Below are 111,787 nucleotides of genomic sequence, written 5' to 3'. Positions count from 1 at the left end.
ACTGAACTACTTCTGGTGCCTTGTTTTTAGAGATTTATCACCCGCTTTTAGTTTATGATGAAAAAAACTTTTCAGTATTTCTCACATGGTTGGTTAGCTGTAGGAATTACACGAGGATTGTGAGAACAGAATATTCTGTTGTGTGTTTATTGATGATGTGGCTGTTATTGATGATGGGGGCATTTGTTAAGTCAACCTTACACACAGCCAACTGCAGTTTATCTCTGTCTCCATGTTTTCTTTTCTTTTCCGTTTTTTTTTCCCCTGAGATGGAATCTCGCTGTGTCGCCCAGGCTGGAGTGCAGTGGCACCGCTCACTGCAACCTCCGCCTCCTGTGTTGAAGGGATTCTCCTGCCTCAGCCTCCCAAGTAGCTGGGATTATAGGCGCATGCCACCATGCCCGCCTAATTTTTAGTAGAGACGGGGTTTCACCATGTTGGCCTGGCTGGTCTTGGACTCCTGACTTCAGATGATCCACCCACCTTGGCCTCCATGTCTCTGTTTTCTATCCCTTTGAGCAGCTCAGTTATTCTCAAATGGTAGTGTGTATAAGAATCACTTTGAAGAAATTATTTAAAATACAGAGTCCTGTATTTTATAGCTCTTTCTTCCAGAGTTTCTGTTTCTGTTGGTTGGGTGTGGGGCTCAGAAATTGACATTTTAAGAAGCATTCCAGGTGGGAAACTTTTCTTTTTTTTTGACAGTCTCACTCTGTCGCTCTGTTGCCCTGTCACCCAGGCTGCAGTGCAGTTGCCATCTCTGCTTACTGCAACCTCCGCCTCTCCTGGGTTTCAGCAAGTCTTCTGCCTCAGCCTCCTGAGGCCACTACACTTGGCTAATTTTTGTATTTTTAGTAGACTTAGGGTTATGCTGTCCAGGTTATACATTCCAGCTCTCTGGTGCTGTTTTTCTCTTTTTCAGGACTAAATCTTTTACATGGATTATCTCATTTAATCTTCACAATACATGATTATTTAAGTGGTAGTTACTATTGTTATCTTCATTTGCAGGGGAAGAAACTGCAACATGCCCATATCACACAACAAGGAAGTAATGGAATTGAGATTCTATCCTGGGCGCCAAGCCATTGTTCTAAATCTCTGTCCTGTACAAGATACAGCTCGGTAAAAATTAGTAAAAACAAACAAACAAAAAAGGGAAGGTTCCTGTGAGTCTTTTTTTATTTTTTTGAGACTGAGTCTCACTCTTGTCGCCCAGGCTGGAGTGCAGTGGTGTGATCTCGGCTCACTGCAACCTGTGCCTCCCGGGTTCAATTATTCTCTTGACTCAGCTTCCTGAGTAGCTGGGATTACAGGCGCCTGCCACCATGCCCAGCTAATTTTTGTACTTTTAGTAGAGACAGGGTTTTGTCATGTTAGCGAGGCTGATCTTGAACTAGTGACCTCAGGTGATCTGCCTGCCTTGGCCTCCCAAAAGTGCTGGGATTACAGGCATGAACCACTGTGCTTGGCCTTCTGTGAGTCTTTATGATCCACTGGCCATAAATTAGCGAGAGGCAATGAAGATTAAATGCAGAAAGATCCAGTTTGCTTCCTAGTCTTAGTACATTGCCAGCTAGGCATGAGTAGTCTCCTTATCTCCGTTGTCTGAGAATGCTGTCCTTTGGCTCTGAGGTCCAGATCCACAAAGAGAGAGTGCTGACTTGATGTCAGAAAATCAAGACAAGGTCTAGTTTAATTATGGAACATAAAACAAAAACTTTACTTCCCTTTTAAAGTTAAAAAAGGCAAATCTGTTTCCTTTCTTTTAGAGTGGGATTTCCCTCCTTTGTTATATGGCATTTTAATCATTCTTACGTTCTTTACAAATCAAACAAACAAAAGATAAAAAGAAAAATAAACCTGCCAGTAGATAATTATGTTTTATTTGGGCCACTGTAAACGGTTTAAGAGCAAATCAATGAATTTCATTTATTTAGTTTTATTAAATTAACTCAGTAATAATTCTGGGATTGGTCAGAGTAGCAGAATGAAGAGATATTGGAGTATACTACTGTTGGGACACTCTGTGGAATAGAGACGATTGCTGTTTGGGCTGAGTGTGGTGGGTTATGCCTGTAATCCCAGTACTTGGAGAGACCAAGGTAGGAGGATCGCCTGAGCCCAAGAGTTTGAGACCAGCCTGGGCAACATTGTGAAACCCCATCTATACAAAAAATACGAAAATTAGCTGGGCATGCTGGCATGCACCTGTAAGTCCCAGCTGCCCAGGAGGCTTAGGTGGAAGGATCCCCTGAGCCCAGGGGGTCGGGGCTGCAATAAGCTGTGATCCTGCCACTGTACTTCAGGCTAGGTGACACAGTGAGACCCTGTCTCAACAATATATATTAAATAAAATAAACAATAGCTATTCGAACAAGAGTTAGAAAATCTAGTCTTGTCAGCATTTAAAGAGGAAAAGACAGGCATGAAATGAAAACTCAATGTTGTAGGGTTTTTTTTGTTATTTAGTTTTTATTTCATAATCATAAACTTAACTCTGCAATCAGCTAGGCATGGACAGAAACAAAGAAAACATGGAACTCAAAGGGACTTGCAGAGACAGCACAAAGATTATAGGATACTGCAAGCAAATGGGGTGGAGGGGTGCTCTACTGAGCTAGGGATGGAATGGCAAACTTTTTAGAGTCACCCACAGTCAGCAGTGATGATTTTCTTGCTTGTCTTGCCATTCCTGGACCCAAAGCACTCCATGGCTTCCATAATATTCATGCCTTCTTTCACCTTGCCAAAGACCACATGCTTGCCATCCAACCACTCAGTCTTGACAGTGCAGATGAAAAACTGGGAACTGTTTGTGATGGATCCAGCATTTGCCATGGACAAGATGCCAGGACCTGTATGCTTTAGGATGAAATTCTCGTTATCAAATTCCTCCCCATAGATGTACTTGCCACCAGTGCTATTATTGTGTGTGAAGTCACCACCTTGATATGTAAACCCTGGAATAATTCTGTGAAGGAAAGAACCCTAATAACCCAATCCTTTCTCTCCAACACACAGAGCATTACAGTTTTCTACTGTCCTTGGAAACGTGTCTGCAAACAGCTCGAAGAAAACATGGCCCAAGGGCTCACCATTAATCACGATGTTGAAGAACACGGTGGTGCTGACCATGGCTGATAGAACGGGGCTCCTGGCAGTGGTGTTTGCAAAGCCAGTGTTGTAGGTTTTAAATGAGCAGCAGTACCCTGGCCTTAGGTGTTGTTAAGTGTGCCACTTCTCTTGTCCTCACATTTATTTGTCATGTATGGGGATTAGATTAAATGATCACTAAGGCTTGAGTTTACAGTTGTGTAATTTCCATGTCATTTATTCATTAGCCTTATTATTATATTTAATACAATTGTAGTCATTATGAGTGCAGAATAGAGCATCAGACAAATGTTATTCCATGAATATAACTTTAGCACACTACTGATGCTGAAAGTTCAAAATTATAGGAATATGGATATTGCTTTTTCAAGTGACAACTCCAAAAATAGTTGGCCAGTGCCTTAATCTGTCACTATCTAAACAAATGGAAGAGAATCCATGTTAGAAAAAAACTGCAAATGCTTCATCAATACTAGAAAATAGAGTAAACCCAAAGGGAAAAGTAGAGGTGAAAGCTCCATCTGGTGGTTAACATCTACAATTCCAAGAAATTGACATTATACTCCACTGGACTGCAGTACTGGAACCTCAGTTTAGAAATATCTGTGGGTTCTGAAGTATGAACATTACTAGCTGTTACGTATTAACTAATATTTAATGGTGGAAGTCAAAGTCTTTCATAGGGTGTTTAGAGTACTTGACCCAAAACAGTTCCTGGGAAAAAAGTTGCAAGATCAAATATCTTTAAGAAATGTTCTTGGCTGTACATGTCTTTATTTGACCACAGAATCTTTCCCTGTCTTTTTAATCTCTGGCATTTCTTTAAAATGCCAGTTTGAAGAAGTAGTGAACTTAGGAGTATTTGCTTTTAAAAGACTCTTTTGAAGAGAGCTTATATGAGATTTTATATTTTTTTACAATCTCTTGTATGTTCTGACCTTCCTTTCACAGGAGTTAAAAAAAAATTTCCATGCTCTTTCTACTCTTCCTCAGGTTGAAACCTCCTAACCAGCATACTAGAAAAAATTATAGGTGTAGTGGTTCATGCCTATAATCCCAATACTTTGGGAGGTCGAGGTGGGAGGATCCCTTGAGTCCAGGAGTTCAGTTCCAACCTGAGCAACATAGAGAGACCCCATCCCTATTAAAAAAGAAAAAAAGAGGCAGAGCACGGTGGCTTATGCCTGTAATCCCAGCACTTTGGGAGGCTTAGGCAGGCAGATCACTTGAGGCCAGGAGTGAGACCAGTCTGGCCAACATGGTGAAAACCCTGGAATTATATGTGTGAGCCGCTGCACCAGCCTGATTTTTGTCTTTTTTTTTTTGAGACAGAGTTTTGCTCTTGTTGCCCAGGCTGGAGTCCAATGGCATGATCTTGGCTAACTGCAACCTCAACCTGCCGGGATGAAGTGATTCTCCTACCTCAGCCTCCCCAGGAGCTGGGATTACAGGTGTGCACTACCACACCCAGCTAATTTTGTATTTTTAGTAGAGATGGGGTTTCTCCATGTTGGTCAGGCTGGTCTCAAACTCCTGAATTCAGGTGATCCACCTGCCTCGGCCTCCCAAAGTGCTGGGATTACAGGCGTGAGCCACGATGCCCTGCCGATTTTTGTATTTTTTACAGCATAGCTTGGAATAATTGATCAGTAAGGATGAAATAATGCTATGGATGATGAAGTAGCAGAATGTTCCAACATACAGGAAAAAAAAAATTAGTAAATCCCAATGGATCTATATGGGAATTGCAAACATAATGAGTTTTATTCTATTTTGTAATTTTATGTATTTTATTTTTGGGACAGAGTCTCACTCTATCACCTAGGCAGTGGCACAGTCATGCAGCCATGCCATCATGGCTCACTGCAGCCTTGACCTCCCGGGCTGAGGTGATTCTCCCATTTCAGCCTCCTGAGTAGCTGGGATTAAAGGCACACACCACCGTGCCCTGCTAATTTTTCTGTTTTTGGTAGAGATGGGATTTCACCATGTTTCCCAATCTGGTCTTGAACTCCTGGGCTCAAGGGATCTTCCCCCTTCAGCTTCCCAAACTGCTAGGATTACAGGTGTGAGTCACCACATCTATTTTTTTAGAAAGTAAATTTTCTCTTTGTTGTTTGGAAGACTTCTATGAAGGAATAAAAATCGTGAAATATCAATCCTTAAGAGCAGAACTCACAGCTGGGTGTGAGTAATCCCAGCACTTTGGGAGGCTGTAATCCCAGCACTTTGGGAGGCTGAGGTGGGTGGATCACCTGAGGCTGAGGGTTCAAAACCAGGCTGACCAACATGGAGAAACGCTGTCTCTACTAAAAATACAAAATTAGCTGGGCATGGTGGTGCATGCCTGTAATCCCAGCTACTGGGGAGACTGAGGCAGGAGAATCACTTGAACCTGGGAGGCAGAGGTTGCGGTGAGTCGGGATCGAGCCATTTGCACTCCAGCCTGGGCAACAAGAACGAAACTCCATCTCAAGAAAAAGAGAATAGAATTCAAAAACAAAAAAACCCCAAAAAACCAAACAACCCTGAAAGACTGAAGTTGGGTCCAGAAGATCCTGATCCTTATAGTACATCCAAGGATTAAAGTCATTCATCTTAAAGTACATAAAGACAGATGCAACTGCATTTGTTATCCATCCTAACATCTACTTCATTGTAATAGGGAAACAAAACCTTTGATCAACTGAAAACAAAGGAATGATGAGTTTTTAAAAAGACTTCATTGAGCTGGATGGTAAAGATGCCTTTCTGGGTACCATGAAATGAATGTAACTACCAAAGATGCTATACTTTGATTTGTTCATCATTGAATTCCAGGATCTTTGTGGATCTTCTCATCAATGTTGCTATGGTCTGAATGTTTGCGTCCCCCTACAATCTCATATGTTAAAATCCTAACTGCTAAGGTGATGGTATTAGAAGGTAGGGGCTTTGGGAGGTGAATAGGTCATGAGGGCTGGCCTCTCATGAATGGGATTAGTACCCTCGTAAAAGAGACCCCAGAGAGCTAGCCAGCCCCAATACAGTTCGAAGGCACCATCTATGAATCAGAAAGCAGGTCCTCACTGGACACCAAATCGGCTGGCATCTTGATCCTGGATTTCTCGGCCTCCAAAACAGTGAGAAATAAATTTCTGTTGTTTATGAGCTACCCAGTTGAGGGTATGTTATTATGGCAGCCTAAATGGACATAGATCTATGTCTTTTTACCCTACTCATTCTTAGATCTTGTCACTTTTTGTGGGTGTACTTATTCCACCTTTGTAACATTACCCCTGCTGTTTACATGATGTGCTGTCAAGAATCCTTGTTAAGGTAGCACCCTGAACCTACTTTATTTGGAGGCTTACACTAATTCTTGGCTTTTGATTCCCACTGCCCTCTTCAGGATTGTATTATAATTTGACAAGCAAATGCATCCTCTTCCACATTCCAAAACAACTTTAGTATACACATTATAGAAAGGGAAATCTATGTTTGGTGTTGGTATCTTATTTTTCATGAAGATAAGCTGTGAAGGACAGGGATCAGATCTTTTTTTCTATTCCATAAAATGCTGATATGGCTAAGCTTTGCAAGATTTTAGGTGTTAGGGCCGGGCGCGGTGGCTCACGCCTGTAATCCCAGCACTTTAGGAGACTGAGGCGGGTGGATCATGAGGCCAAGAGATCGAGACCATCCTGGTCAACATGGTGAAACCCCGTCTCTACTAAAAATACAAAAAATTAGCTGGGCATGGTGGCGCGTGCCTGTAATCCCAGCTACTCAGGAGGCTGAGGCAGGAGAATTGCCTGAACCCAGGGGGCCGAGGTTGCGGTGAGCCGAGATCGCGCCATTGCACTCCAGCCTGGGTAACAAGAGCGAAACTCCGTCTCAAAAAAAACAAACAAAAAAAAGATTTTAGGTGTTGTCATATATGTAATTAATTCCATGGGAAACCCCTCACTGAAGGATGGGGTTGTCTGAGACCACCAAGCTCTAATGTCTTACCAATCTGTTCTTTTCTCATTTTGCTCTTTTCTTGGAAAAAAAAGCATTGAACACATCAAGATGAATCAGCCAAATATTGTACTGTGTGTGTGTTGGGGGGTGGGGGGAGACAGAGTTGAGGTGGCAGAGGCAATGTAGGAGGAAAATATAGGCTAGAATACATAAATAGTACGTAAATTTTTCCGGGCCAGGGATCTGGGCCTACTTTTCCTGCATCATATCACCAGCATCTCAGTTGTGTCTGGCACATAGTAGGTGTTCATTAATCATTTGTTGCACTAAGCCAAAGAATGAACTTCTCACTTTTTTCAGAGATGTGGTTTGTGATTCTCGGAATCAACCAGGGTCCTAAGATGTCCTGGAGGTCGTCTCTATTTCTCTCGGTGAGCTAAGGTGTCTCAGTGGCACCAGTTCTCCACTCTCTCTGACCTGCAGGGAGTGGGATCCGCAGTGGCTTCGGCGAGCTGGGAAAGGCGCTCCCCCGGCGCCGCCCCTTTCTCGGTCTCGCTCTGCACAGTCCAACGCCCCTCGGTCGCCCGGCTGCCTGGGTCGTCCGGGTTCTTTCGCCCCTCTGGCTTGGTTTCCGCTACCTCTCCTCCCTTCTCGCCCTCTCGATCCCTTTGCCCACCGCGTGTCATTCTCAAATCCTGCGCTTACAAGCTCTGGGGGCTGGTAGCCCGCCCCGGTAACTCTGCGCCCGCCCCTTCCTGCCCCCTTCCTGGCCTCACGCCCCGCCCCCCTCCCCTTGACGTGGCAGAGGCGGCGCCAGCCATGTTGGCCGGGCGGAGGTCTTGGCGGAGGCCGGGGGCGGGGCGGTGCCAGCCCTGATTGGGGTGCCACGGACTGCTCCTGCTGGGTGGAGAGGACTGATTTTGCAAGGCGGAGGCTGCGACGGGTCCGGTAGGAGGACAGTGAGGTAAGGGCCGCCTCTTCGCTCCCAGCTACCGCAGGTGCGCAGCGGGAAGCCGGGGCCGGGTGTCGGCGGCGGGCTGGCGGCTGGGGTCCTGGGGTGGTCCCGGCTTTGCCCTCTCGGTGCTGCGGGCGCAGGCTAAGGGCCGGTCCGGCTGTGGGAGCGTTGAGCGCTGAGCCTGCCACCCTCTCATCCACCACGCTCTGCTTCGCTCTGCCGGTGCCAGGGGCCCGGCCTCCTCCCCCAGCTCCCCTGGATTAGGTGGAAAGATGGGAGTCGTGTGGAAAACGGTGGTTCGAGCATCTCGCCCAGCACCCACTCCCACCTCCTGGGCCACCCACCTTCTCCACCCAAGCCCATCGTCGCTGCTGGGCCCTTGGACTTCTTGTTTCATTCCTTGCTTGATAAGGAGTGTCCTAGACTTTGAACTGAATTGACTACGTCACGCGTAATTCGGCCTTGGAAGTTAAAGGGGTTAAGGGGAAAAGTGCTAGGTAAAGCTAATGCCTTGGGTTTTGATTACAAAGAGTTCAGTTTTCCAGCAGGACCAGTCCTATCCCATTGGGCTTCCTTTCTGCCGTAGGTAGTGTTTTCCTATTTGGTGGTAAAGGTACTACCTGAGCAAAGTCATAGCAAATCTACATGAGTCCCTGGAGTGGGGGTGTGGAATTCCCGTTTTCACGTGAACTCCCTCAACCTCTACCCTTCAAAGCCATGGATAACTAGCCAAATTAACTTGATTTAAAAAAGTTTTAGATTTAAATATAAATGCATGTTAAGTTTCCTTCTCTTTTTCCTCTGGTAGTGAATGAGCATCATTTCAGAAAGTCCAGCTATTTTTAATTGATTTACAGAATTTTAGAGTTAGATGGGACCTTGTGATTTTCTAATCCAAGTCTCTCATCTTGCTGATGAGAAAGTTGAGAATTCAGAGAGGTTAAATTGTCCAAGATCATAAAGCTCATTGCCAGAAGTAACTGAAGACAGTTCATCGAGGATTTTACAAGTGAAAAGGAGACTTTTGATTAGCTGCTAACAAATACATCTAATTGGAAGGAACTCAAATTTACTTGGCAAGTAAATTTCCCATTAGATATGAATAAAAGGGCTTAAATTAGAATATTGACAAACTATCATAGGGAAAGTCTTTTAACATGCCTTTAAAAGGCTTGGGCACATATTTGATATACTAGGTTAAAGTGACATAATGGTTTGCTTCTTAGCTTTTAGCTCTACCATGATGAATTATTTAAAGTAAATTGTACTGAAATTGGACATTTCATTAGAATAGTCTTTTGTGTTTTGTATCACTTTTTTTTTTTTTTAAATAAAGATTAGTGGCCGGGCATGGCGGTTCACGCCTGTAATCCCAGCCCTTTGGGAGGCGGAGGTGGGCAGATCATATAAGGTCAGGAGTTTGAGACCAGCCTGGCCAACATGGTGAAACCCCATCTCTACTAAAAATACAAAAATTAGCCGGGCATAGTGGCTTGTGCCAGTAAGCCCAGCTACTCGGGAGGCTGAGGTGGGAGAATCACCTGAACCTGGAAGGTGGAGGTTGCAGTGAGCTGTGATTGTGCCACTGCACTCCAACGTGGGTGATAGAGTGAGACTCCATCTCAAAGGAAAAAAAAAAAATAGTATGCTAAGTCTGCATTCTAATATAGTGTGTGGAATAATATTTCTTTGGTTTAATACTTTCATGCAAACATGTTAGTATTAGGGGAGAGAGTGCTTATCAAATAATAACATTTTATGAAAAGCTAGCTTGTAAAAGGACTTTGTTTCAGATATGCCATTTTTGGACATGAAACTAAGCCTGGCAAATTTTGTACTTGAATTCGTGATTTTAAGATTGCATGATTTCTACTATAGAAAGGTGAGGGAAGTCAGGGAAGTGTTGTGCATAGCCATGTAATTGAACCAATGAGAAACAGGTGGGACTTTCTTCAAACTACTGCTGGAAAGTGAGAATGTGAGAAGTATAACAGATGTGATTTAGCAAGCAAATCGATCTTAGAGCAGAGAGATTGTGAGGAAAAAATGTGAAGGGGAGTTGTGCTCAAATATTACTCAGGTGATATTTAGTATGTCTTAATGAGAAGTAAGGATGTGGAGATACAATCCAGCTTGTTAACCAGCTGTAGAAACTTAAACCTGGGTATTGTCTGCATGTGAATTGTCTTCCTGCTAAGATTCCTAGAACCTTTGTTAGTGAGGTTTCCTAATGGTCCTAAGGCAGTGGTTCTTAGGACCCCCTAACTTAAATATTATTGAGTATCCAAAGAGAAAAAAAATGGCTAAATAGAAGACAGGTGGGTTTTCATATCTATTTCTGCAGTTTATTGTGATACATTATTTTGATTGAATTGTATGAAGGACTAATTAAGAAATTAAAAGGTTAATTGCAGTGTGGAATCTGAAAGCTTAGGAGTGAACTTTTTTGTGTGTGTGAGACAGTCTTGCTTCTTCGCCCAGGCTGGAGTGTAATGGTGTGAACTTGGTTCACTGCAACCTCCTCCTCCTGGGTTGAAGCAGTTCTCCTGCTTCAGCCTCCCAAGTAGCTGGGACGTGCCAGCACGCCCGACTAATTTTTGTACTTTTGGTAGAGAGGGGGTTTCACCATGTTGACAAGGTTGGTTTCGAACTCCTGACCTCAAGTGATCTGCCCGCCTCGGCTTCCCAAAGTGCTGGGATTACTGGTGTGAGCCAGGAGTGAACTTCTTGTACTTTGTTACCTTCAAACCATTGGTCTATTCTGCACTTTGAAGGATCATCCACCCATATATGGTATTTTAACATCATGAATTGACTGAGAGATATTGCTTCACTGAGTAATGCATATCTTCTAAATGTTAATACATTTTGTTATACAATATCAAATCACATTAATACCAACAGTGAACTCATCAGAAAAATCTTTCCATATTAGGAACTTGTCAAGCTCATGGTAGCAGGCACAAGTTTTAAAACAATTGAGTATTTGCTTGAAAGCTGAAGTTTTTATCGTTGGCAAAAAATACTATCAGTTGTTTTCTATGAAGTGACAGGTTTACTTCATACATTTTTAAGAAAATATCTGTATAATATCTAAGTACTAGTTATGTACTATCCTTGGGAGAATTGAGAAAATAGCCATTCAAAACATCTTTTGTTTTGTGTTCTAGATATTTTAATGCCTTTTGCAGATGTGTTTTAGATGCATTTTAATTTTTTTGTTATTGCACATTAGAGTTCTTATTTTTTCTTAACAACATGATATTTCTTGTGACTTATTTTTTTTTTTTGTCAAATGTAGTCATCCCTGTCCTGATTTCATTTTATTTCTCTCTCTCTCCCTTTTTTTTTTTTTGTGAGATGAAGTCTCGCTCTGTCACCCAGGCTGGAGGGCAGTGGTGTGATCTCGGCTCACTGCAGTCTCTGCCTCCTGGATTCAAGCAGTTCTCCTGCCTCGGTCTCCCAAGTAGCTGGGATTACAGGCACCGGCCACCACGCCCAGCTATTTTTTGTGTTTATAGTAGAGACGGGGTTTCACCGTGTTGGTCAGGCTGGTCTTGAACTCCTGACCTCATGATCCACCCACCTCAGTCTTCCAAAGTGCTGGGGTTACAGGCGTGAACCACCGCGCCCGGCCCAAAATAGTCTTTTCTAAACAAGTTTAGTCTTGGGATTTATTTTTACCCTTTATACACCTTTGAAAAATCCACAATCTTTTTTGATTAGCATAAGATTTTCTAGCTGTCTCCAAGATTCTGGCACAATAGGAGGAAATACTTTATTTTCTTTAATTTTTATTTTCTTATTTCAGTTAAAGAAGAGAAATTTCTTAACTGCTTGGAATGCTTAGATTTGTTAAGCTTCACTTTCTGTAATTTGTTTTATCAACATGTATTTGAAAGATTTTCTAAAATTAAAATTGTTGTATCTAATTCCCCCCGCCCCGTAATAATATCTCTTTTTTCTTCACTTAAATTTTAGAATCAGTTTCTCGTCCCACCATTGTTCTTAGCAACTTTAAACATCCATGTTGGGTTTTCCAGGCACCCAAGATTCACAGTTCAGTTCTTTTAACTTAACATCCTTCATCTCTGCTACACATAACACTTGAATATTTTTGTCCTCCCACACCTTTAAATTCTTCAGCTTCCTTCCATGACTAACCACTGTTGCAGTTTGAGAGCATGAGATAGAGCTATTGCCTACGTAGGAAAGCTGGCATCCTATGTAGGCATTTAGACAGTAAAAATGGAGCTGTCTTTTAATACTGGACCCTCCCCAGAGTGCCTCCTCTTTCCCTGGTTAGTAAACTTAAATTAGTATACTGATAATTTAATATCTCAAACTGGAGTTTGAAATGCTCTCATAATTTGGAATGTTAAAAATATTCTGAAGTAAGTTTCTGCAAAAGAGGCTAAATGATATATAAATTGGGGGAACAGTACTTATCAAGCGTTTTATTTATTGTGCTACAGATAGCCTATATTTGCACAATAAGAAAATTACCTGTCCAAAGCAGAAGTGCCCAGTTTTAGGAAAATCTTTTTGTTATATGCCATTAAACATTCTCTTTTATAAAGTTTAGAGAAAACTTTTTTTTTCAGATAGAAACCATCTGAGTTTTAGAACTTTATAATTTTGAAATCTGTTTATATGAATTCATGTAACTTTCAAAACTGATATGGAAAACGTAGGATCTAGGTTTTCCCCCTAATTTTGCATTTCTTTCCTATTTACCCTTAAATAAATAGGACACTTGCTATTTTTTGCCATCATCTTTTAGAATGAATAAAAAAGTGTTAAATACCTCTTATTCAGCCTTATGGATATAGAGAGTAGAGCCATTTATTATTTTGTTATGAGTTGCTTGCTGATTTTTTTCTGAGATAAATACTTTCATTTGGTCCTGATTTCTAATGTGTTAATATGGCTGAATGTAGGGAAAACATACTTATTTTGAACCTTTTCTTAAGAGGATCCTGGATTTAAAAATTTAAAAATTTGGTACAGAAATAAGAATCAAACTCCACAATGACAACCTATTTGGAATTCATTCAACAAAATGAAGAACGAGACGGAGTCCGATTTAGTTGGAATGTTTGGCCATCAAGTCGACTGGAAGCTACAAGAATGGTTGTTCCTGTGGCAGCCCTGTTTACACCACTGAAGGAGAGACCTGACTTACCACCTATTCAATATGAACCTGTTCTGTGTAGTAGGACCACTTGCCGTGCAGTTTTGAATCCTTTATGGTAAGTAAAATATATAGAAAAACTAATGTGGCAATGTGATTTTAAAATATAGGGGTTTTTTTTGCATATTTATACAAAAATCCCTTTGTTTTTGTTCATAGTAATTTTTTCAAATTAGGACAGTCAAAGAAATTCAGAGAGCTGTAAAATTTTAAGATCTAGTTGTTGTGAGTTGATAATATAAAGAGACCAAATGTAAAAAACTGTCACTATAAAAACTGTTAGATCCCATCAGTGTTTTCTGAATAGTGGTGGTGACTGTGTATCAGCCCATCTTGTGTCATTAGAAAAATCATAATTGGCCGGGTGTGGTGGCTCATGCCTGTAATCCCAGCACTTTGGGAAGCTGAGGCAGTGGATCACCTGAGGTCAGGAGTTTGAGACCAGCCTGACCAATATGGTGAAACCCCGTCTCTACTAAAAATACAAAACTTAGCCAGGCATGGTGGCGTGTGCCTGTAGTCACGGCTACTTGGGAGGCTGAGACAGGAGAATTGCTTGAACCTCGGAGGCAGAGGTTGCAGTGAGATGAGATGGTGCCGCTGCACTCTAGCCTGGGCGACAGAGCAAGACTCCTTCTCAAAAAAAAAAGAGTCATAATTGAATAACGTGGTGTTCCAAAAATGTTGTGATTTCTGTTGCTTAAGCCAAAATCTCAGAAATCATTTTATTTCTCTTTCTATTCCTTCTCCCCCCAGCCAATCCACTAGCAAATCTGGGTGATCTGCCTTTAGAACATGACGGATTCCGTCTTTTACAGTCTTTTATTCCATCTCTGGTAGTATACTCTGCTTCAAGATACCACCATCTTTTTCTGGGGCAATTTCAGTATCCTCCTACCTGCTCTCCCTGTTTCTATTCTTGTCTTTCAGCAGTCTGTTCTCCACCCAGAAGCTAGAGTTTTATGAATGAAAATCAGATTATTAAAATCTTCCAGTAGTAGCTTCTTATTCTTGGAATAAGAAATCCAAACCCCTTATCAAGACCTGTAAAGCCTTGTATGATCCAGCCTCTGTATATATTTCTGCCTTCATCTTATATTATCTATTTTCCTTATTCTCATCTACATAATGCTTTAATCCTGTTATCCTCTTTCTGATTCTTGAACATTTCAAACTTATTCCTAACTTGACATTGGTATAGTAGGTGTGCATTCTACCTGGATTCTTCTGTCTCCAAATTTTCTTGTGATTGGTTCCTTTTCATTCTGGTCATACTTTACTTGTCTATTTAAGAAGGCTGGGGCCGGGCTTGGTGGCTCAAGCCTGTAATCCCAGCACTTTGGGAGGCCGAGGCGGGTGGATCACGAGGTCAAGAGATTGAGACCATCCTGGTCAACATGGTGAAACCCTGTCTCTACTAAAATTACAAAAACTAGCTGGGCATGGTGGCGTGCGCCTGTAGTCCCAGCTACTTGGGAGGCTGAGGCAGGAGTATTATTTGAACCCAGGAGGCGGAGGTTGCAGTGAGCCGAGATTGTGCCACTGCACTCCAGCCTGGCGCCTGGCAACAGAGTGAGACTCTGTCCTCTGTCTCAAAAAAAAAAGAAGAAGGCTGTTTTTTTTTTGTTTTGATTTTTTTTTTTTTTTTGAGACACAGTCTCGCTCTGTCACCAAGCTGGAGTGCAGTGGCGTGATCTCTGTTCACCGCAACCTCCGACTCCCTGGTTAAAGTGATTCTCCTGCCTCAGCCTCCGGAGTAGCTGTGCTTACAGGCACACACCACCATGGCAGCTAATTTTTGTTTTTTTAGTAGAGATGGGGTTTCACCATGTTGGCTAGGATGGTCTCGATCTCCTGATCTGCCCTCCTTGGCCTCCCAAAGTGTTGGGATTACAGGTGTGAGCCACTGTGCCTGGCCAGTAAGAAGGCTGTTTTTTTAAAACAGCCCTCTTAAACACATTCTCACATTCTGCTTTGTTTTCTTTAATCTCTTATTACTATGTAAAGTATTTTCAGCTGGGCATAGTAGCTCATGCCTGTAATCCCAGCACTTTGGGAGGCTAAGGTGGGAGGATTGTTTGGGCAAAAAAGCAAGACCCACACACAAACACAAAGCAAGACCCTATCTCTACAGGGGAAAACACACACACACACACACACACACACACACACACACACACACGGGTGTGGTGGTATGTGCATTGCTTGGGCAACAAAGCAAGATCCCATCTCTACAGGGGAAAACACACACACACAAAGCAAGACCCCATCTCTACAGGGGAAAACACACACACACACACACACACACACACACACACACACACACACACACACGGGTGTGGTGGTATGTGCCTGTAGTCCTAACTACTTGGGTGGCTGAAGATGGGAGAAACACTTGAGCCAGGAGTTCAACACTACAGGAAGCTATGATTCTACCATTGCAGGCTGGGTAACAGAACGAGACCCTGTCTCAAAAAAACCAAAACAAAACAAAAGTATTTTTTTGTTTGTGCATCTACTTGTCTTTTATCTGCCTTTTCTGGAATGTAAACTCCATGGGAGCAGTTTTCTTTTGTTTAACTATTGTATCACCACACCTAAAATAATAGTTGGTACATATTAGGTATTCAGTAAATATATTTTTGATCTGAATAAATGTTTTCTAGGTCTAAGTGTAGATGTTACTGAAGTCATTTGAAGAAAAAAATTGGATTATTTTAATTTTGTTGATATTTGCTATGTATGTGTACACACACACACACACACACACACACACACGTATTTTTTGAGATTGTTTCACTCTGTCACTCAGATTGGAGTGCAGTGGTGTGATTCTGGCTCTCTGTATCCTTGACCTCCTGGGTTCAGATTATCCTCCCACCTAAGCCTCCTGAGTAGCTGGGACTACAGGGATGTGCCATTATGCCTGGATGACTGTTGGTATTTTTTGTAAAGACTGTGTTTCACCATATTGCCCAAGCTTGTCTTGAACTCATGGACTCAAGCCATCTGCTGCCTCAGCCTCCCAAAGTGCTGGGATTACAGGTGTGAGCTACTGCACCCAGCCAATATTTGCTGTATGTTAAACGTTATAATATAGTCACCATTTAGATGAACTTGTATATGTTGAACGTATGAATTAGGTATTGGCAGTATGTAAAACAACATGGCTTTTAAAAGTTACTTTGACTATCAATTTGAATATATTCATGTTTTAGGAAGAAATTAATTTTATTGAAATTAGGATTTCTGTAAAATTGAACTGAAATATGAACTGATATAGCTTTTCTTTTTTTAAAACAGTCAAGTGGATTATCGAGCAAAACTTTGGGCTTGCAACTTTTGTTATCAAAGGAATCAGGTAAGAAAACCTCCATTGCAGATGTTAATGTTAAAATGCTAGTTATGTAGAAAATGCATATTTAAAAAAAAGATAAAAATAATTATTTCTCATTTAATGAAAATGCCTTTTTAAAGTAATTAAATGATCAGGAAATACTTATTTTCAGTTTAAAATTTTATTATTCTTTCTGGCCAATAATTTGTTACAAATATTTATTGTTTTTTTTCTATTTGTAGTTTCCACCTAGTTATGCTGGTATATCTGAACTGAATCAGCCTGCTGAACTTTTACCTCAGTTTTCTAGCATTGAATATGTTGTTCTGGTAAGAACGTAAGAACAAATATTTAAGAAAGCTTTAAATACTCAGTAATTTATACCGAAATAATTATTTAATTGTGATGATTTAGAAGAAATCATGCTTAATTCTCATATTGATTTGATCGAACATTTCAAAGATAAGAACTGTTGAGGTCAGTTTGAGCAGGGTAATTTCTCTGTTGTAGTTATTTGATGGGTGGCCAGGATACTGGATAGGTGGTGTGCTTTACTGTACTGAGTAGATCAGTAAACAGTAAAGTATCAATTTTGCTTTGTGATTGGAAGATCAGTTAACAAATACTTAGTCAATATGATGTTGGAGTTGGCTGATGTATCCCCCAGGTCTAATTAATGAAAATAATCTTGCATTGGTCTTTCTTAGGAAAATCATTTTTCTTCTCTTTCTGATTACTTAATGTAGTTGTTTACATATTTAAGTGTGGAAGCAATAATATCTTTTATGAATTTTTTAGAGAAAACAATTATGGTTCACTTGGACCATTCAGTAATTTGTCCAGCCTGGCTAGTTTCTAGTCCTCTGAAAATCCAAGACAGGTTTACTAATTATTTTATGAAAGTCAAATGAAACCTTATGCATGTAGTTGAATAAAATGGAAAGTGAAATCCCCTCTGTATAACTATACCTAATATTCTTAAACTTAATTTTTTACCCGATGATACATCTTAGATCTCTCTCCGTGACTACAAATAACCTGTTTCATTTCTGAAATGGCTTTGCTAGGATTCTGTTGTATCTGTTACTTAATTAGTTCCCTATTGACTGTCTTGTATATTGTGCTTTAAAATACATATTTTTTCTTTTTTGTGAATTTTTTAAAAAGCGTGGTCCTCAGATGCCTTTGATATTCCTCTATGTGGTTGATACTTGCATGGAAGATGAAGATTTACAAGCTCTGAAAGAATCCATGCAGATGTCATTAAGTCTTTTACCACCTACAGCTTTGGTTGGACTTATTACTTTTGGGAGAATGGTTCAGGTTCATGAACTTGGATGTGAAGGCATTTCAAAAAGCTATGTCTTCAGAGGAACAAAAGATTTATCTGCCAAACAACTGCAGGTAAACGACAAGAATGGTAGTTTTCACCTATCTGAACATTATTCTATATATGTTTATAAATGCCTTCTGTATATTTCTAGGAAAATTTTTATTATGAATGACTAATATAATTGTATTATAACAAAAACTTTAAATTCAGTGCTGGCATTAGTTTTCTTTCATGTGCCTTACAGATCGGAGACCCTTCACTTTTAACTGTATCTTTAAAATTTAAAGTCAAACCAAAGGTATTTTACTAGAGATTTGAAAGGCTTATGTAGAGTCATGCAGAAGGCTAAGAGAGAGCAACCACAGAATATTAGCTTGTTTCTTTTTTTTTTCTTAAGAGTTCAGCTTTTTATTGAACATGTTATAAAAGAGGTTTAGTCAAAAAGATCAAAGTCCATGTCATCATCATACTCCTCAGGTTCTTCTTTATTTCCACTTTCTTTTCCTCAGCTGGGGCAGCACTGGTGGTGGGGCAGGACCTCCTGCTGGTGTAACACCAACTGGCAGGTCCACCCGCCCCTACATTGCAGATGAAGCTCCTGATGTTGACATTGGCCAGTCCTTTGCAAACAAGCCAGGCCAGAAAGGTTCAACATTCATATCAGCTGCTTTAATGAGGGCATTGGCTATGATGGTCACCTCATTGTCATGTAGAACGAGGTTCAAGTAGATGCAAAATGAGGTTCAAGTAGATGGTGGCCACGGTGTGGGTGAGTGCAGGGCTGGTGCTGCCTGACACAGTGGTAGTCACCTGATGAAGTGAGGGCCTCACCCGGTGTGGTCTTAGCTTCCTCATAAGAACCAAGCACCTTGGTGGCAGCTGAGGAGAGAGCTTTTCTTTTTTAACATTTCATTTAGGAACAAATACTTTTAGTATGTTTGGAAAGGGAATTATTTTGAGACTGGACAGTTTTAATGTATGAACTATGGCTACATATGTTTTTTAGTGATTTTTATTATTGGGACAAAATGAAGCTTTCTCTTTCAAGTCAAAGGAGTTATGTGTAGCATACTAAGATCATCTGCTCAGATGAACATCTTTTTTTCTACCCAGAGATTTTGATAGTCCATAAGAGAGTAGTAAGTGAATGTCTTGGGAGATGGTTGGTAGCATAAGGTTGTTCATGTAGGTACTTTGAAAAAACTTCCTAAGTAATTGTGGTGCAACTCCTAGTTGAAAACAGTTACCCCAGAAGATGATAGATAAGCCTGGCATAAAGTTGACAGATGTGAAATCAGACTTTAGAGGCCTCCAGGTAGACCAAAATGAAGAAGAAAGGAAGAGATTTTTGAAGATGAGTCTAATTTGAAACTTAGTGATGCTGCAGTTAACTAAAAGAACATACTAGAGGAATTTGCAGGTTTAAATGGGGAGGATAATGAGTAATGAAGGAGTGAGTCAACCAGTAGTGAGTAACATTTGAGAAGGTAGAGAAAAATTGAAGTTTGTTCTTTTTTTTTTTTTTTGAGACGGAATCTCATTCTGTCACCCAGACTGGAGCGCAGTGGTGCGATCTCAGCTCACTGCAACCTCCATCTCCTGGGTTCAAGAGATTTTTCTGCCTCAGCCTCTCAAGTAGCTGGGACTGTAGGCACCCACCATCATGCCTGGCTAATTTTTGTATTTTTGTGGAAACGAGGTTTCATCATGTTGGCTAGGCTGGTCTTGAGCTCCTGACCTCAGGTGATCCTCCTGCCTCAGCCTCCCAGAGTGCTGGGATTACAGGTGTGAGCCATTGGCGCTGGCCTGAAGTTTGTTCTTGTAAGAGGTTGTTGAAGGTAAGGAAGGAGGAGATAGCGAGGGAATTTGAGAGAGAACTGAGTTAAAGAGATGTACTTTAGGAGGAAGGAGAAGGGAAAGAGACTAAAGAGGATGAGTGAAAATAAGAGTGAGATGAGGAAAGTGAGGTTTAGGAGGATATGGTAGGGATTTCTTCAGGAGCACAGGAAGCAGACCACCTTGGAGAGGAGAATCACGTTTCCATGAGACAGGAGAAAAAGTGAACCAGTTTAAATCTCTGTGCTTTAGTTTTTTTCATTTATAAAATAGAGATAGTTCCCAGCACTTTAGGAGGCCGAGGCGGGTGGATCACGAGGTCGAGAGATCGAGACCATCCTGGTCAACATGGTGAAACCCCGTCTCTACTAATACAAAAAAATTAGCTGGGCATGGTGGCGCGTGCCTGTAATCCCAGCTACTCAGGAGGCTGAGGCAGGAGAATTGCCTGAACCCAGGAGGTGGAGGTTGCGGTGAGCCGAGATTGCGCCATTGCACTCCAGCCTGGGTAATGAGAGCGAAACTCCGTCTCAAAAAAAAAAATAAATAAATAAATAAAATAAAATAAAATAGAGATAGTAATAGTATGTACCTCACAGGGTAGTCATGAGAATTAAATGAATTGTACATTTAAGTGTTTGCTACTATTAATATTATTATTAAATTGTGAATTTATTTAGAATGGCTTATTGTTTTGATCGTAGAGTACCTTTTACTTAAATTATATAATACATACGAAGCACATAAAACATCTTTTGTTTTTCTTATTTTTGTTTTTGAGATGGAGTCTCGCTCTGTCACCCAGGCTGGAGTGCAGTGGCGCAATCTCGGCTCAGTGCAACCTCCGCCTCCTGGGTTCAAGTGTTTCTCCTGCCTCAGCCTCTCAAGTAGCTGGGATTACAGAAGCATGCCACCATGCCCAGCTAATTTTTGTATTTTTAATAGAGATGGGGTTTCACCATGTTGGCCAGGCTGGTCTCAAACTCCTGACCTCGTGATCCACCCACCTCACCTTCCTAAAGTGCTGGGATTACAGGTGTGAGCCACCACGCCTGGCCCTAGTATTTGTATTTTTAGTAGAGATGGGGTTTCACCATGTTGGCCAGACTGGTCTCAAACTCTTGACCTTAGGTGATCCATCTGCCTTGGCCTCCCAAAGTGCTGGGATTATAAGTGTGAACCACTGCACCCGGCCACATCTTCCTTTTTTTCAGTAGGCAAATGAATGTCTGCAGACTAAAATTTTTTTCTCCATTGAAACATTTTAATTTTCTTTCCCCATCCATCTGATTGAAAAGAGTCTGGTCTTTGCTCCCTAAATAGTCCTGGATTCAAATCTTAAACTCTTCTAGTTGTATGATCTTGGGTTTATGTCTTTGCTAATTATCTCATTCTTCATAGAAAGGAATAAGCAATACCTTTTTTGCCAGGTTACTAGTACTAAATGAGAATTCTCAGTATAGTGTCAAGCCTTATAGGGCTTTATAGAAAAACGTGATTTAAAATCTTGCTTTGTTACTTACTGGTTGTGTAACCTCAGACAAATTACTTAGTCTTTCTGACTGTTAATTTTCATTTGTAAAGTAGAAATGAAGAAGAAATCTATTTCATTGTTGTTTTGTGAGGAAATAATATATATAAAGATTTTAGCACCGAATCTGTTTTAAGTTCTTAGTACTAAGAGTTGCTGTTTCTGCTAACAGTATAGAAATACTGCAGGATTAGTTCACTAATTTTATCTTTGTACTTCTTTAGACTTTGATTTTCTGTTATATAGTTTTATTACTCTAGTACTTCATGACTAAGCATTTCTAGATTCAAGAAAAATTTAGTATGATAACATTTTTATTTGTCTAGAGAGGAATTGTGCAAATATCTGAAATTCAAAACAAAGCTGGCAGTTTGGTTAGGAATTACATTACAAAATGAATATATACATAAATACAAAGTATGTGAACCTTATAACTCCCCATCTCATAACTACTTATTACTGTTTCAGTTTTACATTTATTTATCTGATGATTTGATTAATTTCTGTTTTCTGATTTAATTTCCATGAAGGAAGGGACTAGTTAGTTTTTACCATTATATTCCTGCCTTAGCAGGTGCTTACGATGTAGTTTACTGAAATGGATGAATGAATATAAATTAAGAAGTATGGACATTCAAGTTACACGACAATTTATTTTGACTATTAATTAGAAATAAAATGTTTCTGAGCTAATATCCTTCCTCTTTGGTTATGTAACACCTTGTACTTTGCTCTCTCATGATGATTATTTTGCATTCTTGTTTTCTTGATAATCTCTCCTACTGACTCTTTGTTTTCTGAGGAAGGAGACCTTGTATTTTTTATTTTTGTGTTCCTAATGTCTAGCACAGCATTTTATACATGATAAATAGTTGACAAATCTTTGTAAAAGTAATTAAATGAATACTGCAGAAGTAATCTCTTTACAGGAAATGCTGGGGCTCTCTAAAGTGCCGGTTACTCAAGCAACACGTGGTCCTCAGGTACAGCAGCCTCCTCCTTCCAACAGGTAATAATTAACTATGGTGAAGAGAATTTGACCGTTTCTGTAGCTATTTTAAACTTTCCATACCCTTACCTTGAACATAGGCATTCAGTGATACTATATTGTTAAATACTTTTAGGAATATAAGTAAATTGTATTAACATACTTTTTAAAGAATTGAGGCAAAATCATGTCATTAAAATTTTTTTTTTGTCATAACCATGTGAGGAGTTACTTTAGTTTTGATATTTTGCTTATTTTCTGTTTTGAACTTTGGAAAAAACTTCTTTTTGTGTGGTTTTAGGGCGGCCAAGCTTTTTATTTTTTCTTCTTAGCTTTAGAGGTAGCTTTTGCCCTTAAGCTTTCTGGAGTGCAGTGGTGCGATCTTGGCTCACTGCAACTTCCGCCTCCTGGGTTCAAGCAATTATCCTGCCTCACCCTCCCAAGTAGCTGGGATTACAGGCATGTGCCACCATGCCTGGCTAATTTTCGTATTTTTATTAGAGATGGTTTCACCATCTTGAACTCCTGACCTTGTGATCCTCCCGCCTCGGCCTCCCAAAGTGCTAGGATTACAGGTGTGAGCCACCGCACCCTGCTAGCTTTTTCCCCTAAGCTTTCTAATCTGAAGTAGTATTACTAAAGTTGAGTTGATGTATTTTCTCCTAATTATTTCAGTAACCTAAAACTTACTAGACTAGTAAGTGAAAGATGAAGTCCTCAAGTAATACTTGGTTTGAGTGTTTTGTTTATTGCAGTTGTACTCAAAAGGTGGTTTCTGGGGCTGATAGCATGAAGTGTCATTTAGGAATGCATTTGAAATGCAAATTCTTGGGACACTCCAGACCTACCAAAAGAAACTCTAGAACTGGGACCTGGCAATATGTGTTAAAACAAGCTCTCTAGCTGGTTCTCATGTACTACACAAAAGTTTGAGAATCATGGGTCTGCTGTGTGTTCAAAGTATTGTTTTCTATTTTTAGGAAAGTGAAATTTGTTTCTTGGACTCTCACCCATGAACATTTACAAATGGCTTTTTATTTAATTTTGTTTCTCAGATTCTTACAACCAGTACAGAAAATAGACATGAATCTCACAGATCTTCTGGGAGAACTCCAGCGAGACCCTTGGCCTGTACCACAGGGAAAGAGATCTTTGCGTTCCTCCGGAGTGGCCCTTTCCATAGCTGTAGGACTACTGGAGGTAGGGAAGATGGTTTTGTTTTGAAATGTAAAGTGTGTGTGTGTGTGTGTGTGTGTGTGTGTGTGTATGTGTGTGTAATTGTAAGGATATAGGAAGAACCAAATTGCTTTTTTTCCTCCCTATTCTCTCACTCAGCATCAACAAAGAATACTTCTGTGGTTTTCCCCCACATACCAACCAAACAGTTCTGACTTCGATACCAGCTGGGTGTCTTATAATTCAGTTCAATTCTGTCACTATCTAACTGGAGATAACATCACGTCTCACAGATTGAGGGCTCAGTCCCACAAGACTGCCCACCACTTCAGTGCCAGTCATAAGTAGTAGGTTGTTACCTATACTTCTGACAGACTGGCTGTAAATTGGAGGTTCCCATGACACTCTCCTTGGGTTTGATTAATTTGCTAGAATGGCTCAGAGAACTCTAGGAAACACATTACTTAAGTTTCCTGGTTTATGCCGGAGATATTACAAAGAATATAGATGAACAGTCAGATGGACTAAATGCATAGAGTGAAGTGTGAGAGAAGGGGTTCCAAGTTTTTATGCCTTCTCTGGGGTACCACCCTCCAGGAACCTCTACATATTCATTTGTCTGGAAGCTCTTCAAACTGTGTTCTTTTGGGTTTTCACGAAGGCCTCACTACATAGGCATGATTGATTACATCACTAGCCACTATCCCCTCTCTTTTGGAGGATGGGGGTGTGGAACTGAAAGTCTCAACCTTCTAATCATGCTTTAGGCTTTTCAGTGACCAGCCCACATCTTGAAGATACCTAGGAGTCTTTTATTTTTATTTTTTTAGAGACCGGGTTTCTCCATGTTGGTCAGGCTGGTCTCGAACTCCCGACCTCAGATGATCCACCTGCCTCGGCCTCCCAAAGTGCTGGGATTATAGGCATGAGCCACTGCACCTGGCCTAGGAGTCATTATATTAACACACAAAAGGTACTCTTGGCTGGGTGCCTCATGACTGTAATCCCAGCAATTTGGGAGTCTGAGATGGGAGGATCACCTGAGCTCTGGAGTTCGAGACTAGCCTGGCCTACATGGCAAAACCCCATCTCTACTAAAAATTCAAAAATTGGCTGGGTGTGGTGGCAGGCGCCTGTGATCCCAACTACTTGGGAGGCTGAGGCAGGGAGAATTGCTTGAACCCGGGAGGTGGAAGTTGCAGTGAGCTGAGATTGCCTCACTGCACTCCAGCCTAAGTGACAGAGTGAGACTCTATCTCAAAAAAAAAAAAAAAACAACCAAAAAGCCCAAAAAACAAAAGGTTATCTTATCATTCTACAGATTCCAAGGCTTTTAGGAGCTGTGTGTCAGGAAAGGAGAGGAAAAATCTATTTCACGGTATAATGGGAAATGGTATGTATAAGATAATATCGAGTAAAAAAGAAATCAGATTATAGGACAGTGAGTGTATGATTTTATCTATGTGAAGTATTTTCCTCCAGTGTATTGTCTTGTATATTGTTTTGTATATATCCTGTACAGACAGGATTCTGGAAAGAATTTCACCCAGATGTTAACAGTGGTGCAGTAAGTGGAGTTTTAAATAGAATTCAAAAATTTTATGCTATACATATCTTAGCTTTAGAATGACAAAATAATTTAAAAAATTTTTTTGAGACGGAGTTTTGCCCTTGTTTCCCGGACTGGAGTGTAATGGCGCAATCTCTGCTCACTGCAACCTCCGCCTCCCAGGTTGAAGTGATTCTCCTGCTTCAGCCTCCTGAGTAACTGGGATTACAGGTGTGCGCCACCATGTCTAATTTTGTATTTTTAGTAGAGATGGGGTTTCTCCATGTTAGGCTGGTCTTGAATTCCTGACCTTAGGTGATCTACCTCGACCTGCCAAAGTGCTGGGATTATAGGCGTGAGCCACTGCACCTGGCCTTAAAATGTTTTTTTTTAAAATTTGAAATACTATCAAATTTACAGAAAAGATGCAAGAAGTGTACAAATAATTTTTTTCTCCAAACTGAGATTGTGAACCTGAATATCTGAGACAGTCTCAATTAATTTAGAAAGTTAATTTCGGGTTGGGTATGTTGGCTCACGCCTGTAATCCCAGCACTGTGGGAGGCCAAGGTGGGTGGATTGCTTGAGGTTGACACCAGCCTGACCAACATAGTGAAACCCTGTCTCTACTAAAAATTAGCTGGGTGTGGTGGTAGGCACCTGTAGTCCCAGCTACTTGGGAGTCTGAAGCAGGAGAATCACTTGAACCTGGGAGGCAGAGGTTGCCCTGAGCCGGGTTCATGCCACTGCACTCCAGCCTGGGTGACAGAGCAAGACTCTGTCTCAAAAAAGAAAGAGAAAGTTTGTTTTGCTAAGGCTGAGGACACATGCCCATGACACAGCCTCTGGAGGTCCTGATGACATGTGTCCAACATGGTCAGAGCACAGTTGGTTTTACACATTTTAGGGAGACATATATGTAAGATGTATGTTGGTTCTGTCCAGATAGGGGGACAACTCAAGCAGGGAGGGGCTTTCAGGTCTCAGGCAGGTGAGAGACAGGTAGGTGAGAGACACAGGGAGTTCTGATTAGCCTTTCCCAAAGGAGGCAGGCAGATACTCATTTATCTTAGTGAGCAGAGGAATGACTTTGAATAGAATGGGAGGCAGGTTTGCCCTAAGCAGTTTCCAGCTTGACTTTTCCCTAGGATTTTCTCAGTCCTAGAATATATAGAATAGTTTCAGAGTTTCTATCTTATACCTCTGTTAGAAAGAAGCTTAGGAGTTAGAGCTCATTATTTGTTTAATGTTCTGAGAACATATAGTATAAAATACAATGTTCAAAAGTTAAGTGGGTTATTCCCCTCCACTACCCTTAGTGTGATTATGTTATTCTTTCTTATTTTATTTGTATCTGCTAGTAAATTATTTAAGAAGACTTAAGAGTACAGAATTTTCTGAGCTGTTGAATGTTTAAACATTTTTCCTATGGTGCTGATAGTCAAAGAACAGCTTGGTTGGATATCAAAAGCCTTGGTTCTCATTTTTTTTCCTGGAGTTTTCAGAAAATGCTTCTTCATTGTTTTCTTGCCTTCATGTGTTTTTATTTTTTTTTAAAAACAGAACCTCTGTTGCTCAGGCTGGAGTGCAGTACGTGATCATAGCTCACTGCAGCACTGCAGCCTCAAACTCCTGGTCTCAAGCAATCCTTCCACCTCAGACTCCTCCCAAGTAGCTGGGACTACAGGCCAATGCCGCCATACCCAGCTAATTTTTAAGTTTGTAGAGACAGAGTCTTGCCATGTTGCTTAGGCTGGTCTCAAACTCCTGGTCTCAAGTGATTCTCCCACCTTGGCTGATGTTTTTTGAGAAGGCTGATGCCAGTCTTATTTTCTTGCTTTTATAAATTATTTGATCATTTTCTTGACGGTCTTGAGGCATTTTTCCTTGGAGGGTTTTTGTTGCAGGTTAATTTTCTCTAGTATGTGGTAGGCCTTCTTTTATGTGTATTTTTTCCTGTAAAGGTTTCTTATAGCTTTAAATATTAGTTTTGTTCCATTATCTTCTTTAAGAGCTCCTGGCTGGGCACAGTGGCTCATGTCTGTAATCCCAGCAGTTTGGGAGGTCGAGGTGGGCGGATTACATGAGGTCAGGAGTTTGAGACCAGCCTGGCCAACATGGTGAAACCCTGTCTCTACTAAAAATATAAGAATTAGCCAGGCGTGATGGCATACACCTATAATCCTAGCTACTCTGAAGGCTGAGGCAGGAGAATTGCTTGAGCCTGGGAGATGGAAGTTGCAGTGAGCCAAGATTGTGCCACTGCATTCCAGCCTGCCAACAGAGCGAGACTGTTTCAGAAAAGAACAAAAAAACTCCCATTATATATAAATTTACTCTTCTTTGCTTGCTTGTTTCAGCAGTCTTTCTATTTCTTTGTTTCATTTTCATTCTCTTTTTTTTTTTCTTTTCTTTAGTGCCTCTTACTAAGTTTTCATTTGAATCTGTAGTTGTTCTTCTAGGCCTGCTGTTTGCTTCCCTCTTTTCTTTTCCCAAACTGCCCTTGATCTTTTTGAAGACTTGCAGTGAGAGTATGGGAGATGTGGTTTATGAGGATTTAGTAGTTTTTTTCCCCCCACTTATAGAAAATTTGAAGTTTGGATGTTCTTTGTGTTGCAGTTTTATGAAAGTATGTGTATATAGTTTTATTTGCTCTTGTTCTTCATTTTTTCAGCTTTACATGACTGCTATTAAATATCAGAATGAAGAGGGTATTTTTGTTATTAGTTAAGGAAGTTATAGAAGTAAGCATACCTTGTGAAAACATTTAAACAATATGCAATGGTGTATACAAATAAGTAGAAGGCAACTCCTTGTTCTCCAGATTTGTTAACCATATGATTTAATTAAATTAATTAGTTAATTTATTTATTTTTGAGATGGAGTTTCGCTCTTGTTGCCCAGGCTGGAGTGCAGTGGTGCGATCTCAGCCCACTGCAACCTCCACCTCCCGGTTTACGTGATTCTCCTGCCTCAGTCTCCCAAGTAGCTGGGATTACAGGTGCCCACCAGCATGCCTGGCTAATTTTTTGTGTTTTTAGTAGAGAGGGGATTTCACTGTGTTGGCCAGGCTGGTCTCGAACTCTTGACCTTGTGATCTACCCACCTTGGCCTCCCAGAGTGTTGGGATTACAGGCGTGAGCCACTATGCCCGGCCTGTATTTTTTTTAGTAGAGAAAGGGTTTCTCTATGGTGGCCAGGCTGGTCTGGAACTCCTGGCCTCAAGTGATTCGTCCAAAATAATAACTTATCTCTTATTTCACTGGCATCTTGTCAGGAAGGGGAAGTAGATTGGGGTATTCAATCCATTAACTTGAACTAGAAGTGTAAGTCATGCATTCTTACGTTTCTTTCTTTCTTCCTTTCTTTTTAGGGGTGGGGACGGAGTCTTGCTCTGTCGCACAGGCTAGAATGCAGTGGTGCAATCTTGGCTCACTGCAACCTCCACCTCCCGAGTTCAAGCAATTCTCCTGCCTCAGCCTCTTGAATAGCTGGAACTCCAGGCATGTGCCACATGCCCAGCTAATTTTTGTATTTTTAGTAGACAGGGTTTTACCGTGTTGGCCAGACTGGTTTCGAACTCCTGACCTCAGGTGATCCACCTGCCTCAGCCTTCCAAAGTGCTGGGATTACAGGTGTGAGCCACCGGGTCTGGCCTCTTTTTTTTTTTTTTTTGAGATGGAATCTCACTTTGTTGCCCAGGCTGGAGTGCCATGGCATGATCTCAGTTCACTGCAGCCTCTGCCTCCTAGGTTCGAGTGATTGTCCTGCCTCAGCCTTCCAAGTAACTGGATTACAGGTGTCTGCCACCATGCCCAGCTAATTGTTTTGTATTTTTAGTAGAGTTGGAGTTTCACCATGTTGTCCAGGCTGGTTTTCAACTCCTGATCCCAGGTGATCCACTCACCTTGGCCTTCCAAAGTTATGGAATTACAAGTGTGTGCCACTGCACCTGGCCTTTTTTTGTTTTAAATCATATTTGTGTTCTAAACATCAAAAACAAAAGTGAAACACTAACAACAAAACAGAAGAACCAGGTGCAGTGGCATGTTCTTCTCATTCCAGCTACTTGGAAAGCCCAAGTGGGAAGATCACTTGAGCCTAGGAGTTCAAGTCCAGCATTGGCAACATAGTGAGACCCTGTCTCTAAAAAAAAAAAAAAAAAAAAAAAAACCAAAAAAACCAAAAAATGTTCACTCTTCCATTTCTCTTTCTACTCTTCCCAGTCTGAGATGAGTTAAGTAGGAGAAATATCCTTGTTTATAGGAATTAGGCTTATAGATTAGTTTAGAATTAGGAATGTACTACTGTTTACCATAGGATTTTAAAAAAAGTTGTTCACCTTTGTTTTTAAATTTCATTGTAAACATTTGATTATTTTATTTCTTAGAAAATATATGCTTTTCTCTTATTTAGAAGGAATATATAAACCATTATCAGACATGTATATCTGTATGTTTTCTTTTAAACTCTTGACTGTGTCTTTTAATAGTGTACTTTTCCCAATACTGGTGCTCGTATCATGATGTTCATTGGCGGTCCTGCTACTCAGGGGCCTGGAATGGTGGTTGGAGATGAGTTAAAGACACCTATAAGATCGTGGCATGACATTGAAAAAGACATTGCCAAATATGTTAAAAAAGGAACTAAGGTAATTTTGACTTTTAAATCTTTTTACCTTATTGGAAAACAGGCATTCATTTGCTAGAAGAAGAAGAATAAAAATAGTTTTTGATAGAAATTGATATTATACAGTTTGATACTATAACTGCTTTGGGAATTAGAGAAATATTCATTTTTTCTTGATAACTTGTTATAATTTTTCTGGTTTGAAATAATTAAATATTTAATAGTAGGCATCAGTAGGCATCTCCTTAAAAATCATTCCTGAGAGAAACATTCTATGCCTCTTTAAATATTCATGTTAAAGAATATCTTTCTCTTTAGGAAAAGTTGTTTTCACATTTTTCAGTTTTTCATTTCCAAGAGGCAGTCCTTAATTTTTTCTTCAGATACGAATATTGTTCATAGCTTAAATAGTGCATCATTTTCTTGTGAGTTGTTTTATGTTCATCTAATTTCCCATATTTGGGTTTGTGTAAGTACAGTTTGATGTTAATTTTTGACTCTCTTATATTGGTTCTATTTGTTTTTTTCTTTTCTTTTTTCGAGACCGAATTTTGCTTTTGTTGCCCAGGCTGGAATTCAATGGCACGATCTCGGCTCACCACAACCTCTGCCTCCCAGGTTCAAGCGATTCTCCTGCCTCAGCCTCCAGAGTAGCTGGGATAATAGGCATGCACCATCACGCCTGACTAATTTTTGTATTTTTAGTAGAGATGGGGTTTCTCCATGTTGGTCAGGCTGGTCTCGAACTCCCAACCTCAGGTGATCCACCCATCTCAGCCTCCCAAAGTGCTGGGATTGTAAGTGTGAGCCACCACGCCCAGCCTGTTGGTTCTATTTGTTAATGTCTCTAGAGTTCAGTTTTAGTTTGGTTTGTGCTGTATCATCTTGTATTTTTTTGATAGTCATTACCAGTATATATATATATATATATTTTGATCCGTTAATGGAAAAAAGATTGAAGGACGATTTTGTATATTATTTTAATTAAAAAATCTTTTGTAGCATTTTGAAGCATTGGCTAATCGAGCTGCTACGACTGGCCACGTTATTGATATCTATGCATGTGCATTAGATCAGACAGGTCTCCTGGAGATGAAATGCTGTCCCAATCTTACTGGGTATGTATTTAAACTTTTACAGTTTTTGTAATTACAAGCAAATGATAACATTTACTGATATAAACCAATAATGGCCGTTTAGAGAAAAAAGTCATCTTCTTACTACTTCAGGGAACACATCTGTAATAGCTTTTGGTACACCTTTCAGTAAAGCACACTTTTAAATTTTTTCTAAAATATGGAGTTATAGAGTTTTTCTAAAATATGGAGTTATAAAGGTCCAATCCTGTGTCTGTCTTTTTTTTTTTTTTATTTGAGATGGAGTCTCACTCTTGTTGCTCAGGCTGGAGTGCAATGGCATGATCTCTGCTCACTGCAACATCCACCCTTCTGGGTTTAAGCGATTTTCCCATCTCAGCCTCCCAAGTAGCTGGGATTACAGGCATGTGCCACCACACCTGGCTTTTTAGTAGAGATGGGGTTTTTAGTAGAGATGGGGTTTCTCCATGTTGGTCAGGCTAGTCTTGAACTCCCGACCTCAGGTGATTCACCCGCCTCAGCCTCCCAAAGTGCTGGGATTACAAGTGTGAGCCACCGCGCCTGGCAGATCCAAGACTGTTTGTAAAGCTCACTTTGATATCTTCAAGTCGTTATTTTGTTTTATTATATTAACAGCATTTTTGAGATATAATTCATGTACCATAAACTTACCATTTACGATGTAAAATTTGATGCTTTTAGTATTTTCACAGGCTGCACAGCCATCACCATAATTTGTTTTGAACATTTGCATTACCCTAGAAACTTTGTACCCATTAGCAGTCACTTGCCATTACTCCCTCCTTTCCCTTCTCACCACCCTCTTAGCCTTAGATAGTTGATAATTGCCTGTTCTGGTTATTTTTTCTTTTTTTTTTTGAGACGGAGATTAGCTCTTGTTTCGGAGCGCAATGGCGTGATCTCGGCTCACTGCAACCTCCACCTCTCTGGTTCAAGCAATTCTCCTGTCTCAGCCTCCTGAGTAGCTGGGATTACAGGCGTGTGCCACCACGCCTGGCTAATTTTTTGTCTTTTCAGTAGAGATGGAGTTTCTCCATGTTGTTCAGGCTAGTCCCTAACTCCTGATCTCAGATGATCTGCCTGCCTTGGTCTCCCAAAGTGCTGGGGTTGCAGATGTGAGCCACCGCGCTGGCCTGTTCTGGATACTGGATATTTGTATATAAATTGTCATTAATCTAGGATGCATTATCAGGTATAATGATAACATAGATCATTATAGATAACATGTTTGTAGAAAATCTGAAAGAATCTGTAAATATTGGAATTAATATGTGAAGTTGGCAAGACTTCTGGGTCAAGGTCAGTGTACAAAGTTTAATTATATATTTATATACCAGTAACATAAATAAAAATATTTAAAAGGATACAATATCTAATAAGCACCAGAGATAACATAAAAACTTTTTAGAGTATCAAAAGTAAAATTATGATCAATTAGTTATATCACATCAGTTTTATTCTTTTGCCTATTTTGATTTTTGATTGTATCTTTTATTGCTGTTTAAGTAATACTTAAAATATTTAAAAAATGTGAGCAAGTATATCTAAATATTTGTATGCATATGTGTATACCCCTTTTTATATAAACAGAATGTTTTATACATCTTTCTTCACTTTTTGTTTTTCACTTATATCTTAGAAATCAGTCTGTAGCAGTATATTACTGCATTGTGTGGATGTGATATTTTTTCAACTAGTCTCTAAATACATGATTAATTGGATTGTTTTCAATTTTCTATTATTTTGAGTTTGTGTTTAAAATGGGGTATTTAAAAAAGGAAAAACTTTTATTATTACAAATAGTACTTCAGTGAATAACCTTGTGGCATATATTTTGTTTTTCTCGTTTTGTTTTGCTAGAGTATCTTTGGGACAGATTACTGTTAGTGGGGTGGCTGGATTAAGGAGGAGATCCGTGTATAATTTTGTTAGATATTCTCAAGTTGCTCTGTACTGGATTTGTACTATTTTGCATTCCCAGCAGAAGTGTATGACAGTGCCTGCTTTTCTGTAGCTTCACTGACATAATATGTTGTTGCCAAACTGATTTTTGACAGCTAGAGAAGGAATGATATCAAAATAGTTTTTCACTTTCTAATTAATGTTAAAAAACTTTTTTAAATTAAAAAAGCAGGTATATGCTTATTGAAAAAAATTTAAAGTAAATGCATAAAGTGAAAATACTATCATATTTTTCTTCCATTCTCATTTACTCGGCATAACATGAATGTTTCATGTGACGAGATAATACATGCATATACATACACACACATACTTGTTTTTAAGAGTGAGAATGGGCCAGGTAGGTAGCTCACGCCTATAATCCTAGCACTTTGGGGGCCTGAGGTGAGCATATTGTTTGAGCCCAGAAGTTCAAGAACAACCTGGGCAACATGGCAAAACCCTATCTCTACAAAAAAACAGAAAGATTAGCTGGGCGTGTTGGCACAACCTGTAGTCCAGTTACATGGGAGGCTGAGGTAGGAGGATCACTGGAGCCCAGGAGGTTGTGGCTGCTGTGAGCTGTGATCGTGCCTCTACACTCCAGTCTAGGTGACAGAGCGAGACCTAGTCTGAAAAAAAAGAAAAGAATGCATGCTGGAAACTGTTAGGTATCTTCACCAAAATGGAGAACTGGTTGATGGCTGGGAGAGACACATTTGTTACTACATTCCCTTCTGTACCTTTTGAGTATTGTAATATGGTGGATGTATTGCCTATTTAAAGAAGAATTTTTTAAAATTACCAAGGACAAATGCAACTGTAAGGGGCACTCTGTTACCCTCAGAACTGAGATTATTTGTGAGGCGAGGATATTCTCATATATATTTGAATATTAAAAATTAATAATGCAGTACATTTTTTCTTCTACGATTTTAACACATGGACTCGGTAACTGTGTCAAGTATGTTCTTTTGTTCTTTCCATGCAGAGGATACATGGTAATGGGTGATTCTTTCAATACTTCCTTATTCAAACAAACTTTTCAAAGAGTCTTTACCAAAGACATGCATGGACAGTTTAAAATGGGCTTTGGTGGTACATTAGAAATAAAGGTAAGAATCAAAACTTGACGTGCTTGTTCTGTTATCAAGAGACAACTTATAGGCTTGAGTATAATTCTAAAATGTATAATTAATTTAATATTTGCTTTCAAAATTGTAATTATTTTATATTGAAACCTGAGTTAGAGATTTTCTTCACCTGAAGAGTGTCATCATTAAGTGTATGAGACTATACTTGAGCATTTCTGAACAATTGTTAGAAAAGTAGAACAATATTGGTAAAATATTCCTTAACTTTTTACTGTTTCTTTATATAGGGTTTAAATCTTTAAGGTATGTTTTATCTTTTTTCTTTCTTTTTTTGAGACAGAGTCTTCCTCTGTTTCCCAGGCTGGAGTGCAGTGGCATGATCTTGGCTCACTGCAACCTTTGCCTCCTGGGTTCAAGTGATTCTCCAGCCTCACCCTCCCAAATTGCTGGGACTACAGGCTTGTGCCACTGCATCTGGCTAATTTTTGTATTTTTAGTTGAGATGGAGTTTCACCATGTTGACTGGGCTGGTCTCGAACTCCTGGTCTCAGACTCAGGTGATCTGCCTGTCTCAGCCTCCCAAAGCACTGAGATTACAGGTGTGAGCCTCCACGCCTGGCTGTTTTATCTTTTGTAGAGCCAAATCTATTTATGTTAGTGCTAGGTTAATGATAGGAATTGTTATCTAACTCAAGAGGAAACTGCTTTTTGCCTTTTGGATAATCAGTAATTGTTTTATGATTAGTTGTTATTGCATAATTCTATCATTGATTTCAAATACCCAAAGGCTTAGCGCTTCTAATTCTGATTGATTCTTAGTAATTTAAATTAATTCTAATCACATTAATTTTGAATTTTCATTAAATATTTATTGTTTTTTGAATGCTTGCTATATGCCCAATGTTATGCTGGGAAATTACACGGATGTCTAGGGATATCTAAGGTACAGATCTTGCTATAGAGAAACAGTCTTGATAGAGAGGCAGGAAAAGATAAAACAGTGCATTTAATAGAATGACATAATAGTAAATTATAAAAGTGCTATAAAGGTTTAGAGAAGAAAAATGAATATATATATAGGACAATTTATTCTAGGGGAGTGTGACTTACAGTTGTTTTTTAAAGATGTCAGAGGATAATGCATTTTATTTAGGAACCCAGTGTGAGGAGAGGCATAGAGATGAGAATCAGCATTGTATCTTTGAGAAAGCTGCCCAGTGAGAGTTGATGCTTTGTATTGGAATGAGGGGAAATAGCTTACAGCTTAAATTTGGAGGAGTCGTTTGTACTATGGAGAAGCATCTGTAAGCAGAAGTCATACTAGGTATTTTGGGTAAGATTCATCCGACAGTTGTATTCTGGATATGTCATCTCAAGTAAGAAAACAAAAGTAGACTTTCTAATTTTTTGTTTTAGGTAGAAGGTATTGTGATAGCTTAAAGTTTGGTGGCAAAGAGATTGGGGAGAGGCCAATTTTGGTGATGGATTTTCTGTAGGAGGAAAAATAGAATAGGGTGTCTAAGGTTTTGGATTAGGACATGTGAATTTGGGTGGGTAGGTAGGAGTGTGAAGTCAGGATGAGGTTCCCAAACAGAGACCCACTATGTGCTAATGGAAATAGAAGACTGAAATTAGGTTGGTACCAGATTTTAAATTTGGCAGTGAGCATAGAAATGCTCATCGATTGATTATTTTTAGTGTTAGTGTATTTTCATTGGCTTTTGAGTTTTAAATATAGATGAATATCTTATATTCTTGTATACCTGTAGTTGAACATTCGAACTTACCTTTGAGGAAACCGAACATGCTGTATTCTTATTTTGCAGACCTCAAGGGAAATAAAGATTTCAGGAGCTATTGGACCCTGTGTGTCGCTCAATTCTAAAGGACCTTGTGTGTCTGAAAATGTAAGTCACCTTTATTCTAAAAAGAAAATACAGGGCCAGGAACTGTAGCTTGCACCTGTAATCCCATCTCCTTGGGAGGCTGAGGCAGGAGGATTGCTTAAGCCCAGGAGTTAGAGACCAGCTCAGGCAACATAGAGAGATCCTGTTCCCCACCTGTCATCCCCCCTAAAAAAGAAAAAAAGAAAATACAGTGAATGCACCAGATAGCACCAACAAAGACTTGGGGTGGCAGCCTATAGCATTGCTTTCAAAATTATTATATTGGTTGCTTTATGTGGTTCAGCTTCCTATTGGTATACCTCTATTTGTGGTTGCTCTTTCTGCATACCCTTTTCCCATCCAGCCCTAAATTAAAACTTTTGTACTGTCATCAGTCTTCTATTTTTTTATGCCTAAATTATGTCTTGCTCCAGTGTGCCAAAAAAAAAAAAAAAAATCTCATGATTTGGAAATTTGGAGATTTCTGAAAGTTAAAATTAGCTCTAGATTGATTTTTGTTGCCAGAATTTTTAAAAAAGTAACCAAATAAGCCAGATTTGGAATTTCAGTTCCTTATGTTCTTCTTATCCAATTTAATGGAGATATAATGCACTCTAAAATGGTAGAATCATATGCTGTAGAGAGGATGATGGGACAAATAATACAAAGCAGGAAATCAACTTTAAAAATGACAAAGTTAAAAAATTAATATGTATAAGCAGTTTGCATGATTAAGGTCTATCTATATGCCATTTTCTTGGGAATCAGAGTGCTTAACAATTCTCATTCAGAGAACCTGTGTTCCTAAATGCATATATTATATGTTAAATCAGTTTTTCTTTACACAAAATTGTAGTTGGATAGAAGGATATAATGTTAGTTGTATCGCTTCTCGGCCTTTTGGCTATTATCAAGTGTAATGTTAGTTGTAATTACTCTGTTAAATAACATATGCTTTTGAAGACAACAGTATGAAGAACTTATATTAATACTTTTGTAATGTACTTAGCAAGAATTTGAATTTTACTTTTATTATGTAAAATTTATTTTTTATTATGTAAAAATGCTTAATTTTATTTTATAATATACTTATGGTCTTAAAACATTTTAAGCTCTTATCATTGAATTAACTTTTTTTTTTTACTGTGGTCTTTTTCCTTTCTCACTTTAATATAAAATTAATAAATTGTGGCTGGGCGCGGTGGCTCACGCCTGTAATCCCAGCACTTTGGGAGGCCGAGGCAGATGGATCGCAAGGTCAGGAGTTCAAGACTAGTCTGGCCAACATGGTGAAACCCCATTTCTACTAAAAAATACAAAAATTAGCTGGGCATGGTGGCTCGTGCCTATAATCCCAGCTACTTGGGAGGCTGAGGTAGAATTGCTAGAACCGGGAACTGGGAAGCGGAGGTTGCAGTGAGTGGAGATCGAACCACTGCACTACAGCCTGGGCTACAGAGCAAGATTCCATCTCAAAAATACTACTACTGCTACTACTACTAATAAAAAATTGTGTCTCTAGTTTTCAAACATGCTAAATTTTGTTTTTACAGGAGATAGGAACAGGTGGCACTTGTCAGTGGAAGATATGTGGACTTAGTCCCACTACAACCTTAGCCATATATTTTGAGGTTGTCAATCAGGTATGGCTTTCTACATTTGAATATCAAAATGTATTTTAGAATAAGTACATACTTTAGGCTATGAATATTTATATTTTTTTCCCTGTGGTAAATTTGACCCAAAATTTATCTTCTGTATTGGAATTTATATTTGTCATTTTTTTTTTCATTTTTCAAGGCTAAACTCCTTGCTGGAGACATTGTAATAGAAATACAGGGAAACTTACAAATGCTAAAATTTGGGTAGTCCAGCTTTCAGTCTGTTTTCTTTCTTCTTTTTTGAATATAAAATTAAAGGATAAAGGCAGTTATTTAAAATTCCCTTCCAGTTACACATTTTTGCAATTAGATGTCTAGCTCTTCTTAGTTGTCACAAAGTGTATTATGATATATAAGTCCTCCTACAAGAAAGTCTGATATATCAAAATCCATAGACAAAAATTGGAAAGTAGTCATATTTGGAAAGATTTTTTTTTTTTTTTTGCTACAGGAGGTAATTAATCACATTGAAGAATAATACAAATTACTGACTTATGTATTAATAGTTTTTAGGCATAAAATGAACCACAAAATATTAACAGCTTTCCTAAGACAGGTGCAATAGTTTTTTTTAAACATTAAAATTTATAAGAAATATATTGACTCTTACTGACAACACAAAACAACACAAAAAAACAAAGCAAGAATGTCTGTTGTCAGAGGGCATGAATAAAGTTTTCCTATTGACTACTTATATTTCTTTCTGATGATAATTATTATATATTACTATTAGTTTCTTGTCATTAATCTTTCATTGGTTATTTGTTCATCATATGATTGTGTTCTTAAAAGTTCTGTTTTCATCTTTAAAAAAAATTTTTTTTTCTTTTTAGAGATGGGGTTTCACTATATTGGTCAGGCCGGTCTTGGACTCCTGACCTCAGGTGATCCACCTGCCTTGGCCTCCCAAAGTGCTGGGATTACAAGCGTGAGCCACCACGCCCAGCCTGTTTTCATCTTTTATATCTAGGGGAGGAGGACTTAGCTCAGTTTCTCTTTATTTAGTTACAAGTTGAATATCTCAAATCTGAAAAGCTGAAATCTGAAATGTTTCAAAATCTGGAACTTTCTGAATGCAGACATGACATTCAAAGAAAATGCTCATTGGAGAGCATTTTGGATTTGGGATTTTTGAATCTGGGGATGTTCAGTTGGTATAAGGCTTGAAAAAATACAAAATCCGAAATGTTTCTGGTCCCAAGCATTTTGGATAAGGGATATTCAACCTATGCAATTTGGCTTAAATGGACTCACTTAGGTCTTGTTCGTTAATTTCTTTGTGGTCTCCCTTTTCTTTGTTCTTTCATGTACTTCTGGCTTATATATTACTTGAAAATTGATTTCCTAGCAGGACTTACTTCTCTCATTCTTCATTACTTTCTTCCTCTCAATTAATTTCTCCTCTTTTGTGTAACAAATCGTAACTGTTTTGTATGCACTTGAAATAAGTATCCTAATCAATTTTAGAATGAATTTTTTTAGTGCTAGGACACGTAGCCTGTGATTATATGACAACAGCATAGTAAATTTCGCTTAGGTTTTACTCCACTATTTTTATATAGCACAATGCTCCAATTCCTCAAGGAGGCCGTGGTGCAATACAGTTTGTGACTCAGTATCAGCATTCAAGTGGGCAGAGACGCATCCGAGTGACCACCATTGCTAGGAAGTAAGTTGCATTTGTTAGAGATTTGATTTTCAAATCACAACTAACTGGGTCGTGTTTCTAAACTGGATTCCTATTTTGGGTGACATCCATGACTAGCAAGTGAATATTCATGACGAATAGTATTCTATTGCTTTCTAACCCAACTTGTTTGCTACAGTATTCATTGCCAAGAACTGTAAGAGCAATTTTTAAAAAGTACTTCTAAGACACACCCTTCAAAATATTATTTTATTTACCTCATTCATGTGAGAGGAGAAAAATCAAACATTTACCTACAGTAGTCAATAATATATATAATTCATTATGTATATAAATGATATAGCACAATAATTAATTGCATTATTTTTCAATTAGTGATAAAAATTCTTAGCTATATTTTTCAAGTGTTATTAGTAATTTAGTTTATTTATTAAGCCTTTACTCAGTTTCTGCTTTGTGGGGTAGATTCTGTTGTCAGAGAGTATGAATGCAGAATCTGTGAACATACTTAGCCTCCTCCTATATGATGGTGTGGTATAGACTAGTCCTCACCTTGTCTGTGGTAAAGGGCCAGTTGTGTTTTCTTTCCTAATCCTTCGGGTACAGATGCTTTTATTAAATACAATAAAAATGAATTACTAGAGAAATGAAATTAAAAAATTGATTTAAAACAAAACTCTGTTTCTTATTATTAGATTGATAAGACATAAGATTACTTTTTGAAGTTGCTCAGTTTCTAAGTATTTATTCTCAGTTCCTCTTCTTAACTCATTGCAGTGGTTCATTCACATACCACACTTTGACTAGCCTTGTTGAGACCATAAAAGATAAAGTCTCTATCTAACAGATTCGACTATAGGGTAATATTTTGTGTAAGATAGTTGTGTCCTAATTTGTTGATATATGCAGGGTCCCCAAAAGGGATAAGTAGGCACAACAGATACCTGTTCTTATTCCTATCTTTGTGATAGATTCTCTAAATAAGGTGTGTATTTGTTCATGTGCTCTTTACCCAGAATTTGCAGAGACAACAAATTGAACTGAATTTAGTACCCTTCTTTTTATTAAGAATTAGGAATAAATTATTTCTCTGCTACTTTGGTATCTTTATGTATTTGTGAAGTATAAAACAAAAGGAAAATAATTGTGAAATGAGATTAGGAGGAGATTTTTAAATGAGGTGAATCTAGAAGTGAACAGGCTTTGATCTCTAAACTGTTTGTCTTTAACTTGGTTGTCTGGATAGGGAAAGCGTTGATCAATAAACTTACCCAGTTTAGTCGTGGTCTAGACAATGGACAAGGAGGGCATCTGTAGCTCTCATTTTCATTAACTGTACTTAAACTCTAGCTTCATTCCTGAAAATCATTAGACTTTTGGTGAGTGATGGACATGAACCCAACATTTGAACTGAGTGTTAGTTGTGTTGGATGATCTGTTACTTAGCACAGGATTGTACATAGATTTAGTGTCCTGTTCTGTTACTTTGCTTTGACTTAACATTCTGGAACAATGTCAAGGGAATACATTATTCATTTGAAGAAAAAATGTCAACTGAACCTTTCCTTTGATTTGTTCAGATTTCAGATGAGGAACTTGGAAGTACTGATTCTTGGCAAACTTCTCAGTTTATTTATGCCTCTCAACACACACACACACACACACACACACATGCACATGTGCACTAAATTGGACATTCAGAACATTTGCTTAAGGAAACTGATATACCACATGAGAGACTTTTTACAAAGTCACTGGTTTATACTATTCAAAAATGTCTTGGAAGACAAAGAAAATCTGAGTAACTGGTCCAGATTAAAGGATACTAAAGAAACATTACCACTAATGCCAGTGTGTGGTCCTAGACAAAATGTGATGTCAGGGAAAAATTTGCTTTAGAAGCCATTATTAGACAATTGGGGAAATATGAATATGGTCTTTCTATATGACAATAGCATTATATCAGTGTTAGATTTCATGAATTTAATAATTGGGGCTATATAAGAGACTTTTTTGTTCCATGGAGATATACACGGAAATATTTAGGGCAGAAGGTCATAATATCTCCAGCTTAATCTAGAAAAGTTCAGCCAAAAATTATTTATATAAATGGAGAGAGAGAGACTGATAAAGCAGATGTGTTAAAATGCTAACAATTGATGAATCTAGGTGATGGATATATAGGAGTTTATTCTTCTCTTCTTACTGTCTTTGAAATACCTTTAATATGAAAATTTTTAAAAGGTTAGATTACTCTTTCAAGACACAGGGTGCTGTCTTGTGAGAAATATTATGGGCTTATATATTTTCAGTTTGCACAGAATTTATGAGGCCGTTTGCAGAGAGATATGTGTGTTATGGTGCCATTTATAGCATTGTGTCTTACCAAAAGCATCCATCTTTTCAAGTTAACTTATCCCAACCATTTCCAATTATCAGAGCACCTTTTTTTTTTTTTTTTAAACTAAGAATATCACTTTAGAGGCCTAGGCAAGTGTTTTTGTTAAGTGAATAAGCCATCTGAAAATAAAGGCTCCTGAGAAAGCAGAGTTACTCTATTTTTCATATAGAAAATAACTTTGATCTAGGAATTTTGGTTTAAACTAAAATTGTGAGAATCACAGTGAAGGGGTATGGGAAATGTAGAAGACAGATTTTTACAATGTCCAGAAGCCCTTTAAACTTGACTTTAAGAGCATACCTTTTAATTTATGTCTAAACAAATAATAATTAGTAAATTTGCATGTGTTCACTTGTAATGTATTTTCTCTATTGTACCATTATATTTTCAGAATAAAAAATGTCACCTTTGTAATTTAGATTAAGACAAATGAATACGGTCAGTCAAGTTGAGAAAGTATTGATTCAAACAGTGTTGCTTTTAATTCTTTGATTTTTAAAATTAAAATAATAAAACACTAAACTATTAGTATAATCATGAAGTCTTTAACTTGCATTAAAACATAACTTTCAAAATTACCAGTGTCTTCTTTTATACATTCTCATTCTTTTCTGCTTCTTACTGTTTACTACACTGAGATAATTCACATGTTTCAACCATCTGGGAAACATTTAATAATTATTTGCTTATTGAAAGAAAATTAAAAATACAGAAAGAAGGGAGAAGAATTTTAAACATGCTACTTCCTGAGTTCCCTTAGGATCACTCTTACATGTAAAAGTGGTTCAGGATTTATTTTCAGGAAGTCTACTAAGTATTGCCAGTCTTACTGGTAACTATGTCTGAAATATTAAACAAATAAACAAACAGATAAAATGTATTGCCAAGTCTACCCAGGATCAGTTTGACTAGATTGGATTTATACAACATTTGGATTTAATAAATTGCTGCTTTTTTATGTGTAATATCAAATTAATCCCTTAGACTGAAATTTTTACTTATTAACTTTTTTTTTTTTGAGACAGAGTTTCGCTCTTGTTACCCAGGCTGGAGTGCAATGGCACGATCTCGGCTCACTGCAACCTCCACCTCCTGGGTTCAGGCAATTCTCCTGCCTCAGCCTCCTGAGTAGCTGGGATTACAGGCATGTGCCACCATGCCCAGCTAATTTTTTGTATTTTTAGTAGAGACGGGGTTTCACCGTGTTGACCAGGATGGTCTCGATCTCTTGACCTCGTGATCCACCTGACTCGGCCTCCCAAAGTGCTGACTTACTAACTTTTAACTGGTTTTAGTCAGGGTATTAACTGAAGATAAAAGAATACAAAGTAATTTTAATTATGTGATTTTTATAACTAATGATTGAAAGATCAGTAAGAAACTTCTGGCACTTTATTCATAGTGGAATAAACAAGAATTACTTAGGCTGAGAGAAAACCTTTATTTTTGTATTTCTATATTTCTGCTTTAACAAAATTAAAAAAATGAAATTTTAAAGTTGGATATAGGGACGTGAATATCTATGTGTATAGACATACATATATGCTATTATTTTTACCTGTAAAAATCTTTTTTTTGGCCAAATGTGGTGGCTCATGCCTATAATCCTAGTGCTTTGGAAGGCTGAAGCAAGAAGATCACTTGAGTCCAGGAGTTGAATACTAGTCTGGGCAATATAGTGAGACCCTCATCTCTAAAAAAATTGTTTTAAATTAGCTGGACCTTGTCTCTTAAAAAAAAAAAAACTTTGTTTTTTTAAAACTTCCTTATTTTATGACTTTAAAGGCTTTTTTTTTTTTTTTTTTTTTGAGACAGAGTCTTGCTCTGTCACTCAGGCTTGACTGCAATGGTGCCATTTTGGCTTACTGCAACCTCTGCTTCCCAGGTTAAGGCAATTCTCTTCTCCAGATTTGCTGGGAATACAGGCATGCACCACCACACCCAGCTAGTTTTTGTATTTTTAGTAGAGATGGAGTTTCACCTTGTTGCCGAGGCTGATCTCGAACTCCTAAACTCAAGCAATCTGCCTGCCTCGGCTTCCCAAAGTATTGGGATTACAGGCATGAGCCACCACAACCAGCCTAGAGATAGGGTCTTGCTGTTTCTCAGGCTGAACTCAAACTTCTGGGCTTAAGTGATTCTCCCAACTTAGCCTCCTGAATAACTGGGACTACAGATGTGTGCCACCATGGCGACGGGACTAGTAAATATCTTAATGTTTTGACTGGTCACCATGGTGCACGCCTGTAATCCCAGGACTTTGGGAGGCTGAGGCAGGCAGATCACCTGAGGTTGGGAGTTTCAGACCAGTGTGATCAACATGGAGAAACCCTATCTCTACTAAAAATACAAAGTTAGCTGGGTGTGGTGGTACATGGCTGTAATCCCAGCTACTCAGGATGCTGAGACAGGAGAATCGCTTGAACCTGGGAGCCAGAGGTTGCAGTGAGACAAGATCATGCCATTGCACTCCAGCTAGGGCAACAAGAGTGAAACTCCATCTCAAAAAAAAAAAAAGAACAAAATGTTTTAAGGAATGTGGTTGGAGACCTGCCTTTACACTTACTTTGGAAGATTTCTTTAGGTTTGGTTATATTTTTCTGAAAAACAATGAATACTATACTAAAACTGCTATTAGCGATTTGAAAAAAAAATGCTAATTTGAGCCAGGCATGGTGGCTCACACCTGTAATCTCAGCACTTTGGCAGGTCCAGATGGGTGGATTGCCTGAGGTCAGGAGTTCGAGACCAGCCTGGGCAACATGGTGAAACCCCGTTTCTACTAAAATACAAAAAATTTAGCCAGAGCCTATATAGTCCCAGCTACTCAGGAGGCTGAGGCACGAGAATTGCTTGAACCCAGGACATGGATGTTGCAGCAGTGAGCTGAGATCCCTTCACTGCACTCCAGCCTGGGTGACAGAGCGAGACTCTTGTCTCCAAAACAAACAAACAAACAAAAAAAAACCCAAACAAAAAACTAATTTGTCTAAGTAATACTGGAATTTTGAAATATCGAAGTAGTTTCTATATCTTTTATCTTTTAAATTTGTGTGGTAGCCAACTATGATATGATGGATACAATAATTCAGCAGCATTTCTGTGCTTTCTTATTGTCTTTAGCTGGGCAGATGCTCAAACTCAAATCCAAAACATTGCTGCATCTTTTGACCAGGAGGCAGCTGCCATTCTTATGGCCCGGCTGGCAATATATAGAGCAGAAACAGAAGAAGGACCAGATGTGCTTAGGTGGCTGGATAGACAGCTCATTCGACTGGTAAGAAGTAAACACTATGCTTTTCTAAATCTGTATGCTTTCATTTGTAGTAAATGCTTGTTGCAGATAATCTCTTTCAAAGTACTTAACGGTGTGTCTGAAATAATGTATAAGAAACTTGTATTCAATGGGCCGGGCGCGGTGGCTCACGCCTGTAGTCCCAGCACTTTGGGAGGCCGAGGCGGGTGGATCACGAGGTCAAGAGATCGAGACCATCCTGGTCAACATGGTGAAACCCCGTCTCTACTAAAAATACAAAAAATTAGCTGGGCATGGTGGCGCGTGCCTGTAATCCCAGCTACTCAGGAGGCTGAGGCAGGAGAATTGCCTGAACCTAGGAGGCGGAGATTGCGGTGAGCCAAGATCGCGCCATTGCACTCCAGCCTGGGTAACAACAGCGAAACTCCGTCTCAAAAAAAAAAAAAGAAACTTGTATTCAAATTACTGAGACAGTAGCACAGTAATGAATAATAGAATTCAGTAATCTCTTTCAGTAAACTAGATTGCTGTTTTTCCTTAAAATGTAAGAGTGACAATTATGTAACCTATTATTTTTCAATTCTTATTGGCTGGAATGAGGTTAGTTCCAAATTTATTTCTATGTTACTGTAACTATTTTTATTGCTTTTTTACATATTTCTTCATTGCTATGGTCTTAGTTTTCTATTTTCATTTTAATGAAACTCTTATATATGCATCTTTTGAAAGAAATTAGGCCAGGAATGGTAGCTATTGGCAATAATCCCAGCACTTTGGGCCGGGGGTTTTGCCATGTTGCCCAAGATCAGCTTGGGCAACATGGCAAAACCCCAATCTCTACAAAAAAAAAAAAAATTAGCCAGGTGTGGTGTTTAGTCCCAGCTACTCCAGAGGCTGAGGTGGGAGGATCACTTGAGCCTAGGAAGTTTGAGGCTGCAGTGAGCTGTGATTGTGCTGCTGCACTCCAGCCTGGCCAACAGAGTGAGACCCTGTGTCAAAAAAATAAATTAATTGGGGTAGAAAAATTATACATATTAACATGCAAAATATAGACAAAGCTGTATTATCTGGTTCTAGATTACTAAGGCATGTGCTAATAAAGTTATTAGTAGTGTTGATTTACTTGTTTTTTTTTTTTTTGAGACAGTCTCATTCTGTCGCCAGGTGCCAGGCTGGAGTGCAGTGGCGCAGTCTTGGCTCACTGCAATCTCTGCCTCCTGGGTTCAAGCAATTCTCCTGGCTCAGCCTCCTGAGTAGCTGGGACTACAGGCATGTGCCACCACACCCAGCTAATTTTTGTATTTTTTAGTAGAGACGGGGTTTTACCATGTTGATCAGGATGGTCTCGATCTCTTGACCTCGTGATCCGCCCGCCTTGGCCTCCCAAAGTGCTGGGATTACAGGTGTGAGTCACCGTGCCTGGCTTACTTGGGTTTTTAACATGCCAGAACACCATTACTGTACTTGCATTATGACATAGAGCACTTTGTTAGTTCCTTTTTTTTTGTTTTTTTTTTTAGACAGGGTCTCACTCTGTTACCCAGACTGGAGTTCAGTAAGATGATCATGGGTCACCATAGCTTTGACCTTCCATGCTCAAGTGACCCTTTCACCTCAGCCTCCTGAGTAGCTGGGACTAGAGGCTCATACCACCACACCTGTCAAATTTACAAATTTTTTTGTAGAGATGGAGTCTCCTTATGTTGCCCAAGCTGGTCTTGAACTCCTGGGTTCCTAGGTTTAAATGACTCTCCCACCTCATTCTCCAAAAGTGTTGGGATTACAGGCATGAGCCACCATCACCATGCCTGGCTAATTAAAAAAATATTTGTTGAGACCGGATCTCACTATTTTGCTTAACCTAGTCTCAAACTGCTGTGCTCAAGCAACCCTCCCATCTTGGTCTCCCGGAGTATTGGGATTACAGGCATGAGCCACCACACCTGGCTAAACTCAGTTCTTAATGCTCCATTTCTGCTCAGCAACCTCTGGCCTATTAGTTCTTTGAAGGTACTTCTTTATGCAGTCTTTAGCTTAAACACCCTGTTGAGAACTCTGTTTGCTAAGCTATCGAATTTCTGTGTCTGGCAGTTTTTGTGTTGTTGGTGTAGGTTTTCATGTAATTTAAAAAATTCTTGAGTGAACTAGAGTTGTTTTAAAAAGTTAGCCATTTTTTTTTTATTTTTTATTTTTTATTTATTTTTATTTTTTATTTTATTGCATTTTAGGTTTTGGGGTACATGTGAAAAACATGCAAGGTTGTTGCATAGGTGCATACGTGGCAGTGTGATTTGCTGCCTCCCTCCCCTTCACCTATATCTGGCATTTCTCCCCATGCTATCCCTCTCCAACTCCCCACCCCCACCGCTGTCCCCCCGTCCCCACCAACAGACCCCCGTGTATAGTGCTCCCCTCCCTGTGTCCATGTGTTCTCCTTGTTCAACACCCGCCTATGAGTGAGAATGTGGGGTTTGATTTTGTGTTCTTGTGTCAGTTTGCTGAGAATGATGGTTTCCAGGTTCATCCATGTCCCTACAAAGGACGTGAACTCCTCGTTTTTAATGGCTGCATAATATTCCATGGTGTATATGTGTCACATTTTTCCTGTTCAGTCTTTCATCGATGGGCATTTGGGTTGGTTCCAGGTCTTTGCTATTGTAAACTGTGCCGCAATGAACATTCGTGTGCATGTGTCCTTATAGTAGAACGATTTATAATCCTTTGGATATATGCCCAGTAATGGGATTGCTGGGTCAAATGGAATTTCTATTTCTAGGTCCTTGAGGAATCGCCACACTGTTTTCCACAGTGGTTGAACTAATTTACACTCCCACCAACAGTGTAAAAGTGTTCCTATTTCTCCACATCCTCTCCAGCATCTGTTGTCTCCAGATTTTTTAATGATCGCCATTCTAACTGGCGTGAGATGGTATCTCAACGTGGTTTTGATTTGCATTTCTCTAATGACCAGTGATGATGAGCATTTTTTCATATGTTTGTTGGCCTCATGTATGTCTTCTTTTGTAAAGTATCTGTTCATATCCTTCGCCCATTTTTGAATGGGCTTGTTTGTTTTTTTCTTGTAAATCTTTTTTAGCTCATTGTAAATTCTGGTTATCAGCCCTTTGTCAGACGGGTAGGCTGCAAAAATTTTTTCCCATTCTGTTGGTTGCCGATTCACTGTATTGACTGTTTCTTTTGCTGTGCAGAAGCTGTGGGGTTTGATTAGGTCCCATTTGTCTGTTTTGGCTTTTGTTGCCAATGCTTTTGGTGTTTTGGTCATAAAGTCCTTGCCTACGCCTATGTCCTGAATGGTTTTGCCTAGGTTTCCTTCTAGTGTTTTTATGGTGTTACGTCTTATGTTTAAGTCTTTAATCCATCTGGAGTCAATTTTAGTGTAAGGTGTCAGGAAGGGGTCGAGTTTCTGCTTTCTGCATATGGCTAGCCAGTTTTCCCAACACCACTTATTGAACAGGGAATCCTTTCCCCATTGCTTGTTTTTTTCAGGTTTGTCAAAGATCGGGTGGTTGTAGATATGTTGTGTTGCCTCCGACGCCTCTGTTCTGTTCCATTGGTCTATATCTCTGTTTTGGTACCAGTACCATGCTGTTTTGATTACTGTAGCCTTGTAGTAGATTTTGATGTCCGGTGGTGTGATGCCTCCCGCTTTGTTCTTTTTGCTTAGAATCGACTTGGCTATGCGGACTCTCTTTTGGTTCCATATGAAGTTTAAGGTGGTTTTTTCCAGTTCTGTGAGGAAGGTCATTGGTAGCTTGTTGGGGATAGCGTTGAATCTGTAAATTACTTTGGGCAGTATGGCCATTTTCACGATATTAATTCTTCCTAACCATGAACATGGAACATTTCTCCATCTGTTTGTGTCCTCTCTTATTTCGTTGAGCAGTGATTTGTAGTTCTCCTTGAAGAGGTCCTTTACGTTCCTTGTTAGTTGTATTCCTAGGTATTTTATTCTCTTTGTAGCAATTGTGAATGGCAGTTCGTTCTTGATTTGGCTCTCTTTAAGTCTGTTATTGGTGTATAGGAATGCTTGTGATTTTTGCACATTGATTTTGTATCCTGAGACTTTGCTGAAGTTGCTTATCAGTTTCAGGAGATTTTGGGCTGAGGTGATGGGGTCTTCTAGATATACAATCATGTCATCTGCAAATAGAGACAATTTGACTTCCTCCTTTCCTAATTGAATACCCTTTCTTTCTTTTTCTTGCCTGATTGCTCTGGCTAGAACTTCCAGTACTATATTGAATAGGAGTGGTGAGAGAGGGCATCCTTGTCTAGTGCCAGATTTCAAAGGGAATGCTTCCAGTTTTTGCCCATTCAGTATGATATTGGCTGTTGGTTTGTCATAAATAGCTTTTATTATTTTGAGATACGTTCCGTCGATACCTAGTTTATTGAGAGTTTTTAGCATAAAGGGCTGTTGAATTTTGTCGAAGGCCTTCTCTGCATCAATTGAGATAATCATGTGGTTTTTGTTTTTGGTTCTGTTTATGTGGTGAATTACATTTATAGACTTGCGTATGTTGAACCAGCCTTGCATCCCCGGGATGAATCCTACTTGATCATGATGGATAAGTTTTTTGATGTGCTGTTGCAATCGGCTTGCCAGTATTTTATTGAAGATTTTTGCATCTATGTTCATCATGGATATTGGCCTGTAGTTTTCTTATTTTGTTGAGTCCCTGCCGGGTTTTGGTATTAGGATGACGTTGGTCTCATAAAATGATTTCGGAAGGGTTCCCTCTTTTTGGATTATTTGGAATAGTTTCAGTAGGAATGGTACCAGCTCCTCTTTGTATGTCTGGTAGAATTCGGCTGTGAACCCATCTGGGCCTGGGCTTTTTTTGGGTGGTAGACTCTTAATTGCTGCCTTGACTTCAGACCTTGTTATTGGTCTGTTCAGGGTTTCGACTTCTTCCTGGTTTAGGCATGGGAGGAGGCTACTGTCCAGGAATTTATCCATTTCTTCCAGGTTTTCCAATTTATGTGCATAGAGTTGTTTGTAATAATCTCTGATGATGGTTTGAATTTCTGTGGCATCTGTGGTGATATCCCCTTTATCATTTTTTATTGCATCTATTTGGTTATTCTCTCTTTTCTTTTTTAGTAGTCTGGCTAGTGGTCTGTCTATTTTGTTGATCTTTTCAAAAAACCAGCTCCTGGATTTATTGATTTTTTTGTAGGGTTTTTCGTGTCTCTATCTCCTTCAATTCTGCTTTGATCTTAGTTATTTCTTGTCTTCTGCTAGGTTTTGAGTTTTCTTGATCTTGCTCCTCTAGCTCTTTCAATTTTGACGATAGGGTATCAATTTTAGTTCTCTCCTTTCTTCTCATGTGGGCACTTATTGCTATATATTTTCCTCTAGAGACTGCTTTAAATGTGTCCCAGAGATTCTGGTATGTGGTGTCTTCGTTCTCGTTGGTTTCGAAGAACATCTTTATTTCTGCCTTCATTTCAGTGTTTATCCAGTCAACATTCAGGAGAAAGTTGTTCATTTTCCATGAGGCTGTGCGGTTCTGGGTTGGCTTCTGAATTCTGAGTTCTAACTTGATTGCACTGTGGTCTGAGAGACTGTTTGTTATGGCTTCCATTCTTTTGCATTTGCTAAGGAGTGATTTACTTCCAATTATGTGGTCAATTTTAGAGTAGGTGTGATATGGTGCTGAGAAGAATGTATATTCTGTGGATTTGGGGTGGAGAGTTCTGTAAATGTCTATTAGGTTTGCTTGTTCCAGGTCTGAGTTCAAGTCCTGGATATCCTTATTAATTTTCTGTCTCGTTGATCTGTCTAATATTGACAATGGTGTGTTGAAGTCTCCCACTATTATTGTGTGGGAGCCTAAGTCTCTTTGCAAGTCTTTAAGAACTTGCCTTATGTATCTGGGTGCTCCTGTATTAGGTGCATATATATTTAGGATCGTTAGCTCTTCTTGTTGTATTGATCCTTTTACCATTATGTAATGTCCTTCTTTGTCTCTTTTGATCTTTGTTGCTTTAAAGTCTATTTTATCAGAGATGAGAATTGCAACTCCTGCTTTTTTTTGCTCTCCATTTGCTTGGTCAATCTTCCTCCATCCCTTTATTTTGAGCCTTTGTGTATCCTTGCATGTGAGATAGGTTTCCTGGATACAGCACACTGATGGGTTTTGGCTTTTTATCCAATTTGCCAGTCTGTGTCTTTTGATTGGGGCATTTAGTCCATTTACATTTAGGGTTAATATTGTTATGTGTGAGTTTGATCCTGTCATTTTGATGCTAGCTGGCTGTTTTGCCCATTGGTTGATGCAGATTCTTCATTGTGTTGGTGCTCTTTACCATTTCGTGCGTTTTTGGAGTGACTGGTGCTGGTTGTTTTTTTCTATGTGTAGTGTCTCCTTCAGGAGCTCTTGTAAAGCTAGTCTGGTGGTGATGAAATCTGTGAGTACTTGCTTGTTCACAAAGGATTTTATTTTTCCTTCACTTATGAAGCTTAGTTTGGCTGGATATGAAATTCTGGGTTGAAAGTTCTTTTCTTTAAGGATGTTGAATATCGGCCCCCACTCTCTTCTGGCCTGTAGGGTTTCTGCTGAGAGATCTGCTGTGAGTCTGATGGGTTTCCCTTTGTGGGTAACCCGACCTTTCTCTCTGGCTGCCCTTAGTATTTTCTCCTTCATTTCAACCCTGGTGAATCTGATGATTATGTGCCTTGGGGTTGCTCTTCTAGAGGAATATCTTTGTGATGTTCTCTGTATTTCCTGGACTTGAATATTGGCCTGCCTTGCTAGGTTGGGGAAGTTTTCCTGGATAATATCCTGAAGAGTATTTTCCAGCTTGGATGCATTCTCTTCGTCACATTCAGGTACACCTATCAAACGTAGGTTAGGTCTTTTCACGTAGTCCCATATTTCTTGTTGACTCTGTTCATTCCTTTTTACCTTGTTTTCTCTAATCTTCCCTTCTCGTTTTATTTCATTGAGTTGATCTTCGACCTCTGATATCCTTTCTTCTGCTTGGTCAATTCGGCTGTTGAAACTTGTGCATGCTTCGCGAAGTTCTCGTGTTGTGTTTTTCAGCTCCATCAATTCACTCATATTCCTCTCTAAGTTGTCCATTCTCGTTAGCATTTCATCAAGTCTTTTTTCAAGGTTCTTAGTTTCTTTGCATTGGGTTAGAACATGTTCTTTTAGCTCACGGAAGTTTCTTATTATCCACTTTCTGAAAGCTGATTCTGTCATTTCATCACACTCATTCTCCATCCAGTCTTGTTCCCATGCTGGTGAGGAGTTATGCTCCCTTGTAGGAGGAGAGGTGTTCTGGTTTTGGGTGTTTTCATCCTTTTTGCGCTGGTTTCTTCCCATCTTTGTGGATTTATCCGCCTATTGACTTTGTAGTTGCTGTCTTTCTGATTTTGGTAATTTTAAGTCTGCAGCAGCTGAACTCATAAACCCCCTTTTCTTCCCCCAAGGTGTTCTGGCCCAGGGAGTTTGGACTTTATGATTTTCAGCTGTGTTGCTACCGTTTTCCCTGCCCACAAGGTGGCAGTCTAGTCACACTCAGCCTGCAGAGGTTTCGCTGAGCTGCTGTGGGCTCTGCCCAACTTCCGTGTGAGCTTTCCTGCAGTCCATATGGGTGTAGTTAGAACTGCTTCCGCTATGCTGGCCCACCCCTGTAGTGACAGAGTCTCTGTAATGGCGGGTTGTCTTGGTTATGGCAAATTGCCCTGGGAACTGCAGGGTGTTTCCTGATGGAGGACGCCCCTCCCCCACAGAGCTGGACCGTCCTGGGTTCAGCCGTGTTTCCAGTGGCGCCCTCTTTGCCCGGGAATCTCTTGGCTTGACTCCCTGCCTCAGCTCCCCTTGCTGGCCCAGAGGGGACACAGTCTCGTTCACTTTGCTCAAGGAGCTGCTGCTCTCTGCCCCCAGTGCAGGCCGAGCGGCTGCTCCGGTCCAACCAGCGGCGCTGGGAACCCGTGGAGCTTCTCCGCCTGTGAATCTCCTGGTCTGTGGGCAGTTACAATTCACTGCCCTGTGTGCTGCTGCGTCAGCCGAAGCAGCGGCACTGAGATTCGTGGCGCGCCCTTGTCCAGGAGTCTCCTGGCTTGACTCACTGCTTCAGCTCCCCTTGCTGGCTCAGAGGGAACTCTGTCTCTCTAGCTCTGCATAAGAAGCTGCTGCCCCCCCACCCCAGGGCGTAGGCTGAGCGGCCACACCGCTCAAACCAGCGGCGCTGGCGACCCGTGGGGCTTCTCCTCCTGTGAATCTCCTGGTTTGTGAGCAGTAAAAATCCGTCTGGAGATGCGGCGTCCACTCACCCTCTGCGCGTTCTCTCGGAGCTGCAATCCCGACTTCCTCCTAAGCGGCCATCTTGGATCGAATCCAGGTCTCTCCCTAAAAGTTAGCCATATTTGTAGCATTGTTCAGAACTTTTTTTCATTTCATTCCCAAGAGTTTCTTTATGCTAGTACCTCTTTGAAAAAAGCAGCATTAGTGAGCCAAGATTGTGCCACTGCACTCCAGCCTGCCAACAGAGCAAGATTCCATCAGAAGAAGAAGGAGAAGGAGCAGGAGAGGGAGGAGAAGGAGGGGGAGGAGGGGAAGGAGGGGGAGGAGGAGGGGGAGGAGGAGGTGGGGAGGAGGAGGGGCAGGAGGAGGGGGATGAGGAGGTGGGGAGGAGGAGGGGGAGGAGGAGAGCAGCAGTATGATAATATTACCACTTTTTTTTTTTTAATAAGAGAGATTGAAACTCTCATGGGGTCCACAATTGATGGGACGCTATCAGCACAAATGCCAACACAGTTCCTTCAAGGTGGATCTTTTGTTTCCACATAGATGTAACATTAAGTATATTTTGACCCTTGCTTATTTAGGACAGCAGAAAAGTTTTTCTTTGTAGCAAAAATGTTTTCTTGAATTTCACTGTTATAGAAATCTGACATGACCTCAGTGAAACCTGTTAACTCGTCAATCTGTAATCTATTATTTTTCAGTTTACTATACACAGATGCTGCCAGCATCATGTGACATGTCATCAGTACTTTAACTTATCGTACTTTTTAAAAATAGGACCTTTTCAGTTTCTCAGACTGCATCTTTTTTTTTTTTTTGAGACAGAGTTTGGCTTTTGTTGCCCAGGCTGGAGTGCAATGGCGCAACCTTGGCTCACTGCATCCTCTGCCTCCTGGGTTCACGCGATTCTCCTGCCTCAGCCTCTGGAGTTGCTGGAATTTGTAGTAAAGGGCATTTGCCATCTTGCCAGCAGTATTGCTGAATTTGTAGGTTGTCACATATGACACAAATTGAATAGTACAACTTGGATTACTGTCCCATGTAAAACCCACTGATTTTCCTTGTAAAGGTGGATTTTTTGTGTGTCCCTTGTTGCATGAGTATACTGAAATGACTCATATGATTGTAATTCTTCAGAATTCTCAGGATTCTCTGGAGGCTTATGTCTACAATTGTTCTCTTTTGTATCTTTCATTTCACACCTCAATTTCGACATCGTTTTTTAATTTTTTATTTTTTCCAACTTGTAAGTTCAGGCATACACATGCAGGATGTGCAGGTTTGTTATATAGGTAAACGTGTGCATGGTGGTTTACTGCACAGATATCCCATCACCCAGGTATTATAGCTCAGCATATATTAGCTATTCTTCCCAATGCTCTCACTTGCCCCGTCCCCCACAGGTGCCTAGCATGTGTTGTTGCCCCCATATGTGCATGTGTTCTCATCAGTCAGCTCCCACTTATAAGTGAGAGTATGTGGTGTTTGGTTTTTTATTCCTGTGTTAGTTTGCTGAGGGTAATGGGTTTCAACTCCATCTGTGTCCCAGCAAATGGCATGATCTGGTCCTTTTTTTTTTTGAGATGGAGTCTCGCCCTGTTGCCCACACTGTAGTGCAGTGGCATGATCTTGGCTCACTGCAACCTCCTCCTTCAGGTTCAAGTGATCCTCCTGCCTCAGCCTCCCAAGTAGCTGGGATTACAGGTGTGTGCCACCACACCCAGGTAATTTTTTTGAATTTTTAGTAGGGATGGGGTTTCACCATGTTGGCCAGGCTGGTCTCGAACTCTTGACCTTAAGTGATCGCCCACCTCAGCCTCCCAAAGTGCTGGGATTATAGGTGTGAACCACTATGCCCAGCCAATCTTCTTCCTTTTTATGGCTGCATAGTATTTCATGATGTATATGTACCACATTTTCTTTATCCAGTCTATTATTGATGGACATTTAGGTTGATTCCATGACTTTTTCTCATACATCAATTTCAAAAACTGCCACATTGTTTGACATGTTTCTAAAACACAGGCACTAATGTAAAACAGAAGGGCCTAGTAATTAATTAAACAAGACAACTGCAAAAATTACAAAATTACATAAACCTCACAATGTACTTTACTTCCAATCTACATATTCTACATTTTGCAGCATTTACAACAGCAGCAGGACAATTGGGGCTAGAGACCAGATGAGTCTTGTGACTCCATTTAATGATAATGTCTGAGGGAAGCAAAGAGCTCTCATGTTAAAGGTGTCCAAAACAGATGTTGTGCCAGCACCAATTTGGCTCTCTAATGCACACTATCTCTGAAACAGTACACAAAAAATGTTTCTTTTTAATTAAAGTTACTCTAGTAAGTCATCAAGGAAAAGAAAACGATTGTATTACTATGCCAAATTGAGGCAAAGAAATTTGTTAATGTAATTTCCTAGATTTTTCTTTAGTAAAAAAAGTATAAAAGTTGTAATACCTAAACAGTATGAACTTTTTCTCTATTTGTGTTGCTGTTGTTGTAATAGCTGAAAATTCAGCAGTGAAGTTATCAGTACAAGAAAATGAGGCCATTCTAGAATAGCTACTGAAACTAAAGTGCATTACCACCTGAGTCATTTATCACATAAGATACTGGTATCCACACATGATTTACTGCCTCTATTCTTAGTCTCTTGTTTGGATCCATCTTGCGTCCAACTTCAGGGATCTGTTCCTCTCTTTTTGCCTTCTTTTGAGATGGGGTCTCGCCATATTACTTACCCAGGCTGGACTTGAACTTCTGGGCTCAAGTGATCCTCCCACCTCAGCCCCCTGAGTAGCAGGAACTACAGCCCTGTGCCACTGCTCCCTGCTTCCTTATCATTTTTTGACTCCTGACCTTTTCTGCTTCACAGCTTAAAATTGATCATTGATTTTTCTTCATCTTTGACCTTTGGTTTACCCGTCAACCACTAATTGTATTTTTCCTTTAGCTGCATTGCTAGCCATCGTGGGTAAACACTTGACCTGATCAGACTTGGCTCAGGAAATCTTCTGTCTTAAGACTATTGGGACTTTCCCTGCAAGCCAGGTTTTCTCTTGCTGCACCAATGGATTGAAGCACTTTAGTTTTGCTGTTTTTACAGATACCACTTTTCATTACCATTTTCTTACAGGGGTTAGGCACTGACCCCTAAGGTCCTTTTATGTGGCTGCCTTTATGCATAAATAATTGCTGAATTAAAGAAGGAATTAGCCTTTTTGTAAGAGATGTTATTTTCCTCAAGAAAATCATGTTACTGTTGCTTTATCTGTCCAGTCTTACTACTTCTGAATAACTTAAATAGTGGGTCTTGGATATACCTTCTTTATGCTTCAGTACATGGTGAGGTTTATGTTTTCCATTTGTATGAGTGTTTTAGTTGGGTTGTAAATAAGGACTGCTCCTCATGATTCAAGTAACTGATACTAGAGCATTTTACAGGTTTTCAAAAAAAATTGTTTTTTATGAGATGGGATCTTGCTTTGTCTCCCAGACTGGATTGCAGTGGCATGATCATAGCTTACAGTACCCTTAACCGCCTAGGTTCAAACAATCCTCCTGCCACAGCCTCCCGAGTAGCTGGGACGGCAGCTATGTGCAATCATGCCTGACTAATTTTTTTTATTTTTTGTAGAGACAGGATCTCACTATGTTGCCCAAGCTGGTCTCAAACTCCTGGACTCAAGTGATCCTCCTGTGTTGGCTTCCAAAGTGCTCGAATTACAGGCATGAGTCAGCACACCTGGCTCAAAACTTTTTGAAAGAGGCAACCCACAGATTAGAAATTTATATGTATATATTATACAAATTTTATATTATTATCTGTGCTATAGACTATATTTATCAAGAAATAGGTTAGGCCGGGCGCGGTGGCTCAAGCCTGTAATCCCAGCACTTTGGGAGGCCGAGGCGGGTGGATCACGAGGTCAAGAGATCGAGACCATCCTGGTCAACATGGTGAAACCCCGTCTCTACTAATACAAAAAATTAGCTGGGCACGGTGGCGCGTGCCTGTAATCCCAGCTACTCAGGAGGCTGAGGCAGGAGAATTGCCTGAACCCAGGAGGCGGAGGTTGCGATGAGCCGAGATCGCGCCATTGCACTCCAGCCTGGGTATCAAGAGCGAAACTCCGCCTCAAAAAAAAAAAAAAAAAAAAAAAAAGAAATAGGTTAATGTGTATTTAACTGCTAGATGTGGAAGGATTTTTTTAAACATGAAACCAAAGGCAGAAACCATTAAACAAAAATGTTGAAATATTTTTATTACACTAAAATGAAACAAAATCTGATTGGTAAACTACCATAAGTAGAGTTTAGTGCCAACATTTGTTATATGCATGACAGAATGTGAGAATTTTCATATATAAGAGCTCTTACAAGTCAGTAAGATTTGGGTAAAAAATAGGCAAAGGTCATGATCAAAGAATTAACAAAAGAAGGAATGCAGGTGACCAGTCAACATACGGAAAAGTTACCAATCTTCCTTATAATCAAAGTTGCAGCATAGAACAAAACAATTTTTACCTGTTAAACTGGTAAGAATTAGAAAAACAGGATAATACTTAGAGTTGGCTAGTATTCAGGGAAATGGACAGCATTAATGTTTATAGGTCAGGTGAATGAATTTGTACCACCTTTATAAACAGCTATATAACTTTATATATAGAAGGCAGTTGGTAACTTTACTCAGAAATTCTACCTTTAAGAATTTATTCTGCCAGGTGTGGTGGCTAACAGTTTTAGCTCTTATTCCAGAAAATAAATTACTATTTAGTAATTATTTTATTTTATTATTTAGTGTCAGAAATTTGGAGAATATCATAAAGATGACCCAAGTTCCTTCAGATTTTCAGAAACTTTCTCCCTTTATCCACAGGTAAGTAAGTAATAAGTTCATATTCTTTTCTTTTCTTTTTTAGAGATAGGGTCTCACTGTGTCACCCAAGCTGGAGTGCAGTGACTCGATCGTAGCTCATTGTAACCTGGGACTCCTGGGCTTAGCCTCCTGATTAGCTAGGACTACAGGTGTGTACCACCATGCCCAGCTAATTTTTTTTTTTTTTGGTAGGGATTGTTTCTTGCTATGTTGCCCAGGCTGGTCTTGAACTCTTAGCCTCAAGCAGTCCGTCTTCCCGGCCTCCCAAAGTACTAATAGTGCCACACCCAGCCAGACCCATATTCTTTTCTTGTGTGGCCAACAGCATTGAGCCTCATTTTTCCTATTTTTTCCTTTTTTATTGCTCTTTTTATAGAACCTATTTTATTGGGTTCTTTTTGTTAGGTAAGTTTTGGGATAGCTAAGAAATTAATATTGTGCTGTGAGTAGTTGGTGAAAAGTATATAGTATTTTTGTACTGGCCTTGTAAATAATCATTTATTTGTGGTGAATAGAGATTTACATGGGACCCCTACAGTGGGTAGCATTAGGTGAAAGGCTGGTTAGTTTTCTGTTTGACCTAAGGGGACCTAATTATAGTGGTACCAGAAGGACTTCATCTGAGGTTATTTTACCAATTAGCTGGTCTTACGGTATGGTATCATCACCTGAGAACAAGTCTATGGGGCCAGACCAGATAGATAGAAAAGAAACTAATTTGATTTACTTTATAGAATGTTTTCCACCTGGAGCAGTGGAATCTATCCCTTCATTCTTCCTGTTGATTTGATAGATACTTTTAAGTTTGTGTGTTTAGAGTGCTATGTGCAAGGAACTTTAGGAGGATACAGGTGACTGACATGGGGATCCCTCTTAAAAGGAGCTTTTACTGTAAAGGGTGAGATGTGAAATACACAGAAACAACACAGAACAGAAAGTGAGAAATGCTATAGAGATATACAGAATTTAAAGGAAACTTAAAGGAATCCTTCCATATGGATGATTTTATATATCTTTTAAAGGAGGAGGTGGCCTTTTCAGCTTAACTTGGAAGGACGCTTAATATTGAGATGTGGAAATTCATATTTTTGCCCATGAGAATTTTGTCTAAAGCATGAGCTTTCTTTTTCAGAGCTGCTCTGTTTTTTTTTTTGTTGTTGTTGTTGTTTTTTCAAGATCCTTTATTGTTTGTTGATCTATAACCCAGAAACGCCGTGCTTATAGAGGAGAGACTCCCCTAAAACTTCTGGTGAGATTTTGGAGAACCAGGAAAAGGCAAGGTCTGCTTGTCTTAAAGCATGCAAAATTCTTTCTGTTTTGTCATTTTTATAGCAGAAACTAATAGGAAAGTGATTGAGGACATTAACCTAAGTGTTTGACTAAATTCTCCACACTTTCCTTTCTTTCTCTTCTCTCCCTGCCTCAAGCCTTCTTGTTGGGCTTTTAGATCTGAAGAGAGATCTGGACATTTCCATCTTTCCCCCTTTCCTGGAAATAGGAAGCAGAGGACCCAGAAATACCTTTGGGTTTTCAAAGTCTGATAATCTTCTAAAAGATGGCATAGACCAAATTTAAGGGAAGTCTTCATTCTCAAAATATCACCTAACATTTACCAATTAGACATTTCTGTGAGTAAACATGAATGACTGAAGTGGCAAGGGGTGCAAGAGCCTCTCAATGAATTATGGATCCTGCAAACAGAATAGGAATGAGAATTTCAGTGAGTGACATGTTGGGAGAAAACTGTTGAGTGAGTCCCAGGCAGGAGCAACATACAGGCACTGGGAACCTGAGGGTTGGAAGAATTTAAGAGGAGTGACTAAAGATAAGTGGGAATACTTTGGGGCTGATCCTAGTCAGTTTTATAAAAAACCCAATGTAGCTATCCATTATTCAGGCCTAACTCTCCTTCTTTTTGATTTCTTTCATGTGAGGAGTAGGTGGAGGGAAGAAATTGAGAGGAGAAAAAATCAGTGAAACAAAATCTGGAGACTGTTTCTTAGGTATAGGGAAAACATTAACTATTAAGAAATTATATGGGTATACATATATGTAGTTTTCTTTTAAACCACTCTAGACCCTTCCCAGTACAATTTTTAAAAGTCATTGTATTAGTTTGTTCTCATGCTGCTAATATACATACCCAGGACTGGGTAATTTATAAAGGAAAGAGGTTTATTTATTTATTTGTTTGTTTTTGAAACAGCGTCTCACTCTGTTACCCAGGCTAGAGTGACATGATCTCAGCTCACTGCAGCCTCTGCCTCCCTGGTTCAAGCAATGCTTATGCCTCAACCTCCAGAGTAGCTGGGATTACAGGCATGTGCCATTACACCTGGCTAATTGTTTTTTGTATTTTTAGTAGAGACGGGGTTTCACCATGTTGATTAGGCTGGTCTTGAACTCCCAACCTCCAGTGATCTGCCTGTCTCAGCCTCCCAAAGTGCTGAGATTACAAGAGTGAGCCACCATGCCTGGCCAACAGGTTTAAGTGACTCATAGTTCCACATGGCTGAGGAGGCCTCACAAATATGGCAGAAAGCGAAAAGGAAGCAAGACACATCTTACATGGCAGCAGGCAAGAGAACGTGTGGAGGGGAACTCCCATTTATAAAACCATCAGATCTCATGAGACTTACTACCATGAGAACAGTATTGGGGAAACTGCCTTCATGATTTAGTTATCTCCACCTGGCTCCACCCTTGACAAGTAAACTTGAATTGACAATTCAAGGTGAGATTTGGGTGGGGACACAGCCAAAATCATATCAGCCATGCAGAAAGTAGAAAATCTGTAATTTATTTTTTATTCTCTTAGAATCTTTTGGTGTTGGTAATGAATAGTAATAAGAAAGCCCAAAGATATGATCAAAGGGGTGAGGATTAAAAATAAAGAATGGTCATAGTTTACCACCTGGCATCAGCCTCTGAATAACTTAGATTTGAGCAAAGTGTTTTTGTCTTGTTTTTTTTTTCCCTTCTAAATACAGACAAGGTCTTGCTATGCTGCCTAGATTGTTGTCTAACTCCTGGGCCTCAAGCCATCCTCCTTCCTCAGCCTCCCAGAGTGTTGGGATTATAGGTGTGAGCCACCATGCCCAACCATCCTTTTTTTACTTTAACTTAATTTTTTAAATTTCTTTAATTTTTTTTTCTTGTAGAATTTTGTTTTTAAGCAGCTGATAAATATTGTGAATAGGATTCCTTTCTGAGGAAGGAATTAGAACATTCTTATTATAACATGCTTTGTTATGTTGTTAATAGTTTGTAATCAAATGCTTTTGCTAATAGTAAACACCTGTTGTGCTATTAAAATCAGTAACAGCTATCTCACATGTTTATCTTACAGTTTATGTTTCATTTAAGAAGGTCTCCTTTCCTGCAAGTTTTTAACAATAGCCCTGATGAGAGTTCATATTATCGTCATCATTTTATGCGTCAAGATCTGACCCAGTCTCTAATTATGATTCAGCCTATCCTGTATGCATATTCTTTTAGTGGACCACCAGAGGTAAGAGGGGTAGAAAAAAAGTAAATTGGTCTTTTAGTGTAATGTGTGGCATTAAAAAAGTGAAAATAACTTAAAAAGTATAGTTACTAAATATAAGAATTTAAAAGAATGGACATCTCAACCTATTTATGTATTCATTTAATATATTTATGAGTGTTTACTATATGCTAGATACCATGTAAGCTATATTAGAATATTATTGAGAATGTTTTTTAAATGAAATGGAAGAGACTTTTAGATTATTTTGTCCAGCCATTTGGTTGATCAAATCCTTCAAAGCATATGATTATTCTTTATGTCTTTAACAATGTCCAGAAGTGATTATGATTCTGTATACTGTAGCTTATTCCAGAGTTTAGTGTCTGACAGTTATGATATTCTGTCTAAACAAAGTCTCTTGTTTTAATCTCATTTTCCTTTGTTTTTTTTTTGAGAGCATAAAAAATAGTTGATTATAAAGACATATGTTTAGAAGAGTGATAAAGTTATCCATTTAACCTTCTTAGCAGACTGTCCCACTTACTCTAACCTGTTACCAAATGAACCATTTTTTCATTCTGTAGTTAAAATGGTCTGTTTTACTACTTAAAAGGATGTAGTTACTGTATTTGAAAATACTTGAGGAAGGTCAATATAAAGAGAATATTTACAATATCTCTTGATTAATGATCACTCATGATGCTGTTCTTCATGGTTTTGTAAAAATGTGTAAAATGTTTTATTTCGTTACAATAATTTTTTTGTAATTGGTCAAATAGTTTCTACTTTTCTAGGAAAATATATGTTTTTAATATGTTGGCTTGGCTATATGTATTTTGGTCTTGTATTCTTTAAATCAGGAATATAGTAGAAATAACTTTTTTTCTTCTGAATAATATATGTGCATTGTAGACATCTGAAAAATGTAAAATACTGTTTATAAGAAAATTGGAATCCCATTATCCCTAGTGCCTCCTCCTGTTAAATTTCAACCTTTTGATTTAATTCATGAATCCCATCAGCTTCATTTTCTTAGAGTTTTGCTTTTGGAGTTACCTTTTTTCTTTCTTACATCATCACTTTCTGTCCGCCTGGATCATTCTTTTTAACATAGAAACCATGACAACACTCATATTTAAAAAAACGGACAAAACCCTGCCCCTACCATAACTCACTTTTTTTTCTAACTGCCACCCCATTTCTCTGCTCCTGGTCACAGTTAAACTCAAAAAAGTTACTTGTTTTTTATACTTCCTCACCTTACATTTTCTTCTCAACCTATATAAGTAAGACTTTTGTCCCTAACATTATATTGAAATGGCTCTTATAAAGACCACCAATGTCCTACATCTCACCAGAGCTCTCAGCAGTATTAACCTAGTCCTTACTAGGTAAATACTGGGCTTGAAAACCTTTTGCTCTGGGCTTCTGTGACACCTACTATACCTTCCTGGTTTTCGTCTTAGTCACTATTTCTTCTCAGTCTTTTGCTAGCTTCTCCCTTTCAGACCTCTAGGTGTTGACATGCTTAAGGGATCAATCTTCTGGCTTTCCCTATCTTCAGTCTCTCTCTGTGATGTAGTCTAATTCCATTGCTTTAATGACCATCTTTGTGCATGTGACACCTAAATTTATGTCATCCCTTCAGACCACTCCCTTTCATTTCATATGTAGAACTATTTTCCCATGTGCTCTGAATTGGTTCTATCCCAGGCCTTTCCCCATTTAGGCTTATGAGTTATCCTTGAATTCTTCTTGACTTTACTCTATTTTTAAATTGTTTGTTACCTCAGTTTAAAGAGATTCCTTAGAAAATTAAAATACACTGTAAGAATCCATAATAGCATTAAGTAATAAAATATAAATTTGAAATTTAGGCCATGCATGGTGGCCTAAATTTCTAATTTAGTGCTAAGCCTGTAATCCCAGCCTTTGGGAGGCTGAGACAGGAGGATCCCTGCAGTCCAGGAATTTGAGACCAGCCTAGGAAGCATAGTGAGACCCCATCTCTACAAAAAAATTAAAAAATTAGCTCGATGTGGTGTTGTACACCTGTAGTCCCAGCTGCTAGTCTGAGGTGGGAAGATTGCTGGAGCCTGGGAGGATGAGGCTGCAGTGAGCTGAGATCATGCCACTGCACTCCAGCCTAGGTGACAGAGCAAGACCTTGTTCCCTCTAATCCCCCCAAAAAAAGAAAAGAAAAAAGAAACTCGGAAAATAACCTGGAAACATCGATTTTATATTGTTAAGTAGTTTATTTTTCCTTTTTCCTCATTTCTCATTGTTTTCTTTATGTTAGCCGGTTCTTCTTGATAGCAGTAGCATTCTTGCAGATCGTATTCTTCTCATGGACACATTCTTCCAGATTTTGATTTATCATGGTGAGGTAAGATTTCAATAGCATTTAAAACTATGCATGTAAAGTCTTTTTACTTAGAAAAGGTTTTTTTTCTTCTTATTGTATGGCTAGTGTTTCATCTATGATAAACTTTGATTTCCATTTTCATAAAATATATATAAAATATGATTGTGCTTACTATAAGATTTAAGGTTTCAATTGCAGTTGATCCACATGTGATTATTTGTTCATTTGTTCCCACACGATTGGACAAATGGTTTTTGTACAAAGCATAGTGTTGTAAAAGTAAGCACACTGACTTTACATAGACATATGGCACTTTTAGGTTTTACGTGAAAATATTAAGAAGGGAAAAGTCAGCCTTTGTCAGTGGGCAGGCTTTCCTTTTATGTTATGTAATCATTATAAGAAGCTATTTTTAAGTATTCTACATGATCCTGAAAACTCATTTGAAGCATACATGAATTAAAATTTGTAATGTCACTTAATTGGAATGGTAAATGATTGCAGACAACCGAAGATTTTAGGAGCTATCAAGCTTTAACCCAGGTATTTAGCAGACCTTAATTGATTCCTGCATTTATTCACTCAGCCAATAGTTATGTGCTTCCTTTGGGTGCTTTGGAAGATACAGATGTTCTTTTTTCATAAATCTGCTCTCAAGCTTATTGTCTAGTATTTTAGTAACTTCTGCAGATTTATTTTTTTCAGTTGCTTTAATTGTAAATGATTTTAGATTTGCACTGTGGCTGGCTGTGGTGGCTCATGCCTCTAACTTCAGCATTTTGGGATGCCAAGGCAGGAGGATTGCTTGAGCCCAGGAGTTCAGGACCAACCTGGGCATCATAGTAAGACCCTGTCTCTACAAAAAAAAAAATTTTTAAAGATTTATACTGTAATAGTAAAGGCATTACTCAAAATATTCTTTGAAGTAGTACTACCCAGGACTTTAAAAAGATTTAATTATTATTATTTTGTAAATTATTTTTAATTGATACTAGTTTCTTATGCCCTTTACTTGTTAAGAATAATGCCTATTTTAACTTCATTGCTTCTGTTAAAAAAAAAAAACAACCTGTAATACTGGCAAAGCTTATTGGTTTTTGCTCTTTGTTTGTTTTTATAGTGATTTTTACTTTTTCAAGTAGCTTTTTAAAGGAGAAATCAGAAATGCACGTGGTTGTTTTACAGCTTTATACAGAGGTATGAAGCTATAAAAGAATATGTGTTGACTGATTTCAGCTAACTTAGAAAATAAAGCAGACATAGGTTTTTAGATAATTTAATTACATGTTTTTTTTTAGAGCTTCTTACCTTAATAAATGGATTGATTCAGTTGCTCTTCTTTTCTTTTTTTTTTTGAGACGGAGTTTCGCTCTTGTTACCCAGGCTGGAGTGCAATGGCGTGATCTTGGCTCACTGCAACCTCCGCCTCCTGGGTTCAAGCAATTCTCCTGCCTCAGCCTCCCAAGTAGCTGGGACTACAGGCGTGCCCCACCATGCCCAGCTAATTTTTGTATTTTGTAGTAGAGACGGGGTTTCACCTCATTGACCAGGATGGTCTCGATCTCTTGACCTCGTGATCCACCTGCCTCAGCCTCCCAAAGTGCTGGTATTATAGGCGTGAGCCACCGCGCCCGGCCCTCAGTTGCTCTTCTAAAGGTATATTATCTTTATAATGTTATTATTTTTATTAAGGTTTTTATGTTTCTGAGTCTTGCCAGAAGGTAACTCCATTGGTAAAGACTTCATAAGAGTAGGTCATTAATTTTGAAATCTTTTGGAACTCTTCTGTAACAAAACTCCCTCTCACATATCATAAGCTTAGGTAGATAGCTTTTAACTAACGTTCATTTGATAAGCATAGTAATTTAAAAATTTTCTGACTTATATAAGTATTCTTTCATTTTACTTTTAAAGGAGTCTAATTTTACATTTTTTTACTTAAGAATATTTACTTAAATTAGTGTTTGTAACTTTAAAAAAATTGAGGTAAATGGAATAATGGCATATAATTTTCTTAGTTTCTAGAGATTACTTTCTTTGGAAAAATCTTCTCAAGATTTTTGGATGGGCAAGAAATTTAAAGTAATTTCTTTAATTGTTTTAAAATTAGACCATAGCACAGTGGCGGAAGTCAGGATACCAGGACATGCCTGAATATGAAAATTTCCGCCACCTTCTGCAAGCCCCAGTGGATGATGCGCAGGAAATTCTTCACTCCAGATTTCCAATGCCGAGATACATTGACACTGAACATGGAGGCAGCCAGGTAAGTAGTGTTAATTTTTTTGTGTGTTTGTTTGTTGTTAGGTTTGCAGTGAGGTATAACCTATTAGCCTTCTGAGTTCAATAGATTGCTTCTCAAAGCAGATAGAAAGATAAGGAGATGGGAGGGGAAGGTACCAGTACATACTTTTTGCATTAGCTTTTGAGAGCAAAGCAGTAAGATTATTGACTAGTTACCTAAACCTGGCAGTTTCCATCATCTACGTCTCTAGCCTAGCTTCCTGAACAGGGCCAGGATGGCATTGTGGTGGTATGTTAGTTTTGGTTGAACAAGAAGATATGAGCAGCTTGGAAAGTAATTTAATGTACTTTTCTTAAAGCTGTTTATTTACTGATAAAGTCTATGAATATGACATTTATGGTAACTTACATTTTTTCATTGTCTTCATTCTATCATTCCAGTTTTCTAGAAAATAAATTTTCATGTAATAGGAAAACACTGTGGTATTATGAAAAGATTTTGTGGTTTTTAGGATTGTGAGGATAATTAGATACATAATAATGTATACACAGTTGCTTTGAGCCCTTTAGAAGGCTAAGTTAGGTTCCTTAACATACACTCATAAAATACTTCTTCTCTTTTGTAATTCTTATGAGTTATAATAAATTAATTATGTCATTATTAGTTTGTTTTACTTTCTCTTTGAAGGCAGGGATTATGCTTTGTATTCCCTGGTGCCTAGTACAGTACTATAAAACTAGGTAGCAAATAACAGTAGCTGTTACTCAGAAATGATTATTATTAGAGTTTTACTGTATTTATATGAGTTGTCACGTATTGAGAATTTGCAGAGTACTTCTGCATGCCTTATCTCGTTTGATCCTCAGAAGAATTCTAGTGTTATTTTCATTTAACAGATAACGAAACTGAGACCTAGGTTACTTATGGCCAAGGAAACACAGTAAATGCAGGAATGGGATTTCAATCCTCGTACTCCAGGGCCAGTGCTCTTCACTGTTACGTTAAACTGATTCCTAGAGAGTAGAAAAAGATTTTGTATGATACTGAATTTCAAAAGATGTTACTATCTGTGTTCTTCCATTATGAATTAAAAATCTTACTGGTTCTTTCATTGATGTCTCACTATGTGTATTACCATTTTTCTCTTTTATTCTGGTTATTATTTTCATGATGATAAGCCATAATGGGTAGAAGGATGAAATGTTGGATCGCTTGTCTCATAGAATCACCTGTGGGTTAAAAGAAAGCTTAAGTGTCATAATTTTAAGCAAAAGAACATGTAGATTTTCATGGCTTTTATTTTTATCATTTGGGATTTTGAACTTCTGACCAAGTATTTAGTAATTTCACAATAACCTTGTCATAATTGTTGCACACATAATTTTTATATGCTGAGTTTTGGACTCAACAATGTATTTGTTATTTTGGATGTATGATTTGGAGAGAAGAGGTGCATTTATTATTTATTTATAATACATAGTGACCTATATACATTTCAAAGTTCTGTTAATCTTTTAAAAATTAATTTGATAAAATTAATTTTACCAAGATGTACTAAATAAAATTGATTTAACATGATATAATTATTCAGCTTATATTGACTAAAACCGTTTTTGATGGACAGTGTTATTTCTTCTTTGTTTTTAAGGCCCGTTTCCTCCTTTCAAAAGTCAACCCTTCACAGACTCATAATAATATGTATGCCTGGGGGCAGGTAGGTATAAAAAGCAGATCTTGAAAATTATTTGTGTATTTATTGTTTTTTTTTTTTAGTGAAAGCAGCATTTTTTCCTGTTTAGTAATGATTTCTGTTGGAAAAGTAATGTAAAAATAAGAGTAGAAAACAGAATTAATATTTGGTGACACCATAGAAAATAAAAAAGTGATCCTATCAAATAGACTCCAAGTTTAGCACTATACCCTTGAGACAAAAAGCAATAAAGTATATAAGATAAGAAGTGATGACTCAAGCTCTAGCTAGGTTGTGAACCACAAAAGGCCACAATAAGCCAAGAGAGGCCAGGGACTGTAGTTGAGCAGGATGGGCAGGAACCCTGCAATTCATTATTGGTATAGTTTAATTTGGTAAAAGTCCTGCTGGGTGTGGCGACTGATGCCTGTAATCCCAGCTACTCGAGAGGCTGAGGCAGGAGGATCACTTGAGGCCAGGAGTTTGAGACCAGCCTGGGTAACATAGCAAGACTCCATCTCTTAAAAAAAAAAAAAGTCTTAACTTCTTGGTGTAACATATCAACATTTATTGAGTGTCAGTATGTTTGGGACTTTGTATTGGCACTTTAGGATGTAGTTATTACCCATGCCTTTGAAGAGCTTGTAGTCTAATATTGGAGTCTAATATTTTTAGTCTAATATTGTAGTCTAATATTCTACTTAGATATGTATCTTAGATACATACATACCTAAGTGGAATAAAAGGCAGAATGGGATATTTGTCTTTAGAAAGCTATAAAGTATTGCAAAGGTTGGAAGAGGAAGATGGAAAGAGGTCACATGGTGGTTGGTAGCAGGAAGAGAGTGTGTAATCAGAAAAGAGCTCAGAAAAAAGGAGCATTTCATTAAAGAATGATTACTTTAGTTATTGGAAATTGCATGAGGAAGGGAAATCTAGGTAGAGGATAGTATGGGTCAAGGTAAAAGACTACATGTAGAGCTGACTAGAAGAACATAAAACAGAAATGTGTTGTGCAGCTAAATTGTGGAGGATCTTGAATGTCAAGTTGAGGAGTGAGAAGTTGAGTATTTATTTGGTAACTAATGGCAAGTCATTGAAGGTGGACAGAGGGGCACATTTGAGTCTTAGTATAGTTGAATCTTAAGATTAAATGGAAGTAGTTTGTAGGTTGAAAGTATATTTATGAAAATAATCCAAGTGAGAGGGAATGAAGGCAAGATGGTGAAAGGAATCGATTTGGAAGATATTTCAAAAGTAGACTCAATAGGACTTGATTAGAAGTTGCAGAAAAGTAATTATTCCAGGTCATGGCAGCTATGCAGAAAATCTGAATTCTGATTGGATCCTGGATTAGAGGGAGAGAATAGCTATAAAGAACACAATAGGGAAATTTGTGAGATTTGAATGTAGATCATATATCAGATATCTAGGGGTAACATAGGACTGGAGCTGAGAAAGACAGGCACATTTAGAAAGGGGATAGAATAATTTAAATTAAATTAAGAAATTTGAGAGTGATAATGTCATTGTGGTTATGTAGGAGATTCTTCTTGATCTTAGGAGATACATCATGAAGTATTTAGGGATAAAATGCCATGATGGCTTCAACTTGCAGGAATTATTCAAAAAGAAGAAAAAAAGAAAAGGAAAAATAATGTAGAAACTTAAAGCATACGTGGCAAAATGTTAACAATCTGAATTTAGATATGGTATTTGGGTGTTTATTATACCTCTTTCTCAACTTTAATGTAGTCTTAAATTTTTAAAAAATAGGTGAGGGGAAACAGGGTATTTTGGGGTTTTGAGTCTGAATGACTAGGAGAACATGTGTCAATAAATGGGATAGTGGAGATAAATTGTTTGGTTTAGATACTGAGTTTGAGGGACTCTCTAGAAGGCCTTATTGAGCCACAGTAAGATGACCATATTGCTTATGGCCATGCTGTGTAGGCTGTTGGCAATTTGGGTTTGATGGTCAGGGCAAGGATGTGAAAGTTGATTTTAGAAAGGTGATTCTTAAGTCATCACAGTAATTGCTTCTCTGAAGAGATAATAAAGAGGTAAAGGAGAGATGAGACAAAAACTTCAGGGAGTATGAGTGTTAGGAGTGTTTAGTGAATTATCAGGCAGAATGAAAAGAATACTGTGTCATAGAAGGTGACTTTATGGAAGGAAGAAGAAGTGGGTAACAAACTGACATGCTGCAGGCAGTTGAAGGGGGATACAGAGTGAGAAAAAGTGCTTGGATTTGATGACTAGGAGTTTATTTGTGGTCTTCTGTAAGCGGCTTTAATATGGTGGTTGAGTAAGAAGATAAATTTATAAGGACTTAGTGGGTGGCAAAGAAGTGGAGGTCGAAAGTATAAAGGATTCTTTTGCACATTTAACCCGAGGGCAAATAGTAGCATAGACAGATGATTGTTATTAGAGTAAGGGCACAGAACTCATTTGGAGACCAAGCATAAAGAGCCAATATAGGAAAAGCAAAAGAACAGATGTTTAAGATTGTCAGGAGACAGTATGATCATAAGCACTATATGGGGGTTAAACATTGATAAGGAGGCAGGACTTTTATTTCTGCAAAAGCAAAAGATGAGAAGAAGGGTGAAGACAAAGGTTTTTAGGTGGCGTGAAAACTCACATTGGATAATTGCCTGTTTCTTTTCAATAATACAAGATTGTTTAGGAGTGAAAAAGTCTGGAGTTATGGACCAAAAAACTAGAAAAGATTAAAAACAGTTTTAAAGAATACAAAAATCAACTGAAGATTAATAAAAGGCTTTTGCAGCAGTGGTGAGGGCCCGTTTTATTTACTAAAAATTTCTAGAGTATGCTTTCATAATGTTCTTTAACCATGCTTTGTACTTCGGGTACCAGATCAAAGCTGTAAGACTTTGGGGGTAACGTAGGACTGTAGCTGAGAAAGGCAGGCACATTAGAAAGGGGGTAGAATAATTTAAAGCAATGTTAATTGACTAATTACGGGGTCCAGGTTAGGGAGAAGATAAATGGAGCAGTAACTGAGATGAAGGCCCCTTCTCTTTGAATATAAAGGTGTCTCAAAATTTTGTCCTGTTTTTTGTACCTTCGTTGTTTCTCTGGTGATTGCATCCACCTGTTATGGCTTCAGCTTTCATCTGAAGGCTAACTTGCAAATCTCCATCTTTTGTTTGGCTTCACATTGAGCTATAGACTTGCATTCTTTAACTGCCAGCTACGCATCATTTGAATTTCCTGTAGAAGTTTCACAGGCAGAATGGGCCAACTTGGCCTCTATTTTTGCACTATCTTGTTTTTCCTGATTTCCTATTTTTAGAGCACTTCACTGTTGTCTCAGTTCCCAAGATTTAGAACTTTAGTCATTTACAGTTTCTACTTTCTGTGCCTAATTACTCACAAGCTTTTTCCTCGTTTTCCCTATCCTTCCCTCCTTTCCATGTCTCTAGCTAAGGTCAGGCCCTTGTTACTTTTTCACATGGATTGTTAGTAGTAGTATCTGCTAACTGGTCAGGTGCTTCAGCTTTTTTCTCTATTTTGGCACTGGCCAGAATAGTCTCTCTAATGTAGTAATCCTGAATATCAACCTCTGAAACCTTACATAATCCCTTATTGAATTACAGATAAACCCTTTATACTGGTATTGAGGGTCCTTTCTAGTATGATCCAAATATCTTTTTCTACCTTTACTACTACTACTAAGTTATTTTAGCCAAACTAGATTCTCACTCCACTTTGAATATATTAAGCATGTTCCTTCCATCTCTGTTACTTTGTCTTATCACTACTTGTACAAATCCTAACTATCCTTCAAGGCTCACTTCAGAGTTCACTGATTCTATGAAACCCTTTTCTCTTAGCCTGTTTCCTGTTGTTTATAAGAATACTTGAAACTGGGTAACTTACAAAGAAGGTAAACTTATTTCTTATAGTTACGGAGGCTGAGAAATTCAAGGTCAAGGGGTTACATCCAGTAAGTTCCACCATCTCTGCAGAGTCATGAGGTGATGCAGAGCATCACACGATGAAGGGGCTGAGCATCCTCATCTTATAAAGCCTCTTGTCCCACTCCTGTTATAACCCATTAATCCGTGTGTGTGTGTGTGTGTGTGTGTGTGTGTGTGTGTGTGTATATATTTTTTGAGATAGAGTCTCACTCTTTCACCCAGGCTGAAGTGCAGTGGCACGATCTTGGCTCATTGCAACCTCCACCTCCTGGGTTCAGGTTATTCTCCTGCCTCAGCCTCCCGAGTAGCTGGAATTACAGGTGTGTACCACCACACCTGGCTAATATTTTATATTTTTGGTAGAGATGGGGTTCACCATGTTGGCCAGGCTGGTCACAAACTCCTGACCTCAAGTGTTCTGCCTGCCTCGGCCTCCCAAAGTACTGGGATTACAGGCATAAGCCACCGTGCCTGGGCAAATCTATGAATAGCTTTTAATTCTTTCATGAGGGCAGAACCCTCATGACTCAGTCACCTCTTAAAGGCCCCAACCTTTATACTGCCACATTGGGGATTTTCAAAATGAGCTTTGGAAGAGACGGATATTCAAACCATAGTACCGTCCTACAGTTGCATGATTGAATTTGTGTAATATCCCTGCCCTGTCATCCCTTTTCCCCCATCTATTTCCTATGACATTACTCCTGTTAGATTGTTAGTTAATTGAGGCAATAGCTGTCATTTTCATTTTTGATTTTCCATAGCATCTTAAAAATAGCATGTATTGAATATAAGAGATCTGGACAGGAGAGAGCAGAGATTAGAATATTGGAGATCTGTGGAGGTGGTTAGGAGTTAAGGAGTTTTTGTGATATAGATAAATAAATTGAATCCAAAGTCCAAAAGTCCTGGAAGATGGAGATGTTATAACAAGTAAAGGAGATGAAATCTTGGAAGGGTGGAAGGCTGGTAGTGGAAAAATGCAGACTCTGCAAGTTACCTGACTTCTTGTTGTTTTCACTTCCTTGTCTATAGCGTTTAATAAAATGTGCTTGAAATGGACAGCAATACTCAGTAAATATTAGCTATTAGTTTTCACTGTTATCAATGGGAAAAAAAGTCACTTCTTATGTTTAACATGGGAAAGGAAACTTACTTTAAACTCTGAAGTTTAATTGTTACTGCCTGGAAGTGGAGGCATTACAGGCATAAACAAGAGTGCTCAGGTCTTTCTTAAGATTCTTATGAGTAATGATGTTAATATTTTAATAATCATATCTAATAGACTGAATCTGTACTATGTTTATTCACTATGCTTTTAGTGCACTCTCATTTAATTAACTTTTAAGGTGGATACTAGTAACCCTATATTTCAAGAGAGGAAATTGAGGCTCATATAGATTAAGTATTTTATGCAAGGTCATGTAGCTAAACTGTGGCAGGGTCTAGATTTTAACCAAGGCCTATATGACTCCATACTCTGAATTTTTAATCATTAAGTTAATATGATGATTACGTTTAAGGGAAATAACTTAGTCGCCAAGCATTTTACTAAAAATTAATGGACTCTAACAGCTTACAGGATTTTTTGGGAGTCTGAAATCAAGGACCCTATGATAAGTATTATCCATGAACAGCCGGAAGAGGGCACCACTGCAACACTTCTGTGAGGGTGCTGGAGGCCTCCGTTGCTGTAGTGCTTCGTATACTAAATAATGTAAAGCTTGTACCTTTCTGCCTAACCCTGGATATATTTTAAATAGAAAAAGGGTCCATTTAAAAAATTGAGATCAACCTACTGCTATTTTTTTATGAAATTGAATTGAGCATTGGTATTTATAGTTTTAGGAGCTCTGGTATATAAATTAGGAAATCCATACATTTTGCCTTGACTAGGAGAAGTGGCTCTGAGATTGGGTGACTTGAGATGGAAAGCATTATAAGATGAAAATAAAATTAGGTATACTTACAGGAAGAAAAAAGTAGGGGCCATCAGGTTGTTATTGGTTTAGGTTACAGTTTTGAGACTTGTGCTTCTTTGTGTTAGCTATGCATATAGAATAAAGAAAAGTATTTCATTGTTATATTAGATTTTTCAAAAGGAGGAATAATAAAAATACCTAAAACTTGTATGTCTACTGTATGTACTAGGTATTGTTCTGTTTGCTTTATAGAATTTAACTCATTTAATCATTACAACAACTGTGTAAGATAGGTCTAGTTATTACCCTTGTTTTACACATGGGGCAACTGAGACATAGTTTAAGTAACTTCTTTAGTCATATGGGTAGGAAGTGGCAGAGCCAGAATTTGAACCTAGAAATGCTGGCTCCAGACTCTATACCCTTAATCCCAGTAAGGGATTGCCTCCCTTCATTATCAAGTTTTTCAAGTTCTTTTGAATTAATATATGATAAAATTGATTTCCCTTTATTCAGGAGAGGTTATGGCATGTTTGGCTTTGCCAGAGTAGACTCACAGGAGCTATAAGTTTTCATCTCACATTTGCCATTCATTTGCTGAAAATTACTTAATTTCCCTGTTTTAGGCTTTGAATATTTAGAATTAAGTATCAGAGGAAAAATTTAAAATTCAGATAAAAAAATCTTCTAGAAATACTTGCTTTTGCTGAAGTAAAATTTCAAATTTCAAAAAAATTTCAAAATCCATTGTTAATAGATTGGATTACCAAGGTCATTCTGTCAACACAGTTTTTATTAAAATGGATAATAGGAATTTTCTCTAATTCTTGTTAATTACTTGGGCTCTACAGAAATCAATTAAAATGACCTGAAAACTTGATAAGCATAGTTTATTTTAAAAATGATATTATGAGTTTGCTTCCTTCCAGCTGACGTTTCTGTTAAAATGCCAGGCAGAAAGGGTCTGGAGGTCAGGCTTTCTTTTAAAATCTCAAGCCTCTAATTACATTGTTGTTCTTTCTGATAACTAGCCCCCATCCTGAGTCATCTCATCTCATAGCATAAACTCAGATGTGATCCTATCAACCTATTAATAAAGACATTTCTGTTAATCAGGGAATTCTAAGGATGTAGAGTCTCCCTTTCAGGAACTAGGGGTGAAGGTCAGTTAGATTCTTTTTATTTAATAGGATCATAGGCATTGTTCTATTTCAAATAATTTCCTTGTCTTTTAAACATTTGCGTATAAATTCTAAGGTATCACCCTGTGTTTTAATCATAACAAATATCTTTTTTCCTCTAGGAGTCTGGAGCACCTATTCTCACAGATGATGTTAGTTTACAAGTGTTTATGGATCACTTGAAGAAACTTGCTGTGTCCAGTGCTGCTTGAAGTGCTAAACATGTTAAAGATATTTAAGAAGATGAAATAATATTCACATTTTCTTTTTTTCTTTTTCCATTTATCTGTGTAAACCAACAGATATTGTTCTATATTTTTTTGTATTAGTATGATTTGAGACAACATATGGAAAATGTTCACATTTGTAGATTAAGCTGGAATTATAATGAGAGCAATGAGAACAAATTTATTTTGCTTACCACAGTGTTATAACTGGTTCTAGAAATTTGAAGTCTTTATAACATGTTTAAAAATAAAGATAGAGTCTGCCTTGTACTACAGATGTAACTCATTTGTATGTTGCAGACAGACCCAAAGTGGCACTGAATGTCCTTGCTGACTTTTTAAAAACTTGTTTCTTATTTTAGCCAGAAAGTGAAAAAACAATAGTAATGATAAATGTGAACATTTTTGCTTATTCATTGAATATTTTTTTGTAATTTTCAGCATTTATGTATACACTTTTTCTGTACTTATTAGGTTAAGGCAGATTTATTTTTATGATTTGTTTAGGAATTATTTGACTTTATAATGGTAATTTTTATGATAACTTAACGTTTTTGATTATTTGGAAAAGGAGTTTAGAGATGAAAAGGTTTTTTTGGGTAATAATCCCGCAACTGAAAATAAATGTGAAATTTCCACAAAATACCCGACTTATGTGACTAAACACAATAGTTTTTTAAAAAAGAGATAGAAAATAAATTGTTTTGTTAGAGTGCATTTTAGTAAGCCTTTCCAGTAAAATGACTGTTGTAACTACTACACCAAATTTGGTTTTCACAGCATGGTTTTGTTGTTTCCCCTTGTTTTTCTGAGGTAAATTTTACATTATATCCTTCAGTATTTTAACATTATTTTGGCAGTTTACACATAACCTTTTGTTTTTTCTTCATTTTTGTGAAATTTATTAAGTTGTGGTTCTTATTGAAACAGTATTATGTAATGTTTGTTTAATTATATCATGTGATGCTCAGTTCTATTTTGATTTATTAATTAGCATCATTCACTTTTACCTTTAAAGTTTACTTGTAGCAAATATGTTTACATTGATAAAGCCAGATATGTTTTGACAATGAAATTTACATATCAAGTACTGCAAATAAAAGGTGGTGCTATGATATATACTTAGGAGGACAGTTTTGATGATTGTACTTGCATGAACACAATCATATGATGGTAAAACAGAAACTTAAGAAAAAATTGTTTATATGTTATATTCAGTTAGCTTAAATAAATTGCTTTGTTATACTTTATTTGAATTGAACTGTGCTAGGCCTAAATGCCAATAAAATATACTTTCCACTGTTTTTCTGGCTATTTTGAAATCTAGTAAACCTGAGAAGCCTAATGTAAAATTAGACTATTTAAAATCTATTTAAAAGCTACTCATTTAAAAAATAACAGCTTTAAGATATAATTCACACACCATACACTTCACCCTTTTAAAGCACACAATTCAGTAGTTTTGAGTATTTTCATGAAGTTATGTAACCACATCACCACAATCAATTTTAAAGTATTATTATCACTCCCAAATAGTTACTCATTTCTGTTGTAAGGCTAGTGTGTTTTGGAGTTCACATAGGGTTTTTTTTTTTTTTTTTGAGACGGAGTCTTGCTCTGTTGCCCAGGCTGGAGTGCAGAGGCGTGATCTCGGCTCACTGCAACCTCCACATTCTGGGTTCAAGCAGTTCTCCTGCCTCAGCCTCCCAAGTAGCTGGGATTACAGATGCCTGCCACCATACCTGACTAATGTTTGTATTTTTAATAGAGATGGGGTTTCACCACATTGGCCAGGCTGGTCTTGAACTCCTGACCTCAAGCAATCCACCTGCCTTGGCCTTCCAAAGTGCTTGGGATTACAGGTGTGAGCCACTGCGCCCGGCCAAATTCATGTGTTTTGAATTGAGGAAAGACACTGTAATGATGACAATGTTTAATTTGCGTGACTTCTTAAATTACGTCCTTTAAGAATGCTGTTGTGCCATTGTTTCTTGTCTTGGTGCTTAGCCCTAACTGTCCTCTACTTCTAAATCGATTACAGCTGAATTTAAGGGATGGGGATAAACAAATATCATACCCTTTTAGCTGACCATTTAAAAGCAATCACCTGGGATCATTTTTGTGAATAATTTTTCTATTTCTAAATTATCTACTTACACAGACTGTTGAAAAAAATGTCTAAACCAACCTGGCCATACCGGGCACAGTGGCTCATGCCTGTAATCCCAAGCACTTTGGGAGGCCGAGGCAGGTGGACTAATTTAGCCCTGTCCTAGTTGTTTTGGGCTGCTAGAACAAAATACCCTAGACTGGGTAATTTATAAACAATGGAAATTTATTTCTCACAGTTCTGGAGACTGGGAAATCCACAATCAAGGTGTACCAGTAGAGTTGGTGTCTGGTGATGTCTCTCTGCTTTGTAGAAGGCACCTTCTATGCGTCCTCACATGGTGAAAGGGAGGGAGGTGAACAAGTTTCCCCAGGCACCTTTGTAAAAACACTAATTCCATTCATGAGAGTGTACCCCTTATGCTCTATCACTTCCCAAAGGCCCCACTGATCCAGGAAGGGGGGCAGAGAAGTGCTGGGAAGGGAAGGGCGTGGTCCTTGGCTAGGGCTTCACCCCCAGGCCTGTACTCACCGACCTAGGTGAAGACAGGCATTTCTGTTTCCCTGCTCAAACGTTGCATTTCCCAAGACCACCCTGGCCCACCACGCCCCCATCCTGTGAGTTTCCTGAGGCTTTCCAGTTATGCTTCCTGTTAAACCTGTGAAACTGTGAGTCAATTAAAGCTTTTTTCTCCATAAATTACCCAGTCTCAGGTAGTTCTTTATAGTAGTGTGAAAATGGCTAATAGAGTACTAATACTATAGGATAAAGAATACTTGCTAAATTATTAGCAGCACTGAGAAGCTTTGGTATATTACCCAGAACTATTTTGGAATTCATTTTTGAACCTACTACCTCTATTGGCTTAATCTCTAAAAATGACCTTACACTTCATCTATGTACACATATATTTTGGTGTAACAAGATAAATTTATTCTTTCACTGGTAGATTCCAAAACGGAGCTGACATTTCTCTAGTTCCCCACTTGATAGACTTCCCTCTCATATCCTGAGACTCAGAGACTGCATCTAATGAGTGTACTTACTTGTCTAGCTCAGGCCAGAAACCAAAGAATCATTTTCAACTCTTACTCTCCTCAACATCTTTGGTAACCACATTCTACAAATTCAACTTCTCTGATATCTCCGTAATCGATTTCTGGTTCTCTATCCCACTGCTGTTCTGCCTTGATTATATCTCTCACCTGGTTTGGTGAAATAGCCTCCTAACCAGCCTAATTTCTCCAATCTCCTTTTCTCTATCCTTTTCAATTCACTTTCCACACTGCAACAAGAGTGCTATTTCTGAGTACAGGTCTGATTCAGTCATTTCCTTTAGCCCTCCTGATAAAGTCCAAACACTTTGGCCTGGTAACATGATATACTATATATCATATTGCACCCCAGTTATCTCCTAGAAAATATGTCATAAAGGACACAGTTGAAAAGGTGTATTGGAGAGGGGTTCTAGTTGTACCCAAGCATTAAATTTAAATGTGGTATTTGGTATCTATATAGTGACAAAAGCAAATGCATTCTTTACTGGTTATTACAAATTAAATTCCATGGTTTATTGCACTTGAATTTATTTTAAATGAACATGGCATTTTTTTTTCAGTTCAAACTGCTGACAAATTAGGATTATTTCCTTTCATTTTCATTTATTAAATTAAAAAAAATAGAGGTGAGGTCTCACTATGTTGGCCAGGTTGGTGTTTTTTGTTTTTTGTTTTTTGAGACAGAGTTTTGCACTTGTTGCCCAGGCTGGAGTGCAATGGCATGATCTTGGCGCTCACCGCAACCTCTGCCTCCTGGGTTCAAGGGATTCTCCTGCCTCAGCTTCCCGAGTAGCTAGGACTACAGGCATGTGCCACCACATCTGGCTAATTTTTTGTATTTTTAGTAGAGACGTGGTTTCTCCATGTTGGTCAGGCTGGTCTTGAACTCCCGACCTCAGGTGATCCAGCTACTTCAGCTTCCCAATATGCTGGGATTACAGACATGAGCCACTGTGCCTGGCATGGCAAGGTTGGTTTTGAACTCTTGGCCTCAAGCAATCCTCCTACCTTGGCCTCCCAAAGTTCTAGGATTACAGATGTGAGTCATCTTGCCCAACCGGATTATTTCCTTTCTTTTTTTTTTAAATATATATATTTTATTGCATTTTAGGTTCTGGGGTACATGTAAAGAACATGCAAGATTGTTGCATAGGTACATACATGACAATGTGGTTTGCTGCCTCCATCCCCATCACCTATATCTGGCATTTCTCCCCATGTTATCCCTCCACAACCCCCTACCCATTCTGTCCTTCCCCTAGTCACCCCCCGACAGACTCAGTGCATGATGCTCCCCTCCCTGTGTCCATGTGTTTTCATTGTTCAACACCTACCTATGAGTGAGAACATGCGGTGTTTGATTTTCTGTTCTTGTGTCAGTTTGCTGAGAATGATGGTTTCCAGGTTCATCCATGTCTCTACAAAGGACACGAACTCATCATTTTTGATGGCTGCATAATATTCCATGGTGTATATGTGCCACATTTTCCCTGTCCAGTCTATCATCGATGGGCATTTGGGTTGGTTCCAGGTCTTTGCTATTGTAAACAGTGCCGCAGTGAACATACATGTGTTTGTGTCCTTATAATAAAATGATTTATAATCCTTTGGATATATACCCAGTAATGGGATTGCTGGGTTAAATGGAATTTCTATTTCTAGGTCTTTGAGGAATTGCCACACTGTCTTCCACAATGGTTGAACTAATTTACACTCCCACCAACAGTATAAAAGTGTTCCTATTTCTCCACATCCTCTCCAGCATCTGTTTTCTCCAGATTTTTTAATGATCGCCATTCTAACTGGCGTGAGATGATATCTCAATGTGGTTTTGATTTGCATCTCTAATGGCCAGTGATGATGAGCAATTTTTCATGTTTGTTGGCCTCATATATGTCTTCCTTTGAAAAATGTCTGTTCATATCCTTTGCCCACTTTTGAATGGGTTTGTTTGTTTTTTTCCTGTTAATCTGTTTTAGTTCTTTGTAGATTTTAGATATTAGCCCTTTATCAGATGGGTAGATTGCAAAAATCTTTTCTCATTCTGTTGGTTGCCAGTTCACTCTAATGATTGTTTCTTTAGCTGTGCAGAAGCTGTGGAGTTTAATTAGATCCCATTTATTTAATTTGGCTTTTGTAGCCAATGCTTTTGGTGTTTTAGTCATGAAGTCCTTGCCTATGCCTATGTCCTGAATGGCTTTGCCTAGATTTTCTTCTAGAGTTTTTATGCTGTTAGGTCTTATGTTTGTCTTTAATCCATCTGGAGTTAATTTTAGTGTAAGGTGTCAGGAAGGGGTCCAGTTTCTGCTTTCTGCACATGGCTAGCCAGTTTTCCCAACACTATTTATTAAACAGGGAATCCTTTCCCCATTGCCTGTTTTTGTCAGGTTTGTCAAAGATCAGATGGTTGTAGATTTGTGGCATTGCCTCCGAGGCCTCTGTTCTGTTCCATTGGTCTATATTTCTGTTTTGGTACCAGTAGCATGCTATTTTGATTACTATAGCCTTGTAGTATAACTTGAAGTCGGGTAGCGTGATACCTCCAGCTTTGTTCTTTTTTCTTAGAATTAACTTGGCTATGTGGGCTCTCTTTTGGTTCCATACGAAGTTTAAAGTGGTTTTTTCCAGTTCTGTGAAGAAGGTCACAGGTAGCTTGATGGGGATAGCGTTGAATCTATAAATTACTTTGGGCAGTATAGCCATTTTCATGATATTGATTCTTCCTAACCATGAGAATGGAATGTTTCTCCATCTGTTTGTGTCCTCTTTTATTTCGTTCAGCAGTGGTTTGTAGTTTTCCTTGAAGAGGTCCTTTACATCCTCATCTCACTCAGGCTTATGCCAAAGACGTAAAATTTGGTGCAGATGCCCAAGACTTAATGCTTCAAAATGTAGACCTTTTAGTCAAACTGTAGCTGTTAAAAAAACAAAAACCAAAAACCAAAAAACAAAATGTAGCTGTTAAAATGGGGCCAAAGGGAAGAACAGTGATTATTGAGCAGGGCTGGGGAAGTCCCAAAGTAACAAAAGATGGTGTGACTGTTGCAAAGTCAATTGACTTAAAGGACAAATATAAAAATATTGGACCTAAACTTGTTCCAAATGTTGCCAATAACACAAATGAAGAGGCTGGGGATGGCACCACCACTGCTACTGTACTGGCATGCTCTATTGCCAAGGAAGGCTTTGAGAAGATTAGCAAAGGTGCTAATCCAGTGCAAATCAGGAGAGGTGTGATGTTAGCTGTTGATGCTATAATTGCTGAACTTAAATAGCAGTCTAAACCTGTGACCACCCCTGAAGAAATTGTGCAGGTGGCTATAATTTCTGCAAACAGAGACAAAGAAATTGGCAATATCACCTCTGATGCAATGAAAAAGGTTGGAAGAAAGGTTGTCATCACAGTAAAGTATGGAAAAACACTGAATGATGAATTATAAATTATTGAAGGCATGAAGTTTTGTCGAGGCTATATTTATCCATATTGTATTAATACATCAAAAGATCAGGAATGTGAATTCCAGGATGCCTATGTTCTGTTGAGTGAAAAGAGAATTTCTAGTGTCGTAAGCCTTTGGTCAACATCGCTGAAGACGTTGATGGAGAAACTCATCTTGAATAGGCTAAATGTTGGTCTTCAGGTTGTGGCAATCAAGGCTCCAGGGTTTGGTGATAATAGAACCAGCTTAAAGATAGGGCTATTGCTACTGGTGTTGCAGTGTTTGGAGAAGAGGGGTTGACCCTAAATCTTGAAGACGTTCAGCCTCATGACTTAGGAAAAGTTGGAGAGGTCATTGTGACCAAAGATGATGCTATGCTCTTAAAAGGAAAAGGTGGCAAGGCTGAAACTGAAAAACGTATTCAAGAAGTCACTGAGGACTTAGATGCCACAACTAGTGAAAACGAAAGGGAAAAACAATAAACAGCTGGCAAAACTTTCAGATGGAGTAGTTGTGCTGAAGGTTCATGGGACACATGATGTTAAGCGAATGAAAAGAAAGAGTTACAGATGCTCTTAATGTTGCAAGAGATGCTGTTGAAGAAGACATTGTTTTGGGAGGGTGTTATGCCCTGCTTTGGTGCATTCCAGCCTTGAACTCATTGACTCCAGCTAATGAAGATCAAAAATTGGTATAGAAATTATTAAAAGAACACTGAGAATTCCAGCAATGACCATTGATAAGAATGCAGATGTTGAAGGATCTTTGAAAGTTGGGAAAATTATGCAAAGTTCCTCAGAAGTTGGTTATGATGCTATGGTTGGAGATTTTGTGAATATGGTGGAAAAAGGAATTATTGACCCAACAAAGTTTGTGAGAACTGCTTTATTGGGTGCTGCTGGTGTGGCCTTTCTGTTAACTACAGATGAGAAGTTAAACAGCCTTTCTATGGAGAGTGAGAATAACTGTGTATAAAGTAGAGAAATATCCAATTATGTGACAACTTTTGTGTAATAAAAATTTGTTTAAAGTTAAAAGAAAATTTTAATGAAAATTATGATACGTTTAGTAATGAACCATAAAAATATGCCAAAATTTGTATTGAAAAAGAATTATTACACAGAAATATGTTTTTTTTAAAATGCAACTGGAGAAAGAATTGAAAAGAAATCAATGTTGCATTCAACCCAAGAAAACAGCAAAGGAGAACAAATAAATCTAAAATAAGAAAGGGAAAGGAGATAATGATAAAGTCAGAATTTTTCTTTTTCTGTTTATTTTTAAAGACAGGGTCTTGCTATATTGCTCAGGCTGGTCTCAAACTCCTGGCCTCAAGTAATTCTTCCGTCTTAACCTTCTGAATAGCCAGGATTACAGGTGCAAGCCACTGTGCCTGGCTCAAAATCAGAATTGTAATGAGATGAACAAAATGATTCAATGGAGATGTTCATAAAAGCAAAAAAGTGATAGTTTGAAAGTATTAATAAACCCATTTCTAAAGCTAAGAAGAAAACTGAATATCAATTCTTCTGATAAGCATGTGTGTTTTTTAAATGAAAGTCTTAAGTGAAAAATTATTCAAAGTTTTTTGCCCATGCCAATTAAGAAGCATAATTATTTAGTTATTTAATGATCAAGCCATCTATCTACTTCTCCTCTAATGAATTTCAGGTGGGACTTGATATAACAATTATACATTCACCACTCATGAATGTAGGTTGGGAAACTGGACTTTTGGAGTTAAAATGAATCTCTACCCAATTCATTCAAGAATCCCTCTACAATATCACTGTTGGTCACCTGACCTGTGTAAAATACTTTAAGTGACAAGTCAAACAACACAGCTGTAAGTTGCTGAATGCTATGAGTGACTTATACCTTTAGAGAAAAGAATATTACTGAGTTAGGAAGAATTTGTATATGACATACCAAAGTAAACTTTGACCAGAATTTTATGGGGAAACACTTAACTCCATTTTACACAATAACACAATCTGAGTGGCTATTAGCTTTCACCTAAAAGGCCATCTGGTAGTCTCTGATACTGTCATTAAAATAAAGTAGGTAGCCAGTTATGTAGCAGGTGTTTGCCAGTTAGAAGAATGCGTCCGAGCAGGACATTGTGGACACACTCCAGAGAACTGTGTGTTTTCCAACATGCAATAACCATGTATTTAAGTGAAGAAAAGTACATTGTAGAGCTTGACATTCCGAGTCTGTTTCCTGTGGAAAGTGTGGCCTGCTGTGCTGGGGAAGCTGCTGTTTTCTCTTCTGGTCAAGATCTTGCTCAACTGCCTTAACAAGGTACAAGTTGAAGCATCTATAGAATTATCCTATGTGTACATTTAACCTGTTTTGAGGACTGCATTATTTGTTTTGGCAAAATAGGAAAATCTACAAAATCAACAATTTTTGTAGAGATTAGAATGTTTTCTAAGAATAACAAATCTGGAGATTACTTATGAATAGCAGTAAAGATATCACTTTGAAGCAGTAAGTATACTGATTAAAGAAACTCCAATGAGGAAGGATCACATTTCACTTTATTTTGTGGCTTAGAGCCTTTTCTTCAAGGCAATTTAAAAGTAACTTAATCTGCAGAGGTTTAAAAATTAATCTTCATCAAATCCTTGTGAGATGCTAATAGGTTAAGTATTCTGCATGTTTGAAAACATTTGTAAAGAAGAGATGAAAGAATCATAGAGCAGTGCTTCTCAAACTTGAACTTGAATCCTCAAGGAATAATGATAAAATGCAGATTTCCATCCAGTAGGTCTGAGGTTTTGCACTCTAACAAGCTCTCAGGTGGTACCAGTGCTGCTGCTGTGGCAGACCACAATTTAAACGGCAATGTTGGCCAGGCGGGGTGGCTCATGCCTGTAATAGCAGCACTTTGGAAGGCTGAGGTGGGTGGATCATGAGGTCAGGAGTTCAAGACCACCCTGGCCAAGATGGTGAAACCCCGTCTCTACTAAAAATACAAAAGTTAGCTGGGCATGGTGGTGGGTGCCTGTAGTCCCAGCTACTCAGGAGGCTGAGGGAGAGGGAGAGAATCCTTGAACCCAGGAGGTGGAGGTTGCAGTGAGCCAAGATGGCGCCACTGCACTCCAGCCTGGGTGACAGAGCGAGACTCCATCTCAAAAAAAAAAAAAAAAAAAGGCAATGTCAGCAAAGGGTAGCATTGTCATGTTTTGGGACTCCCATGGGAAGAAGTCCAGCAGTCAGTTGGAAATGTGCATTTTGGACTTAGGAGACTCAGTTTTGGGAATCATAAGCATAGAATGATAGCTGAAGTTATGAGAATAGATGAAATCGCTCTTCTTTAATTATTTACTAAATACTAATAAGGTACTTAGGGAGTACAGAGTCAGACACAATCCTCTGTTGAGCACAGATTATGCTATCCTGTATGGTCGCTTGCAATGTTTTATTCTAAAATTCTATTTTTAATGAGAACATTAAGCCTACTGATTTATCAAGTGTATCTTTTTCAGCAAGGAAGTATTTCTATTAAAAAGGCCATCAGGTTGCTGAAATATTAATGGTAGTAGAATATCATGTAACTGAAGAGAATGTCATCATCGAATTCAGGGTTTTGATGAAAACCCAGAGTTAGGTTCTTTATTTTAAAGGGATGTTGAGAAAATAAGATTCTGAGCAATAAACTGTGAAATGGCTTGGTTAATAATTGTCTTTCGGCCAGGTGCGGTGGCTCACACCTGTAATACCAGCACTTTGGGAGGCCGAGGAGGGTGGATCGTTTGTGGTCAGGAGTTTAAGACCAGCCTGGCCGACATGGTGAAACCCCATCTCTTCCAAAAATACAAAAATTAGCTGGGCGTGGTGGCACATGCCTGTAATCCCAGCTACTCAGGAGGCTGAGGCAAGAGAATTGTTTGAACCCGGGAGGCGGAGGTTGCAGTGAGCTGAGATTGCACCACTGCCCTCTAGCCTGGGCGACAGAGTGAGACTCCATCTCAAAAAATAAAAGGCTTTAATTATTTTAAGGAAGATGTATGCCACATTTTAGGACCATAAAATACATTGCCAAGGCATGTTATGCAATGTTCTTAGTTAGGTATGTTTGTTAATTGATTAGATAAATATTACAGTGTAGATAGACATCACCCTGCCTGGAGTTAGAAAAGTAAACGTGACAGTCTCTGAGCAGACTTTGGACGAACAGACTTCTGTTTTTCTGTCTGTTGTGTGGTGGGTCTTCTTATCTTCTTGTATATTTACATTGGGCCTTTTGAATTATATTTACTTATTGAGTGCCATACACACTTCTGACATGGCTTGTTGTAAATGACTCTAATGATTAGTTTCCATTTGGAGTCTAAAGTCCAGCATGGTTTCAGGGAGCTAATGTCTTATTATTGCAGGTTCTTTGGCAAGAACATTCAGTGCACCTGCTGTGCATACTCGGCCTATATATACGGTGACAGCTACATCTGCTTTCCCATCTGCACCTTTCAGTTTCAAGTAGATATCATTAGCTGTCCGTAACACTTAAGAATCGTCCTGTATCTGCTGAAGGAAACCAACTGGATTGAAAAATCCTCACCTTTCTGCAAGACCCTCCACAAAATAATAGCTCTGTGGAGTGATTCAGGGATTTCTTATGATTAAATAGATTATTGAAGCTGTGATTGTCAAATAGAGACATGTTTAAACATGTCCAGAGCTTACTTTTATCTATTAAGAAGGATGTGATCACAAAATGTGTTTAATAATAATGTAGCTATGCTATATGTTAAATTTGGATCTGTTCCCATAGCAGATAAGATCTGTTAATTAATAAAGTCTAAAGTTGCCTGTACAGAGTAGAAAACCCAAATCCTTAACATTAGTATACTAGTCATGTCAATCAGCATGTCCACGTCCTCCTGCTTGCACCTCTCTGCTGGACTAAGCAGCCAACCTCAGTGTCTTCCTTAAGCAAAGGGGTGGGATCAAGTTTCCTAAGGGCACCTAATCCATAGACTGGTTGCTGAACCTATGAAAAGACTTGATATGAAAAAGTTTCCTTAGTAAGGATAATAATAATTAACTAGACTAATTATACTCTCCTCCTTGAAAAGTTGAAAGATTCATATAGCAGCAGCCATTCTGTAATGAGAGAAAAAAATGATTAAGAACAAACAAGGGGTGGAAGAGGTGTACTGAAGGTGGAACACTAGGATGAAGGTTCCTTAACTCTGCTGGTTGAGAGTTTCTAGATGACCCTGTATCTTGAAGCATGGCTATTTTTGGAATCCTTTCGCCCTTACTCCCAAAAGTGTTCATTTGGTATAATAAGTTTCCATTATTTGAGATGACTTAAACTTACTCATGAAACAAAGATCACAGTGACCATGAGGATTTACTTTTTGATCTGTGTTGCAAAGAATAGGGATTAAACATTGAGAAAACAAATAATAAGTGAGACGTGTGCCACATTGGGACAGATTCCAGAAGATGCACTATGTTACCTTATCTGTCCACTCAGAATGGAAAAAATTCACCCAATTTAGGTGTCTTTCTAATATCCAGCCAGATTACTAATGAATAGGTTTCTGAGGCCAGAAGGCCTTAATGTCAATAAGTAATGGAGTTACCTGTAACTCACTCCATACTCTTAAATAGTGCATTGAAGGAGCAGGGATCATGGCTATTGTATTTTTGTCTCCAACTGTCCCTTTAAACTTGCTCAATGTCTGTAGTCTCCAGTCTCCCCAACTACTTGGTAAAGAATCTAGCAGACTGATTTTTGGGCCACTTTTATCTAATAGACTTCAAGGTCACTGTAAGCCGTAGACATAAAGCTGTTTAACAATGGCCAGGTCCTGTGCTAGGTGGAAAATATGCATCATCTCATCTACTTTTTTCCGTGGTAGTCTATCTTATAGTTTACTTGGAATTTGCTGTTATCTTGACATCTTAGTCCAAGCCACTTGTTATATATTTATCCACAAAAAAGTATAAATGATACACACACGGAAAATTCCGTTGTCATTCTCTGGTTCTTCTTTCAGGGATACTTAGTATTTCTTGGGGATGGTTCTGTTCTCTGATGTATTCTTCCCCCAGGACATGTGGAGTTTCTCCTAGGCCCCACCCACTCAATGCTTAGCCAACAGTGTTTGCTCTGGGATATACAGTTCTTACCCAGACCTTTATTCTTACTCACAGGATTTGCTTACAAACTGCCCCCAGATAAACCTTAGGAGCTGAGCCAGGAACGGTGGTGCATGCCTGTTGTGCCGGCTGTTTGGGACGCTGAGGCAGGAGATCGATTTAGTCCATACGTTTAAAGCTGAAGAGAGCTGTGATCACTGCAGCCTGCGCAACAGAGAGGACATGGAGAGAGAGAGAGAGAGAGAGAGAAAGAGAGAGAGAGAGAGAGAGATACCTTAAGAGCTGAATCCTTATCAATGGATTCTAATGAAAGGCTCTGCATGTCTCCAAAATGCTGGACGAGACCATTATCTACTATTCTTGTTGATAAAAATAATGAGATGCTGCTGCAGCTTTCTGCCGTGTTGTGTGTTCATGTTCTTTCTGCCTGCTGGGTCCATTCTACAGTGTGGGGATATTTTTTTGTGGGTTGTATCCATAGGAAGGGTGTTCTAGGAAAGAAAGTGCCTACTTGCCTGGAGTCTGAGCCAAAAATGGACACTCCTTTGCACAACTTTATAATACCTTGTATAACATCAGTAAGTATTTTTTGTCAGTTATGGCTAAAAAAAATAGCTCAGGGATATTATCATTCAGTAATTTTATATGCAATAGTATATAGGTTACATACCTGCTGATAGACTAAAGATAAATATGATTTGTGGAGCAGTACCTTATACTAAAAATAGCACTTGCTCATGATTCTAGAAAGTCAGAACTAACCTACCACTCAGATGTCTGCAGGGACAGAGGCATATGGGATGTAATCAATTATCTTCCAAAAACGCTCCCTGGAAAGAAAATGGTAATTTCATTTCAAATAATCAATTAAAGATTTTTCCATGTGTTAGATGACTTATACATTAGAGTATATTGTCCCTTATTTCTAAATCTTGTGATTTAACAAAATTATTATTACAATTGTATTTCTAGCCAAGTGTTCTTTCCTATTAAATTTTAGAAGGGTTGTGAAAATTTGTGTTGGGAGTCACAAATTATTCTGTGCTCTTTTGTTCTGTTGGGAGATCTTACATTTCTCTGTATTATTTTCACTTCCTATTTATTTGTAGGATTGCTGAAATAGCTTTTGAACTGAATGAACATTTTAATTCACTCTTTTTAAATATTATTAAAGCTTCGTTGAACAAACAAGAGAATGACTAAAGAAAGTAATTCGAGAAGTATAAATTAAAAATAAAGAGGAAAGCTTTTCATGTTAGAAAATGCTAAGGATAAATTAAACTTCAATCAAGAAGCAAATGTAGTTTGAAGGCACTGACACTTCATCACCGCAGGGAGGCAGTAGTTCCTTCTATAATAGGAAACTCAAGGCTTTTATCTTTCTCTAATTTAAATTCTGAACTTTTCTATTAATAATTCTTTATGTGATTTTTTTTTCTATCAACACCCATGCTTTAGTCTTTGATTTTAAAAGCTAATCCTTAGTCATGTCTGAAATAATTGGACCCCAAAAGTAAAACATAGTTTTCCAGAAGGGGACAAAATTGAAAAATACTTTAGCCGCACATCATCCATGAAAGACTTTCAAAGTCTGAGTTCCCATAAAAAATTATAAATACATGAAATTCTCTCTCTTTTTTTTTTTTTAGGAATTAACAGTTTTTATTGGGCTCAGACCAGGAGTCCGTGAGTGCTGAGGACCTCTGTATATTTGTCAGTTTTCTTCTCCACATTCTTCTCGGCTTGTTTCCGTAGCCTCATGAGCTGTTTCTTCTTCCGGTAGTGCATCTTGGCTTTCTCCTCCCTCTTCTCCTCCAGGGTGGCTGTCACTGCCTGGTACTTCCAACCAACCTCGTGAGCCACGTGCCCCAGATAGGCAAATTTTCTTGTAGGTTTCAGATGCACCACCTTGAGGGCGGCAGGAACCACCATCTCCTTTTTCTTGTCGTAGTGCGGTGGGATGCCGTCAAACACCTTGAGGCGGTCCCTGGCGGCCTGGCCGGGTCTCGTGGGCAGCACGCCTTGCGCGGTCCGCCGGAAAATGCTGCGGGGGGCCCCGGAAGTGGTAGGGACCGTGGGAAGTGTTGGTCTTCATCCACTTGCGGAGGAAAGCCAGGTACTTCAACTTGTTTCTGTAGAAATTGGTGGAAATGTTGATGCCCTCGCAGCCTACGACCACCGCTTTCTGGACCAGCAGCACCTGCCAGGCAGCCCAGGAGATGGCCTCGACCATCAAGCACCAGAACCTGCACCTCTGCTATCTTCGGCAGCCACCTGGGAAAGTGAAATTCTTTATTTGCTCTGTAAGTCAACTCTTTTAAAAGCAGCAATTATGAATTCTATAGCACAACAAGAAAGGCTGGGTGAGATTTTGAGGTCACCTTATCCTGGCATCTTCACATGTGACCACATTTTTAACGTATAATTTCTTGTAGAATATTTAATATTTTGGCCACATGGTCATTTTGGTGACAACAAAGTATAGATTTAAAGTATGGTGATACATTTGATCCAGCAAAAGCACTATCTACATACTCAGGGGAATTTATGTCAGAAAGTGATATCTAGTGGAAGATTCTAAAATGTTAAAAATTCTCTCTTACTCAGTTTCCATGCTTGAGTGAATTACTTAGCTGAGTGGGGAGCTTCTTCTGTGGGGATAAACAGCTTGGTAAACGTTAGAAATAGTGGTGTCTCAGCTGTTTTTAAGTATCTATGTCTGAGTATTTACTATTTCCAGTAGAGGTAACCAGCAGAGTTTAGATTCAGACATTTTCTTTTTTCAGTATAATCAAATATATTTTCATCTAGTGAAGAAGAAGAAACAGATATAGTCCATATCTTTTAGGGGAAGAGACTCCACTGATGTTGACTTTAAGTACAAATGCAAACAGCAGAGGAATGGTAGAGTGAAATGTATAGGAGCACAGACTCTGGAACACTGTACAGATTCAAAGCCCAGATTTGTCATTTCTCAGCTGAGTCACTGGACACATTTCTTAACTTCTCTGGGCCTGCTGCTTCAGCTGCAAGATGGGGAAAATCATAGCACCTACTTCATAGAGTTATATGAGGATTAAACAATTGAGTACCTATAATATATTTAGAACACTGCTTGGCGCTTAATAAATGCCCTGTAAATGCTGGCTGCCTTCATTCCTATGAAAGGCATTACTCTCTAACTCTTCATTGTTTATCAGGTACTCCACATTATTATTATTATCATTTTTTCAGAGACAGGGTCTCACTTGTTGCCCAGGCTGGTCCTAAACTCCTGGGCTCAAGTGATCCCCCTGCTTTGGCCTCCCAAAGCACTGAGATTACAGGTGAGCCAGCATTGGCACTGATACCCTACATCTATATTATTATCTACATTTTACAGACCAGGAAACTAAGGCTCAAAGACCTTATGACAGGTTGCACAACTGGTAAGTAGTAATACCCACAGATTGCCCTGTACAGATTGTATACAAATACATCACCACGTGCATTAATAATGTCTTTGTTACTAATATGTCTTTACTAATAATGTCTAACAATGTCCTTAACTACTAACTGGCAATATGAATTGAGTGCTCATCCTGTACCAGGCATGGTTCTATGTGTGAAGCATAACCTATGAGATAGGTGCCATTATCATACCCATTTTGTATGAGGAAACTAAGGCACAGATTGTATAACTTGCTCAAGGTGACATAGCACTTACTGGCAGACTTGAGATGTAGACCCAAGTGGTTTGCTCTAGAATCTGTGCCCCTTTTCTGCCTTTTCCCTGAGAGTGATCACATGCTTACGGAGCTTTCATGTGGTCTTAAGATCAAGGAAGGGGCATTTGGTCATCACTGGCTTTTGGCTGGAAGGCTATTCTGTTTGGCCTTTGGCCATCAGCCTTTTCCTCACTGTCTATTACTCCTGTACCTTGTGGGCTATTTCTCCTGGGGGTGCTCCAGAATAGGCCAGCCATGGCTATCTGCTGACTAGGTCCCACATCTGCTCACAGTGGCCCTGCTGATCTTCCAAAACTCATCTGGTCTATACTCTGGCCACTGGCTGTGGTCTGTTCACTGCCACTCAGTTAGGTTAAGCTGAATATTTTGTCTTGTAATTTTCAGACACCTTCTGGGCCCTTCACTAAGGGTTTTGAAACCTCTTGAAGCTCTTCCCAGCTCCCCAGCCATACTCTGGTATGTGTGAGTAAGGGTGAGCAGCTATTCTCTTAGGCCTTCTCCCTAATATTGTCTACTTATATAGCCATCTGTTGGTGGAATAGAACTCCAGGCAAGAAGAAAAATACAAGCTCCTTTTGACTGGGGATTTTCACACATACCTGGAATCTCTACTATTTGTCTCCTCCACCAGGCATTTTGATATTGGGTTGAGGCATAAGACCTCAGACATATCCTAAATCTTCTTCTTTTACTATTATCCATCTCCTACTTTCTTCTCTCTCTCTTCCAAAGCTCCTGATTTCTTTCTTTCTTTTTTTTTTCTATTTTCTTTTTTTGAGACGGAGTCTTGCTCTGTCACCCGGGCTAGAGTCCAGCGGTGTGATCTTGGCTCACTGCAACCTCTGCCTCCCGGGTTCAAGTGATTCTCATATCCCAGCCTCTCTAGTAGCTGGGATAACAGGCATGCGCCACCAAGCCAGGCTAATATATTGTTGTATTTTTGGTAGAGATGGAGTTTCTTCGCGTTGGTCAGGCTGGTCTCAGACTCTTGGCTTCAAGTGATCCACCCCCCTTGGCCTCCCAAAGTGCTGGGATTATAGGCGTGAGTCACTGAGCTTGGCCCTGATTTATTTATTTTTAATGGACCTATAGTCTACTTCCAGCACCTCATTCCCAACTGCATCATCACCATCACTGGAAGTGTATAGGACTTTCCCAGACTCTATTCCTATATCAGGCATGTGTTGCAAAGAGAATGTTGGTACCTGCAAGAAAATCTAGCAAGCAATTCACTTTCAGGAGTCTAGGAAGTCATCTTAGTTGAGTAATTTCTGCTTCTCCCAATTAATACACTGGGAAAATTCAGTAAATGGTACTGGTGAAATAAACACAGGTCAGATCTTGAAGAACCATGGAAGTCAGCTGTGTTAGACTGTTCTTGTGTTGCTATAAAGAACAGGGACTGGGCACGGTGGCTCACCTGTAATCCCGGCACTTTGGGAGGCTGAGGTGGGTGGATCACGAAGTCAAGAGATCGAGATTGTCCTGGCCAACATGGAGAAACCCTGTCTCTACTAAAAATACAAAAATTAGCTGGGCATGGTGGCACGTGCCTGTAGTCCCAACTACTTGGGAGCCTGAGGCAGGAGAATCGCTTGAACCCGAGAGGCAGAGGTTGGAATGAGCTGAGATTGCATCTCTGCACTTCAGCCTGGCAAAAGAGTGAGACTTCGTTTAAAAAAAAAAAAAAAAAAAAGAAAGAAATACCTGGGGTCTGGGGCTGGGTAATTTATAAAGAAAAAAGGTTTGATTGTCTCACAGTTCTTCAGGCTGTGCAGGAAATATAGCACTGACATCTGCTTGGCTTCTGGTGAGGGCCCCAGAGAACTTGTACTCATGGTGGAAGGCAAAGAGGGAGCAAATGCTTCACATGGTGAAAACCAGAGCAAGAGGGGAGGAGGAGGTGCCACACACTTTTAAACAACCAGATCTCATGAGAACTCACTGACTGTCATGAAGATAGCACCAAACCAGGTAGCATGAAGTCAGGTAGCATGATGCCTCCCGCTTTGTTCTTTTTGCTTAGAATTGACTTAGCTCTGCCGGCTCTCTTTTGGTTCCATATGAAGCTTAAGGTGGTTTTTTCCAGTTCTGTGAAGAAGGTCATTGGTAGCTTGATGGGGATAGCGTTGAATCTGTAAATGACTTTGGGCAGTATGGCCATTTTCACGGTATCGATTCTTCCTAACCATGAGCATGGAATGTTTCTCCATTTGTTGGTGTCCTCTCTTATTTCCTTCAGCAGTGGTTTGTAGTTCTCCTTAAAGAGATCCTTTACATCCTTCGTTAGTTGTATTCCTAGGTATTTTATTCTCTTTGTAGCAATTGTGAATGGGAGTTTGCTCATGATTTGGCTCTCTTTTAGTCTGTTATTGGTGTAAAGAAATGCTTGTGATTTCTGCACATTGATTTTGTATCCTGAGACTTTGTTGAAGTTGCTTATCAGTTTCAGGAGATTTTGGGCTGAGATGATAGGGTCTTCTAAATATACAATCATGTCGTCTGCAAATAAAGACAATTTGACTTCTTCCTTTCCTAATTGAATACCCTTTATTTCTTTTTCTTGCCTGATTGCTCTGGCTAGAACTTCCAGTACTATATTGAATAGGAGTGGTGAGAGAGGGCATACTTGTCTAGGGCCAGATTTCAAATGGAATGCTTCCAGTTTTTGCCCATTCAGTATGATATTGGCTGTGGGTTTGTCGTAAATAGCTTTTATTATTTTGAGATATGTTCTGTCGATACCTAGTTTATTGAGAGTTTTTAGCATAAAGAGCTGTTGAATTTTGTTGAAGGCCTTCTCTGCATCTATTGAGATAATCATGTGGTTTTTGTCTTTGGTTCTGTTTATGTGGTGGATTACGTTTATAGACTTGTGTATGTTGAACCAGCCTTGCATCCCCGGGATGAAGCCTACTTGATCGTGATGGATAAGCTTTTTGATGTGCCGTTGCAGTTGGTTTTCCAGTATTTTATTGAAGATTTTTGCATCTCTGTTCATCATGAATATTGGCCTGAAGTTTTATTTTCTTGTTGAGTTTCTGCTGGGTTTTGGTATCAGGGTGATGTTGGTCTCATAAAATGATTTGGGAAGGATTCCCTCTTTTTGGATTGTTTGGAATAGTTTCAGAAGGAATGGTAGCAGTTCCTCTTTGTATGTCTGGTAGAATTCGGCTGTGAACCCATCTGGACCTGGGCTTTTTTTTGTTGGTAGGCTATTAATTGCTGCCCCAAGTTCGGCCCTTGCTATTGGTCTATTCAGGGTTTCGACTTCTTCCTGGTTTAGGCCTGGGAGGATGCAAGTGTCCAGGATTTCTTCCAGGTTTACTTGTTTATGTGCATGGAGTTGTTTGTAGTAATCTTTGATGGTAGTGTGTATTTCTGTGGAATCTGTGGTGATATCCCCTTTATCGTTTTTTATTGCATCTATTTGTTTATTCTCTCTTTTCATTTTTATTAATCTGGCTATTGGTCTATTTCGTTGATCTTTTCAGAAAACCAACTCCTGGTTTTATTAGTTTTTGAAGGGTTTTTTGTGTGTCTATCTCCTTCAGTTCTGCTCTGATCTTAGTTATTTCTTGACTTCTGCTAGCTTTTGAATTTTTTTGATCTTGCTCCTCTAGCTCTTTCAATTTTGATGATAGGGTGTCAACTTTAAATCTCTCCTTGCTTCTCATATGGGCTTTTATTGCTATAAATTTTCCTCTAGACACTGCTTTGAATGTGTCCCAGAGATTCTGGTACGTTGTAGCTTTGTTCTAGTTGGAGAAATAAAGAAATCTTTATTTCTCCCTTCATTTCATTGTGTATCCAGCAACATTCAAGAGCCAGTTGTTCAGTTTCCATGAAATTGTGTGGTTCTGAATTAGTTTCTTAATCCTGAGTTCTAATTTGATTGCACTGTGGTCTGAGAGACTGTTTGTTATGATTTCTGTTTTTTTTGCATTTGCTGAGGAGTGATTTACCTCCAATTATGTGGTCAATTTTAGAGTAGGTGTGATGTGATGCTGAGAAGAATGTATATTCTGTGGATTTGGGGTGCAGAATTCTGTAAATGTCTCTTAGGTTTCCTTGGTCCAGATCTGAGTTCAAGTCCTGGATATCCTTGTTAATTTTCTGTCTCATTAATCTGTCTAATATTGACAGTGGAGTGTTAAAGTCTCCCACTATTATTGTGTGGGAGTCTAAGTCTCTTTGTAGGTCATTAAGAAGTTGCTTTATGTATCCAGGTGCTCCTGTATTGGGCGTGTATATATTTAGGATCGTTAGCTCTTCTTGTTGCATTGATCCTTTTACCATTATGTAATGCCCTTCTTTGTCTCTTTTGATCTTTGTTGGTTTAAAGTCTATTTTATCTGAGACTAGGATTGCAACTCCTGCTTTTTTTTTTTGCTCTCCATTTGCTTGGTAAATCTTCATCCCTTTATTTTGAGTCTATATGTGTCCTTGCGTGTGAGATGGGTTTCCTGGATATAGCACACCAATGGATTTTGACTTTTTATCCAATTTGTCAGTCTGTGTCTTTTGATTGGGGCATTTAGCCCATTTACATTTAAGGTTAATATTGTTATGTGTGAATTTGATCCTGCCATTTTGAGGCTAGCTGGTTGTTTTGCCCATTAGTTGATGCAGTTTCTTCATTGTGTTGTTGCTCTTTACCATTTGGTACATTTTTCGAGTGGCTGGTACTGGTTGTTCCTTTCTATGTTCAGTGCTTCTTTCAGGAACTCTTGTAAGGCAGGCCTGCTGGTGATGAAATCTCTCAGCAATTGCTTGTTTGTAAAGGATTTTATTTCTCCTTTGCTTGTGAAGCTTAGTTTGGCTGGATATGAAATTCTAGGTTGAAAGTTCTTTTCTTTAAGGATGTTGAGTATTGGCCCCCACTCTCTTCTGGCTTGTAGGGTTTCTGCTGAGAGATCTGCTCTGAGTGTCATGAGCTTCCCTTTGTGGGTAACCAGACCTTTCTCTTTGGCTGCCCTTAGCATTTTTTCCTTTATTTCAACCCTGGTGAATCTGATGATTATGTGCCTTGGAGTTGCTCTTCTTGAGGAATATCTTTGTGTTGTTCTCTGTATTTCCTGGACTTGAATATTGGCCTGCCTTGCTAGGTTGGGGAAGTTTTCCTGGATAATATCCTGAAGAGTGTTTTCCAGCTTAGATTCATTCTCTCTGTTACATTCAGGTACACCTATCAAATGTAGATTAGGTCTTTTCACATAATCCCTTATTTCTTGGAGGCTTTGCTCATTTCTTTTTAATCTTTTTTCTCTAATCTTGCCTTCTTGTTTTATTTCATTGCATTGATCTTCAATCTCTAATATCCTTTCTTCTTGGTCAATACAGCTATTGAAACTTGTGTATGCTTTGCGAAGTTCTCATGTTGTGTTTTTCAGCTCCACCAATTCATTTATATTCCTTGCTAAGCTGTTTATTCTCATTAGTATTTTGTCCTACCTTTTTTCAAGATTCTTAGTTTCTTTGCATTGGGTTAGAATATGCTCTTTTAGCTCAGAGAAGTTTGTTATTCCCACTTTCCGAGGCCTGTTTCTGTCAATTCATCAAACTCATTCTCCATCTGGCCTTGTTCCCTTGCTGGTGAGGAGTTGTGATCCCTTGGAGGAGAGGCATTCTGGTTTTGGGTATTTTCATCCTTTTTGCACTGGCTTCTTCCCATCTTTGTGGATTTATCTACCTATGGTCTTTGTAGTTGGTGGCTTTCAGATGGGGTAGCTGAGTGGATGTCCTTTTTGTTGATGATAAAGTTATTTATTTCTGTTTTTAGTCTTCCTTCTAACTGTCAGGCCCCTCTGCTGTAGGACTGCTGGAGGTCCGCTCCTGACCCTGCTTGCCTGATGATCACCTGGGGCAGCTGCATAACAGTAAGGGTTGCTGCTAGTTTTTTCTTCTGTTATTTTAGTCCCAGAAGGATACTCACCAGATGTCAGCCTGAGCTCTCCTTTATGAGGCATCTCTTTGGATATACAGGGGTTGGGGAGCTGCTTGAGGAGAGTCTGTCCCTTATAGGAGCTCAAGCGCTGGGCTGCAAGCTCCATTGTTCCATTCAGAGCTGCTGGGCAGGTACGTTTAAGTCTACTGCAGTGGAAATCATAACTGCCTTTTTTCCCAGGTGCTCTGTCCCGGGAAGGTGGAGCTTTAGTTATAAGTTCCTGCCGTGTTGCTGCCTTTTTTCAGAGATGCCCTGCCCATCGAGGAGGTAGCCTAGTCACAGTCTGCCAGCAGAGCCATTCCTGAGCTGCTGTGGGCTCTACCCAGCTGCTGTGTGAACTTCCTTGCAGGTTTGTTTGTAGAGGTATAGTTAGAACTGCCTCGATAATGGTGGTCTGCCTCAGTAATGGTGGACTGCCTCAGTAATGGTGGACTGCCTCGGTAATGGTGGACTGCCTTGGTAATGGCAGATGCCCTTCTTGCCACAGAGTTGGACCGTCCTGGGTCCAGCTGTGCTTACTCTGAAACTCTCAATCCAAAGTGTTTCCGATTGCTGGTCTTTGTGGGGGTGGGAGCCACCGAGCCAGATCACCTGGCTCCCCCTGTTTCAGCCCCCTTTTTTTCAGTTGAATGGGCGACTGTCTCCTAGGCGTTCCAGGCGCAAGTTGAAATGGCTGCCAAGATTTGTGTCAGTTTTTGTGTGGAGACCCTCTGTGCTGGCTGAAACAGCCATGCTTGGAGACTCATGGAACTTTTCTGCCCAGGAATCTCCTGGTCTGTGGGCAGTAAAAACTCGTTTGGAAATGTGGCGATCACTCACCCTCTTCATTTTCGCTGGGAACTGCACTCCAGAGCTGTTCCTATTCGGCCATCCTGGATCGTCTCCTCTTTTTTTCTTTTATTAAAATTGTTTTTTTCCTCAACCTAGATTTAAGTTCTGCTAATATGTTTAAAAAATTTAAAAAATAATAAAAATACATGCACATGAAGAAAAGGGTATAAATCCTAAATATACAGGAGGAGAAATCATGAGAATAAACTGTATATCACCTCAAGTGATAAACAGAACACTGCAGGCTGGGAGTGGTGGCTCACACACATAATCCCAGTGCTTTGGCAAGCTGAGTAAAGAGGACTGTTCAGGACTTCATTTGAGACAGTTTGGGAAACATAGTGAGACCTCCATCTCTACAAAAGATAAAAGTTAGCCAGGCATGGTAGCGTGCGCCTGTAGTCCCAGCTACTTGGGAGGCAGAGGCAGGAGGATTTCTTGAACTCAGGAGTTCAAGGCTACAGGAGCTATGATTGTGTCACTGCACTACAGCTTGGGTGGCAGGGCAAGACCTCATCTCTAAAAAAAAGAAACCAGAACACTACAGCATCCCATAGGCTCCTCATATGCCTCATACCAAGCATGCTCTTCTTCTTTTTTTTTTTTGAGATGAAGTTTCACTGTTGTTGCCCAGGCTGGAGTGCAAGGGCAACGATCTCAGCTCACTGCAACTTTGCTCTACTGGGTTCAAGTGATTTTCCTGCCTCTATCTCCTGAGTAGCTGGGATTACAGGCACGTGCCACCACTACTGGCTAATTTTGTATTTTTGGTAGAGACAGGGTTTCTTCATGTTGGTTAGGCTGGTCTTGAATTCCCAACCTCAGGCGATCTGCCTGCTTAGGCCTCCCAAAGTGGTAGGATCACAGGCATGAGCCACCGCTCCCGGCTCCATGCTCTTCTTAACTGCAATACTTTGCTCTTAACTGCAATGCTCTTGTGACTTTGATGGTAATCACTGTGTGACCTTTTCATTTTTAGCAGCTTGACAACCCAAGTGTGTATCCCTAAATACGGTTGTTTAGTTTTTAAACTTTAGATACATAAAATCAACCAATTTGAATTTTTTTGTCTGGCTTTTTTCACAAGTCATTTTATTTGTGACACTTGCCTGTGTTGAAACTAGGTATAGATTGCTCATTTTTTACAGCATGTCATTATTTGTGTCTACTACCATATTACCCTCTCAACAGTTGGGCAATTGGGTTTTCTATGGTTTGTGGCTAGGACAAACAATGCTGGTATAAGCATTGTTGAAATTTGTATCTCGATGCCTCTGTAAAGTTTCTTAGGGTAAATATATCTGCTAGAGGGTTTGTTGGATAATAGAGCATACATATAATCAGGTTTGTAGATGCCCAACCGTTTACCAAAACTGCACTGTGTGCTATAATATTTTTAATTTCCTTAAAATGTTTCATCATTTTACCATCTCACTTCCTTGTTCTGCTTCTCTTTATTAAAAACTCTGTCTTTTTGTACTATGCTCAAGAAGTTAATCAGAATTTGGAAATTTTCTTCTGGATTATAAAAAGAGTTTATTTTCAGAGGTTGGCTCTTTTTCTCACTCTCTTAAATATTGTTCTCTTTCCTTATCTTGTAATTTTTCCCCATAGACTTGTGTTGATATATTTTTTTTGAACAAGGTGAGACGAAGGCAGACTCCCTGTTTGTCTTCAGTGTATATAGACATTTTCTTATTCCCTCCTTACCCATGTTTTTCACAAACATATATTGATATGGTATCTTTTTTCAGGAGATGTGAAGGGAGGTCAATGCACTGAGCTTTCAATCAGATTTCCCACTTCTTAGTGGGCATTTGTTTAATGTGACATCTATCTCAAATGCTTGATTCTATGATATGTGAACCACCATAATGAACAAACACCTACAATCACCAGCAATCATTGTTCCCATGGCAGGAGCCAGAAGGCACTAGCTGCCACTAGTTCCTCCTAGCACCTCCTACCTCTGTACACACACTAATCATTCCACTGTGTTCTCAGATTTGTAGTCTCTGCCTGACGCAGAGATTTGGAGAAGTGGACTGGGGAAGGAGAGTATTGTGTTTGACACACAGAGAAGGAGAAACTAAGGGAGTACTGAGGGCAGCTGCCTTATTCTCTGGTTGCTGTGTTCTTTTGGACTCAGGGGATTAAAGGTGGGGGAATAGAAATATATGTTTTGTTTGTGCATTTCTACTCCAAAAATCGCTCTTTTTTGTAAAGCAAACCAGAGTATGTGACCTGCTGAACAATAGGTAATATTTTTCTCAGTGCAATTCCAAATGTGTTGGGCTTGGTGTTGATTCTACTAAGATTCTGGCATGGAGATTATTGATCATGTAGCTATATGAGTGGTAGGTTTTTTCTTATATTTCTCATGGATACTTTTAGTGCAATCATAGGAGCAACTTTATGGGAGGATGTTAGCCAGATTACACTTTGATTTGGAAGTCATAATGTATTTCATTTAATAAGCAAAGTAAAGAAACATGAAGGCAGGATATGTATTCTTAAATCTATTGAACTATGTTAGCTAGAAATGTTATGTTAAAGGTGCGATAGTATCTGTTCAAAGAACCAAACCTAAATCTACCTTGTCATATATGGGATAATAGCATCAATGTTAGGGTTACTACTGAGATTTTAAAAACTAATTTTTTTGGTGATATTAAACTGTTTTTATACAAGTCAGCATTAAAGAAGGTGGTTGATGACATCAGGTGAATTGAAAATGTCAAGATAGATGATCCACATATTTAAAAATGTATGACCTTTCACATACCAATCAGTGTGACATGTACTCTGAGGAGTAAACACTAATAATTTTTCTTTAATTAGTTATATTCTTAAATGGACTAGAACAGTGGGTTTCAAACCTGGCTGTGCATCAGAATCCATTGGAGAGATTTTGCAAATGCATACTTATTTGCTGTCACACTCAGACTTACTTAGCTGGCATACTGTGGGTATACCAGAGCATGGGAGTGCATTGGACTGGGGCACAGCCCTTTTCCTCTTGCTTTTCTAAGCTTCTGGGACACTACTGGTACAGGTACATCTGTTCCAGAGGAATCATTGAGTCTGGTTTCAGGTTTGATCTGGTTCCAAGGGCTTCTTTCACCCAGACTGTTCTGAAGAAATAAGCAACTATCATTCAAGAAACACTGTTGGAATTTTGTAATCATCCTGGGAGTTAGGATGGATTTTAGGGAAGAGGCAGCAGGATCGACTTGGTAGTGTCATACATAGGAAGTTAATACCTGAGTGTATGGGGTCACAGAAGAATCTCAACATCTCATTGAAAAACCAAATGTAAGGCTGGGGGTGGTGGTTCATGCCTGTCATCCAAACACTTTCAGAGTCTGAGGTGGGCAGATTACCTGAGGTTAGGAGTTTGAGACCAGCCTGTCCAACGTGGTGAAACCCATCTCTACTAAAAAAGCAAGAATTAGCCAGGCATGCTGGCTCATGCCTGTAGTCTCAGCCACTCAGGAGGGTGATGCTAGAGAACCACTTGAATCTGGTAGGCGGAGGTTGCAGTAAGCCTAGATAGCACTATTGCACTCCAGTCTGGGCAACAGAGTGAGACTCTGTTTCAAAAAAAAAAGAAGAAAAAGGATAAAAGGAAAACCAGTGATGAAGCTATGGCTAGTAGTTATACCCTAATGGATACAAATGTCTATATGGAGGACAGTACAATAGGGTGGAAAAAGTATGGCTATTGTAAACACAAACGTGTATTTGAATCCAAGTTTTTATACTTTATAGTTGTTTGCCCTTGACCAAGTTAATTTGATCAGTACTTCAGTTTTCTCATCAATAAAAAACATAGGAAAATAATATCTATCCCATTGGGTTGTTGTTGAGAAAATAAAATGTGAATGTGAAAATGTCTTGGTATAGTGGCTAAGACATAGAAAGTTCTAAATAAATGTTATTTTTTCTGTTTTTCATGCATTCTCCTCTTTTGCCATCACTCTATGAATTTTTATTTGTTTATTTTTTTTTTTTGGAGGTGAAGTTTCAGTCTTGTTTCCCAGGCTGGAGTGCAACGGTGTGATCTCAGCTCACTGCAACCTCTGCCTCCTAGGTTCAAGTGATTCTCCTGCTTCAGCCTCCTAAGTAGCTAGGATTACAGGCACCCACCACCATGCCCGGGTAATTTTTGTATTTTTAGTAGAAATGGAGTTTCGCCATGTTGGCTAGCTGGTCTCGAATGACCTCAGGTAATCCACCTTCCTTGGCTTCCCAAAGTGCTGGGATTACAGATGTGAGTCACTGTGACTGGGCTCTTTATGAGTTTTTAATGTCACATTTTTTGCTATGGTAGTTTCATAGCAAAAATAATGAATAAATCACGAACTTTATTCATTCATTTATTAAGTCAACAAATATTTTCCAAGTACCTGTTTCAGTTATTCATTGTTGCAAAACAAACCCAAAATTTAGTGGCTTAAAAATATATAACTTTATTTTTTTATGGTTCTGCAATATGGGCTCAACCGAACAGTTCTTCTACTAATCTTCCTGATGGTCACTTCTTGTGGGTCAGTTGGGACTGGACTAAATTGGAACATTGGGAGGGCAGGGCCTCTGTCTCTCTCCAGTAGAGTAGTTCAACTTGCATGTAGCTCAGAATTCCCATGATGTCAAAGCAGAAGTTGTAGGTTATCTCAAGGGTTAGGCTGGGAACTAGCACAGTGTCACTTTCACTGTCATTCTATGATTAAAGCTAGTCACACAGAGAACCCCAACTAAATGGGAGGGAAGCACACAGTGTGTGAATACTTGTGTGAATTGAGCCACTGATATAATAGACTCTCACAATGCCTTCTACCGCGATAGATACTAACAAAGGGGCAGGGGTACAAGGAAGTGAAAGTGGTGGTGAAAAGATTATATTCTAGTTGGTGATGTGGTGAATATATAGGTATTGTTAAATAGCACTGAATTAAAGCATCAGGCTTTGTTCAAGTGCCAAATTTGTGCTAAGAGAAGGGTTCTGCATGGGGCTAGAATGCTCAGGGAAGGCCAGGGGTGCTTGGCAAAGGAGGGTGATTTTTGAGAGACAGTAGGAGTTTCCCTGGGAGAATGGTGGTTAGCTGTGTGCCTTCTGGGTCATTGGGCTCTGTAATAGTTCATGTTTCACACCTGGGATGATTGATGTCCCTCGTGAACAGCTGCTTTGTTTTAGAGTCTTTCTAGGCCACCACCATTGCTCAGTTAGCTTCTCATTTATTGGGCAGACATAAGCTCAGGTGGGAAAAAAATGTGGGCACGCATGTGGCAAGAGCAAAAAGGATAAGACTTGGCAAAGTGGAAGCAAGAATGAGATCATCTGTTATTTCTGTTATATTACATTTGGACTAAAGCTGCCTCCTTACATATTTTAAGTTCAGTCTAAAGGTTTCTCCATACATAGTAAACTGCAACCTTAACTGGGTATATAAACAGACTGTCATCTACTCTTGTGCCAATCACTGTTTCAGCCAATCAAGAGTGACTAACTGTTCAAACCATGTTCAAATAAGGCAAATGCACAACTGTAACCAATCCAGCTGTTTCCGTATCTCTCTTCCATTTTCTATGTCACTTTGCTTTTCTTGTCCATAAATCTTTCACCATATGGCTGCACTGGAGCCCCTCTGAACTTACTCTGGTTTGGGGGCTGCCAGATTCTCAAATTGTTCTTTGCTCAATTAAACTCTTTCCAATTCTAAACTTTGTTCAATTGAATTTTTTTTTTCTTTTTTGAGACAGAGTCTTGCTCTGTCACACAGGCTGGCATGCAGTGGCAAGATCTAGCCATGCCCATCTATTTTTTCTTTTTTTTTCAGATTTAGTAGGGACAGGGTTTCACCTTGTTGACCAGGCCAGTCTCAAACCCCTGATTTCCAGTGATCTGCCCACCTTGGCCTCCCTAAGTGCTGAGATTACAGGTGTGAGCCACCACAACTGGCCTCAATTGAATTTGCCTAAGATTTTTCTTCTAACATTTCTGATCTACGTTTACGGGGAAATGTATTTGTATCTTCTGTAGGAACACTGCCTGCATCTCCATTGTTGGGGTTTTCCAGAAGCATAGCAATTAGAAGCATTTTCTGTTCTGGAAATTCTATTTGCCTCATGAGATCGGGTTTTCAATTTAAAATTCTGTTTTTGCAGAGACTGATAGCCTCACTGCTCCTATCTGTCTTCATGTGCAGTTTTTAAAATTTCTGGTATGCTATAGATATTTCATGTTCACAAAGGGCCTGAAACAGTTTCTCTCTGTGAGCAGATATCATTGAAGGAAAAAAAGCATTTAGTGCCAACTAGGTTCAAGTTCTGATTCTTCAAGTTGCTTAAGTTCTCTGGCTCTCTGTTTCTTTGTAGTAAAGTGGGTTTACATGAAAATATAAATGTTTTCAACTGATTCACCAAGTTAGGAAATGACATAATGACAAATAAATGACACAATAATTCTCAAAACAATTTGATAATTTTAGAACACTATGTAAGTGTTATTTAGCTACTTCAATTCCTTTGTGGAATAAAATAAAATATTAATTGCGGCTGCTATCCAATGTCTGGAGCATAGTAAGAATTCAATAAAGGTTGATTGAATTTATGCATGAATTTAGAATTTCTCATCCCATGAATTAGGTGTCTTAATCAATTTGGGACTGAATAAATGGAAATGTAAATGTTAGCTAAATTATCCATATATTCACTGGTAATCCAGTGACCAGTATGTTAGAGGTAAGACTTTTAAATCTGCAGAGTTTTTTTTCCTGCTATTAAGCTTGTATGGTTTCAATTCTAGAAAACTCCAGTGAGCATGGTTAAATGTTTGCTTGTTTTTTTGTAGGCCCTCAGATTAAGAACATATTTGAAAGACTTCAGTACACTGAAGTACCTTGCATACTGATACTTCAACTGGTCATCAGCTCTCAAAAAATTAACCTAAAATGAAAAATGTAAACTTGCCAAATTTGGTTTTTGCTTCCATCTTATGCCAGTAAACTCATAAGAAGGTACTTCTAGAAAATAGTGAAATGCTCTAGGCAAACTATGGTCTGTGAATCAATTCTGGATTCTTGTTTATTTTTGCATGGCCTACACTAAGAATGTGTTTCTCAGTTTGAAATGGTTGAAAGAAGAAAGGCAGTATTCTGTGACACATGAAAATAATGTGAAATTCAAATTTCAGTGTCCATAAATAAAAGTTTATTGGAACTCACTCAGCCATGCTCATTTATTTATGAATTGTCTATTGCTATTTCTGAACTACAACAGCAGAGTGGAATAGCTGCAACAGAGACCACATGGCTCACTAAGCCTATAATACATATTATCTGCTCTATGACAGAAAATAGGTCACGGATTCTTGCTTTAGGCTCTTCAAAATGGAAGCGGAACATTTGGAATTTTCCCCACAGCACAAGAAGTATCCAACAGTTTGAGATTTCAGGGAATCAGGGGCAGTTGGGACCTTTCACCTTTGTCAGCTTTGAAAACACTGTTTCTTTGCCCCAAAGATGGGGATTTCCTCCGCTGTGCTTGTAAAAGTATCCTTAGCCTTACAGAGACTGAGATTTACACTGAACTTCTCATTTTTTTTTTTTTTTTTTGGCTAGAGGAATTTTCTTATTCGTTGAAAAAATTATGTATATATGTATGTACACACACACACACACACACACACACACACACACACACACACACATATATGTGGCCCAGTATAAAACACATTGTGATGGCTAATATTGTGTGTCAACTTGATTGGATTGAAGGATGTAAAATATTGTTCCTGGATGTGTTTGATGGTGTTGCCAAGGGAGATTAACATTTGAGTCAGTGGACTGGCAGAGATAGATCCACCCTCAGTCTGGCTAAGTACCATCTAATCAACTGCCAATGTGGCTAGAATAAAGCTGGCAGAAGAAAATGGAAGGACTTGACTTGCTGAGTCTTCTGGCCTTCATCTTTGTCCTGTGCCAGATGCTTTCTGCTCTCAAACATCAGACCGCACTTCTTCAGCCTTTGGACTCTTGGACTTACACCAGTGGTTTGTCAGGGGCTCTTGGGCCTGACCACAGACTGAAGGCTGTACTGTTGGTTTCCCTACTTTTGAGGTTTTGGGACTTGGACTGACTCACCACTGGCTTCCTTGCTCCCGAATTTGCAGATGGCCTATCATGGGACTTTACCATGTGATTGTGTGAGTCAAATCTCCTTAGTAAACTCCCTCTCATATATACATATATACTATTAGTTCTATACTTCTAGAGAACCCTGAATAATGCACACATCATTAGTGAATGTTATACATACATAATCATTAGCAAATGATGTTGAAACGTCATTTACTAGCGATGTGCTTCACGCTGGGCCAGTTGCTGGAGGGCAGTGAAAGTTTCTGATCTTCAGGAACTTACTCTCTAGGCAGGTGAAACAAAATGTACACACATAAATCTGGGGCAGTAATGGTGCTAAGTCATGAGGATGACTTTTTTTTTCTGGCGTGTGTGCGTGTCCATCCAGCATTGTTCTATTTGGTGTCAGAATCCCTCTATTCTTTCTGAGATCCACTCCTTTCTTCTTCACAAAATGTGAATTTTGGGTGGAGCTGCTTTCCACCCCTGTTTCAGAGGTGAGCATGTAACTCAGGGCTGGATCTCCATCAGCCCTGGTGTTTCTCCTAGAACTTTGGGAAAGAGGATCTTCTTTTTCTGGGGTTTCCAGCTGCTAGGATTGTATAAGTGCCTTGTGGGGAGAGCTTGCCTGAGAAAGGGTCTGCACAGAAGGAAAGCAGATCTAAGAGACGGAGTAGGAGGGAGAGATTTCAATGACACTGATTCAACATCTGGGCACAGTTGTGCCTTAATTCCTTTTATTTCCTGTCACGTGAACTGATGCAGTCCATTTATCAGATTTCTTGCCAATGAAAGATGAGATAATGTGGGCTCAAGTGCTAGGGTGAATGACATGAAGAGAAATATGCAGGAAATTAGAGAGGAGCAAGCCAGAGGGAACTGATGCAACAGGGGAAGTCGCTTTCGAAGAGGTGGACTTAGCTGGGCTCTGAAGGGTTCAGGTACAGGCTGGGATGGGGGTGGGGATCGGGGAACGAAGGGAAGAGGGAAAGTGTGTGAGAAGAAAAATCTCTTCCATTATTTAATGCAAACTTAATAAAATATGAGAAAAAGTAGGTTAAAGCAACCTCAAAGCAAAGTGAAGTCTTGTAAAAATAAAAGTTAACTAGACTTCTGTTTATCCCAAATCCATATGCCTTCAAACAGTTCTCCTTCTTAGCAAAGGCAGATTAAATTTCTCTTAGAATAGTGTTTGGAAAGAAAAATGAGCTAAAAAAGGGAGAAAGACAGTAGTTATTAACTAATTATTCCAAACAGGACTTTGGATAATAACAAAGAGGAAAAAATGATTTGCATTCATCTGGTTGAACAGGGTGCCTCTCCTGGTTCCAGTCCAGCCAGTCATCACAGATAAAAAAAAATATCAGATCGGGCCGTCAGCATTTGCAAGGGGAATTTGACCTTTACATTTTAAAGGAAATGGGAAACAAAGGGATTACATAAATAAAAATCTGTTTCTATCTCTTAAAAGCAATTCAGTGTAGGTCAGGAGCCAACTGTCTCCCTTCCCTTCTGATTGTTTTACCCTGGCTGTTGGTACCCTGTTCTTGTTTCTCCTGTGAATAGCTCATTACTATTGGGCACATGTTCCCATTGGGTGCACCATGTTAATGGAGAGACAAAAGAGGCAGCATTGTGATCCAAGAAAAGTTAATATTGAGTCCAAACTAGAATAATGAATAAGAATATGTGCCTCTTACATGCCTATTAGCAACAAATTCTCAATTGTGGCTTATTATCTATATGACTTACTTGGTTAACCTCCCGTTAAGAAGAATGAAATAAAAATATTCACCAATTTGGCTGTTAGGTGCTGATACTGTTCACTTTTACCCTGATCATCTTTAATATTTGAAAAGAGGTCAGTAGAAATGTAAAAAAAAATTATGCATGTGGATATTTGAATATAATTAATGTTAAATCAAGACTAAACCACTAAGCCAGTTACAGAGATGCAATCTTGGGGAAACATGACAGAACACATGTTAGTGAGAATACAAAAGATGAACTAAAAATTATGCTGCATTAGAAAGTAAACATTTGTTTAAAAAACTGATTTCATACTCCATACAATTCCTGCATTTTTATTTTTATTTTTCAGTTAATAATACATTTTGGACATGCAAAGTCAGATGATTTTAAGAGTGTTAGATATGGACTTCAGAGATTTGTGTATGAATCGTATCACTGTATTGGTGGCATAATATTATCTGCTTTTAAAAGATAACAGAACAGTAAATGTTGAATAACGACTTGGATAATAATCTTCAGACACAGCTGCTCAGTCTTCTTTTTGGCAGCCTTTTTTTTTTTTTTTACTTTTTATGCAAGTAAGTCATATTCCTTGTTGAACAATTAGAAAATAGAAATAAGCAAAAGGAAAGAAATAATCCCTATTTTTTCCTTCTCAAAAATATCCATTTGCATCTTGATATTTAGTGAGAATCTTCCCTTCCCTCTCTCTCCTTTTCTCTGTGTATATACACACGCACAGTCACACACACACATATATACACATACATCTTTTAAAAATGAGATCACATTATATATATATATCTATATATATATATATTTCTGTAACTTGCTTTTATCACTTAATTTTTACACCAATGAAGATAAGTCTATATTATAAATTTAAATCAGGACAAACTGTTCCGTTGTATGTATTATCAAACCAAATCGGGGTCTGCTCACCCAGCACAGTGAGGCCAAACATCCATGTTGAGATTTGCAGTGGGAGCAAGGAGGGTGATTATTTTCATTTTTCAGCTTTTACTTTAGATTCAAGGGGTATATGTGCAAGTTTGTTACATGGGTAAACTGTGTGTCACTGAGACGTGGTGTATGAATGATCCCATCACCCAGGTAGTGAGCATAGTATCCAAAAGGTAGTTTTTCAAGTCTTACCCGCTCCCTGCCTCCTCACTCTAGTAGTCTCCAGTGTCTGTTGTTGCCAGCTTTATGTCCATATGTACTCAATGTCTACCCACTTAAAAGTGAGAACATGTGGCATTTGGTTATCAGTTCCTGTGTTAATTCACTTAGGATAATGATCTCTAGCTGCATCCATGTTGCTGCAAAAGACATGCTTGTGTTTCTTTTTATGGCTGTGTAGTAGTCCACGGTGTATATATGCCACATTTTCTTTATCTGCTCCACTCTTGTTGAGAATTAGGCTGATTTCATATTTTTACTATTGTGAATAGTGCTGTGATGAACGTACAAGTGCATGTGTCTTTTTGGTAGAACAACTTATTTTCCTTTCAGTATATATCCAGTAATGGGATTGCTGGGTCAAATGGTAGTTCTGTTTTTGGTTCTTTGAGAAAGGAGGGCATTGTTTTGCAGGACACCAAGGGAAGGGAATCAGGCAGCTCACATTTAAGTCCCAACTTCCCTGATGGCTTGCAAGAAAGAGTTTTAAAGGCAAGGATGAATTTCAGGAAAGCAGAAATTACAGGCAAAATCAGAAATCAATACATGATGATTACACATTGGTTTTGGCCTAAAAGGGCAGGATATCTTGATGTGCGGGCTTACAGGTCATAGGTAGATTCAAAGGTTTTCTGATTTGCAATTGGTAAAGGAAGAGAAACTTTGTTTAGAAACTTGGGGTCAGCAGAAAAGAATATTAGCTTTGGCTTGTGGGTGTGACTTCCTCCAGGCCACTTATGAAGAGATTTAGAGCAAAGAACGATAGTCAGAGTTCAGTCCTCAGTTCTGCTATCTGAGGTCTGTGTGCCAGTGAATCTGTTTGGTGGTGGTCCTGGTTTCTGAAAAACAACTCAGGGACATATGTTATATGTTATCTTTAGTTCCTTTAGGGGAACCAAACAATCCATGATTTGAACTTCCTTGCATACTGTTTTAAGCTACTATTATCTTCTTGCTGGCCAAGTTACTTATTTACTTTTCAGGACATCCTTGGTGCTTGGAATTTCCTTTGAAGGAACTCAAGACTTTCCTTTATTTCTATGCTTGGGGGGCCTTCAGACCCCTAAGAGGGGCCCCTGCTGCATCTCATATGGATGGTCCGTAATTTATTTATTTAACCCACCCATTGTGGTTGAACACTTCAGCAGCTTCAAGTATTTACAAGTATAAACAACTCACACTCTGTAACATGAGTGCTTAATAATGTCTTATTGACACCAGAATCTCAGGTACTTCTCCAAAAGCATATATTTCCCCTTGATACTGTCTTTCCCTCCCTCCCTGCCTTCCTCCCTCCTTCCTCTCTGCCTAATATTTTTTTGGCAACACTTTTGTCTGTAATGTATTTCATTCTGTCCTGGTCAGGTAATGGGACTGAATCAGAGTGGGTAGCTGGCAAGGAGGCTAAGAGGAGGCTTTACCAGCTGGTGGTAAAGAAGAACCAAGGTGGCCGGGTGCGGTGGTTCACACCTGTGATCCCAGCACTTTGGGAGGCCGAGGTGGGCGGATCATTTAAGGTAGGGAGTTCAAGACCAGCCTGACCAACATGGTGAAACCCCATCTCTACTAAAAATACAAAAAATTAGCCTGATGTGGTGGTGCATGACTGTAATCCCAGCTAATCGAGAAGCTGAGGCAGGAGAATCACGTGAACCCGGGAGGCGGAGGTTACGGTGAGCCGAGATTGCGCCACTACACTCACTCCTGCCTGGGCAACAAGAGCAAAACTCCGTCAAAAAAAAAAAGAAGAACCAAAATTTCTGCTTACCAGTAAACTCTCCATGGCCGTTAATGCAGAATGTAGCCCTGCCTTTACAGGTAGCTCCCAAGCTGATATATGTCATTCTTCTCTGATGAGTCTTTTCTTTTTCAGGATTTATCTTAATACAGTATTTTAATGAGAGTTCACTGGTATAAAAATGCAGCCATGTAGATTAAATATTGAGCCTCCCAAGGTGATTATTTAGAAAGATAAGACTTGCATGCAGAAGTCTAATACCTTTGTTTAAAACAAGAAGTCTCACTATTACATTAATATTAGGGTGGAGCCCATAGGCTGCAAGAGGTGGGAGGTAAAGTAGGATGCTGGCAATTAAAAAAATAAGGGCCACTTACCTGAGCCTGCTGGAGATGAAAAATACATTCGAATAGGGTAAGAGCAGCCACAATTATATTATATCTTAATTTGCATCTCATATTCCAGGCAAGTCTTGCAAGATAGCAAAAACAATGAGCATTTCATAATGTAGCAATCCTGTATTCTAGCAAAACGGCCCCTTATGTGAAGAATTAATTGACAAATGATGGCACTTAACTTACAGGCATCATCTCTGGTTCAGTGAGTGCATGTTTTGTACATTCTTATTTAGGGGAAGCAGAAGATTTTGGAGCTCGGGCTTCCCTCCTGATAGGGACTAATCCAGGCCCTTTATTAAACTCTTCTCAAATTACCCACTTTGAATATGCTATCTCTTTGCTGAGGGACTCAGATGCTTTATAGAATTTTTATTCTGGAGTTTTAGGTTAGGGCCTGGAAAGTGTATATTAACAAGCAGCTCACGTAAGTCTTAAAGTCAGGAAGGTTTGGGAAGCTGCTGGAGGGGATAGGACTGTAGACTTTTGAGTCAAACGGACCTGGAATCTG

At 39.0% G+C, this 111,787-nt stretch overlaps 1 protein-coding gene and 4 pseudogenes across 2 annotated transcripts; 2 read left to right on the top strand and 3 right to left on the bottom strand.

Annotated features, from left to right (window-relative positions):
• Positions 1–2,629: 2,629 nt before the first annotated feature.
• Positions 2,630–3,138, bottom strand: LOC105728739 (peptidyl-prolyl cis-trans isomerase A-like; annotated as a pseudogene).
• A 4,779-nt stretch (positions 3,139–7,917) lies between these two features.
• Positions 7,918–76,138, top strand: SEC23A (SEC23 homolog A, COPII coat complex component). 2 transcript variants are annotated; one of them, XM_012469269.2, is made up of 20 exons: positions 7,918–8,026; positions 13,028–13,269; positions 16,515–16,572; positions 16,791–16,877; positions 17,716–17,952; positions 22,178–22,257; positions 23,292–23,436; positions 29,454–29,612; positions 30,593–30,708; positions 33,641–33,764; positions 35,570–35,650; positions 37,183–37,272; positions 38,853–38,959; positions 44,463–44,616; positions 57,690–57,767; positions 61,117–61,278; positions 63,557–63,643; positions 65,733–65,888; positions 67,516–67,581; positions 74,730–76,138. In XM_012469269.2, the coding sequence occupies exons 2-20, from the start codon at positions 13,049–13,051 to the stop codon at positions 74,817–74,819; spliced, it is 2,298 nt and encodes a 765-aa protein (XP_012324692.1). In that variant the 5' UTR covers positions 7,918–8,026; positions 13,028–13,048; the 3' UTR covers positions 74,820–76,138. The 2 variants fall into 2 exon arrangements, with proteins under 2 accessions (XP_012324692.1, XP_012324703.1); XM_012469280.2 differs by having other exon boundaries at positions 7,921–8,026; positions 12,991–13,269.
• LOC105729036 (large ribosomal subunit protein P1-like) lies at positions 18,315–18,615 on the bottom strand (annotated as a pseudogene).
• A 5,100-nt stretch (positions 76,139–81,238) lies between the features above and the next one.
• Positions 81,239–82,617, top strand: LOC105729898 (60 kDa heat shock protein, mitochondrial-like; annotated as a pseudogene).
• Positions 82,618–89,233: 6,616 nt separating this feature from the next.
• Positions 89,234–89,657, bottom strand: LOC105729892 (large ribosomal subunit protein uL13-like; annotated as a pseudogene).
• Between the last annotated feature and the right edge of the window lie 22,130 nt (positions 89,658–111,787).

Source organism: Aotus nancymaae, unplaced genomic scaffold, assembly GCF_030222135.1.
Source record: "Aotus nancymaae isolate 86718 unplaced genomic scaffold, 86718_ANA_hifiasm-v0.15.2.pri h1tg000062l, whole genome shotgun sequence".
Taxonomy (NCBI): Eukaryota; Metazoa; Chordata; class Mammalia; order Primates; family Aotidae; genus Aotus; species Aotus nancymaae.
Note: the sequence above shows the minus strand (reverse complement) of the source record. Positions and strands in the feature narration are given on the sequence as shown.

Bases quoted from the DNA above. Each gene is read 5' to 3' on its own strand.
- SEC23A (XM_012469269.2), top strand. From the start codon at position 13,049: ATGACAACCTATTTGGAATTCATTCAACAAAATGAAGAACGAGACGGA. The intron at 17,953-22,177 runs GTAAACGACAAG...ATCTCTTTACAG, and splicing joins TATCTGCCAAACAACTGCAG to GAAATGCTGGGGCTCTCTAA. The intron at 67,582-74,729 runs GTAGGTATAAAA...TTTTTCCTCTAG, and splicing joins ATATGTATGCCTGGGGGCAG to GAGTCTGGAGCACCTATTCT.